Source organism: Alligator mississippiensis, chromosome 1, assembly GCF_030867095.1.
Source record: "Alligator mississippiensis isolate rAllMis1 chromosome 1, rAllMis1, whole genome shotgun sequence".
Lineage (NCBI taxonomy): Eukaryota > Metazoa > Chordata > Crocodylia > Alligatoridae > Alligator > Alligator mississippiensis.
This window is the reverse complement of record NC_081824.1, coordinates 413,551,795-413,695,973: the sequence shown is the minus strand read 5'-3', so window position 1 is coordinate 413,695,973 and position 144,179 is coordinate 413,551,795. Positions and strand designations below refer to the sequence as shown.

General features: G+C 45.0%; 1 protein-coding gene across 5 annotated transcripts; it reads left to right on the top strand.

The window, feature by feature from the left end:
- The first annotated feature begins 73,414 nt into the window (after positions 1–73,414).
- On the top strand, positions 73,415–143,478 carry LOC102575730 (RCC1 and BTB domain-containing protein 2). Of its 5 annotated transcripts, none has more exons than XR_002094422.2 (13): positions 73,418–73,621; positions 85,990–86,053; positions 95,216–95,374; positions 95,846–95,996; positions 99,271–99,437; positions 101,421–101,579; positions 102,920–103,027; positions 110,639–110,781; positions 114,054–114,244; positions 125,035–125,161; positions 134,408–134,547; positions 134,693–134,841; positions 136,981–137,066. XR_002094422.2 is itself a non-coding variant. In XM_019500520.2 (13 exons), exons 2-13 carry the CDS (start codon positions 86,012–86,014, stop codon positions 140,034–140,036), a joined length of 1,659 nt encoding a protein of 552 aa, XP_019356065.1. In that variant the 5' UTR covers positions 73,421–73,621; positions 85,990–86,011; the 3' UTR covers positions 140,037–143,478. The 5 variants fall into 5 exon arrangements, 3 of the variants coding, with proteins under 3 accessions (XP_059585149.1, XP_059585182.1, XP_019356065.1); XM_019500520.2 differs by lacking the exon at positions 134,693–134,841 and adding an exon at positions 139,896–143,478 and having other exon boundaries at positions 73,421–73,621; positions 136,981–137,111; XM_059729166.1 differs by lacking the exons at positions 134,408–134,547; positions 134,693–134,841; positions 136,981–137,066 and adding an exon at positions 119,510–119,599 and having other exon boundaries at positions 73,415–73,621; positions 125,035–125,119.
- Positions 143,479–144,179: the final 701 nt, after the last annotated feature.

The window sequence follows — 144,179 nt, the reverse complement described above, 5'->3', positions numbered from 1 at the left end:
TCTGCCTGTTGCAGAACCCATCTAGCCAACTCTACCATGGTCCCTGGGTACCTGTATGTGCATGGCCTCCAAACCAAGGCCGGGTAGTATGCAGCCCCTTAGTATGCTGCAGGTTATCTCTGAAATGTTGCAACCTCTCACAAAGAGCCTTTCTGTCCTTGCTCTGAAGATTCTCTCTTGCTTGCAGCTGCAGGACCACCAGCTGCCAGCAGGGATGCTCCAAGAGCAGCACTACCACAGTCCGCTGGCACCCTCTGCATGTGCTGCTTTGCCAGTGGTGCACCCAGGATGAAACCCTGCTGCTGGGCTGGCTGGTTACCACAAGGGAAGCCAGGATGACAGACTCACTGACCTGGTGAACTGAGGACATGAAGCAGGAGTGGGAGGGGGACTGGAAGGACCATGCCTTCTGGAACAGGCCCTCACCACTGAGGAGAGGCACCTCCCCATCCTTGAGAGGATGCTGGAGGCCCAGAAACAGCAGGCTGTCATCGTGGGCTGGGCAGTAGAGGCCATAGAAGAGGACTGCTGGGTGCTGGACACCACCATGGTGGTCACCTTCATGTCACCACATGCCAAGTCCCCCTGCCAGGCTGAGCCTGCCTTTTCCCCCACCCCTGTGCTGAGTCTCCTGGCAGCTGTGGCTAGTTTGCAGCTTGACATGGCTGTTGCATGAGGATAGAGCAGGGGAGGAGCAGGCCTGGATGTGCCTACTCCTATAAGGAGCAAATCTGCTCCCAACAGGGTGTATGTGTAGTTGGATTCCTGTGGAAGGCTTAGCATGCATTATTTAAGCCTAAACCTGATTAATAGCACATGTAGATACACCCAGTCAGATTTGGACACTTCTGGTGTAAATAGACCATAGAATTGGCACACTCTGGCTCTCTTCCACCATGTTCCCAAGGTTCAGTCTCAAATCAAGTTTTTCCTTCATCTAACTAAACTTCTATCAGAATCTGCATGTTTTGTTTGAAAAGTTGCCTGGAGAAGATAAGGTCCATTCATTTCACTGGCATCCTTCTAACGAAAACTGTTAATATGAGGTCTTTGTGTTTCCTGCATTTTCATATGAACCAGGGAACCCTGTACCCACACAGATCCTAGCCTGGGAATTTATAGCCATATGCCATTCATACTGGGAACTGGATAAGTAGAGTTGATCAACTGGAAAGAATTCTCTCCCCAAAGCGCAATGGTGAAGCTAGTAAAATGAGTGGTGATTTTTCTCAGCATTCTGTCAACACAGTAAGGCAAAAGGGCTAAGTACAGACGGTAAAAATGCCTGAGGCTGAATCAATTCAGTCTTTACAGATTTGTCTAAACTGCAGAGATTAAACTGAGAAGCAAGTGAAGACATTAACTTTTGATTCAGGAATACAGCCACATACCTGCAGTGGCTCAGGCCAGAAGCCAGGGGCACTAGAGCACACCTGCCAGCCACTGCAAAAGGGAAGGGACTGAAGCTCCAAGGCTTTTCCTGCCCTCCCTGCTTGAGTGGAGGAGGCATAGCCAGGCCCCAGTCTGGGGCTAGCGCACTGGAGGGTGAGGGTTTAAATCCCTACCTGGCCCGTGCAGGACCCCACCCTGGGTCTGCCTGGACACAGGGGGCAGTGCCTGCCAGGCTTCTGCCCTCATCCCATTCCCCACTTGAGGAGGAGAAGAGAGGGCAGCCCCTGCCAAGCTGAGGAGGGGGTGGGTGGGGAAAAAGTAGTGGCATTGAATTCATAAAAGCTTGAACAAGAATAGTCCTCTCTCTAAAGCCAGCATGTATTGAACACAGCAATTTGCAACCTCAAGCACAACACAAATAACAATAAAAAATCTTTGCCTGAAATAAAATACAGCCCAGTAAAACACAGTGAGAGCACACACAGCTTAGACTAACTTAAAATGGAATGTAACCAACTAAAAAGACAAGAAAAAGCCTTGGGTAAATCTTAGGTAATCCTGAGGGCAGAGTGTCTCCTTACAGCCAGCTATTCAGAAAGTCCTTTGTGGGGAATCAGCAGGTGGTCTTAGGTGTTGGAATGAAGATCCCACAGGCCTCATCTGTACCTGGGTTTTTACAGGCACACTTGCACCCCCTTCTCCTCCATGGGTGCCTTGACATTAGCATGCTTGTCACCCACAGCACCCTTGGCAGGACCCTCATGACTCAGTGTCTTTTGCATCTTCTTAGGTATTTCAGTTTCCCATCTTTTACAGCTTCTGCTTTATAATGTAACTGTAATTCTCTGCTTTCTCTGGTCACACCAGCCCAAGCAGTCTGGGACCTTCTCCTGTTCCCATAGCTCCATTTCCAGCACATACATGTGATGATTGTGCCTGGTCTTTGCCAACACCTCCCACCTCTCAGTCTCATCCTGCAGGGCTTGGCCCTGTGCTCACAGGTGGCAGGGGACCAGCCTCTTCCCCTCCCCCATGGCCTGGGGGAGCTGAAGGGAATTACTCCCCCTCCCCCTTCCCCTTATCAACTGCTTGCCTCAGTCTCTGCCACAAGTGGGAGAAGTTGGAGTCTGCTGGTCTCCTGCTGCCCCCCCCTGCCAAGCAGACTCCAACTGGGGTCTCATAGTTGTGGGAGAGGGGATTTAAACCCTCCTCCCTCCCCTCCACCTGACCCTGCCAGCCCACCCCCCTTACCACCTCGCCCTTCTACTCCAGCGGGAAAAAGTCTGGCAGGAGCTGCCCACCCAGCAGCCCTGGCTGCAGTCCCCAGCCATGTTTCTCACCCCCACCCTCTTGTCAGCCAGCCCTCACTGCTCTGGCTAGGGAGCAGAGGGGTGGGGCAAACCCTATTTTCTGGAGCAGATGGCACAGCACAGCCCAGGGCTGCAAAGCATCTTGGGATGCTGTAGGACTGAGATTTAACTTGAACAAGGAAGGGGTTTGAGACAAAAGTTTTATAAACTGATTTGACCTAAATCAGTTAAGCCTGATGCTACATACAACCAAGTTTATCTTAAACCATCATCTTATCATACAACCAAGTTTATCTTATGTACACTGAACTTGTGTTCTGTTACAGGTTTAAACCAGTTTCTGATCACTTAAACCAGTTTATGTGTAACTTGCTTCTCTAGCCAAAGGGTCTAGGCTGAGAGTATTTTTAACAACAGAGAGCCAAGGAACCAAAAGGTGTAGTAGGAGGCACAATGATGGCTTTACTCTGCAGTACCTCAGATTCCTCAGATTTTGGGAGACAAATTCACTGTGCCTTTATGCTGTGCCTGAAAAAAGATTTTGTTGGGAAATTCCCAAAGCAAACTTGGAGACTTTTCATTTATTCCTGCATAAGGAAACATCAGGTCCTTACAGCAGAGGAAATAGGCTGAACAATGGTTAGTTGTTCTGAGACAGAAAATAGACAAGTATGTAATTTCAGAAGTATATATTCGTTCAGCTTTGGTTGTCAGAGTACGACTTTTTGTTGGGAGGGGGGAAGATATTGGGTCACTTTGTTTTATTAAGCTAAATTCATCTTCTTGTGGGAACTCACTGAAATCAACAGCTTTTCACCAGAGATGAACTAAGCTTATGGTTTTAATTTTGCATAGCATTCCCAGTGCCCAGAGAGTGAGTGCTTCAGAAAAGAATGAATACAATGAAATAAGTTGTTTGTTCAGCATGTTCCAATGCCCATCCATCTGCCTCTTTTTGTAGTCTCAGTCCCTTACCCACAATATTTCTCATCCACTGCTGTCAAAAATATGACTTGTTTTTCAGAAGACAAGCAGAAAAAGTAGAAAAGTTTTTATTCTCTTGCTCAGGATCTCCTGTGTTTGCTCCTGTTTTATTTCTCGTTAAAAAAAGGATGACATGATAAAAAATGTAGTTCTCCATTCCCCCCCGCCGCCAGGTTATCTACAATAACACTCACCATCATTGCTACCATTAGATGAGCCAGATTCTTCAGAGTCAGACCAGACAAAATTCATTGTAGTTAATGGGGCATATAACAAGAGAAAGATTTGGCCCAGTATTTTTATGGTCTTAGCAAGCAAACAATGATTGACTCGCATCAACTGGCAGATACTGTATTTTTGCTGAATGAAAAGGAAGGGGGAAAAACAAAATTAAATAATACTGCTCATTCCTTTTATACTACTTTGCAAATGGGAGGAAAATCCAGACCAGGGGTAGGCAACGTTTTTTGGCCTGAGTGCCGAAAACCCCCACAATGCCTACTTTGGAAGGTGCTGGAGTGCCGGCATGCAAGAAAAACAAAACAAGGGCAGGGGGTACATGGCAGGATGCCCTGCTTGTGTCCCTTGTCCCCCAGCCCTGCTTGTGCCCCTTCTGCCCCTGCCCCCCAGCACTGCTGCCCCTTGCCCCCCAGCCCAGGCTCTGTGGCTACCCAGAACCTGGACCAGCTGCAGCCAGGAGGCTGCAAACAGCTGCTGCCTTGCCACCCTGGCCCCAGCCCTAGCTGCCTCCCAGCCCTGGCCCCAGGCTCTGGGGAGGCAGCAGATACCGACAATGCTCCCCGCTGTGCTGCCCTCACACACTACACTCCCAGCCCTGCTGCCCTCCCCAGGCCCTCCCTCTCAAGTGCAGCGTGTGCGTCCCAGAGTGGCAGCACACAGAGAGGCTGCATAGGGAAGCTGCCCGCTGCTGCAAAGACTACGCTGCCTGGGTCATGCTTCCCCTGTGTGCACAGGAGCAGCATGGGCAGCATGCAGAGTTGTGCCCCTCACTGCTGCCCCTACCTGCAGGGTAAGTGTGGCCAGGGGAGCTTGGAGCAGCAGGCAGCTTTCTACACCCCACGCTGTGCCCTGCCATGCTGGGTTTCACATGCTGCTCTGCAGAAACAGCAACAAGGGCAGCACAGTGGGGAGCATCACCAGTATCTGCTACCTCTCCAGAGCCCAGGGCTGGATTTGGGTCTGGGAGGCAGCTGGGGCCAGGAGGCAGCAGCTGTTTGTAGTCTCCCAGCTGTAGCCAACACAGGTTCTGGGTAGCTGCTGATAGTCAAGGAGCCCGGGCTGCTTGCAGCAGGGCTTCTATCCTCCCTGCCAGCTGCTGGAAGCACACCAGGCTCTGTGGCTATCAGCAGCTATCTCGAACCTGGGCCAGCGGTAGCCAGGAGGCTGCAGACAGCTGCTGCCTCCCCACCCCAGCCCTGGCTGTCTCCCGGCCCCAGGCTCCAGGAAGACAGCAGGTGCTGGCATTGCGCCTGTTGGGGCTGAGGCTGTGGGCAGTATAGGGCTGGGGCCAGGGCTGCCCAGCAGCGTAGGGCTGGCGCCAGGGTCCATGGGCAACACGGGGCTAGGCCCTGCAGCAGCACAGGGCTGGGCCTGCAGTCGGGCCATTGCCAGTGCCAGGATGGGACCAGTGGTGGCACTGAGCTAAGGCCAGGGCTGCGCAGGGCTGGAGCGGGTGGCGGTGGTGGTGCTGGCTGGGGCTGGGCCCCCACAGGGCCAGGGCCTGCTGACAGCACGTAGATGGGGCCTTCGGCAGTGCTGGGATGGTTCCGATGGCCACAGCCTGGCAGTGGCACTGTGCTGGGGCCAGCAGCGGTGGTAATGAGGGCTGGGGCTGGGGCTGGGGCTGGGGCTGGGCCTCCCGGCAGGTGGCACCACCGCCACAGCTGGGGCCTGGGCCTGGCCCAGCATGGCCCCAGCTGGCTGCCAGGGTGGTCAGCAGCACTGGGATGGGGCTGAGGCCTGAGCAGTTCCCCCATATGGGCCATGGCCCTGGTCCCATCTCAGCACTGCCAATGTCCCCAGCCCCAGCCTGGCAGCAGCACTGGGCTGGGGCCTGCGGCAATGCTGGCCAGGGCCAGGCTCGCCAGCAACACATGGCCAGCACTTGGACCTGCCCCAGTCCTGGCCTCGTCCTGATGCTGCCAGTGGGCCCAGCCCCGGACTTCAACACCGCCGCCGCCAGCCCCAACCCAGTACCGCTGCCAGGCCAGGGCCATCGGCAGCATCAGGATGGAGCCAGGGCTGGGGCCTGGCCCCACCCCGGCGATGCCAATGGTCCCAGCCAGCACCAGCACCACCACCTGGCCTGGCAGCAGCACTAGGCTGGGGCGGGTGGCAGTGATGATGCCGGCTGGGGCCGGGCTCGCCAGCAGGATGGGCCGAAACCGTTGGCAGCGCCGGGATGGGGCCAGGGCCATGGACCTGCTCATGCCCCGGCCCCATCTCGGCTCTGCCGACTGCCCCGGCAGCCAGCTGAGGCCACATGGGACCGGGCTCACGCCCCAGCCATGGCGGTGGTACTAGCTGCCGGTGGGCCCAGCCCCAGCCCTCACCACCATCACCGCTGGCCCCAGCCCAGTGCCATTGCTGGGCCAGGGCCTTCGGCAGCTCCACATGCTGAGGGCTGGGGCCAGGCCCACTGGGAGCATGTGGCAGGGCCTGGGGCTGGGGCATCAGCAGCACTGGGACAGCCCCGGTCTGGCAGTGGCACTGAGCTGGGGCAAGCCACGGCGGTGGTGCCAGCTGCGGCCAGGCTCATGCAGGGCCGGGGCCTGCTGGCAGCGCCAGGATGAGGCCAGGGCCTGAGCAGTTCCCCCACATGGGCCATGGCCCCAGCCCCATCCCAGCGCTGCTAATGGCTCTGGTCCCAGCCTGGCAGCAGCACTGGGCTGGGGCCGGCTGTGGTGCTGTCCAGGGCCAGGCTCACTAGCAGCACGTGGCCACCATGTGGACCTGCCCCAGTCGCAGCCCTGGCCTCAGCCTGGTGCTGCCAGTGGGCCTGGTTCCGGCCCTCACCACCACCACCACCAGGCCCAGCCCAGTACTGCTGCTGGGTCAGGGCCATCAGCAGCATCAGGATGGGGCCAGGGGCCAGGGCCCAGCCCCATGCCGGCAATGCCAATGGCCCCAGCCAGCACCATCACTGCTGCCTGGCCTGGCAGCAGCACTAGGCTGGGGCGGGCGGCAGTAGTGGTGCCGGCCGGGGCCAGGCTCACCAGCAGCATGGGCCGGGGCCGTGGGCAGCACCAGGATGGGGCCGGGGCCGTGGACCTGCTCGTGCCCAAGCCCCATCTCTGTACTGCCGACCGCCCTGGCAGACAGCTGAGATCGCGCCGGGCTCAGGCCCCAGCCATGGCAGTGGTGCTAGCTGCTGGTGGGCCAGCCCCAGTCCTCGCCACCATCACCGCTGGCCCCAGCCCAGTGCCATTGCCAGGCCAGGGCCATCGACAGTGCCATGTGCTGAGGGCTGGTGCTGGGCTCTCCGGTAGCATGTGGCTGGGCCTGGAGCTGGGGCCGTCAGCAGCACCGGGACAGCCCCAGCCCAGTGGCAGGGGTGCCAGCTGGGGCCGGGCTCATGTAGGGCTGGGGCCTGCCGGCAGCACAGACTGGCTCTGCAGGTTTATTCTGTTTAATTATAAATAAGTAAAGTTAGGAGTGAAGATAAGGATTAGGAATCTCTGTAGTGAGCATGGGTGGCAATAATGGGGAATACTGATCTCAAAGTGAATACTTTCTTATGATACTCAGTATTAAAGGGGAGGGTCTCCACAAGAGTAGTCTTTGACAGCGTGGCTCCATTGAGCTACAGAACCACTGAGATGGGGTGGGGGGCATTGGGACTCCAGAAACCTAAATCAGAGAGGAGTGGAGACATTCTGAAGTGATGAATGAAGCTTATCGGTGCACCTTACCGTGTCCCAGGGAAAGAGAACTGGCAAGATAAGTCAGATCTTTAACTTGTATAGCTCCATTGAATCCTATTTACATTAGCTTCAGAACTGGCCTGTATTACTGAACCTTATCCTCACTCCTTACAGTTCCCTAAGGTCTCTAGGGTTCTAAGTTGGGGCCTCAATGTTAATTTCCTACAAAGACCACCTCTATCCCTAAACAGAAAAGGGTTGGTGGGAAGGGAAAAACAAGAACATGTTGCAGAGTTTTTCTCTGCCTTAGCTCCACCCACACCCCCACTCATCTCACTCCCACAATTCATCAGGAGAGCTGTATATCAGGAAGGGCTGGCAATAAAAGGGGGTTCGTTTTTTTCAAGTCCTTGCCCTCACAGCTGAAACCTGATTAATTGAATGGTGGCTCTAATATTATTAACATACCATTTCTCTGCTCATCTTGGTGGAGAACAGTTAGTTAAAATTACTAACACTTCTGCAGGACAAACAGGATTACATATGCTATTCTCCAGCCACCTCCATGCAAGTATTCTATTTCTATTTGACTGGCAACTCTTAAAATGTCTGTAAGGAAAAACAAATTGGATTTGGGAATTGAGTACTCTCAGTTTAGGGATGTTTTCTCCTTCTCATTTTTCATCTATGTGATCACAAACCAGTGCACAGATTCATCCCCTCCACTGTCCAAACTTGTTAGAATTAGAATCGCTATGCCAAAATGCTGAGATTAGCCTAAAGTATATAGTCTGATTTTATACTCATAGGATCATAGAAAATTAAGGTTGGAAGGGACCTCAGGAGGTGACCTAGTCCAACCCCCTGCTCAAAGCAAGGCCACCCCCAAGCAGATCATTCTAGCCAGGGCTTTGTCAAGCCAGGCCTTAAAAACCTCTAAGGATGGAGATTCTACCACCACCTCTCTAAGTAACCCATTCCAGTGCTTCACCACCCTCCTAGTGAGAAAGTTTTCCCTAATATTTAACCTAAACTTTCCTTACTGCAACTTGAGACCATTGCTCCTTCTCTGTCATCTGCCACCACTGAGAACAGTCTAGCTTCATCTTCTTAGGAACCTCCCATCATGTAGTTAAAGGCTGCTATCAAATCCCCATTCATTCTTCTCTTCTACAAGCTAAATAAGCCCAGTTCCCTCAGCCTCTTCTCAGAAGCCACGTACCCCAGCCACCTAACCACTGTCATTACCCTCCTCTGGACTCGCTCCAACTTGTCCACATCCTTCCTGTATTAGGGGCCCCAAAACTGCTCACAGTACTCCGGATGTGGCCTCACCAGTGGAGAATAGAGGGGAATAATTAATTCCCTTGATCTGCTGACAATGGCAATGCTCCTACTAATGCAGCCCGGTATGCTGTTAGTCTTCTTGGCAAGAAGGACACACTGTAGACTTATATCCAGCTTATTGTCCACTGTAATCCCCCATTCCATTTCTGCAGAGCTGCTGCTTAGCCAGTTGGTCTCATACCTGTAGTGGTACATAGGATTATTTCATCCTAAATGCAGGATTTTGCACTTGTCCTTGTTCAACCTCATGAGATTTCCTTTGGCCCAATCCTCCAATTTGCCTGGGTCACTCTGAATCCTAGCCCTACCCTCCACTATAGCTACTACTCCCTCTAGCTTGGTATCATCCGTGAACTTGCTGACCGTGCAATCCATCCCATCCTCCAGATTGTTAATGAAGATATTGAACAAAATCAGCCCCAGGACCAACCCCTGGGGCGCTCCACTTGATACCAGCTGCCAACTAGACATTGATCCAGTGATCACTACCCATTGAGCCTGGTGATACAGCCATCTTTCTATCTACTTTACAGTCCATTCATCCAACCAGTATTTCCTTAGCTTGCTTACAAGAATGCTGTGGGAGACCATAGCAAAAGCCTTGCTAAAGTCAAGGTATAAAATGTCCACTGCTTTCTCCGCATCCACAGAATCAGTTATCTCACCATAGAAGGCAGCCAGGTTCAGGCATGATTTGCCTTTGGTGAATCCATGCTGATTGTTTCTGATCACTTTCTTTTCTTTCAAGTGCTTAGAAATTGATTACATTCAGACCTGCTCCATGATTTTTCCTGGGACTGAGGCATGGGTGACTGGTGCCACTTTAGTCAGGGGGGGCACGTGCCACCCCAACGACCAGTCAGCAACTGCGGCCAATCTCACCAACCGGGTCGGCGGGGGGCGTCCCTGTGGCTGATAGTGCCGACCAGGAAGTGGCTGCGGCACTCCAAGAAGCGGCCACAGTACTTCATCCCGTGCTCCTACTCCCCGGCCAGCACTTGCAGGGAGGCACCAGTGCTCCTGCCTGACCCCTCTGCCCATCACCTAAGCAGGGAGTGCAGCCTGTCAGGGGGTACATCAGTGCTTTTGGGGGTGCACCCCATGCACCCGCTACCTGTCACCACTGAACTGAGGTGAGGCTGACTGGTCTATAGTTCCCTGGAACCTCCTTCTTGCCTTTCTTAAAGATGGGCACTGTATTTACCCTTTTCCAATTATTTAAAAATAATAGCCAGTGGCTCTGCAATCACATTGCCAAATCCCTCAGCACCCTTGGATGCACTGCATCCAGCTCCATGGACTTGTACAAGTCCAGCTTTTCTAAATAGCCCCTAACCTGTTCTTTCACCACTGAAGGCTGCCCACCTTCTCCCCAAACTACGCTGCCCAGTGACTAATTAACTCCACAGTAAAGCATAACCGCTTACATATATACTCATATAAGCGCGCAGTAATTTAATTAACTCCACCATAGGATCGTATTGTCTGGGACAAGTACTATTCTATGACGGAGTAACTTATGGTGCCATAAAGCATGTGTAGATGGTGACTGGGACTGGCTGGGGCATGAGGGTGCTATAGTGCAGGGACTTCCTGATGGACAGCCCCACACTATAGCACCCTCATGCCCCAGTGAGCACCTCCACCACCCGCCACCACCACCTGGAGCCTGGGGCTGACCGGCTGAACCCTTGCTGCTCCACCCTGGCTCAACATGCTGCGGTCCTGGATGCACATATAAATGCACCTGGGAGAAATAAACTTCAGCATGAACTGCATCAGAGTTTATTTCTCCACCATCATTACATGTGTAGATGCACCCCCAGAGTTTACAGGGATGTGAAATATGCACTTTTGGCCCACATGGCAAATGGTGGCAGATCCAACATGGTGCTTACATTTGCTTTTGCTTTAGGAAGACTGCATGAGAGTTATTATTCCTGAGATTTACTATTGAGATACAAAACAAATATTTGTAGTGATAGCTGTAAGAGTATAAATAATGTATTCGTCTCCATAGTCCAACACAACGGAAAATATTTGACTTAAAATTAGATTTTAAGAGGGGAAATTAAACAGCCAGCTGTTTACTAGAAGAACAGTAGAGGTTGTTATAAACTGTATACAATCCTTAATTCCTGAGTACTCTTAAACATTATGCAGTTGTAAATTTACCATATATTTTGAAATTGAAATGGAAGGTTTGCATTACAATGGAGAAGATATATATAATGCTAAATGTCTATATCTTTCTTTGTGTTTCAAGTGTGCCCATTTCTGAGGATAGAAGGCATCCAATAAGGACTTCTTTGCTTTGGTAGAAAGGACTAAAAATACATACCTTGAAAATGAACAAGACCAATCAAAGAGTAATCGGTCCCATGCTTGTCATGGTCCTGAAGTGAAACACAGAATACCTTTCCGTTTTCCATTCCTTTAATGGATGCCTGGCAATATAGGAAATGCTCTTTTATTGCAAAGAGAAATTACTTACTTGAGCAATAACTGAAGTTCTTTGAGTTGAGTGGTATGTATACCACTTCTGATGTGCATGGAACCAGGCTCTCTCTTGTAGGAAAGTGTGATTGGCAGGGCCAGGGAGTAGAACTGATAAACATGACATTCAGAATTAACAAAGGGTACAGTCTAACTGTGATCTTTTCCTTATGCAAAGTAGTTTTAGAGGACCCACATCATGGTAGCTTGTAGCTTTATTCTTCACTCTGAAGAATTTGCCACTGTGATTGTCATCTTCATAAAGAGATTCAAAAAAGAAGTATCCATTGGCTTAAATGGAAGACCATCAAGTTCTTAAGGACACCATGAAAGTCTCATGTGGGTGGAGGCTCTTTAAGTAGTGGAACAATTTGAACAAGTCCTTTGAGAAACTTGGTTACTGTTGGATGGGAGAAAATAGTATATGTAGCTCAGGAAGTGGTGGATGGTGGGCAAAAATGGCTGTCAAGTGGACCTGCAGTGAGCAGACAAAGACCTAAATTATTCAAAGGAACAGATATTAAAAAATGTCAGGAATCTCAGTTTTTGATGAGGAAAATTACTGAGGGAGCAGATTTTAAATCTTTTCCTTGTATTGGCACACATAGATCTGATAGACTTTTCAGTTTTAGAATATGTTCTTCTGTATCCTCTAAACCAGGAGTGTCCTAGTCAGTTAACCAGGCAGTTACCAGGCGATGAAAGGAAGGGATATGAGAGTCTCTTCTTGATTTAGATTGATCATATCCAAATGTAGAAATGGAGTTATTAGTGGGCAAGCATTTCCTTGAGCTCTGGAAACCTATAATGCCTAAACCAAGCAAGATCATTTAATAATTCTATTTGATCTTTTCAGTACTCTTAGAAAAGGAGAAATTAGTGAATTCACATAAAAGTATATCTTTGTCCATGATATGAGGAAGACATTAACTTGAGACTCATCCCATCTCAAGCAAAAACACTTGTATGTTTTATTGTGTTTAGTTGCAATCAAGTCTATGGAAAAACCTCCATTGGTCAAATACTGAGCAGATGACAGAGTGCGTCAGTGCTTTAGTTTTGAAAGAAGTATCTTCTTAACTGGTCTGGCAATATGTTCAGAAGTCCTAGTAGTTGCCTGGCTGAGACTTTTCTTATGATAAATCCATAGATTCCGTAGGTTAATAGCTTAGTTTTTTCTCAAATTGGCTTATGATGAAAGATGTTATCTGACTTGCAGTAGATAGACCCACTTCATAACAGTGAATGCATGAGTGAATGCTCCTATAAGCTCTATCTTTTGGGTAGATATTATAATACTTTGCTTTAATTTTTGGGCTGCCAAACCTGCCATCACATCTCCACCACCCACATAATAACTACACCTCACAACAGAACCATCAGCATTCCCGGATCTTACAGCTGCACCTCCAGCAATGTAATATATCTCATCCAGTGTACCACATGCCCCAATGGAAAATATGTAGGAGAAACCAAAAAACAACTGCACACCAGAACGAGCGCACACCAAAAATCTGTCAAAGACAAATACCCAACTACCTGTGGGGACACATTTCTCACAGGACAATCATTCCCTTTCTCACATCTCTCAGTTCTAACCCTCAAAGGGAACTTACAAAACACCTTTCATAGACGAGCCTAGGAATTTCACTTCACTAATCTACCGCGTACAAAAATTATGGACTCAATATAAACATTGGATTTATGACACATTACAACCTGCCTGACATCTGATTCCCCAGGTATCTGCCAGACTTGACCTCTTACATTCCCTCCCCCACTTTCTCCCCTCCCCTTCCCTATTTTGCTGCCCTTTGTCTTCCTAATTTCCAGCTATTTCCATTTTCACAGGCAGCCTCTTTCCCACATGCTACCAGTGTAGTGTCTCCCTTACTCACCTTTGGCTTTTCCCCCCTGCTTTTTGCCCCCTCCCTTTCTTGTTTTACATTTTGTTTTCCTAATTTCTACCCGTTTACATTCTCACTGACATCCTGTCACACTTTTAGGGTCTCTCATTCCTTTGGAGACTCAGAACAGCAGAGACTTCCTATACCTGAAAAATGGTGATTGCACCCGAAAGCTTGCTAAGAACTTTTTTTCCAACTACTCAGTTGGTCTAATAAAAGATATCACATCTACTCAAAGAATCTTGCCTGCCAAATGTAACACACCTTTCTCACAACCCGGCATTAAATTCTTAAGTATAGAATATCTTATTCTTTCAACTGAGCTGCTACTAGAAGCAAACCCTTCATGGACATTCTTACAGCTGCTGACAGGGTGACAGGTAATTTCCTATATTGACAAGTTTGAGGTAGACTATCCTTCAGCCAGCACCAGAGGTCTAGTTTCAGAATTTTTTGGGATGCAAAGGAACCTTTAAAGAGGTCTCAAATTGCCTTTTTCACTTGAAAGGATTTAGTTTTGCTTTTTAGTAGGCTATCGCTACTTGAATGGAGTTGCTTTGAAATGTGGAATCCTGAGGCATGCATCTTGAAGTAACTGCCTAGGTGTAACTTTGCCCATATGAATGGCTGTCCAGTCCATTACCAAGAATCCATGCTCCAGGAGGAAATGCAGGAGGAAGCTGCCCCAGTTCTAGAGGTGAGTATCCCAGGGTTCTTCATGGTCTGACTAACCCTTTGCAGTCTAACATAGTTGCTCTAGGACACAGTGATATATGAAGCAGTCCCCATGTTCCACAATTGAAAAAACTGTGTTAATTACAAAAAAACCCCCAAAAAACAAGAAAACCCCACCCAAAACAGAGGGAAAGTGACAAACCTATGATTCCCCCCATTACTTTTCTGGGAAAGAGATGGCACCATTTTAAACAATAGAGATAATAGCATGGGCAAGCTGGAAACTGGATATAAGGAGGTACTCAGCCTTCAGGGGCTTGAAACCCAGCCACAGGTGGTCACAAGCTAATGATCTGCCTGGTTGGCAGGCTGGGAGCCTGTTGAAACTGATGGCCAGGTAAAAAGGGTAGAGCTACAAACAGTGTTAAAAACTCCAGGAGCAGGGTGCAGAGGAGGGAGGAGCTGTGGTGCCATGGGTGACTGGCGTGTCCTGAGACTGCAGGGGCACAGTTTGTGGGTGGCAGCATTGACAGCATTAGCAGTGGGGTGGATAACGGCGACTGCCCACAGAAGGTGGCTGTGGGGGGCAGGTGTGGCGAGCGGCAACTGTTCATAGAAGCCGGCAGCGGTGTTGGCAGTGGCCAATCTTAGGAGGGGCACATGACCCTCTGTGGTCCCCCTACCAGTCACATATGTGTGGTGCCAATGGAGAACTAGAGCCAGGATTACCCAGTCTTCAGTCTGGAGAAAGACAGCGGCTTTTGATTTTGTTTGTTAGCTGGCTTGCTTCCTTGGGATTTTTTTGTTTGGCACATTTACGGTAGGCACAAGATTGCCCTGAGTCTCATAAACTGCCTGGAAACCCTGGAATCAAAGCCAACTATTTTATATCAGGAAACTGGGAGAGTAACCCTTTTACACTGGACAGGGAGTACCATGCTTTCCAAGAGAAATGTACTTCTTCAGAGAAACAAATGGAAAGTCTGTGTGTGGTTTCCAAGAACACAGTGTTAAGAGACATTAGGAGTCATGTCATGGCTTCAACTATGAAAAGTTTACTGGGAAGTTGCATGAAGTGAAACTGAGTGAATAAGAAGTTGTTGAAAAAGCAGCAGTCTGTCTTCAAAAAAATGCTTCACATAAATGATGGAGCAGTGACAGCTAGCTATGTCTTTTTTCACGAAATAGCTTTTTCTTCAAAGCCCTTTGCTGAAGAAGAGTTCTCGAAGAAATGTATAATAGTGGCTATAGACATTGTGTACCCAAAGAAGTGACAAGTATTTGAAAATAGCATTGTGCAGCTAGCCATGTTCAATCAGGATGTCAGTTAAGGTATGAATGTGACAGAAGAGTCCATGGAGTTCATGCTGAGGAAAGAAACAATGAAAGAAGAGGACTTTTTGAAGAGCATGGCTCATTCTACCCAGCATGGCTCATTCCTGCAATAGATGGGACTTATTCATTCGATGGTGGAAAGGAAGGCAGGGTTTGTGGCGTAACTCAAGAGCCAAGCGCAGAGTGTTGATCTAGCCATGTGTTTTGTGTTTTTCATTGCATGCTGCATCAGGAAACTGTCTGTGTTAGAACTCTAGAACCATGCAATGAATGTTGTAGTAAAAACAGTGAATTTCATCTGAGCCACGGTTCTTAGCCATTGGCAGTTTAATCAGCTCTTGAAGGAAGACAACTTTCAGCATGCATTGCCATACTAGGCTGAAGTGCATTGGCTGAGTCACAGGGCTGTCTTAAAGTGTTTGTTCAGACTGCAACGTGAGATTGAAGTATTTGTGAGTGAGAAAGAGACCCTATGGCTGAACTGCAAGATGAAGAATGGTTGCAGGACCTTGCCATCTTGATGGACATAATGGGGTATGTCAGTACTCTGAACATGAGACCGCAGAGTCAGAACCAGTTTGTGGCTGAAGTTTATAATACTGTGTATGCCTCTGAAATGAACCTGTCTCTTTGGGAGAAACAGCTCTGTCTCGCAATGTAGCACATTTCCCCACTGTGAAGTTACTGCTTAGTGCTGCTGGGTGTGAAGTGGGGAAGGACTTGGAGAAGTATGTGGTCAAGATTGTTCATCCCAGACAGAAATTCTAGTACAGGCTCTCTTAAGTTTCAGAGCCATGAAGCGGAGTTTGGACTTTTCAGCACTCTGTTCTTTGCTCCCATAGAAGACACCCCTCAGAAGCTGTGTAGCAGGGAACTCCTCAAAGGAGCTGCTGCACCCCAAGTAATTTAAGGTGCATTATGCCGCCAAATTTGCTACAGCAGCTGGAATTACTGCACAATATGCCACCGATGTGTGCAAAAGCTTTTAACCCACTTTAAAGTGTTGTGCACACATGCCCCTTGTTTCATCTACTCACGGCCTAGGACCAGAACTAGATTGAGATATCAGTGCACACAAAAGATTTTTTTGTTTTGTTTTGAATTCATCTGATGCTCTTGGTCTTTCCCTTATAAGAGCTGTAACAAACACTTTTTAAAAATGAATAATTTTTCTCACACATTTGGAGGCCCATTTGTAACAAATATTTATATATCCACAATTTAGAAAATAATATATGCTGAAAATGACTATTGATGTGAAAAAATGGGGTGTAGCAACGTGTAAACTGAGCTAACCGAGTGAGTAACAAATTTTGATGAAAAGTTATGGGTGTGGCCTGCAGGTGCCTACAAGCCAGGGAATGTAACTCTACAACCTATTTGAGATTTATATCGTGGGTGTAACCAAGTGGACTGGGAGCTCTCATGTAGGAGATACGAATTGCTATTACAAAGATGCTGCCACAGCTATAATAAGGATTGTAAACCATTTGATCTGTTACAGCCATTCATGAAGCCCATTTTCCCATGTCTTGCCCCCATTGCCTGACCTCAGAGATAGTAAGACAGAAAGGGATCTTTTCCTTCATGCTATGGGGCCTAGTTGACCACTGTCACCTAGGTTAACTAATATTAATGAAGATTGGTCTAGAAAAGTAAATAGCACTGATGATTTTAAAGATGTCCTTGTTTTCCCCTCAGCCATAAAGGGCTGTTTGCTAATACCGCTACCCGCACTGATATAAACCATATGCATGGTCTGCTTATCCTTGGGGGTCCTATCTGTTGTCTTATCCTTTGATGGAGGAAACCTTATGCTGGCCATCTAGATCACAGGAAAGAACTGTTCAGCTCTCACCTGAGTACATACAGATACAATATACTCTTGGGATGCTAAAAGTTAGGTGCTTAGATTAAAAGTAGACAAATAATTCTAGCCAAGGGTTTTATTTGCCTGCTGTGTTCTGTATGTGTCTGCAAGAACAAGGGTGAAGGACTTGGGGTCTAGAAGGCTAGGATGAGTTTGAGCAGCCCACACATCAGGGACACCCAAATGGCAGCCACTTGAGACACCTTGTCTAGGAGTCCCTAAATACCTACATTGAGGAAAGGGCCTAATGGTTGGGAATAATGTGTCAGGCCATGGTTAGGAATTCCACCTTTGGAAGTATTTCAAATGGCCATGAATTCACAAGCAGGAGGTTCATGATGCCTGTGACCTCTCTACAACCTACAGACTTTAAACATCTAATCCAGCTTGCCTCCAAGTTCCACCCCAAGGTGAAATGCAATCTTTCCGTTTTGGGATTTCTTGCCTGAGTGCATGGAAATTGCACAGTACATTCTCTGTGTTCTAACTTTGTACAGAATGGTTCAGCCCATAGACCTACATAACATCTCTGGTTCTGTGGGAATTCTGTTCTGCATGTTTTTGAGCTGATGAATCTTGAAACCCTGTGTGCCTTTCTTAGAAGCAGTGCTGCCTCGTTTGCATTGCTTGCCTTATTTCCCACGGTCCAGTTCCATCAAATTGTGATTGATGTTGCATAGATGTAAATTGCTTTCCATAATTGATAAACATGTGCCAAAATAAATAAACAGGGCAACCCAAAATGGAGAAGGACTTGGGGTGGAACTTTGGAGGCAAGTTGGTATGGATTTTTAAAGTTTGTAGGTTGTGGAGAGGTCACAGGTTTCATGAACCTCCTCCTTGCCATGTAGGATCAGGATCCTTGTTGACTAGATTGCTGAAGAGCAGATTGGCTGGGGGATCTGGAAGTTTTGAAGGTTCTGGATTCCCACAGTGTCCTGTTCTTCCTGTCACTAAGGGAGTAGTTTTAGCTGGAAACCCTATTGCTCACGAACTGTTGGTCTAAGTAGGATGTGTTCTGTAGCAACTAGAGTCCTACTGGGCCCAGCTGGTGTGAATTGGTGAGGGGGCCACAGGCCAGGCAGAGACCAAATGGTCGGCGGTCTCCAGCACTGCAGACTGGACTGTTTTTCACGTAGCAACAAAAGTTTCATGTGATTCTTGAATCAGACTTTCCCCATAACCAAAATTGTTTCCTTTGCTAGATGACTGCTTCCAAGTTAATTGTTAAAGTTTTGCCCTGGCAACTCCACCATCTGATTAAACCTCACCTCTGTGAACTCGATGCAGTGCTCCTTTTGTTCTTCTGGCCGTTCCATCCATTCATCTGTCACCTTCTTATGTCTTGCTAATTACCAGGGATCCAAGAAATCTGTTTGCCATAGAAAAATGCAAAGCAATGCAGAATTTGCATTTTTACAGAGAATCTTTAGTTTTTACATTTTGTGAAAATCGAAACACATATTAACTATTAACTAAACTTTACTGACTGTACCAGTGTCATTCAGTTTCTGCAATCTTCCCCTCTTGTGGTTGATTTTTGAATGTGCTTTAAATTAACATAGCTAAACATACTCCTATAAACTGCTTCTGGCATATAGGCTAAGTATAAACAGTCAAAAAGCCTGAGGTTGAATTGATTCATTCTTTGCAGGTCAGTTTAAACTGCAGAGGTTGAACTGCTAAGCAAATGAACACACATTCACTTTTGATTTAGGAAATGCAGCCGCATGCCTGAAGTGGCTCAAGTCAGCAGCCAGGGGGTGCTAGAGCATGACTGCCAGCCACTGCCAAAGGGGAGGGAAGACAGAAGTCCTCCAAGACTTTCCTCTGCTCCCTGCTGGAGCAGAAGGGGCATGGCTGGGCCCCAGCCTGTGCTCTACTTGAGAAGTTGGGCGGGATGGCGGGGGGAGGGAGAAGGTAGTGGCATTGAATTCATAAAAGCTTGAACAAGAATAGTTATTTCTCTGCAAAGCTATAAACACACCATGGGCTATGTGTTTTCTTAGTCTTCCTGCTACCCCCAAGGTCTCTGGGATTTGCAGTCTAAAATCAAAGCAGCAGGACTCTGCAGGTTTTCTTGTCACTACTTCTTCCTGCTTCCAGGTGCCTCTGGTATTTGTAGTCCACAGTCACAGCCAGCACTAAGTAAGCCAGCAGGGCAAGGCAGCTCTGGGGAAGGTATATTCAGGGGAAGGTGAGTTTAAACCCCCTCCCTGGCTCCAGACCCCAACCAGGGTTTGCCTGGGGGGGCGAGGGGGGGTAGTGGGCCAGCCAGTGAAGCCAGTGAGCCAGCCCTCACTGCTTCAGCTAGAGAGCACTGGGGCGGGGCCAGTCCTGCTCTCTGAAGCAGACAACACAGCCCAATCCAGAGCTGCAAAACATCCTGGGATGCTGGGGGACTCTGATTTAATTTTAACCAGGAAGGGGTCTGGGACAGATTTTTCATAAACTAGTTTGACCTAAATCAGTTATGTCTATACTACATTGAAGCAGATTTATCTTAAACTAGCTTCAGCCATTTTGAAACTGGTTTATGTGCACTGAACTTGTGTTCTGTTACAGGTTTAAACCAGTTTCTGATCACTTAAACTGGTTTATATGTAACTTCTGTCCCTAGCAATAGAGGTTACTCAATGGTGTATAGGGGCTCGTGTTTTAATGCATCTCAAATTTCACTTCAGCATCCAGATGTGAATAATTAAAGTTATGAAAAGATGCCGAAAACTTTAAAAATCATCCCTTAAAGACAGTATCACTAAGTTTGGCAAGGACAAATTTCACACTGATGGTAATGTGCTGTTCTGTGCTGTGTGCAACAACGCTGTAGATTACATTCACAGGCAGACAATTGTAGAACACATGGAAAGCCCTAAACAAACTAATTGCATTCAAATTACTTACCAACCCTTTTTGAAGAGGAAAAAGCAGCATCTTCTCAACAAACTGAAAGGAAACTCCATTGCCATGATTGCTGATGAAACAACTGACTTCCAAAATAGACCAGTTTTCAACATTTTATTTCAGGTGCTAAAGGTAGATCCTCCTAAGCATGGTGACATTACCACACCATGACTTGTAAAGACAGTGTACCTCAGAAAAGTTAATCATGCCACTGTTTCATAAGCCTTGATTTCTTGTGTGGTGGCATTCAGCATCCCACTTGATGAAATATTAGCATTTGTAACAGACAGTGTGCAAACTACATGAGAAAGACTTGGAATGACATGCATTGTAACCTTTGGTCAAACTTTGTATGTATTTATTGCTATGCACATATATTTGAGCTGGTAGGAAATACTCTGCGTGATACCTTTAAGCAAGTGGATCACTTTGTTACTGTGATTAAGTCACTTTAGTGAAAGCTTCAGCTCTTCATGCACAATTCTTGAGATACCTTAATGAACAGTGTTGATTAGCCAACACTCCCACACAAACCAGTTGTGACCAGGTGGAATACATAGTTCAGTTGTGTAAAGTACCATGCACAGTACTGCCAGTTTTACCCTGGGTTTGCAGAGCATGAGCAAATGCAACACGGAGATACATCTATTCTGTGGGAACTAACCAGCCTGTTAACAGTAAAGGACATGCACGTTGGCCTGAAACAAATTACAGAGAACTGTGGACTCCTGGTGGCAGTACTGGATGTTTTACAGTCCCAAAAATGCCAAATGCACAAGGTGTACAACATTGTCCTGGATTTAATTTCATGGCTGGAGCATCTTGCATCATCAACTGATAATGTGAATGGATCTGCAGCTGCTCAAAGTGCTGCTGATAAACTGAGACAGCACAACCTAAAAATTGAACTATGAGTAATTGATTTTCTCCATGCTGTTCATGCACTAGATCCTAAACAAATAGGTGCTGTTTGGACAAATTATGAAATTGTGAAACTGCAATTAAAGCTGTCTGATGAGTGCAACATGGAATGGCAAGTGTATTTAGGGGTTGCCAAAGATGCATTTGGAGACATTGAGGATCCCATTCACTTCTGGATGACTGTTGAAAATTGCATTCCCAACTTGGCAAAATACACAGTGTGGTTCTCCTACAACTGACTGTAAATTCAGCTGACGTGGAAAGAAGTTTCAGCAAACTTGGGGGTATTTTCTGTCCTCAGTACCAATGTCTGAAAGATGAAAATGTGGCTGGAATGCTGCAACTCTATTTTAACAACCAGGACTAACTCAGAAATTGAGTAATGTTAACATAAAAGGAATTTTCACTTTATTTTTTGTGGATTTAAAAAAATTGAAAATATAGAATACAGATATACCAAGTATTTGGTGTGTAAGAAGTACAAATGGCAATTTTATTTATTTTATTATAATGACTGATGGCACTGGTAGGCTTCAAACTTGCTTAAAAACTGTAGATATATCAGTAAAACATGGTGTTGAGCTGACACCTGTATATATAATGTGGTTAGGAAACTAAAGTTCAGTGTTTCATTTTAATCATGGAAAAACATGGAGAATTTTGGTTTTTTATCATGGAAAACTAGGATCCCTGCTAATTACTTCATAAGCTTCCCCAGCATCTCCTCTTTGCTGCACTTCCTACAGGCCTTAAAGATTGCTTGGGATTGGGCAAGAGTTCTCAACTTGGCTACTGTAATGTGCATTTTGGCTTTGGGGCTTACCATTTGCTAGTGTCAATAAAGGGCACTACTGGTAGGGCAAGGAGAGGAACCAAGCATGGGAAGGCCAGTAATTGCATCTCTGCTTCTGCAGGAAGTACCTGCTTTGCATGATAAAACAGTTGAAAAAATACCATATTGCAAAGGCTGAGGGGAATCTTGCTTAACATGCCTGGCTGTTGTCCACCAAAATGTTGCTTCCGGAAGTCCTCTTTGAATGGAAACGTCTAGCGACCTATATGGGAGGCACGTATAAGGCAGGCCTGTAATTCTGGACCTTTACAAAGGCACTTGCTCTCTAGTTTCCAATTTATATCCCAAGCAAGCCTGCTTTAGGTTTTCCAACCTAAAAATGCTTTTCTGGAGTGACTAGAAGACATACAGGGTTCTAGCAATTTGAAGCTGCTAAATATAAATGGGTTTTAATGGTTAAACCATTTAACACACTAGCTTCTCTCAAATGGCATTACTAGAAGCACCTTGTCTAGGAGTTCCTGAACATCTACTTACGGTCCTGTTTACAAATGCTCCTTCTGGGAGTCATGCTTCATCCAGGGAAAGTGATTTTTTTTCTTATATAAGTGCCTGCAGTACCAGGGAAATTCTGAAAATCATTTTGTAGGCTGCTAGAAAGGGCTTGTTTCGATCAAATTGTGGTTGTTGTTGTTGCTGCTTAAAATGAGGTTGTTGTTGTTGCAAAATAATATTGCTTTCCATAAGTGAAAAACAAGGCCTTTATTTTTTTACATTAAAAACAAAAAACGCAGAATCCAGCAATTAAATTGGGGTGGAGGGGGAGGAAATTGAAGATTCCTTCTGTTGTCTATATGTTGTCTAAATGAAAGGTCAGTGTTATCAAGAAAGTCAAGGGCACTCTTAAACCCTGGACTAAACAGACCAAATGTAGGGCGTAACTTCAAAAACAGGAGACTGCACTGTGGCTGTAAACATGTTTCAGTCTCTTTTAGAGGTCCAAAGATGATAATGGCAAGACTTATCAGTGGCCTTCTGAATTAACATAATATGTCTTCCATTTAGCGATTTCTACAGGTAGAGGGAGATTAAAATGTGGAACAGGTAATCCCTAAAGTCAATCTGAGAGTAGAATTGGAGAAAGCATTATCATTACCATTTCAAGCTACAAATTTAAGTTGTGGTTTGAGTTTCTAAAATGAAGTGAAATAAATAAATAAATGCACATATGGTACAGTAGCAACGAAGGAAGTGCTCTGACACCCTCTACAGGAATTGACTTTTACACTTGCAAGCAAGGTTAGATCAATATATAACATCCATTAAAATCAATTGATTAGATAGAGCACAACTTTACAGCTTGTTTAGCTGGTGTTAAGAACCCTAATTGTCCCAATTATTTCACAGCCTTCTGAGTAAATCTTCATTATAGCCTAAGATCTATCAATTATTTTGTTGTCTCAAAATTAAAAGAATAGAAACTTCTTCTCTCCTTATTTGTAATCCATTCCTGTCATTTTTGGGTGTGCAGTTTCTTAAGGACCACTAGCAATGCTAAAGACAAAACAAATTTGGTTTGAGTCATTCTCACCATATTTAATAGTCAGATATAAATCCTGTCTGGTACTTACTGAAACCAGAGAAGGGATTATTCAGTAAAGATTCCTGTCTTGCTCAAGGAAAATCCTGATTTTTAATTTATTTTAGTAGCATAGGCCAAGATGGAGATATAGCCATTTTAGTACATGTTGGAGCCATTGCCCCTCTCTGTTATTCCATACATAAAGTAATTACATTCAGTCTAAAGTAATTTGGCTTTAGTAAGAGAATGAAAATCAGGAAAAAATGTACATGAAAGATCATGGGTGTGTGTGTGTGGGTGTGTGGGTGTGCACATGTGTATATTGATATTGTAGATCATGGGTGTGTGGGTGTGCATGTGTATTAGTGCACACATGCACTAATTGTATATGTACATGTCAAATTAAAATAAAGTGACTTAACTAAGTTGACTTAATAAGGTGACTTAACTAAGTCAACTTAAGCCATGTCAGAGTGTACACACATACAGCTTCTTATGAGCTAAGTTGACTTAACTAGTGCAACTCAAGATAATATACATGGAAGGTGTATATGTGTGTATGCTCTGACAGTTAAGTCAACTTAAAAAAGTTAAGTTGGCTTAACTGTCAGAAGGTTAGTATGTGTATACACACTGTATGTGTCTACCTCATTAATTAAGTGATTCAGGCAGCTATAAGAACCAAATATCTACTAAAATCTGAATACAGGGAAAGAGCTTAGAAATATAAAGGCATACTGAACAAAACAAACAGTACCAGTCACAAGCTGCAACCCTCATCTTGCAATTAACCTTATGAAAAACACTGACTTGGGGTGCGTCTACATGAGATGCTGCATCGCTGTAGCAATGAGGCATGGCAACATGCCTCATTGCTATGGCAATGTAGTGTTGGCAGGCACAAATTGTGATGCTGATGCTACTGAACAGTACTGCTCATTGCTACTGCACAGTAGGGTTGGAAATGACCTGTATGCTGCCGGGACTTAGTACTTTAGCAAGTACTAAATGATTGCACAGTAACAACTGTGCAGTTGGGCACATGCCCAGGAGCACCTAAAGCCTTTCTTGTGATGTCAGCTATAGAGTTATAAGACCTTTTTTGACAGACATGTAATAATTAAGCTTATATTTGTCTCCAAAAATGCCAGGGTTTTCTTGTGGCTGTCTAGTAGTCCTGTGATAAAACCTAAAATATTACACTTCATGCCCCCACCTAAAAAATTTGGAGCCATTACTGTTCCATTCAAAGTGAATGGAAGTTTTGTGTGAATAAGTAAAGGATACAATGGATGTGGGTGCCTGGAGCACTAAGACTAGGTGTCACTTCAGATGGGGTGCCAGAATAATGGTCCCTAAAGATCTCAAATGTCTTCTTCTTCTTGGATATGACTTCAGAAAGTTGATTCCTCCAACCATTTAAGAGTAGATCCATCAATATTACTGCAATCTTTCAGACTGTTCACTCCCTCTGGTGGACCATATAGAGGGCAGTCAGTGCTGGGTTGTCTGATTTCGTTTGACATGGGGGGTACGATGGTAAGTTTGCAAGGCTCATTTTATGTTTGATTTTGTTGAAGGCTCCATAGCCTGATCACAGTCAATTCAGGTTTACCCACGCTTTACATGGGCGTTTATGACCAGGAGGGTGTGAGGATGGTAGTTGTATGTAGTTGTGTAGTGGAGTGTGGTTGTTATTCAATTGCTCTTCCCACCTTCTCTGGGGCCATGATCACAGTATGGTGTCTCCTGCTTCCTCTATGATGTTCCTGGTGGATACTAGTAGGAATTTTCTACTTTTTAGACATTTCTGCTTTGGTTATTTTTCAGTCATGTCATGTAATGGATGGTCTTCCTGTTGGGCTTTGATTGCCAGGTCAAGCAGTATTCCAGCAGCAAGCGTGTAGAGAGATTGCACATTACTGCTGTGGCAGCAACAGCCAGGGTCGTTTAGTTTCTGGTAAGACTCTCCCCAATTCAACACCCTCCCCCCCCCCCCCCCCCCACACACACACCCTCAGTATACCCCACTTTGTGATATCGCTACACAGGATATCAAATTTGCTAGATGAGCCTCTGAAAGGAGGATATCACTTGTGGTGATTCTTGCATTAATGCATAATGATTTATTTGGATGTCTATTTGTCCCATTATTATTTTTCCATTTGCTGCTTAATAAGATTTTAAATATTCTAGTAAGCTATTGATTTCTGTGGGAACTGAGTGTAGCTACTCCTTATTTTGAATGCCACTTACATTTACAGTAATTTGCTAAAATCATCATCTTCACAGGGGAATGCAGGTTGCTGCAGGTGAAATGGCTCAAATGACCATTTCCAATTACATGGAATTACAGCATACTTTTTTGTTTTAGCTTAAGCTGCTCTAACAACTCCCTCAAGAAAATTGCCTTAGGTTTGAACTGGGAACTTCACTTTGAGATAATTAATTCAGCTAGAAACAAGCATTGTAAAGGCTTCAAGCTATCATCAAAAGCTTTTGCAGCATATGACCGAATTTGCTTGTGTGGCTTTTTGTGATCAAAACCACAAAAGAGAGAGAGAGATGTTATTTTACAGAAAACAAAGAATGCAGGCTCTTCTGAGAGTTAGTAACAGGTATTCTTCCTGTGCATTTCTTATTTCTTTGTGATGTATAAAGTTCTTGTCCTAGTATTTCAGGAAAGTCGTTTTTCCCCACTCGTTTTTCTTTTTTCTTCCCCCTGCCTCCCCCCCCCCCCCAAAAAAAAGAAAAGTAGATGTATTATATTTTTAGCTGAAGAATTCTATCAACAACTGGTGGCCTAATAGGAGTTATTCAGACTCGACAAACACTTACCAGAGATTTCCTTGTTGGAAAACAATGTCTTCTCATCTAGCTGCAGTTTTCCAGTTTTATAATGAATCATAAGAAATAAGGAAAACAACACAGCCGATATTTTTATGATAAATTATACAAATCAAAAAGCCATATATTCACTACTTTTTCCTCGTACGTGGCACTTATAACTACTAAACCAAAGATAGTGGAAGGTGGAATGAGGAATCCAAATATTGTAATCAAAAGAGATGTTTAGCTAAGTTATAAGAGGGATACCAAATAATTCTATGATTATTAGAGCCAATATGCAAATAAATGAACACATATTAAATTAGTTAATAAATTAACTGGATATTTCAGTTGTAAAAAGCAGTTATTCCTATTATAGTCAGAACATGTTTACAGTGCAAATATATATTCACAAAGAAGAAAACCCTTGTAATTTCCCATGGTTTAAGAATGCTTTTCACAGGGGAACTACAACAGGATCACAGGAGATAGAATTCCCCTTTCACATACCCCACTACTACCAGGTTAGATCCAGAGAAAATGATCCAGAGAATAGGGTTCTGCTATACAAGTGACTGCATTCCCACCTACGAACTGCCAAAGTAGAGGCAGTTCTCTGAGATAAATCCAGCCAGAAAGAATATGAATCACAAATAAAATTCTCAGTAATTTAGGAGGAGCTGGGTATAGAACGAGATTCCAGCTTTAGGGAATGTTGCAAGACAGTCCTCTCCCAGTCCTGTCCCTTCAACTCCCCTTCCCAGCATGGCCTTACCAGTAGGCCTGTGTGAAGCAGCTAGTATTCGCTTCAGATTTGGCTGATTCGGGGGACAGTGATTTGATTTGGTGATTCAAACCACTGTCCTGATACAATTCATCTGAATCTGATTCAGAGATTCGTCTGCTGCCGAATTTCCAAATCATGCAGGCCCATCCCCTGTCCGCTCCCCGAACCCATCAATGGCTGCCCCACCCACCCCAGGCCTGCAGTTTTCACCCCCCTCTGCCCCAAGACAGACACAGTCCCATAAGCACCCATGACATGAGTTTTGCCTGTCAGCAGCTAGAGGTGTAGGGCCCCAGGACCCCCCTGCATTGATCTCCTTGACAGCTGGCAGGCTTCGTGGCCTCAGCAGGGGCTAGCATGCCTGCAGCTTTGACCCCACTGTGGCTTAACACGTACACATGACATGAGTTTTGCTTTCAAGAATTTGGGGTGCAGCTTCTCCAATTTCCCTGCACCTATCTCCTTGAAGCTTGGCAGACTTCATGCCCTCAGAAGGGGCTACCATTTCTGCAAGTTTCATCCAAATCAGCCCAGAAATGACAAAGGTATAGACTGTTTTATCCTTCCCCATTATAGCCTATGGGCAAAATGTCGAAACAGTGTTGAAACGGCGAAACATTTCAACTTGCCTCATTTTATTTCAAGGCTGTTTCAACGATATCTGTTTTGTTTTGATTTTGCTGTTTCAACCTCAAAACAAGTCAAAACTGTGTCGAAACAGAACTGGCAGTGAAATTTCGCACAGCACTAATAAGCACCCCAATTTTGTGTGGCTAATTTTTGGGAGAAAGGCACGTGTGGTATGTAAATAATTATGATAGTTAAGCAGAACCACAGATGTTAGTACTGTTGATTCTTCAGAAACATACCATTGGACTTTTTCTATATGTTCTTAGCAAATCAAGTATTGAATACTTTGGAAACCCATGTTTAACACTGATCATAATTATATAAGCCACTCCTTTGCTGTGCTCTTTAAAGAATGTAAAAAATCAGAGAATATGTAGTGAGGGTGCAAACATGGACATCATCTGAAATAACAGATCTTCTGTCTTTGAAATTCATTTAGCACCTGGGAGACAGATGCACCTTAAAAACATAGATGAGACTATTCAATCTCATTTTTTATGATGTGTTCTCTAAATCAGGTGTTCTCAAACTTTTTGTACCAGGACTCATTTGTAAACGTCAATGGCCAGTCTTAACCCAGTGCTCCTCACTCCCAACCCGCTGCTCCCAGGCCCCAGCCCCCCAGTGTGTGAGGCAGGGGGTGGGTGGGGTGGAGGGGTGTATGCTGGGCATGGAGGGCCCCAAGCTGGCCCTTTCAGGCTGGAACTCTGCCAGCCTGCAAGGGAAAAGCCATGCTCACCCATATTTTTTTCCTTTAAAGGAGAATCCATTTTTAAAGTTTGTTGATCCATTTTAAAAGTTTGTTCACAACCCTTTAGTATATTCTTGTGACCCATTTTTGTGTCGTGACCTGCAGGTTGAGAAACACTGCTCTAATCTACATTTCTCAAAAGTTGGTGTGTGATAAAGGGATGATATTGTTTTAAAAGTGAGTTATATCAAGTCCCGTTGGCTTCAATATTGTGGCCTTTTGAGTTAAGCTGGTAAAAAAAAATGTCTCTTAGTTATTGTGGTTCTTACATATGTGAGAACCACTTCCATATATATTCCACTACTGGTGTTTGTGTGCCACATGTGCTCCTGGCACTTTAAGAGTAGGCAGGTTGAGGCTGAAGTGGCCTGCAGGTGTGGCCAAGGCTGATTGCAGTTATCTGACACAGGAGGAGGGTTGGGCCTAGGGAGGATATAAACCCAGGCCCTGAGATGAGCCAGAAGTAATACCTTGGAGCCTGCTGAAAGAACACTACCTAGGCAGGATAGCTGCAGCTCCAGAAGGTCAGCTTGGAGATTACAGCAAGAAGCAGTCTGGAGGTTTAGGAAGGAACTAAAGGGAGGAGGAGGTGCCTAGAGACCCAGGGAGAGGTTTGGAGCCTCTATTGAGAAGCTGAGAGTGTGGGACCAGAGGGGTCCAGAAACCCCAGAGGAGGGGCTATGTGGAAGAGAACATCAATGAGGATACCATCTGTAAGGCATGGGGCATGGTGTAGAGCAGTGGTTCCCAACCTGCTTTTTTCCGCGACTCACTGCTGGGAGCAGAGTGCAGTGGTGGCAGCCCGGGGCCAGGAAGCTCCCAGCGTACGGTGCAGCTCATCTTTTGTGTGCAGCGCCATCGGCAATGCCCCCACAACTTTCATCTGGCTTGCAACCCGGGATTGGGACCCACTGGTGTAGGAGCAGAATGGAGCCATACAATTAGCCCGTAAAGCAGCAACCACTGTCACCTGGTGGTCAATTGAGAGAGCAATTTAGGAAGTCCTGGGACAGCCTCCCTCATATAAAAGGAAAAAGACATCAAGGCTTGGCAGGTGACTGAAGAGGCGATTGCCCACAAAGTGTAGGCTGAAGAGACTCCAGGGGCTTCATGGCCACCCCTGGAAGGACACCCTGTCACTATGGATGTGGGAGTGGGTGTATTCTTCTTTGGGTGACTCCTCAGAAAAGACTTCCTCAGCAGGAGGTGATTACTCCAGGTCCATTTATTAATGGCTGCAGGGCTGCTCTGTCCAAATGATCATCAGCTCTCATCTGGGGAATTGTGCTATGTCAAGCTGCGGACTGATCTCTATGCACACATTCTTTAAAGTCCTGTAATTATAATAGTTCTCAAGAAAGTAGCAGAAGCTGCCTGAGCCCCTGTGGGATGGCTTTAACCCATTTAGGCAGATGCAGTCTAACTTATAGTATAGTTTAATGCAATAAAATGCCAATTTAGATTCTTTGAGGGAAGATATTACCTGGCCTTTCATTCCTTGTAAAGGCTAGAAACAGTGCAGAGAACCTTCTGAATGACTCTGTTCTCCAACAAGGTAATAAATGTCCCTAAATACATCAAGGGGTTGTAATGTGGCTTCCTCCTGCTTGGAGTGGGGTAGGTTCAGAAAACAAACTATCAGGTGAATAATTACTATTCTTTATTTGTGATATGTGATTGGTCATGCAAGTCATGTAATGTTCATACAGTTACATAAGGTCTCTTTGTGACTAAAACTTTTAAACAGTAGACTAGAGAATACTGAATAATACATTTCCAGTTCAAATTTCTGATGATTATAGTTATATAATATAAATGTTATATTATGCTTTGTTGCACAATATAACAATTATAATCTGGTTAGCTTCTTGTATGCTCTTAGTAGCAGTGGGTCTTGAAGGGATGTGGAAGAGGGAATAGTAGTGAGGACACAGATAAGTTCAGAAAGGACATTAATTATATAATGCACAGAGTAAGGAAAAGGTACAGAGATGGTTGCAAGGCCTCACAAATTATAAAAATGTGGAACAATTCAAAACACACTAAACTTTGAAAATAAATTTGTCAATATTTTTATTAAATTTGACTAGGTCTAACAGTGAAATCTTGAATGAAGAGGGATGTAAAAAGAAAGTTATATTCCATAAATTATCAGGAGGAGTGATTTAGCTCAGTTACCCTGGTTATGTGCCAATATGGGAAAAGACTACTGGCACAAAAATTGGCTGCAAAGTAGTTCAAAAGTGAAGCGGATGAGGTTTATTGTAATAATTGTAGCCTGGCAGGTGTATCTCAATTGTAAATGCAATTGTGAGGAAAGTGGCTAAAAGTTTATAAACTGATCCAATATATCAACAATAAATGTTTACAGGTAAAGTGTGAGAGTGACACAAAGATTAAATTAATTTAAAAGGAAAGGTCTGTTAATACAAACAAAGGACTTTGTTGAAATCATATCTGGTAAATGAGAAGCTTGGGACTAGAAATCAATGGATCAAAATTTGTGGACAAAATAATGAGAGACTGGGCTATGCTACTACTTCCTTGAGGGCTTCTTAAAAAGATTTAATTTTTAATTTTTTTTACTTAAGATGAAACAATCCCATGTACTGGTACAGACTGGGGGCTGACTGGCTAGGCAGCAGCTGTGCAGAAAAGGACCTGGGAGTTACAGTGGACAATAAGCTGAATATGAGCCAGCAGTGTGCCCTTGTTGCGAAGAAGGCTAACAGCATCCTGGGCTGCATTGGTAGGAGTGTTTCTAGCAGGTTAAGGGAAATGATTATTCCCCTCTATTCAGCACTGGTGAGGCCACATCGGAGTACTGTGTTCAGTTATGGGGCCACCACTACAGAAAGGATGTAAACAAATTAGAGAGAGCCCAGAGGAGGGCAATGGAAATGGTGAGGGAGCTGGGGGACATGACTTATGTGGAGGGGCTGTGGGAACTGGGCTTATTTAGTCTAGAGAAGAGGAGACTGAGAGGGGTCTTAATGCAGCCTTCAGCTACATGAAAGGGGGTTTGAAAGAGGTTAGAGTTAGACTATTCTCAGTGGTGGCAGATGACAGAACAAGGAGCAATGTTCTCAAGTTGCAGCAAGGGAAGTTTAGGTTAGATATTAGGAAGAATGTTCTCACTAGGAGGATAGTAAAACACTGGAACAGGTTACCCAGAGAGAGAGAGGTTGTGGATTCTTCATCCTTGGAGGCTTTTAAGACCCAGCTAGGCAAAGCCTTGGCTGGGATGATCTAGTTGGGCATGGTCCTGCTTTGAGCAAGCAGTTGGACTTGATGACCTCCTGGGTTCCCTTACAACCCTAATTGTCTATGATTCTATTTTGCAGGCACTGGTCCCTGAGGAATTTCTGACAGGGATGGCGGGGGGGGGGGGGGGAGGGGGGGGGAGCCAGCAGGCCTCTACTTTGCTCTTCTTCCTGTTGACCTCAATGATCACCCTATCATCATGACCCCATCATCCCTGGGGAAAGCTAACCATCAGTGCTGCAGCACTAAAGATCACAACCCAAGATATGAGAACCCTATCTCATATTCCCTTTCCTTGTGTGTTTAATTGTTTCCTGCTATCCTCCAGTTCTCTCTCTCTCTCGGCTTTTCACTTAATCCTTGGACCATCTATATTGTACAGCACTGACATGAGTAGAGGAGACAGCCTATGCAGCTGTCTACCCTGAGATACCAGCTGAGGAAAAGGCCATGACCAAACCAGCCTTTTAATGACCCAGGCAAGGGAAATGAGACAGATTCTGGGACAACCATCATGGTCAGCTTGGCAGCCAGGAGAATCCATGATTAACTAGGGGCTGTATGTCCTCTAATCGTTTATATCTAGTTCGCCCACATTTGCTATCCTGTCTCTTTCCTTTTGTGATGGTATATTTTGTCACAGGATTCATTCACAACTCAAAACTGAGCAACAGAACTAACCCTTTCTCTCCGACATGAAATATTGCTTGGCAAAATGAGACTTTAACCAATTATCTTCTCTCAGACTTTGTTAAGTTTTGATTATATTTATTTTGCATAACTACTTAATTCCAAACTACAGAAGGAGCTGCATATAAATACATGCCTTGGGAGGAAGGTCATGTGGTTTTATATTCAATGGGCACATCTACATGTTGCCCTACGTGACATTGTTACTGCGCTGTGCAGTAACTGCCCATACTGTGCCATGCACACAGCACATGGTTAGTTTTAGCCGCTACTTCGCCATAGCGGTGCACTAAAATGGGGAAATGCATCACTACAGCAAAGTAGCTGCCAGTCATGTGTAGACTCACTAACACTACCAAATTTTGGCATATAGCTATTGACCTGAATAGGCCAACAGGTACATACTCAAAAGCCCAAATCTGTATAACTGTTTGACATGACAGCATTTATGTTAACACCTTGTGACCCTTTGAGCCCATTTATCCCATTGAAATTAACACAACAGATGAAATTATAGAAATAAAGACATGAGAGTTTTCATTCTGTGACAAAAAAGGGAGTACCTTGGTAAAATTGTACATAATATGGTGAGACTTGACAACCCTATTACATGGATTGTTTGTGTGATTTATATTCCTATTAATGTGTTTAAGCAAGCATAGATGATAGCAGAAGACTTATGTAAGATTAATATAATAATGCAGAGATCAGTAATAAAAACACCAGACATGGATTTACTAGCAAGAGAGAAGAGAATCAGTGAGAGACTGGAAGGTTCGTCCACCTGTTTCAACTTTTGTGAAATTAAATATTTTATTTATGAAGCAGTATACAAATTTATGTTTAAGTTGTATGCATCTAACTTTAATAGAGATGAGAGTGAGCCAGAAATGAACAAATGCAATGCAATGCTTATGGTATATTTTTGAAAGAGAATACACTTTTCATAATGCATTCTCTATATTTTGTCATGCAACACAGTCCCATGGTCAGGCATAAAATTATTGTGTGTTATATCACCCATGGCAGGATTCAAGCAAAACCAATATATTTTAAAAAGTCTGTTCTACTCTACCTTGAGTTTTTCTATTATAAGAACTCAATTAAGCAGATCAGAAACCTAAGAAAAGCTGAAGCACTACAACAATTTGTTGCAATGATTCAATAGAAGCCATAGTTTCTCTAAATGGTTATATATAGGTTCTCTGAACAGTTTCCCATCATTGTGCTGGGGAGCTGCATGCTGCTGGAGTAAAATTCAGGCTAAGACTAATTCTTGCATAGTCCTTAAAGAGATTCTTATAGAGCATCAGCTTTCTGAAACATAAATCTGGAAAGTGTCACAATATTTATGTGCAGCCTATCAAGCTGGTGACAGCAGATACTATGAATCATAGTCTCCCAGATGGCTGCCTCTTCTCCCTGGGGCTTCACATAGCCGGGTTGGAGTCCAGTGTTAACCCCTTCACAGCCACAGATGAGGCTTTGGTTGAAGAACCACTGAGCTAGCTCAGGGTGCACGAGTTCCTACATGCAGTCCATAGTATCTTGATGAGGCTTGTGGTGTGGAAAGAACACATTACCATTTACAGGAACTTATATAAAGAACTATTTACAGCAAATAAATTACTTTCTTACCACTGCCCTTGCAAGGATCTGGGTCCTAACCTTGGTGCTATCCTCCACACAAAGAAGTTCCTGCTGCCTCACCCAGACTCTCTCCTGAGAAGCAACACTTCCTGGACACTCTGGCAAAGTACAGACAGTCAAAAAGCCCGAGGCTAAATCAATTCAATCTTTGCAGGTTTCTCTAAACTGACAATAAAGTGAACTGACATTCACATTTGAAACCAGAGACAGCCAGCCCCTTGCAGTGGCCCACACCAGAAGCCAGGGGCAGTTTGTGGGGGGCAGGGTGCAAGACCACATCTCCCAGCCTGCCAGCCACTGCCAAGGGCACCCAAATGCAGCCCAGTGGGGCTCATCCCTGATTGGCTGCCCAGCATGCACCCTCCCCAATCCATTGCTGTCCCAGGCCAAGGAGGGGAATAGTTCCTCCAGCCTGGGACAAGCCAGATCCCTGAGCCTCAATGGGGGTCCCCCACCCCTGGCAGGGTCCCTAGAGCCCTGCCTCTGGTGAAGAGGGGGATTCCTCCTTCTCACTCCTCAGTACGGTCCCGCACAGGCTTGGCCCCGCTTGAATGGGGATGGGAGTGGGGGGAAACAGTCCCTCCAGCCCAGGGATGGCTGGATCCCCGAGACTCCGCGTAGGTTCCCCACCCCTGTAAGAGTTGCATTCCCTTCTTCCCTCCCTGCAGCCCCTTGGAGGCAAGGGCAGCTGGTGAGGGGGTAGGGCTAAGGGATCCCAGTCTGGACCTCTGGGCTATGGGGGGTGAAAAGCCCTGGGGAGGGAGCTTTCGCTCCTGGACCCTGCAGACACCAGCTGGGGGGCCGATGCTGGGCTGGGTGGGTGCGTTCCCTGCTCCCTCTCCCCCAGTTCTTTGGAGGCAAGGGCAGCTGCCAAGGGGGCAGGGTTAAAGGATCCCAGCCCAGCTCTTGGGGTTGCAGGGTGACAAAAAGCCCTGGGGAGGGGGCTTCCCCCCCATGCCTTGCAGACCCCAGCTGGGGGTCCAGTGCCAGGCTGGAGGGGTACCTTTCCCTCTTCCCTCCGTGGCAAGGACAGCTGGCAAGGGGGCCGGTGATAGAATAGGGGGATTTTCTTTTTGTACTACAGCAATTCTTCAAAAGTGCTCTTTCAAAAGTATGATCTCTCTCTAGAGGAGTGTCCTTGTTGGGTGAAAGCACTTTTGCGATTTGCAAGGTGACAATCATGGGTATTCTCCTCAGTGCAAATTTGGTGGTGTTGGAGGGCTTGGCTGTTTATTACAGCTTTCTTGGTGTGTTTAGGGCAATCGCTGGTTTTGTGTAGATATGTATATACTGTTGAGAGAGCCACCTGGATACCACATGAAAAACTGCTGCAGTACAAAATGAAAATCCCCATGAATTTCACACCATTGGTTATGACATACCATTCTTCCCTGGAACCTCCTATGGAAAATCCTCAAACAAATGCAACCCATACTAGAAGACCCAATTCTTACAGAGATCTTTCCAGAACCATCCACCCTAGCCTTTAAACAAGCACTGAACCTTGCCAACCTCATCAGCAGAAGCAAAATTCCTATGGCCCAAAGCACACCAAATGGATCCAGACCATGACAGGACAAGAAATGGGTCACTGGGGCAGCACAGGGCGAGCAGTGGCGAGGAGATCCCCGCACGGCCCCACTGTCCCCAGCCACACTGGGTTGTGCCTGCAGAGCTGTGGAGGTCCTGGGGCAGGGAAGCAGGGCAGGAGCCTGCACCCAGAGCCTGCATCTGCCCTGCATACAGATCTGGGAGGCAAGAGTCCCCCCTGCCTCCAGGGAGCACGTGCATCGGTGGGGAACCACCCCACCCAAGGCCACAACATGGGGGAGCAGAGGCAGAGGGCTGTGGACCCAGATATATAATGTCTTTTGATTGGCAAAAAAAATCTCCCTGGAACGTAACCCCCCCCCCCCCCTTTACATTAATTGTTACAGGGATGTTTGCTTAACATCATTTCGCTTAAAGTCACATTTTTCAAGAATGTAACTACAACGCTAAGTGAGGAGTAGGTGTAGTATAAAAGCCCAGGTCTGTTATGAAAAGTATAGATAATCTAGGGCTTGATCATGCATTACTTTTATATCCCACACTTCCGTGAAATTAAGACCTTCCTCTGTCTCCACTTGCTGTCCAAATCTGCATCCATCAGTACTCCATCAGTAATTATCTCTATTTGCAGATGCATGCCCTGAGTCAGTCCCATAGGATCAAGCTCCTGAAGCTAAGGGGGCAACAGGAGCCAAACATTGTGGGACAATGGCCCCAAAGACATCTGTAAATGCAAATGAAGTGGATCAGCTATTCCAGGAAACATCCAGGCACAGCAGATCCCACTTTAAATATGACATCTGTTTCTGGCTGTTTATTTCTACAGCAACCTGCTTCACTCTGTACACAAAATGGATGATGCTTACTTACAGAGGAGTTATCTGAAATTTGGTTCTCTCACCACTGGGGTCTTAGGCCTTATTTACTCTGATCACTGTAGTGTCTGAAATAAAGAGTTAAGAGCATATTATTGTCCCCATTTTACAAAATGAGAACTGAGGGAGAGTTTAAAGCCAATTTATTAAAACATTTTGAGTGTCCAGATTGAGACGCCTACAAATCAGAGTTTTCAGAGTATTTAGTACATATAGAACTTTATAGGCTCAAAGGACAGTGTTCATTTACTTCAGCTGCAGATCTGAGCATTCATTAAATAAGGCAGCCACCCAGAAAATGAGGAACATAACTGATGACCATTTGTGAAAAGTTTATTTTCAGTGACTTGCTCAGTAGCTCACAGGAACTGTTGGGGTGGCCAGAATAGAATCCAGTTACCTAGGACAGCTTTACATGTCTAATCCATAAAAGCTTCTTTCCATTCCTAAAACTCCCCATGTGCTATTTGCTACACACCTTCCAACTTCTATAACGGATGAAGTAAGAGCCCAACTTCTAGTCTGAGTTTTCCTCTTCTCTTTGTTAGATTCCTTGTCCAGTTTACTTTCCCTGACTGGCTCTTTTCTGCATTCAAATCAGGCACCTTCCTCCTCCATACGCCATGGGCCCACCCAGGGGAGGTAGGAAGGGGTCAGTGAGAGCACAGGATACAAGAAAATTGTTTCTTCATTCTTGGTATAGGGACCAGGCCCAGTACTGTCTGCAGTGGCCCAGAACTACAATTACAGGAAACACACCCTGCTAGGTGGCTGCAGTATGCGGAGTATGGAGAGAGACATCAGGAAATGTAGCTTCTAAAAAATCCAAATTACCGAGCATATGATTTTTTAGAGGTTTACCGCTTAATCATATCTCAGTAAATTAGCCTGCAGGCAGCTATAAGCACATATTTAACACAAAGCACTACCCGGGTAAGCATCAAGTTCTTGCGTCAAAGCATGGGTATCATACAGCAGGGGAGGGCAAAATGCAGCCTGTGGGCCAGATGCGGCCTGCCAGGCCATTCTATCCGGCCTGTGGGGCCCCTAAAAATTTTAGAAAATTAATATTTATCTGCCCCTGGCTGCCTGTCATGCGGCCCTTGATGGCTTGCCAAAACTCAGCAAGCGGTCCTCTGCCCAAAATAATTGCCCACTGATGTCATAGAGTGTAGCAATGTAGCAGACTGCCAGCTCAAGAAGCCTGGGGGCAGCCTGCAGGCTGGTAAGGGCTATAGCCCAGCTTCAGGCAGTGAAACCGGATTACAGGCTGGAGGATCCAGAGGATCCAGCTGATCCAGATGGAAGATGGCCCACAGGAAGTGGATCCTGGGGAAAGGAGCTAGAGAGAGGGAGAGAGACTTCTTGGGAGGGGAAGGAAGAAGAGCCGTGTGAGAATTAGGCTCTTAGGGCCTTTGTATATGCCACAAAATTGGCCTTTAAAGCAGCTTAAATGCCCTTCTGCACCACTTTAATAGCAGTGCTGTTTGCAAGTTCGGCAGCATATTCCGCTTTAATGGTGTTGCTCTTCGCAAGCTCAGTGGCATACTCCACTTTAAATGACTATTCAATGTAGCAAGATAACACACCTCTGAAGTGTTTTAGTTTGCTACCTAACAAAGTGCAACAGTGCATAGGGTACTGGAAGCCAACATGCTCGGGGTTTGACGGGCTTTCAGCACCCCGTGCACCATCCATGCCACCTTCTCCCGCTGCCAGCACACCCAGCTGCCCTCCTGCTGCCTTGCTGCTCTGCCTCAGGACAAGCCAGCCATTCCCAGGTGGTCCCAGGCAGCAGGAAAACAGGATTGTGCCTGCAGGGCTGCAGAGGTCCCAGGGCAGGGAAGCAGGGTGGGAGCCCGCGCCCACAGCCTGCCTCATGTACAGATCTTGGGGCACAGGTCCTCCTTGTCCCCTGGAAGTGTATGCAGCAGCGGGGAGCTGGCCCTCCCCCTCCCCTGGATGAGCCACCCATGGTCCCATCCTGCTCCCCATTCTAGAGTGAATGCCCATCTGCTGCCCAGAACTGAAGTCCCCGGGAACGGGTCAAGAGACCTGCAGGATCTTGAGAGCTCGGAGGAGCTCACACACCTTTTTAAAAAAAAAAAAAAAAAAAAAAAAAGATGCTTCCGCATTAAATGGCCATCACGGGCAGTCAATTAAGCCGGCACAGCATCAATTACTGAAGGAAAAAAAAAAAATGCTTGATTGTAGTTCCAGTGATCAGGCGCTCATGGGTTAAGGACAAGGGGAAGAGAGAGGCTGCATTTGAGTTCCCTGCAGTAGGGAAAGTACCACTAGATGGACAGCAAATTGCATTTAATTTCCTTTGCAAAGAAGGTTTTTTTTTGTTGTTGTGTATACCTGGTCTGGCACTGGAGCAAGTGACAGTCAACTCTCAGTTGGGGAGTCATCACCCATCCCCCCCATTAATTAAGGCAAAGTCATGGCAAGTGAAATAACAGCAAGGAAGACCGACCCAATTGGGCTGACTGGTGCCGGCCTTGGGGAAGAGGAAAGCCAGTGAACGTCAATGGAATGCAAAGACCCACATCTGTACACGGTAATATTGTGACAAAGTGGTGTATAGGTCGGGAACTCTGACGATGGCCAAGGGGAAGCTGATAGTATGGAAGTTGCAATGGTGGCGGCTGCAGCTGGAACAGACCCTATTCAGCAGATGCTACATTTGATGGGGAAGTCCTCCAGCAGCAACAACAACAACAGTTGGCTTGTCAGCTTGCCCTGGAGGAAAGTTGGATCCAGCAACATGCATGGCATCAGAGGAATGTGGTGGAACTAAGAGTACCCAAGATGCCAGTGCATGATGACCCAGAGGTATTCTTGGAAAGTTTTGAGAGGGCAGCAGTGGCGGCTGGGCTTGAAAAATCCTGCTGGGCTGGACAGCTGGGATTATTTCTAATAGGAAAAGCTCAAGCAGCCTATGGTGCCATGATGCAGGACAAAGCTATGGACTATGATAAGGTAAAGAGAGAAATTCTTTATCGGCTACCCTGAGACCTACAGGCAGGCATTCAGAGCTAAAAAGAAGAGAAAGGAAAAGAAGCCATGGATTTTGCTGCAACGTTTAGCTGACCTGGCAACAAAGTGGTTGAAGCCAGTGGAAAGTTCAAAGAATGACATCTGCGATAGGATCTTACTAGAACAGTTTCTGAATGACTTCGACAAGGAAACCCAGAGTTGGGTCCAATACCACAGGCCAGTATCTTCAGCTGAGGCACTGCAGTTGACAGGAAACTTCAGCAGCACTCTAGGGGAAAGGCCTTCAGATCGGAACGTGAAGGTAGCCGTGTACCTGAGACCCTGTGAGTCACAAGACCAGGGAGTAGAGAGAGATCCAAGATCACAGCAGACCCAACAACAACAACTCATAGATCTGTTTCCAATGTGGGAAGGCAGGACATATGTCCCAAGACTGCACTAACTTGATGCGAATGATACCTAAGGTGATACATTCTCCGTTTGAAGACTTGGGCACAACTCCAGGTCCCGGGAAATCTGGAGGGGTGGGGTCCATGGACTGTAGAAGTTGCAAATCTTGCTTCAGTTTCCTGGCAGTGAATCGACCAGTAAGGGTGTGTGAAGTAGGCCCTATTTGATTCAGATTTGGCCCAAGTCGGGGACAGTGATTTGATTCGTTGATTCAGATCACCGTCTCTTATTCAATTCGACCAAATCTGAATCTGAAGATTTGATGCTGATTCAGAGAATCAGTGATTCGGACATAGACACAGCTTTAAAAGTTTTTTCTACATACCTTGAGGTAGCAGGTGTGGCTCATGATTGCAGAGATGTTGGGGCACATGGAGCGTCCCACAGGAGTGCAGGGAGGACCCTCCAGGTTCTCAGCAGCGAACCCAGAAGTGGACTGGAAGTACTTCCTCAGCAAAGGTGATCAGCCACAAGGGGACCCTGGGTGCCCCCCCACCCCAACCCAGGAGGCACCAGTCACTAAGCTGGGGGGTGCCAGGGACCCCCCCAGCGCACTCCCTGGTGGACCTGGAAGTGGACTGGAAGTGCTTCTGGTCCACTTCCAAGTCTGCTGCTGGTTGTGCTGGGGAGCCCCCCCGTGCTTCTGTGGGACACTCCATGCGCCCCAGCATCACAGCATTCACAAGCTGCCTGCTACCTAGAGGTATGTAGAAAAAACATTTAAAGCCGTCTCCGTGTCCGAATCTTTCTGAATCTCTCCAAATCAATTTAGAGGGCTCCGATTAAATTCAGAGAGATTAAATGGTCTCCCGATTCGATTCGGAGATTTAGCCACTGAATTGGGCCAAATCTCCATCGAATCAAATCGGGGACCGAAGCTTCGCACAGCCCTATCAACCAGTCATCAAGGTAAGCTGAATACTTATTAAGTCTTAAAAGACCTAAATATTTGTTTACATAGATTTGTGTTGCCTTGTTGTCATGGCAACACTGGGGTGATGGAGCATATTGCAAGGTTTCTACTTTTTCTTGGTCATGAAAACTTTCTGTGGACAGAAGGAATACAAGGAACTGTAACACAATATACATACATGCCTTTAACTAACGAGACTCACCAGACACCGAGTTACAAATGACTGATTTCCTCCAATTGCAGTGGTACATGCATGGTAGACATAATTCCATCCTGTTTTATGATTTTTTTAAACATTATTTATTAACAACTCCAACTTATCTGATAACAAATTTAACATTTAAAGATCCATACAACCCCCTACAATACACATACATAAAGATACCCATCTATCTTCAGCAGTGTTGGCTTAATCAAGTCAATGTCCACAGAAGAGTCGTCCTGTTTTCTTTTCTTCACTTTTTTTCTGTCTCTTACAGTTCCTTTATGTTTTTGTGGATGTCAAGCTTTTGTATTTCTTCAGCTGTATATGCAACCTGCTTAAGAATTTACTTTCTCTTCTTCCTCAGAATGCTGCATAATACAAAGCTTGCTATCTTCTAGCATCTCTGCTTTTAGATTTCAAATTTTTCCATATTTGTTCTTGTTAGCTCATAGAACTTGCTTTTTCCTTCAATATTTAAAAAAGTTCCTCAAAACTTCTGGTTTGGAGACAGAAGAATCTTTTTCAGGAAGTTTCAAGAATTCCCACCAAATTTCTAAGTATTTTTTTTCCTTTTCCTCTGTAGATCATTGACTTGATATGACAATTCTTTTTGTTTTTTACTAAAACGTCACAAAGTTTTTAAACTTAAAGTCAGTGATTTTAGGGGTGTCACTTTTCCTTCAGGTTTTCATAGTTCTAATTCTTACAGCCCCTAGAAGATGAATAGTCAATTCTTTATGACTCTTGCATGTAGCAGTGTTTTTGGGATGGTTCAATAAGAATACTACGGAGTTATCTGGTATCTGCAACCTGTTATTTCCTTCACCATGTCTCCATTCGTTTCCCAGAACAGTTTAATATAAAGATATATCTATCCACTGTGTGTGGTGGAATCCTAGCCACGTTTCCTCCAGTGTTCCAGCACTGTCTGTTTCTGTACCATAAATACACTTATTTTTTAAATGGGGGGAGATACCATTGGTATAGGATTTTAAAATAATATCCTTTTATTATTGAAAATATTTTTCTCTGAATAATTGCCTAAAATGTGTTATGCTTCCAGATACTAGAGTTTTCCCCAAGGGGTGGGGGTATCCTTACCTGTCTTCTGGCAGGAAATTCTGGCCGCGGTTGGCTGTGACTGCTGGGCTGCAGTTTGCCAGGCCACAGCTACTTCTGGGCCATGGTTTGCTGGGTCTTGGCATAAAAAGTTTGGACACCCCTGGCATAGGTGGTTTGCCAGGGACTGAGAGGCTGTTAACTGTTTACCGTTTCAGTTAACCTTAGCGAAAATCTTAAATGTTCTTTGTCCCCTTTTAATAAAATCTGTTTTAGTTTCTTTTTGTTTCTGAGTTCAACCAGTTTGTTTGGTTTGGAATACCCAGGTAAAATTCATTTTCCCAGGCCTCTGTATGGGGGCTCAAATCGGAATATAAAGTTTGTGTAAACCCCTAAATTTGAATCCAAACCTTGTTACTACCATCCACTGTCTGGCAGAAAATTTACAGTAATAAGTCTAATGGAAAAGCTGTATACCCTCAAAGAGCGCATCCACACATGCAAGCACGTGTGCTTGCAGCACCTCAAATAAAAGCAGTACAAATTTGAGCTGGGGCTTTTTGCCTCAGCGCATGTGCTCGGATGTGCACTTTGTTGAGGAGCAAATTGTGCCACTTGGGGCAAAATAACCCTGCCTGGCTCCTCCCAGATCTGTACCCAGGGAAAGCTAGACCCTGGGACCAGCACCTGGGTTGTCCCCAGCGGTATAAAATGCTGCCCTGTCTTGGCCCCATTTGTACAAAAAGCTGCCCTGGCAAGCAGCTCAGGGCTACTTGCTCTCAGAAGCTTCTAGGACCCAGGCAATTGGTACCTGGGGACACTACCCCTTGTGCCAGCTGGACTGCTGCAGCAGCATCCCAAATCCATTTTTAAAAATACTCCAAAATCCATGTTTTTCCACAATTAAAAGACCACTCACACACACGCACCAAGAGAGAGAGCGCGCAATCAATTGGGTAATGCTTTATTGGTATATTTACAATGTTAAAGCAATCTGGAAGCCTACTAGTGTCTCTATCATAATGATAAAATAAATTCTAAATACCTATATGGGTTGATGTGTGTTTTTGGTTTTCTTTGCACATGATGGGTGTGTGATGGGGGGACATGGTGTTTGCAGGAAGGGGGTGGAAAGGGGTGTGGGGAAAGGCAGGTGTGTGTGGAGGGATGTGGGTTGGTATGTGGATAGGTGTGGGGCAATTGCTGGGGAGGGACTGTGGGTGTGGGGGACCTTGTGGAGGGGCTGCTTAGGAGGGGTGGGTCCCCCCCAGGGCCCCAGCTCCCCCCTGAAAGGCCATAGCCCCTATCCCCCATGGGGCCCCAGCCCCCCCCCCCACACCCAGGGCCCATAACTTACTTTTCACAGCAGCAGCAGGAGTGGGGTGTTCTGAGCCTGCTGCTGCCAGCTCTTGAGGACCATGTGCTGGGCCAAGCCAGGCCCTGCCAGGCCTGGGGACCCTCTGCCACCCAGCCGGGCTGTTCCCTTGGTAGCAGGACACAGCATGGCATGCAAGGACCGTGTTCTGGGCCCTGCCAGCCCTGGGGACCCTCTGCCACCTGGCTGGGATGGTCCCATGGCACCAGGACCCGGCACCGCATACGGGGACCACATGCCGGGTCCTGCCTGCCCTGGGGCCCCTCTGCCACATGGCTGGGCTGGTCCCCCAGCAGCAGGACCTGGTGCAGCATGCAGGGACCACGTGCTGGGCCCAGCCCAGTCCTGTGGGCCCTGAGGCTGCTCGTGGTGCCTGGCCAGGCCGGTCCTGCAGCATGTGATCCTGTGTGCCATGGGACCAGCCCACCTGGAAAGCATGAGCAGCCCCAGGGCCAGCAGAACCAGGCTGGGCCCAGCATGCAATCCTGGCATGCAGTCCCCACATGCTGCACCAGGTCCTGCTGCTGAGAGATGGGCCCGGCCATGTGGCAGAGGGGCCTCAGGGCTGGCAGGACCTGGCATGCAGTCTCCATGCACCACGCTGGGTCCCGCCTCTACCCCGCTGTTCCTACAGAGAGGTGGCGCACTGCGGGACCTGGCCAACCCTGTGTGGCTTGCTAGTCTGGCTTTGCACTGGGACGGGTCAAATGGCTCTGGGAGGTGTGGCTCCTGTGTGCACCTCCTGGAACTGTGCAATCTGCTCTGGTGCAAAGCCGGACTAGTGAGCCGCACTGATCTGGGCCAGGTCCTCATCCCCCACAGCCCTGGGGACATCCCCCCCCTGCCACTCCCCAAACTGCCCCACATTCCCCTGCCACACCTCACCCACCCACACCCCTTACTTACTTTGGACAGCGCTGGGGGCCAGGGACAGCAGAAGCGCCAAAGGGACACTCTGGCCAAAACCAGAACATCTCTTTTGCAGGACTGACTCCCTGCTGGCTCTGGGTATGGTCTGGGACCATGCCTTGCTCTGCTGTTCTGCAGAGCAGTTTTTTTTGCCCCCTGGATATCCAGGGATCTAATTTTCTCCCTGTGTTGCAAACTTGCAGCATGGGGAACATTTTTTTCATTCCTGCATGTGCCTCTTGCCCCACCTCAAAGGGGTTTGAGACGGGGCAAGAAGTACGTGCACACTTGTCTAGACACACTCAAAGATTCTGTTAGATCTCGACTCCATGCAGTGCCCAATGACTAGGGAGATGACAGTTCAATTGCTCATGGATCCTGGTACTCATTAGCCAGAGCAGGGAGCAAACACCAGCACACATTGCTCGCGACAGCTTTATTCAGAATGGAGACAGCTTTGGACAAGGGTCCCAAAAAAAAAAAACCAAAAAACAATAAACTGGGGACCTGCCCTGAACAACAGTTCTTTCCAACATTTATACACCTTGGTTCATACATATTAACGTTTATTCTGCCCTCGTCTCACCTTTGGTTCCACCCATTTCTCCTCCTATCTCAAACTCTACCTCTGTTTACTGTTTGCTTCCTTAGCATGGTATTGCTTATGCATTTCATTCATTTACATGCCTCTCTGCTAAGAGCGCAGGTGTAAGACTTTTGACCCCTATCTTCTTTTGGTCACTTTACAGTTTGTCGCTGGTTTTCTTGCTGACTTCCCCATCTCCAAGGCTGTATCTCTGCTTTTGTCTCCTGACACTAGTTGCTTAACACATCATGCACTTTGTGCCCTACCCTTTTGTTAAGAATCCTCTTACTTAAGCATTCGCTAAGGTAGCTGCTTTTAATATATCAGCTAGCATTGTGACCAACAGCTTTTTGCTGAAAGTTATCTTTTAATCCATCATCCAACCTTGTGACCAGCAGCTTTTGCTGAGGTTATCTTTCAATATGTCATCCAGCAGCTTTTGCTGAGACACAGGAAAAAGCCTTCATTCAGCTGCATGCTCAGTACTCCCCAAAATTCATATAGTTACCCCAACATCCAAAAATCCATATTGTTACCCTAACAGATTCTTTAAATGGGTACAGACTATATAAGTGTATCATTCTTTGATTTAACTACTACCTCCTTCTCAAGATAAGGAATGCTTATCTGATGTCTGTAGCTTATTTGAGAGGGATCCCAATGTCCAAAACTTATAGAGCAGCTACTTAGAGATGGATTTATGTGTTTACTAATCACAACACTATTATGACAGACACCAAGGGCTAAGCCAGGTGGTTCAGAGGAAGAATCTGAGCAGACTGAGACCTGTGAGCAGGGCCATCCCCGGGGCGGCGGGGGGGGGGGGGGGGGGGGGTTGAATTGGGGCAACTGCCCTGGGCCCTGCACTTTGGGGGACCCTGCAAAGCCAGGCAGAGCAGCTGAGGCCCCTCCTGCAGGGCCTGCCTAGTGCTGGTGACTCCACACCACTGCCGCCAGCTTTGCATCTGGCTGCTCACCACCCCCTATCGCTGGCTTCTTCACATCTGGGCCCCACACAGGCTGACTTTCCCCAGGCCCTGCACCCTGCTAGGATTATCTCTGCCTGTGAGGCATGGATCCAGCTATGGGGGAGGCAGGAGGCTGCTATTAAAGCCCCTGGGGCAATTTATGAGCGGCTATAATACAAATAAATCACAAAAAGATGTTAAAAGCTGGGTAGAGTTGCAGACAGACACTACAGAGGGTAAAATTAGAATTCAGAATGACTTTGAATTTCATTTGATAAGTTTGGGACCATTTCTCCAGCTTATCAATAAGAATAAGTGCAAAGTCCTGCACCTTGGGATGGAACAATCCCATGCACAAATACAGATGGGGGAATGACTGACTAGGCTGCAGTACTGCAGAAAAGGACTTAGGGGTTATGGTGGACCATAAGCTGAATATGAGCTTGCAGAGTGTTCTTGCTGTAAATAAAGCCAATAGCATACTGTGCTGTATTAATAGGAGTGTTATTTGCAAGTCAAGAGAAGTAGTCCTTTTGCTTCATTTGGCACTGATGAGACTTTACCTGAAGCTCTGCCTCCAGTTTTGGTCACCATAACTAGCCAAGTTTCCAAAGACTGTTTAAAGCAAAATATAGAAAACCATGAGCGATATCATTGGGATAAAGTTTGTCTTGCATTCAGAAACTTGTCTTTCATTTCAAATGTGGAGTAAGGACTGCCATGAATCCCTGCACGATCATGTTAGCTCATTTATGCCAACAGGTATTCAACAGAAACATTCTGCTACTTTTATGTTGCTGGAGATGGGAAAAGTGGGCTCCAAAATGTTCGTGTGTGCACAGACTATTCAATTTTAAACTGGCTTTGTCAGAATTTTCACTTCAACAATTTGGTTGAACAACTTTGATTATTTGAAATACTAACAGTTGTTTGCTTCTGTGACTGAAAGATCACTTAACCTAAGCATCAAATGTCTATCAACCCTCCAGTTTTCTAGGGCTAAATGCTATACCACTTAGAGTGAAGCAAGTCATGCATTCCACTTTCAATTGATTGAAATGGTGAAGTTTCCACCTCTTTTCTTTGAAAACTTTTTTTTTCTTTTTACAATCATTTGAAAAATAGTGATGCAGTAGCAAAGGAAGGAAATATCCACATATGCTCTATAAATAGCACATTGGAAGAAAGAGGACACAAAGAAGTGCTCCTTCAAACAACACATCTTCCATCATCTCTTTTATAATCAACTTCACATTTACATGACATAAAATAATCTGACAGCCAAAGACATTGGCAAGTTGTCCATCCTACAGTACAACCTATTGTTAAAGAAACATACACAGAAGCAGCAAAACAGTGCAAACTATTCCCATCTGTAAAAAAAAAAAAAAAAAAAAGAGGCTTGTAGTAGACTAGACACCCTCTTTATTTGAGAAGATTGAAAGTTTGAGGAACACATGAAACAGAACAGAAAACTAGCATGTTCTCATGGATTGAACATAAGGTTGAAATCAAATAACAACTAATCCTAACTCTTTCACCAACTATTTGGGCAACCCTGCTCTTCTACTGCTTTCATATCAGTAAGAGAGAAATAATACTTACCCTTTTACCCCAGGGTACCTCCCTTACCTCCAGATGATACCAGCAGCCCTGCAGCCAGACGGTGTTGTTGCCTGGCCTCCAGCAGCTAAATGCCGTTTATATGGGTAGCCCTGAATCCAAAATGGCTGCCCTCACCAGGCACCTGCCGGCTTCTGTCTTCAGGCCCTTAAAGTGGCAGGCACAGACAGTGCCCTGCCACACTGGTATATGGATAAATGTATGTCTTTTGCCACTGTTCTCATATCTAAAAACTTAGGAACTTTTTTTCATTTTAATACTTGCTTATTGCTCCCTGTCACGGGCAGGGTCCTACAGGAGGGCCGTGATCTCCTCAAAGCCCCTTCCCCATGCCAAGTTGGCCCAAGGGCACCCTCAGATTCTCGCCCGCCACGTCTTTGATGTTCCAGTGTATTAGGGAGGCTGCCTCACGTCTCCTTGGACACGGTTACTTCTGGCCCCATGAACTCCCGGACTCTTCGTGGGTCTTACTCTATGATGGGTGCTTCGGGGCACCCTAGCCTTAAGGGCTATGCATGGCTCCAACCACCCCTTATACCACACCCCAAGCCTCGCAGGTGGAATAGACGTTGGTCTGTCAAGTCTACACTCGCCCTCTCTCGGGGCCCTCTCTGCAGCACCGCCCTCTCCCTGGGATCCTCTGCAGCACCGCCCTTCTCTCCTGGGCCTTCTCAACAATGCTGCCCCTTTCAGTAACACAGCCCCCTTCTCTGGGGCTCTTCAGTACTACTACCACCTTCCCTAGGGCCTTCTCAAGTGTCGTCCCCTTCTCAAGCGTCACCCCCTTCTCTAGGGCCTTCTCAGTACTGCTGCCCCCTTCTGGGGCTCTCCGTGCCCACGCTGGGCCTTCTCAGTAATACCACCCCTTTCCTGGGGCTCTCCGTGCCCACACTGGGCCTTCTCAGTCAAGCCGCCCTGTCTCTGGGGCTCTCCTATAATGCCGCCCCCTTCTCTGGGGCTCACCGCATCTGCTCTGGGGCTTTTCCACAACACCCCCTTCTCTGGGGCTTCTCAAATGCCCCTCTCTGGGGTTGGGGTCTATGCACCCCGTACGCAGCACCCTTACTGGCGCTGGGGTCCCCACGCTGCTGTGGGTCCCCTAAGAGGCCTCCTCCAACCCCTAATAGCCTCACCCAAACCACCAGTGTAACAAACAGCAACACAAACTCGAGTCTCCTGGCTATAACTTAAACATAAACTGCCTGGCTATAACAACACTTTGTCTGCCGGAGTTCTTCATGCCTCAGCCATATTATGTGCTACTCTTTCAGCAGGCTTCTCCCCTCTTCTGCAGCAGAGAGCTCCCTCCACTTGGGCTGCTGTCAGGAAACTGCCTCTGGCCTCCTGCCTGTGATTTATATAGGAGCCAGGCCCTGCCCCTTTCAGTCAGCTGACCTCTTGGTTGCCCTGGCAACCCACAGCTGGGCTCCTTATTCCCTGCTAGGGCTCTTTCCCCAGAAGTTTCCCCTCTTTAGGAGCAGGGCACCTAAGTGCCCTGTGACACTCCCATTTTGGATTTTAATGACCTTGTTAATTTCTCAATTGCCATTCACTTTTCCATATGTAATTCATTGCTGAATTAATTTGTTGCTTAACTGACTTGTCCCCATTCTGATTCATTGCTTAACCTTTCTTGCATCATCTAGTATTAATTATGACACCTGCTTCTTATCTATGCTGCTCAACAAACTCCACTTCTACTCAGTAGAATATCTTAATCTAATGATTCTCTTAATATTTTAAATTGAATCTTAATATATGTATACTCCCTCTACTTTTTAAAATATTTTAGATGTTCATTACTACATATTTTAGGATGCTGCAGTATATCAGACCCTGATACATAGTAGGGGCATGCAAAACTGGCCCTATTTGATTTGGATTCAGCCCGAATCAGGGAGAGTGATTTGATTTGTTGATTTGGATCATAGTCCCCAATTCAATTCAGCCGAACCCAAATCTGAAGATTCAATGCTGATTCGGAGAATCAGTGGTTCAGCCGTAGACCCAGCTTTAAATATTTTTTCTACATACCTTGAGGTACCAGGCATGGCTCGTGAATGCTGCAATGCTGGGGTAGATGCTCCCACAGAAGCATGAGCATTCTCCCTCCCCCCCATATGCTTAGCGGTGAACCCAGAAGTGGACTGGAAGTACGTCCGGTCCACTTCCAGGTCCACAGGGGGGGTGCTGGGGACCCCCCCCCGTGCCCCCTGGCTCAGCGGTCAGCTGCAGGGGGACCCCAGGTGCCCCTCCAGACCCAGGAAGCACCAGTCGCTGAGCTGGGGGAGCACAGGGGGGCCCCAGCACTCTCCCCAGCAGACCCAGAAGTGGACCGGAAGTGCTTCTGGTCCACTTCTGGGTCTGCTGCCAAGCATGCTGGGGAGCCCCCCATGCTCCTGTGGGATGCTCCATCCACCCCAGCATCACAGCATTCACAAGCCCCCTGGTACCTTGAGGTATGTAGAAAAAACATTTAAAACTGCGTCTATGTCTAAATTGCCAATCTTTCTGAATCTCTCCAAATCGATTCAGAGGGTTCCGATTCAATTCAGAGAGATTAAAGGGTCTCCTGATTTGATTCAGATTTGGAGATTCAGCCACCGAATTGGGCCAAATCTCTGCCAAATCAAATCAGGGACCAAAGCTTTGCACAGCCCTAATACATAGGGCCCTACCAAATTCACAGTGGAAGTTGGCTGCACTGTAGCTCCTTTAATCATGCAGATTTCCCCATTGCGCCCCCTCTCTGCCCCCAATGCTGATTGGTGAAGGGGCTCCTCTTGGGACTCGCTTCTGATAGGCAGGGAGATTAAAACTGCGGTTTTAAATGTGTCACCATTTATGAGAACCTGCCAGATTAAAGGAGCTGCAGCATAGTCCACTTCCACCATGAACTTGGTAGGGCCTTACTGATATATAACAGTTGATTTATGCATCCATAAAGAAATATAATGCCAAAGAATATTTTAGTCAGAACACTGCCATTACTCCTTTACATATACATAGGTGTATATAGTATTTACATATACATCTGTATTCTCAGAGGATGAATGAGAGCACAGTTGCATTATCACAAAAGTTAGAACCATAATTAAGCATCCTTTAATTCCTGTATATAAATATAATATGTATTTTTGCATTCCTCCATGTCAGCAATTTGTTGCACGTGTTTATATTTTAGTGACAATCACAATGTTGCTTTTGATAAAATAAGAATATTTGTTATATTGTACATATCCTTATCTTGCTTTTTTATAATGAATATTAAAACAAAGTTTATTGTTTTTATTAATGTCTACAACTTAATGACTGTTTCATAAATTGTTGTAAATGAAAAAATATAGACTTTTTCACAAGGACAGCATGTCAAAAGGTAGAAAACCTATAAACCCTAAGATATCAATATCATCATCTCTTACAGTGATTATTCTATAACAGTTGGAGGCAAAGTTTTTGTTGCTCTGCAACAGATTAGCCCTGCACCATCTTTGAATATCACTCCAATCCCTTTCCCTGCTCTTTTGCTTTCTGCTTCCTGCCCTGAGCTCCCTGCCTAATTTGATGCTCTGCTTTTTGACCCCTGCCTTATTTGTCACTATGATGCCTGTCCATTCTCTAATCTGCTGCCTGTTCTATAAGGTCCTAGTGCAGTATTTTCCCAAGCTCCTAATTAACATTCATTTTTTGACTGCAGAATAATAATGTAGCTAATTTCTGTTGTAAAGAACTCGAAAAGACCAAAACAGGCCAGAAAGTTTTTTAACAGTCTGGATTCCTATTTGAAATCTCTGGGTTTTTCTTGTGAATCATCATATTACTTACAAAGAATAAAACAACTCTAAATTTGCATAAGCAGCAGTTCTGTTAAATAAAAATACAGAGTTAAATTTCTAATTATAGTCATACTTTAATATTAATTTATTAAATACTGAATATTCCTACAGCTGTACAGAAAGTGCAATTTCTTTTGTTGATGTTCTAAGGCAAGTTTCAGTATGAATTTGTCTGGGGCAATTAAGTCATATATGAAGTCCCATCTCAGTCAAAGCTGTTGTGAAATCTCAGCTGAAATCACATTACCTTAAATCTCAGTCTCATAAGAAATATTCAGGGACCTCCCCCACTTTGGAGTTCCCCAAGTCTCACAGTGCTCCACATGGACTTAATACTTCATTTCTCATTGCAGACAATAAAAGATAAAAGGAAATGAGTAGTATAAAATATCGTATCATATCATAACCAGATTAATGTCTTACTGGAACCTTTGTCTGACAGGATGGGCACACTCAGCCAGACTAGATACGTGTGTTAATTATAGCAATGAAGACAACAAAATTACAGTAGTTACAACAAATCCCACCAATAGGAAATGTTTATCAGGCAATGTGAAAATGTTTATCAGGAAATGTTGTTAAGTTATCTGAAACATTTCCTGGCAGCAACATTTTTGTGGGAAAACTATAGTTTATGGTGCTAGAAATAGCATCTTGTAAAGAATTACATAACAGAACATCTACAAAAGGTCATTTTCTTAGGAAATGTCAGCTACAATCAGTGACTGATTGTTTTTGTTTGTTTCTTTTATATATTATGAGTGCCTTTAAAAAGAAAGACACTTTTTACCAAATTTGTTTAGTTTTTCCTTGCAGTTAGCATTTCAACTGCTAAAAATAAACTTTAAAGGAGTCCTGATTTTTTTCTGTGTATTAATCAACCTATGCACCCAGTTAGTGCACACACTATGCACTGAAGCAATACTAAAACTCCCATTAGTTTAATGATGAAGAATCAAATCATTAATGAAATATATTTTAATGAAAAGATCTAAAATGACATAGTACCCCACAGGTGGCATCCACCTGCAGGCATTCAGGCAGCCCCACGGGGCACCCCAGCCACAGAGGGAAGGACCGGGTCCCTGCGCAGCTCATGCAAGCAGGCAGGCTCCAGGGGGAAAAAAAAAGATCAGGGTCATTGCTTCTTTTTTCCTTTGGTGGAGCCTGCCTTCCTGGGTTGCTGCCAGGCTGCCTGCACAGGCTTTCTGCACAGCCCCTAAGCCACACAGAGCCCACTGTTTTGCTTTGTGGCTGTAAGGCAGCCAACTAAAACTCCTCAGAAGTGTTTTAGTTTGCTGCGCCCCAAAGTCATTTGAGGCGCGTTACACCACCGAATGTCAGACTGAAAACTAGGGGTGATTATTAAAAGATATTAATTCTAATATTATGTAGCCCAGGTACACCCAGGGGTGTGCCCTGTCCTCTAATGACAGTGATGGTGGTTAGGCAGGGTGCTGATGGAGGGCCGGCTACTAGAGCAGCTCCCTCTTCTCTCTACAGAGCCAGGCCAAAACCAAGTACTTAATTTATACAATTTATTACTCTAATAAATACATATACTTAAGATAAAACATGAAATATTTACAATAAAGCTTAGCATATGACACTACATATAATATCCCACAACTTATATAACCCAAATAAGCTAATAATAATGTTCCAATAAACCTACCAACTAACAATATAAATACACATATTAATGCATTAGAACACATGAACCACATAAACTCCCTTCAAGAATACCCATAGCTATATAGACCTTAACACAACAACAATCACCAAAATAGGGAGTGCACTCAGCACCTCCCCAAGGGGTTTTCCTGGAGCCCCTACCCCTTAGGGCTCTGGGATGTGTACATGTCCCTCCCACAATGGAGGGTGGAGGTAGCAGACGCTCCTTTCCCATGCCCGCCTCCCCTGCAGGACCCGCTTCCCCAGCCACTAACGCTTCCTCTCTGAAGCAGCCAATGCTCGTCCCCTGATGGCCGATCCCGTGAGAGCCTCTCTCCAGTGGTGCCTTCAGCTGTCCTTGATGGCCTGGCGCCCCACACTGGGTGCCTAGGGCTCTCTCTCTCATGGGATCTGAGCCCTTACAGGCTTTGGCTCCCTGGTCTCACACCAGGGGTCCTCCCCTTTCCTAGGCCCTGTTTTGGGAACTGGGGCTCTTTTAGTTAAAGGCGGAGCCGCAGTGCAGGGCTCCGGTCAGTCAGCCTAGGGCCGGGGCTAACTTGAGCAGCCGCAAGCTGCTCCCAGGGTGGATTCTTTGTGCGCTGACCCATGCACCGGGTGATGCCTGAGCCACCACGAGCTGCTCCCAGGGCGGATTCTCCGTGTGCCAATCTGCACACTGTGTGGGGGCTGAGCAGCTTCGAGTTGCTCCCAGGGCCAGCTGTCCATGTGCCAATCTGCACACCAACTACCCAGCCACTTGCCGGGTTCGCAGGCTCAAGCCACCTCGAGTGGCTCCTAGAGCCTGATCCCCATGTGCCAATTCATGCACCCCTGAAGCTCAGGCAGGTTTCCGAGGATGGCCATCTCCAAAGCTCCTCTCTCCTCATCGTGTCTCTCCAGCGTGCTGAGATTGCTCCCCTTTTATACTCTTCAGGGGCTCCACCCCTGAAGTTCTCCGGACCTGGTTGGCACAGTTCCAATTCAGGTCCAGCTGCTCCTTGCCCCCTCCCTTCAGAAAAGGGTGTGGCATTGCTTCCCTTTTGCTGCCTCTGGATTGGTGGACGGACTCTGCCAATCAAACAGCAGACCCCCAAGCCTGGGACTCAACCCAAGCCCCAAAAAGGTAAGCCTGCTACAATTATAAAAGCCTAAGTCTGTCTGTCTGTCTGTAATGCTTTATTTGCTCTCTGATTGGCTGATGGAAACAGCCAATCAGAGTGCTCCAAGCGTGGGGGAGTGCTGCCATGATTTTGAAGCTGCACCAAGGATGAGACAGAGGGTGGGGGCCTCGTCTCCCCCACCCTGCTCCCTGCAAGAGGCAGAACAGTGGCAGCATGGGGCATTAGGTGGCAGCACACCATCCCAGCCCCCTCACCTCCCCCACCCCCGTCATTCTTGATGAGCAATTGGGTAGTGTGTGTATGTATGTATGTATGTGTATATATGTATATGTGTGTGTGTATATATATATATATATATATATATATATAATTTCAAGGAAGGGAGACCATCTGGAATTTTTCCAGTGAAAAGACAAAGAAAAACATGTTAAAGGTGTTTATTTCTATGAATTTTAATTTTAATTTCAATATAGAAATAGGAAAGGTATGCTTTAAGCACAATGGGTATATCATACAATAATATAATTACAGTGGCTGGAATTAATGCACAATACACTGCCAACACGTGCAAACACCAACACCATTAAAGCGGTACAAAAGCATTTAATCTCCTTTAAAGTGTTGCACACTCAGGCCCCTTGTTTCATCTACACACGCCCTAAGGCACTCTCTTAGGTACTCTCAGGGTTAAAAGAGCCTGGGATCCATTCTTCCACTTCTTGGCAAATGCTCCTGCCACTAGGCTACTGTGAAACAGTATGCAGCACCACTACCATTGTTATTTTAATGGTACTGTCAGTTACATGTACCAAAGTCTCTCTGTACACTCTATAGAAAGCCTAGGAGCCTAATTTTTGGATTAGGATCATCCTACACAGGCAAGGTGCCTAAATTTTTGGCATTGCAAAGCCTAAGGTGAAGGTGCCTTAGGATGCCTGTACATGACCATGAAGGCTGCTCTGACGTGCTTGTAATTACAGCACTCGAGCCAGCTTCTGTGCCTCATGCATCAGCTTCTGTGCCTCATGCATCAGCATCTCTGCACTTCAAAATGGTGGCAGGAGTGCTTTAACTTAAGCTTCTTCAATGAGCTTTACATAATGCACCCCTGCCACCATTCTGAAGTGCCGGGATGCTACACGAAAAGCTCTGTGCACTTTAATTAGAGCGGCTCTTGGAGCTGCTCTAATTAAAGTGCACCCTTCTTCCCACCTACAGTGAAGCCCATGTAAAAACACCCTTAGTGGTTGATTAAAGTCTGGCCCTAAGTCACAAAAAATAATCCAGATCAACTCTGCTCAAGCAGCTACAAAACTGCTTAGGCACTTCAAATTAGGTTCCTCCATCTTGGCCTAAATGGATCTCCAGGCATCTGAGCTTCATTGTATGTATATGCTGATGCTGAAAAGCAATCCAGGTCAAGTACTTATTTAACTCCTGTCTACCCATTACTATGATCTAAATCATAGATCAGGAGGGGCCTAAATTTCGTCTAAGTCCCCAGTCTATTGTATATTTGCAGAGGACGCTTAACTCCTGACTGACACAGACAGCAATGATTTCAGTACAAAGCACAGCATTCCATGTTCACTCTCAAGTATGGCCACTTGATAGTTGTACCCAACTTTTGGGCAATAGCCTGTGGGTAGAGTGGTAGTAGTAGGGCACTTGGGTTCTCTTTTTTCTTTGGCCTGAAGAGACTCAAACCTGCATCTCCCATCTTTCAGAACAGCAGGCCACCCATAGGTTATAGAATAGGCTGGGCAAGTGGGGTGATCACTCTTCATTCCTCCTACTGGGTAGCTGTGGAATTTTTCTGATTCACTTAAGGACAAGTAAAATGGATGATATCTCTGTAGCATGGTGATAATGCTCCCTGCTCTCCCAGCAAGAGGGGAAACCTTGATTCTGGTCCCATAATGGCTCATATATTTTACATTACAGCATCAATAGTTAAAAAACAGAAATAACCCAGGGGGCAGGAAAGGCACTACGTCTGGGGGTGGATTCAGGGGAAGAGAGTTCGCAGTTCTCCGAGGACAGAATGAATTAGGTTGAAGGAACAACCAGGTTTTCCCAAGATTGCATTCCTAGCCACTCAGCGGAGGTCAATAGATGGTGGAAAGAAAGGGAAATGGAGAACGAGCGGGCAAAGTGAAGCAGTCTATTTTAGATGCAACCGTGAAGAGGATACTATTTCTGTTTTAATGATAGGTCCTATTCTTATATAATAAAGGGCTTCGTTTATCTGTCTGTCTGTCTGTCCGTAACCCTCTTGGAGCACTCTGGTTAGTGAAACAAGCAATCAGAGTGTGAAGCGCTGCCATGACAGCAGGGACTGAGGGGGCAGAGTGGGGGGGCCAGGCTGCTGCCCTTGCCTCCCCCTCGGCCCTGCTTCGCGGAGGTGGCGGAGCACCTCCATGATGGCAGGGACAGAGGGGACAGAGCGGAGGGGCGGGGGGTGGTGGGTGGCGGCACGCCGTCCCCACTCCACCCCCCCCCATCATTCTTGATGGGCAATTGGCTAGTATTTAACAACCATGACTATGTTAGTCGTTACAAGAGCTCTGACCTCAGTTTGTTTAGTACAGAACTGAGCTTTCTCAAGTGAAAAACATCCTTTTAGTAATAGAAACCCTAAATGAATAGTGTCTGGACCTTCCAACCCAGCTGGCTATCTTCCTACCTTTCTGGGAACTGATATTTTATTGTTTCAGAATATAAGGCTCCAGTTAGTTGAGGTCTGAGTGTACATGACCTTGATGTTTTCTCAAGCAAATCTCAGGATGTCATCTTCCTGCTGTACTTGGCCTTGATGAGGCTGCATCAGGAGTACTGCATCCAATTCTGGACTCCACAATTCAAGAAGGATGTGGAGAAGCTTGAGAGAGTTCAGAGGCAAGCCACGTGCATGATTAGAGGGCAACAGAATAGGTCTTATGATGAGAGGCTGAGAGCCATGGGACTCTTCAGCCTGGAGAAGCACAGGCTCTGGGGTGACCTGGTGGCAGCCTATAAGTACATAAGGGGTGTGCATCAGGATCGGGGGGAACGCCTGTTCACCAGAGGACCCCAAGGGATGTCAAGATCTAATGGTCACAAACTCCTCCGAGACCGTTTTAGGCTGGACATAAGGAAAAACTTCTTTACTGTCCGAGCCCCTGAGGCCTGCAATAGACTCCCTCCAGAGGTGGTTCAAGCACCTATTCTGGACTCTTTTAAGAAATGTTTGGACACTTATCTTGCTTATTTTGCTGGGATCCTTTGACCCTAGCTGACTTCCTGCCCCTGGGGCAGGGGGCTGGACCTGATGATCTTCCAAGGTCCTTTCCAGCCCTACTGTCTATGAAATTGATGAAATCTATGATGTCAAGAAAAGGATGCTCCTTTTGGTCAATTGGTGAAGATTTAGCAGATAGTATAGAAGTCCTTTTCTTTGATTCAGTATGGCCAAGCTCAAAGTACAAAATCATTTGCAAATAGCTGTGAAAGTAGAATATATGATAGACAGGATCTGTTACAAGTTAACTGATGTCCATGGAACTTCTTATCACCCCAAAGAAGAGGTCTTATTGCTTGAAGAGGTGAATCCTTATTTTATTCATTTCTAAACTGGTGATATTAATGGGTTTCAATTTCGAGAAGAAGAGAACCAAAGGAGAAATTCCTCAAGTCATGCCTGCCTGCCTCAGAGTAGTGGGCAGTGAATTCATATACAAGTTACAGCAACAAGCTCTCCAACAAGGGCTGCACTAGATATGAGGGGACAGATACCTCCAACCCATTCCACAATGCAAGCCTAACAAAGCTGTGTTCATCTTCTGCTGCGGCAAGATCTTGCTCAGAATTTACTCTGCTTATAGACTCCATCTTTTTTTGTCACCCTGCATTTTAATGCCTACTCCTTTTCCACAGAAAAATTTTTGCAACTTTGACATCCCTATTCACTTCAATTATCCCATGGTACTCCAAGTGAACAGCCAGACCCTATGGCCCAAAGTCAGATGGGATGGATGGAACAATGGATAGCAGCTCCAGATAAAAGTAAAGTCTGACTGAGACAGGTAAGAGTCCTGTAAAACAGATGCCTATCAGCAGGCATTAAGATGGAGCTAGCTTAGTCTCTCCTTTTTTAGTCTTACCAAAAGATAGGAGAATCAAAACCTTCATATTAACCCTGACAGACATTTCAGAAGGTGGAAACAGACATGGCCTTTCTTTGACTTTGTAAAATAATTAATTTACTGTCCCTTAATCATAGAATCATGGAAAAATAAGGTTGGAAGGGACCTCAGTAGGTCATTTAGTTCATAGGCCGTGGAATGGGGTGGGCCACCTGGGCCATGGCCCGACCAATTTTTTGCACTTTAATTTATATAACCCACAAATGCACACTTGTCATTCCGGTTAGAAGTGTATAGCTATTTTTTTAATTGCATAGCTAGCTAAATTAATGTGCTAAAAGTTGGTCAGGCCATGGCCCGGGTGGCCCACCCCTTTCCATGGCCTATGATCTAGTCCAATCCCTTGCTCAAAGCAGGACCATCCCCAACTACATAATCTCAGCCAGGTCTTTGTCAAGCCAGGCCTTAAAAACCTCAAAAGATGGAGATTCTGCCACCTTTCTAGGTAACCTGTTCCAGAGCTTCACCACCCTCCTTGTAACAAAGTTTTTCCTTATATCCAACCTAAGCTTCCCTTGCTTCAACTTGAGACCATTGCTCCTTGTTTTGTCATTTTCAGGGATCCAGGTTTTCCATTCACCACAGAAAAACATGGTAAAACCTAGATTTTATCATTTTAAGGAGACAAACCCAAATGTTCTCCTTTAAAGAAGAACAACATGGGAAACAGTGGGTTTCCCTTTGCAGGCTGCAGAGTTCCAGCCTGCGAGGAGCTGGGAAGGAGTGGGAAGACAGTGGTCAGGCAGGGGGAGCCATGTTCATGTACACACATATACATGCACATGGCTGCCAGGCAGCCTGGAGAGCAGCTCCCACAGGCAAGTCTGCCATGGGAGGGGGGTGAAATTGAGGCCCCCATAGGGTGGGAGGGAGAAAGTTGGGCTGAGGGTGAAGCTGCTGCTCAGCCTCGGTGGTGTGGGGTTTGGGGCCTGGGGTCAGAATCTGTGGCCACAGAGCCCAGGTGGGGAGCGGGATGGGGCCGCAGATGGCTCATTGGAGGGGTGGGGAGAGTGGCTCCCTGCTGCTGTGCACACACATGGATGGGGCATGGGAGGCATGTGCCCCCCAGATTTATGTTCAGGGTCGGGGTGGACTGTCTGATGCAGGCTTGGGCTCCCCACCCTGCTGCCCTTCCCCTGCAGGCTCTGTGGCCCAGTGGGTGGGACATGGTGTAGCAGGGCAGAGTGGGGTGGGGAAACGCAGTAGTGCCTCAACATGTCCCGCACCACTATAGTGCGGCACCCCCTGTGTGCCTGTCAGCAGCAGAGGCAGTGACATATGGCTCTGTCCCTCACTGCTGCTGGGTGGGCATGGGTCACCTCTCCATGTAGGTGCAGGGCTCACAGCTGCGGCATCAAGCTTCCCCACCTGGCCCTGCTCTGACCTGCCATACTGAGTCCTGCCCAATGGGCTGCAGTGGCCCTGGGGGGAGGGCAGCGGGGCAGGGAGGCCAAGCCCGCAGCAGGCAGCCTGTATCCTCCCCCAACACGTAATGGAATCCACTCTGACCATGTCGCCCATGGAGGAGGGGGAGCCGGGCTCCGCACACTGCTCCACCACAGCAGATGCCACCTCCCGCAGGTGGCAGCTGGTGCTCAGGTACTTGGGGGGGGGGGGGGGCAAGGGGCTGCAGACTTAGGTCCTTGGCCCTGTAGTCCTGGTAGCTACAGCCTGCTCCAGCAGGGCTGGGGGCCGGTGGGCTGCGGGTGGCAGGGCTGGGGGATCCGTGGATCAGGAGAGAGGAGCAATGGCATGGGCAGGGAACCAGAATATCAGGGCTGCTCAGCACCACAAAGCAGCGTGCAGGGAGACAGCCACAGCTGGACCTGTGTCCTGGTGAGCGAAAGGGGCAGGGGAAGCTCTGATTTTCCGTGATAAAAAACCCAAAATCAAATGCCAAAATTTATAGATATTTAGAATTTATTTTATTATAATAATTGAGGCACTGGTAGGCTTCCAAATTGCTTTAAAATTGTAAATATATCAATAAAACATTATGTTCAACTGATACATATATATATATGTATATATATAGAGAGAGGTGTTTCCTTTTAATAATGGAAAAATCAAGGTCTGGGGGTTTTCAATCAGAGAATTTGTGTTTTTATCAGAGAATTTATGATTTTGAAACAGAGAAAACCAGGATCTCTGGTCACCTGTCACAACTGAGAACAGTCTAGCTCCATTCTCTTTGGAACCCCCCTTCAAGTAGTTGAAGGCTGCTACTAAATCCCCTCAGTCCTCTCTTCTGCAGACTAAATAAACCTAGTTCCCTCAGCCTCTCCTCATAAGCAGGAATCTTTTTTTTTTCTATTTAAAATTCGTGGTGAACTTCCCCACCCCACTCTGCCCTGCCATGTGCCAGGTCCTGCCTGCTGGGCTGTGGAGGCCCCAGGGGGATGGTAGCAGGGCGGGGAGCCTAAGCCTGTGGTGAGCAGCCCACTTCTGCTCTTCAAACAAATCTGGGGGCATGTGCTCCCCATGGCCCCTCTAGGAGGGCACGCAGTGGTGGGGAGCCAGCCACCCCTTCCCCCAAGGAGTCACTCACAGTCCTATTTTGCTCGCCACCTCAGCTCTGTGGCTGTGCATTCTGGCCCCTAGCCCCAAGCCCCACACACTGACCAGATTGGGCAGCAGTCCCAGCCCCAGCCCTACCCAACTCCATCCCTTCCTCACTATGGAGGCCTCAATCCTCACCCCCTAAGACTTACTGCAGGGATCTGTGGGAGCTGCTCTCCAGGCTGCCTGGCGGCCATGTGCATGTGTACATGCACACATGCACATGGCACCCCCTGCCTGACTGCTCTCCTCCCACTATCCCCCCAGCCCCTTGCAGACTGAAATTCTGCCAGCCTGCAAAGGGAAGCCCACTGCTTCCTGCATTTTTCTCCTTTAAAGGAGAAAATTTGGAGTTTTCTACTTAAAATGAGAAAATCAAGGTTTTAGCATGTTTTTTCTATGTAAACCCAGATCCCTGCTCATAAGTCATGTGCCCCAGCCCTCAAACCATTTTTGTTGCCCTCCACTGATGTCTCTCCAACCTGTCCACATCCTTTCTATAGTGGGCAGCCCAAAACTGGACATAGTACTCCAGATCTGGCCTCATCAGTTCAGAATAGAGCAGAATAATTACTTCTCTCAATCTGCTAGCAACGCTCCTACCAATGCAGCCCAGTACACTCTTAACCTTCTGAGCAACAAGGGCACACTTGACTCATATCCAGCTTATTGTTCACTGTAACCCCCAGGTCCTTTTCTGCTGAGCTGCCGCTTTGCGATCAGCCCCCAGCCTGTACTGGTGCATGACAATGTTCCCCCTAAGGTATAGCGATCCGTGAGTGTGCCGCTTCAGTCCAGGAGCGCGCTGCTTCAGTCTGCAAGCGCACAACTTCGGTCCCGCCTCCCCCTTTCGGTGCGCACTGCTTCAGAAACCAGAGGTGCCTGAGGGGCACCCTGCACAGAGCCCTATAAAGGTCAGGGACCCTGGGACTGTAGTGGAGGGTGAGCAGCCTTGTCTGGGGTCAGGGACCCCAGGGAACTGGGATGGATGGAGAGGAGCCTTGCCTGGTCCACATGTGGAACAGGGCCAGGGGCCTGGAGCCCGAAGGGGCTGGGGAGTGCACTGGGAGGTGAAGTATTGAACTCAAAATATCCTAGACCTCCAGGCTGCAAGAATAAGAATTAGAGTTAGCTAAGCTATTACAAAGTAATGTATTTATGGGGAACTGCAGTTATTTCACACTGACAAGCTATCAGTTATGTAAGATTCTTTAAAGAGCTGTTACAAAAGTCAGTAGGAGACTGCACACAAAGAAGGGAAACCCAAGTCCTATCTCAGGGGCGGGCAAAATACAGCCCACAGGCTGAATCCAACTTGCCAGGCAAATTAATCCAGCCCACAGGCAGGTGTCCAATTAATTGCATCTGGCCTGCCCAACAGTTGCCCCTGCTACGCTGCACGTGGGGCTGAGTCCAGGCCATTCCCCCGGGGACAGTGTGATACGCTGCCACACTCACCAGTGGCAGAACCCCAGCCCCAGCCACTGTGCACAGCTTCTGGGCAGGGCAGCCAACACTGCTACAGGCTACAGACAGAGTCCGTGCCAGCCCCCACTCCCACCCCCCACCCCAACCTTGCCTTGGTGAGCGAGGAGGCACATGGCATTGGGGCTGGGATGCAGAACAGTTCCCTGGAGCTAACGGAGCAGTTCCCCAGGGCCAGCCCCTGCCCCTGCCTCGCCTTGCCTTGGGGAGCAAGGAGGCACATGGCATCAGGGTTGGGGAGTGAAGCAGTTCCCCAGTGCCAGCCCTGAGCCCCAGCCCCCATCCCCGCCTCGCCTTGGGGAGTGAAGAGGCACATGGTGAGGAGGCACTCTGACTCAGTCCCAGCCCCCGTCCCTGTCCCCGCCTCACCTCAGGAAGGAGCCTCTGCCTGAGCTTACCTCCGGTAAGTGTCCCGCACCGGCCCCGGTGCTTCTTCCTTGCTCCTGCCCAGCTCCTCTCCAGGTGGGTGTGTGGCATTTGTAAGTTTGTGCGGCAAGATTTTAAATCGTTCATGGCCGTGAACATGAGCACCTTGGAGGGAACCTTGGTGCATGAGATTATTCTGTCCTAAATGCAGGACTTTGCACTTGTCCTTATTGAACTTCATGAGCTTTCTTTTGGCCCAATCCTCCAATTTGTCTAGGTCACTCTGAATCCTAGCCCTGTCCTCCAGCGTATCTACTAGACCTCGCAGCTTGGTGTCATCTGCAGATTTGCTGAGGGTGCACTCTATCTCATCTTCTAGGTCGTAAATGAAGATGTTGAACAAAACCAGCTCTGGAGCCAACCACTTGATACCGGCTGCCAACTAGACATTGAGCCATTGATCACTATCTGTTGAGCCTGACAAGCCAGCCAATTTCCTATCCATCTTACAGTCCATTCATCCAACCCATACTTCCTCAGCTTGCAGAGCCAGTTATCTCATCATAGAAGACAATCAAGTTAGTCAAGCATGACTTACCCTAGGTGAATTCATGCTGACTGTTCCTAATCACCTTCTTCTCCTCCATATGCTTAGAAATGGATTATTTGAGGACTTCCTCCATGACTTTTCCAGGGACTGAGGTGAGGCTAACAAATCTGTAGTTCCCTTGATCCTCCTTTGTCCCTGTCTTAAAGATGGGCACTATATTTGCCCTTTTCCGATTGTCTAGGACCTCCCCTGATTGTTTTGTTTTCAAAGACCAGTGGCTCTGCAATCACATCAGTCAACTCCCTCAGCACCCTCAGATGCATCACATCGATCCTTGTTGACTTGTACATGTCCAGCTTTTCTAAATAGTCCTTAACGTGTTCTTTCACCACAGAGGGCTGCTTACCTTCTCCTGAAATTGTGCTGCTCGATGCAGTAGTCAGGGAGCTGACCTTGCCTGTGAAGACCGAGGTAAAAAAGGCATTGAGTATTTCAGCCTTTTCCTCATCATTTGTCACTAGGTTGCCTCCCCCATTCACTAAGGAACTCACACTGTTGCTGGCATTCCTCTTGTTGCTAACATACTTGTAGAAACCCTTGTTAGTACGCTTCATGTCCCTTGCTAGCTGCAACTTCAATTGCACTTTGGCCTTCCTGACTGCATCCCTGCATGCCCGAGCAATATTCTTATACTCCTCCCTAGCTATCTGTCCAAGCTTCCACTTCTCATAAGCTTCCTCTTTGTGTTTACGATCACCGAAGAGTTCTCTGATAAGCCACGCTGGTCTCTTGCCACATTTGCTATTCTTCTTGCACACTGGGATGGTTTATTCCTGAGCCCTCAGTAAACTTTCTTTAAAATACAACCAGCATTCCTGGATTCCTTTCCCACTGAGACTGGCCTCCAAGGGATCCTGCCCATCAGTTCCCTGAGGAGTCAAAGTGCTGTACTTTCACTTTTTTCAGCCTTAGGGACATGCAGTGGAAATCCCAAAAGGAGATTACTCTACAATTTTCCTTCCAGAAAGGGTTGTTTCATCCATCCTAGTCCAGAAACTGGCTTCTAACCAATAGTCAATATCTCCTCACCTCACGCTTGGAGTAGTGGCTTTGCTATTCCAAGTAGCTGACTTTGGATTGTCTTGTTCCATTTAGTATTTCTCCTGCCTCTCTTAAAAGCTTTACCTGAGATTTACCCCAGCTCTAGCAGCCACATCGGTGGAGGGTGCAGATGGTGAGGTACACCATATATAAACAAAACATATTTTTCTCCAGTTAAAAATAAACTAGAAGCACTACTTATGTGTTAGGGCCTAGGGCTGTATTATTCAGTTCAATATTAAAGCAAAAAATATATCTTCATTGGGATGAGTTAAAAACCATCTGCAGGGCTGCAAAATAAGAGCTTCATTACCAGGAACAGCTAACAAACAATAGAATGTCAGAACAGAGGACAGCTTGATTGGTGGAACATCGAGCCCATTAAAAAAGAGAGGGTCATTAACACCTGTGGAATGAAGAGTTTAGAAGGGATCAGGCAGATTAGAATAAGCCATTAAGTCAGTTGACTCCCTCAGCACTTCCTGACTACAAATGCTGCTGCTGCTGCCAGGCAGTTGGTTTTAAACTTTGGGTGGAGGAATCAAAGGGAGGTGCAAGTGCATCTGTGTATGCCCCTCCCCCCCACCCCCTTGCAACCATGAATCCACACCTAAGCAGCCAGTACATTTATCAAGTATCTTACTACTGTACCTGGTCACCTAATTAAACTCAGCCACCATTTCCTTTTTCTCTACCAGCTGGAGCAGAACACATATATTGCCATTACTACTTCTGCTGTGTGGAGTGTTTGACCTTTCAAGAAAAGTTATGATCATAACCCATAGTTACAATTGTGACTGACCCCCTGCCTCCCATCTGGTGCTGTAAGGAAGCAGCTTGAAAATCATCAGGTGTTCATAAAAGCCAGCATGCACCTGTTTCTTTAAATACACAATCCAGATAAACTACCCAGTAGGTGGACTGCAGAACATACATTTTGTAGGAGGTAGATAGACCTCTGTCAGAAACCCTGGAGAAAGGACATAACTATTATGTTATACTTGCTTTAAACTGTTAAATATAGAAAATGTCAAACTGAAACTCTGAGGAAGAGGGACAGGAAAATTGTGATGGGAGAGGGTTCTTTAGTGCATAATGAAGTAGCTTACATCTATGTTTAAGATTCTACTTTATATAATGCATGCCATTCAATTACTCTTGCACTGAGCCCCCAAATTTATGTTTGATGAAAGCATATCCTTCAGAAAGGCATCCAGTCTTGATCTGAAGACATCAAGAATCCATCACTTCCTGTAGTGGCTTGTTCCAGTGGTTAATAACCCTTTCTGTTAGAAATGTGTGGTGTGGCTCATTTCTCATTTGTATTTGTCTGTCTTTAATTTTCACCAGTTGCTCCTTATTATACCTTTCTTCGCTTGTTTTTTGTAGCTGGTATTTTCTTCTTTTGATTGTTCTTTCACATTGTAATCGCCATCTCTCACGTTTCTTTCAGATAACCTAAGCAAATCAAACTCCTTCAGTGCCTCACTGGGCATGTCTACACATGCCTATTCATGCAAAGCAATTAACTCCAGTGCTTATTGCACCCGAGTTTATTGCTCCTGGGCATTGAATTTACATGTGCACCTGGGACCACAGCACGTTGAGTCAGGTTGAAGCAGCCCTGGTTGATAGGGGCCCAGGGGATCAGGCTGGTAGCCCACAGATGCTCTGATCTGGCTCAAAATGCTGTGGAGAGACTGGTTGGGGCATGAGGGTGCTGTGGTGAGAAGCTAACCAACAGGCAGCCCCTGCATTGAAGCACCCTCATGCCCCAGTCAGCCGCATCAGTGTCTACACATGCAGAGCTGCAGAGTAAAAAACTCTCTGCGGCAGGGTAATTAGTACTTGTATTTACAAGTATTACCTTGCTGTGGAGTTTAATAGTTTACTCCGGCCTAAAAGTCCTGCATGCGTAGACACCAGATATTTGCCACAGAGCTAGTCTACTCCACAGTAAACATCTCATGTAGACACGCCCACTGTTAGGCATTTTTTCTAGCCCTTAAATAATTCCATGGCTTCTTTCTACATCTTCAACTTCCTTTTTAAAATGTGGTCATCAGAAATATATCCACCAGTTTGTCTTACCAGTGCTGTCAACTGAGGTAAAATCACAGCTTATTTGCCACTCCCCTACATATGCACACAAAGATGGCATTTGCTTTCTTTGCCATTGCATCACTCTGTGATGGTGGGTAGCTATGGGGCAGGGGGTGGTAAGTGCTAAGAAATCCTGGTAGGATTTCAGCTCCTGTGAGGTAACTGTATAACTGAACAGGATGGTACAAGTCTCCAAGTATCACAGCAAGATGTACAGAAAGTGCAACAAAAAGTATTACAGGCCTCTGAGGCAAGACTTATGAAGAAAGGCTGAAAGAACTAAGGCTATTTATTCTGGAGAAGAGAAGATTGAGAGGGGATTTGATAACAGTCTTCAAATACCTGCAGGGTGATTATAGAGAATATAGAGATGGGCTTTTCTCTGTGGCTGTAAGGGACAGGCCTAGGGGAGCAATGGACTCAAACTGCAGCTGGGGAAATTTAGGTTGGAGATTAAAGGGAACTTTCTGACTTTGAGCATGGTCAAGCATTGGAACAAGTTACCTAGAGAAACTGTGGAATCTCCATCCTTGGACATTTTCAAGAGCAGTTTGAGCAGACTCTTGGCTGGGATGGTTTATTCAGTGACAATCCTTCTATAAAAGGGGGCTAAACTAGACAAATTTATGACAGAGGTGGAAAAAATATGACCTGTGGGCTGGATTTGGCCTGCCAAGCACCTTCATCTGGCCCATGGGGCACCCCAACAAATTGTGTCCACTCAGCCCTGCCACCCACAAGGGTGGAAGTGAGGCGTCCACATGTATACACAGCCCCCAAAAACGTACCCTATTGCCTGACTCCCACCCTTGTGGGCAGAAGCCGGCCAGCGTTCAGCTTCCATGTGGGGCTGCTGCCGCTACCCCTGGGACCTGCTCCACTTCCTTGGTCTCCTGCTTGCTTTGGGCAGCAGGTTGAGAAGCAGTGGGGGAGGGGCTGTGGCTGGGAGGGAACATGGAGCTTGGAGCTGCAGCTAGTGGCAACACCAAGCCTGCAACCAGGAGGACAGGGGGCAGTGGCAGCTTGGAGCTGGGGTGGGCAGTGTGTGGGTGTGAGGGAGAGTAGGGGGTGCAGGCCCTGCAGGTGGTGGCAGCAGCAGCAGCAGGCGGGGCGCTCAGGGCGCAGGTGCCTGGCATGGCACAGCTGTGGCCAGCACTACACATCACTGCAAGGGGAACAGCCTCCGCTGGGCTACCTGTATTGCTCGTGCTCCCTGTCATGCATGTGCAGCCCTTGCACTCGCAAGGCAGGGAGGGAAGCCCCATGTGCTGGAGCCGGCTGCCTTCCCTGCTCCGCAGGTGAAGGCTCCTGGGGCTTCTCTCTTCTGCAGTGCAGCCCCAGCAGGAAAGGCAGCCGGCTCCAGCCTGAGGCTTCTCTCCGGTGCTGCGCAGCCCCGGTGGGGAAGGCACCTGGCTCCAGCACATGGAGCTTCCCTCCCTGCTGTGCGAGTGCAGGGGCGGCACATGTGTGACAGGGAGCATTGGCAATACAGGCAGACTGGTGGAGGCTGTGCCCCTCACTGCAATGTGCAGTGCTGGCTGGAGCTGCACCTGTTCCCTGAGCACGCTGCCTGCTGCGGTGCCATGGGGGGGCGTGTGAGGGGGGTCCCTATACCTCCAACCTCCCTCACACCCACAGCTTGCTCCCACAACCCCCCACATATACACAAGCCCCCAGCATACCCTATGCCCCCACACAGCTACACCCCCTCACAAACCTCCCACATCCTACCATACACACCCCCCACATACACACACCACACACATAACACCCCCCCACCATATACACCCCCCCACCCACACCTTACCATACACCTGTCACAACTTACAAAAGTAAGAATTTATTCTTGAGTTATTATGCAATCACCTCTATATACAGTATGCAAACACAAATCATGATAAAAATATGTTTTGTAATAAAATTAAAATATGTTACAGTAGGTGTTTGACTTTTAGTGTATGATATAGTTTTTTCTGGTCCCAAGATGGCAACCCCAGCTCCCAAAAGGAGTATTTCTGGGAGGGCAAGGGGAAGGACTTCCAGCAGCAAAGGTAGGGGCTTGGGGGTGGGGCTTCCAATTAGAAGACTCATAGATTCATAGATGCTAGGGTCGGAAGGGACCTCAATAGATCATCGAGTTCAACCCCCTGCATAGGCAGGAAAGAGTGCTGGGTTCAGATGACCCCAGCTAGATGCTTATCTAACCTCCTCTTGAAGACCCCCAGGGTAGGGGAGAGCACCACCTCCCTTGGGATCCCATTCCAGACCTTGGCCACTCGAACTGTGAAGAAGTTCTTCCTAATGTCTAGTCTAAATCTGCTCTCTGCTAGCTTATGGCCATTATTTCTTGTAACCCCCGGGGGCGCCTTGTTGAATAAAACCTCACCAATTCCCTTCTGTGCCCCCGTGATGAACTTATAGGCAGCCACAAGGTCGCCTCTCAACCTTCTCTTGCGGAGGCTGAAGAGGTCCAGGTGCCCCAGTCTCTCCTCATAGGACTTGGCCTGCAAGTCCTTAACCATACGAGTGGCCCTTCTCTGGACCCTCTCCAGGTTATCCACATCCCTCTTGAAGTGTGGCGCCCAAAACTGCACGCAGTATTCCAACTGCAGTCTAACCAGCGCCCTATAGATGGGAAGTATCACCTCCTTGGATCTGTTCACCATGCATCTGCTGATGCACGATAAAGTGCCATTAGCTTTTCTGATGGCTTCGTCACACTGCCGACTCATGTTCATGATCCCTTTCTGCTTCCGTTCCACCAAGCAGGTCATTTCCCAGGCAGTAGGTATGCTGGACATTTTTCCTCCCTAGGTGTAGCACTTTGCATTTCTCCTTGGTGAATTGCATTCTGTTGTTTTCTGCCCATATGTCCAACCTGTCCAGGTCTGCTTGTAGTTGTTCCCTGCCCTCCGGCGTGTCCACTTCTCCCCTCAGTTTTGTGTCATCTGCAAACTTGGACAGAGTACACTTCACTCCCTCGTTCAAGTCACTGATGAAGATATTGAAGAGTATCAGTCCAAGGACCGAGCCCTGAGGGACCCCACTGCCCACACCCTTCCCGGTCGATACTGACCCATCCACTACAACTCTCTGGGTGCGACCCTCTAGCCAATTCGCCACCCACTGGACTGTGTAGTCATCCAAGTCATAGCCTCTTAACTTGTTTACCAGTATGGGGTGGGATACCGTATCGAAGGCCTTCCTGAAGTCTAAGTATATGACATCCACCCCTACTCCTGTGTCCAGGCATTTTGTAACCTGGTCATAAAAAGAGACTGGATTAGTCAGGCATGATCTACCTGCTACGAACCCGTGCTGGTTTCCCCTCAGCATAATTTGTCTTGCCGGGCTCTTGCAAATGTGAGCCTTGATAATTTTTTCAAAGACTTTGCCTAGGATGGAGGTGAGACTGACTGGTCTATAGTTGCCTGGGTCCTCCTTCCTCCCCTTCTTGAAAATGGGGACCACGTTGGCCCTTTTCCAGTCCTCCGGGACCTGGCCCATGCGCCATGACTGCTCAAATATTACCGCCAGTGGCTTCGCAATGACGTCAGCCAGTGCCTTCAGTACACTCGGATGGAGCTCATCTGGGCCTGCCAACTTAAAGACATCCAGTGCCTCCAAGTGACTCTGCACCATCTCAGGGTCTACGCATGGTAGTCTGGCCTCCTGCTGCTGCCTCTCTACAATCCCAGTGAGAGCCTTGTCCTGCCCCTCACTTAGGAACACTGAGGCAAAGAACTCGTTGAGGAGTTCAGCCTTGTCCCCCCGTCCGTCACCAATTGCTTCTGCCCATTTAGTAGGGGTCCTATTCCATCCTGGGCCTTCCTTGGCAATAAGGGGGCAGGGCAACTGTCAAGGGTCAGGACTACCTAGGCAGCTCTCGACAGCTCACCCAAACACATTAAGCAGCCCTTCACCCAAAATAATTGCCCGCCTCTGTCTTATGAGGTCCCTTCATGAGCAGATCCAGTGAGGTACAGTTGTAGCTGACTCCTGCTTCACTCAAACTTTAAAACCAGCTGCCTGGGAGGGGCAGTAGCATTTCTATCCCGGCAATGCTGTCAGAGTCAACTGACTTTGTTGCTCAGTATCATCTCCCTGATTTCTGCTACTTTCTCTCCACTCCACAGGTGTTAATGACCTTGCATTGTTTTTAATGGACTTGATGTTCCACTCTTGAAGTGATCCTTTCTTCTGACATTTTGCTGCCTGTTTGCCATTCCTGGCAATGTCTCTCATCTATTTCATGGTCGTGAAGACTGTTTTTAGCCCTAGCTGAAAACCTTAACTCGGGTAATATTAACTCAGTTGTAATGAAATGTAATGACAGTGAAGTACTGGAGGCACTATCAAGACATTCAAGAAGGCCAGATTATGTTTTGTGAATCTGAATAAGAGATGTAGATTTAACTATAATGACCACAAGCATAGGCAGCAGAACAGGGTGGGGGGAGAGAAGGGGCTAACTGGGCTCAGCCCCACAAACACAGACAGGAGGTAGGGCCCTAGGGCAGCCTGGCCACAGGCTGCTGCAGGAGCGGGGGAGAGGTGTGCACATACACACATACTCTGCGCGGTCAGGATCACAGCCAACTTAGCAGGCAGGTTAGTTTCTTTCTGTTTTCTTTACCTGGGCTTCGGGGGAAGGTGGGACAGAGCGAGATCCCCACAGTGCAGGAGGCAGTGGGGTAGGGGCAGGGGTGAACCATTTGCCCCAACACACTCCCTGCTGCACTGTGGGGATTGCTCCATGACCCAACTGGCAGGGGCCCCATTCACGGGGCCAGGCTGGGTCATGGGGCAATCGGAGCCCAGCAGCTTGTGCACTGTGGGGGGAGTCGGGGGAGGGAAGGCACGTTCCCCCTCTCCCTTGGCATCCCCACACCACACCTCTGGACAAGCCGGCGGGCTCACAACCAGCCGGGGCCCCATTCATGGCAAATGGGGCACCATCTGGACCAGGTCATGGGGCAATCAGAGTCCAGCAACTCCTCCAGAGGCACATCATGGCTCTGGAGAGCCAAGAGTGGGGACACATGGCCCCCTGATCTTTGCACAGGGCAAAGGCGGGCTGCAGTTGCAGGCTGGGTTCTGCCTGCTCCCTGCCTTGCTGCCACCTTTGAAAGTGGCATGGTGCCATGTGAGTCGCGCTGCTGGGCATGCAGGGCAGTGAGGCACATGGCACCACACTGCACCACTTTCAAAGGTGGCAGTGAGGCAGGGAGTAGGCAGAACCCAGCCTGCCCTTGCCCCGTGCAAAGATCAGGGGGCCACGTGCCCCGCACCCCACCGCTGGCTGCCCAGCACCTTGACTCTGAAGGAGTTGCCAGGCTGTGCCAAGCTCTTCCCAGGGACGATGTGGGGCAGGCATGGGGGTCCCATGAGCTCCTTCCCCCCCAGCCCAGCAGTGCAGCTGGAGCTGGCCCCAGTGCAGGGAGGCAGCTGGGGCTGGTGTGGGGCTGGGGGGGTGGCAAATTTGCGAGGCATGCCAGCACCGGGCAACGACTCCGAGCATGGGGGAAGGGGCGGCCGCACGGGTGCAGTGGGCCCCAGCCCTGATCCCAGCTGTGCTCCTATCCCTGCCTGGTCCCAGCCCCACTCTCCCCCCATGGCCCTTTCCCCTCCCTCTGCCCCTTCCCCGGCAGACTTTTCTGTGGGGGGGTGCGCACATGCATGTGAGCACTCAGCCCCCTCCTCCTCCAACCCAAAAAATGTCTCCCTCCACCTATGGCTACAGGACTAATGACAGAATTTCTTTTATTTTGACTATTTTTGCTTAGTTTGTTGTGTTTTTCTCAACTTAATACATAATCTAGCAAATTAATGACATACCAATAATTATATTTGTTTTTGTTTGATCTTAAATTGAATAATATACAGGTTTCCCTCGGTTTATGCGGTACATGCGTTCCCGGAGAACGGCGCGTAAATCAAATTTGCATAAAACGAACCCACTTTACAATGTAACAAATAGGGATAGATTCCCATGGTGGTGAGGGAGGAGAGAGTGAGTGAGGTTGGGACTAGGGAAGGGGTGGGGGAGGGGTGCTGCTCCCAGGGCTGCACAAGGCAGCAAAGCAGAGGGAGCAGTGTGGCACTCAACCCAGCCCCAGCTGCAGTGGCCTTGGGAGCAGCCAGCACCAGCTGGCTGCAGCCGCTGGGCTGCACCTTGTTCCGCCTGTCCCTTCACCTCTGCTCCTGGGCTGCGCCTTGCCCTGGTGCAGGCAGCCGGTGTCAGCTGCTCCTAGGGCCACTCCAGCACGGGCTGGGGTGAGTAAGGACAAGCTGAGCCCGGGGTGACACAGGGTGTGACACTCACCCCATTCCCAGCTGACAACAGACAACCTCCATGTACTAAGTTTGGGAGTGGGCGGGGGACGACAAAGAGCTACTTTAAATGCCTTGCAACTCCCCCCTGCCCCAAGAATTCACCGGGACTTTAAGGTGCCCTCACAGAAGGCTAGGCAGAGTCCCCAACTTCAGTAGGGATATAGGGGACCCCCCCAATTTCCCAACCCATAAAAACAAGAGGGTTGTCCACTATCCTATTTGGAATGCCACTGTTTTTTTCAATCCTGGGACTTACTTGGCCCATAAGCAACTGGCTTCCCCTCCCTCACTTTTCTTTCTAAGCATCCTATTCAGACTAAAAAAACCCCTCAACATTTAAGGTGCCTTGGACCATGTGGCCCTCTGGGTCTTCGTCACACTTTGCATTGGCGCTTGCGTCCTTCAGGAGGCAGGGGACGTGTGGGGAAGCGAGGTGGGGAATGGCCTGGGGGTAGTGCCCACACCCGAGGCAGCTTGGAGCTCAGCAAACTCAGACAGGCTTGGGTGTGGGGGGAGGTGACAGCGGGGAAAAAAGCGCGCCTGCTCAGCGCAGGGGGCGGGAAATCTGTCTCCGGGGCGAGCGCTGAGTCACTGCGATGCCCCCCAAACACCCCCGAGCTCCGAGACGCCTAGCAAAGGCAGGTGGCTTAAACTCTGCGCCGCAGCTCGAGCGGGAGGTGGTGCCGTGGGAGGCGCTCATCCCCCGCCCCTCACGGCTGAAGCGCCTGAGCGGAGCGGCATCTTCCCTTGTCTCATTGGAGGGAGGCGCCGCCGCCGCCGTGGAGAAGGTAAGCCATGTCGGCCACAGGGTGTTGCTGGAGCTATCTGCTCCCTTCCCCAGACAGCGGGGAGAGAGCCGTGCGGCGATCGCACGGCCCCCCCGCCTCAGGGCGGCAGTTAACGGCTGAGCGCTGCGTGGAACGTTCGTGACAGGAACGTTGGCTCGGGCCGCGCTGCTGCGCCACGGCGGGGGCGGGACGGGGCGGGGCGGAGAAAGCAACGGCTGCAGCGCGCGCCCCAGCATGAGGAGCTGCTGCTGCCACCGCCGACAGCCTGCCCTGCTGGGCCTCGTCTCTGTGTGCAGCCCCTGGGCCAGCCCTTCCTGCAGCTTCCTAGGGGAGTGCTCCCCACTGCTCCTCCCCTGACCAGCCGGGCGGGCACCTCCCCCGTAAGCTGCTTTCCTCCCATCCCCCCCTCAGCCCTGAGCTAGAGCAGGACTCTGTCACTGGGTCCTGGCTGTCTGTACACAAGGTTTTGTCATCCAAAAAAAAAGCTTCCCTCATTGTCCTGCCAGCTCTTCCCAGGGTGTCTCTGTCACGGAAGCATTCGGGCAGCGCTGCCCCTTGCACCTTGTGCCAGGCATGTCTGTTGCTGGAGGATGTCACGCCACTCCACCCATCGCAGCCTGACGTGAAGCCTTACTGTTGAGCAGAGTGGAGGCCCCCACTTCTATATCAGGGGTTTCTTTGGATGCCTACCCTGGGGTTACATTATTAAGAATAGTCTCAGCTTGATTTTAGTGCACAGGAAGAGGGAATGTGGTAAATGAGGACATGACAGTAGGTGAAGGAATACTAGGGGTTAGGAAGCAGCTAGATTGGTAGGGCCAGGGAGTACTGAGATGGATGAGAACAGTGGTCAGGCAATGCAGTTAGTTCAGGTCAGTGACAAAGAAATGAAATGTTTGGATGATCTTGCAAGAAGCCTAGACTGCCAGATGGAGGAACTTGAACTACTGGTTCAAGGTGTAAAGATAGATATAAGGACAACGGAAATATGGTAGAACAGCAAGCAGGACTGGAAAGATACTGCTGATTATGCACTGTTCAAGAAAGAAATAGACAGGGGTGGTGACGTAGCATTGCGTGACACTGATGTGATATAAGAGTAAAGAAATGAGAAGAATAAAAGGTTTATTCTTTTATTCAAATCCATGATATCTGGTGGGGCCAAAATCACTATAGATATTGGAGGCAGGGTGGATGTGCACTTTGTAGATGAAATTTTACAGTGATATTGCTGAAAGTTGTCTCTAGACTCCTCGGGTTGAAACTCAGGAAATAGACCAGCGATTCTCAATCAGGCTTTTGTGGCACTCTGATGCCACAGGGTAAGATCATTTTCAGCTTGCCATGGGGTGCCATGCAATTAGCACTGTTTAGTGTGCAAGCACCTATGTGATTCAGAAAATAAATCCAGAGATTTCAAATAGAAATCCAGAGTGTTAAAAACATTATGACCTGTTGTAGTCTTTCTGATGTAACAGAAAACAAATGCTCTATTATTTTTCTGTAGTCAAGAGGAGTGCCTTGCATCTAATAAGAGGTATCTTGAGTTTAAAAAAGTTTTGAGAACCACAGGTATAGATAAAGGAACAAAGTTACATTGAGTTAAAGATGGGGAGAATTACAGTGTATGAGCTGCTCCTTGACATTTGTTTTATGTGTCTGTTTCTTCCTGAAGTCAGCAGAAGCTAAGACACAGAAACTTAACTGTTTCACAAAATAGAAAAACTGTAAAGTAACTGATGTGTGGCAAGATCCCCTTTCCCTTTATAACTTGGTATAATGTTTTATCTGCCTGTTGCCTAAAGCAGTGGTTCTCAGCAAGAGTGCCATAAACCCCCTCAGGGGTGCTACTGCTGCATACGCAGCCAGGAAAAGAAGTGCCCCTTGTGCCTCATGCAGAGCCAGACCAGAAAGGACTGTGGGGCACGTATGGTCTCTTTAGGGTTCTCTGACAAGCCTAATGCGAATAGGAGAGCCAGTTTATGCTGCAGCTCTTCCCGGTCTGGTGTCCTCATGCCTCTGTGCCTCCCAGAAACAAAGGCACAGTTGGGGAGAGGTGTTCTTATGCTAAAGAAGTTGAAAATCGCTTCCCTAAAGAACTAGATAGCTAAGTCAAATGGACTGAGATGCTCAGGGATGCTAAAGGTTTGGAAGTTCTTTAAATCAGAGTTGCTAAAGGGTGAAAACAGAAGTGACAATTTTCACTCAGTCTGGCCACAGAAAGCAGTTTATAGCTGTGACCAAACAAGTGCAAGGCTGCAGACAGCTTCAAAAGTGGCCGATTGGGTGAAAATGTGACCCTTCATTGCACAAGGTATCAGATTGTAGCATCTTTTGTAACTTGTGTCTGCTGAACTCCCAGCCTGTTGCTGTTTTCAGAATGGAAGGGAAAGGGAGCAGAGGAAGTTCAGTCTGTGGGGGTTTCACCCCCCCACAAGTGTGGGGCAGATGTATTGGAGCACCCCCAAGGTGGAGGGCTCCAATTCACCCACCCCACCCTTCAGCACCAGTTGAGGAGCCTCTAGAATGAGCTCCCTCCACTGCCTTTCCTCCCTCCTATTCTGAAAACAGCAAGCACTGGCAAAGAGCCTTGGCCATTGCTGTGGGAACCTGGCTGCATGCTCCCAGCCCACAGCTAGATTCCCCTCTCCCCTAGAACCACCAGTGAACTTCTTTTTGGTCTCAGGGAATAGTGCAACTCCAAACACTTTGCAAAAATTGTTCTGAGTTACAGCTCGGAGCAGCACTTCTGTCTGCACCCAAAGTTGCTTATCAAAGGGGAGGAAAAGGAGAAAACTTTTGTATTGAAGAACTCCAGAGTAACTGGATGAATGACCACCTTTTACAAGGATATTTGGCATAAACAAAGAGCAGAAAAAGCTGATCCACAAAGAATGCTATGTCGGTGGTGGGAGGCAGTGCCAACAGATGTTTGATTAGAATAATGATTGCATTTGAATAGTAAATTTGACCCATGTACAATATAAAATAGATTGTTCTGAAAATGCCTAAATGTAAGCTAATTCAGAAACATCCAAAGAGTCTTACAGAAGAAAATTTTTATATTAGATAAGTTTTCCTTGTTTATTCAACCTTAAATGGTCTTTGGATTGATCCTCAAGTGTATGGACTAATTTTGAGGTATGTTACACACTTTACATTGCTTGTAAAGCAGGGATTAGCAACATTTTTTAGGCAGTGCCAAAAACACCTGCAACCTTGACTTGTAAGATGTTGGCGTGCCAGGGCGGATGGCAGAGAAGCCACCAGGGGCCCCTTTGTTGTGGCCATGCAACCCCAGCCCCTTCTCCAAGGTGTGAGTGCCAAGCAAAATGCCTTCGTGTGCCATGTCCTGGCATGCGTGCTGGGGGTTGCTCACCTCTGTTCTAAAGGTAAACATGTAGCAGCAGAGGATAGCAGTTCCCAAGTGGAATGCAACTAAAATGTGAAAGTTCTCAAAGCTTATGGTGAGGGGAATGATTGAAATATTTGTAAAGATTAAAAAGTATGTCATATTCTTAATATTTGTGTTGTACAATAATTTTTCATTAAGAACAATAATTTTGAGGTTATAATTCAGTATTTGTAGTTTTCAAATGTGGCAACACTGCTCAGAGGTCAAGAAATGCAGTAGCAAAACCAGAATTGCTAAAAATTGAGTTAGATTATGCAAAGGAGGGGTGTGAGACTCGCCTTGTGCCCTGGGCTGAATCTGGATTGTGAAGCAGGATCCAGCCATGGCATGAGGAAGGAGTGTTGGCAACATAGCTCAGGCTCTGAGCTAGTGCACGCAGCAGTGGTGGCAGTGTCAGCTCTGGCCCCAACCCAGGGCACATGGCGGTGACTCCCAACACTCATTAAGGCTGGTATCATGATTTGAGAATAACAAATGCAGTATTTGCAGCACCATACCTAGACTCCTGGTGGCCCCGGGCAAACGTTTAATATTGGGCCACACTTCACCAGAGAGAATAATAATAATTTTAAAATTAGCACTTTTGGGCTCCCTTTAGGCCCCCTTTTTCAGGCCCCAGGTGGCCGCCCGGTTCACCCGTGCCTGTGTCTGGCCCTGAGTACTTGTGAAAGGAAAAAGTACTCTGGGCAACAAGAAATCCATTAGTCTAACCACTATAATATTCTAGGCTTTATAACAAATTTTGTAGGAAAGAATAAAGATACAGAAGTAAATGAGAATTACAGTATAAAATACAGTTTAAATATACCAAAAGTTTGATTGTGGCAAATTAATTTGATTTTCTGAACAAAGAAAACATACTAGATGTCATCTACCTAAACATATTAGATGTTCATCTATAAAATCCAAAAGTTCAGTAGCCTCTGAAGAAATTAGAATTCCTGAAAACATTTGATAAACATGGATAATTATCAGTTAAATTAGAGAAGATGAGGATTAGTTCAGGGAATCAGGTGGATAAGGACCTGGCTAGGGAAGATGATGACAGGTAGTTTGAAAAAGAAAGAATCAGGCTCTAAACTTGGTTCACTGGGGGATGGAGACCAAAGGGCTGAGGTAAGTGGGGAAGTGGTGGACCTGGAGGAGGAGCAAGCAGAAGGGGGCAACAGGGGAGGTGTTCTCATTCTTCTTGAGAAATCGGGGCAATCCACTAGTTACCTCAGGTACCTGTACACGAATGCATGGAGCCTGAGAAACAAGCAGAAAGAATTGGAAGTCCTTGCAGAGTCATGGCACTATGACATGATTGGAATAACAAAGACTTGGTGGGATAGCTTGCATGATCATGGATGGATATAAACAGGCAAGGGAGAAAAGGAAAAAGAGTTGCACTTTATGTAAAAAAAAGCCATATCATTGCTCAGAGCTCCCGTATGAAGCTGGAGATAGGCTTGTCAAAAGTCTCTTGAGTTAGAGTCCGAAGAGAGAACAGCAAGGGTGTTGCCATGGTGAGGATTGGTCTGCTATAGACCACCAGACCAGGAGAAAGTGGTGGATGAGGCTTTCTTCAAACAGCTAGTGGAAGTTTCCCTGTCACAGGCCCTGGTTCTCATGGGAGACTTCAATCACCCTGACGTCTTCTGGGAGGGCAATACAGCAGTGCACAGGCAGGCAATACAGCAAATTTATGGAGAGTGTTGGAAACAACTTCCTGGTGCAAGTGCTGCAGCAGCCAACTAGGAGCCATGCTTTTCTTGACCTGCTGCTCACAAACAGGGAAGAATTGGTAGGGAGTATAGTGTAGTGGATGGCAACTTGGACAGCAGTGATGGTGAGATGACTGACTTCAGGATCCTGAGGAAAGGAAGGATGGAGAGCAGCAGAGTAAGGACCCTTCAAAAAAGCAGACTTCAACTCGCTTAAGGAACTCATGGGCAGGATCCCCTGGGCAGCCAGACCGAGGGGAGAGGAGTCCAGGAGAGCTGGCTGTACTTTAAGAAACCTTACTGAGAATGCAGGAACAAACCATCATGATGTGCAGGAAGACTAGCAAGTATGTCAGAAGACCAGCTTGTCTTAGCAGGGAAGTCTTCACTAAACTAAATCACAAAAAGGAAGCTTATAAGATAAGAAGTAGAAACTTAGACAAACAACTAGGGAGGAATATAAGAATATTGCTTGCGCATGCAGGGATGAAGTCAGGAAGGCCAAAGCGCAGTTGAGGTTACAGCTAGTAAGGGATGTGAAGGGTAACAAGAAGGGTTTCTACAAATATGTCGGTAACAAGAGGAGGATCAGGAAAAGTGTGGGTCCCTTGCTGAACAGGAGAGGCAACCCTGTGATGGAGGATGCAGAAAAGGCTGAAGTACTCAATGCCCTTTTCACCTCAGTCTTCACAGGCAAGGTCAGCTCCCAGACTTCTGCACCTGGCAGCACAGTTTGGGGAGGAGGTGAGCAGCCAACAGTGGTGAAAGAACAGGTTTGGGACTATTTAGAAAAGATGAACATGTACAAGTCCATAGGGCCAGATGGAATGCACCCAAGGGTGCTGAGGGAGTTGGCCAAAATGATTGCAGAGCTTCTGGACGTCATCTTTGAAAACTCTTGGCTGTCAGGAGAGGTCCCAAATGATTGGAAAAAGGCAAATATAGTGCCCATCTTTAAGAAAGGGAAGAAAGAGGATCCAGGGATCTACAGACCAGTCAGCCTCACCTCAGTCCCCAGAAAAATTATGGAGCTGGTTTTCAAGGAATCCATTTCTAAGCACTTGAAGAAGAAGGTGATTAGCAGGGATCCTGATTTTCTCTGATTTAAAAAAAAAATCCCCAATTTTCAGATTAAAAAAGTAACACATAATCCATATTTTTCTGTGATTAAATTGAAACATCATGGGAAAATGAGGATTTTGGGGTGTTTTTTATATCTGAAAATTGGAGATTTTTTAAAATCAGAGAAAACCAGGATATGATTAGGAAGAGTCAGCATGGATTCACCAAGGGCAAGTCATGCCTCATAGGTTTATCATGAGGACTGATTCTGTGGATGCAGGGAGACCAGTGGATGTGATATACCTTGACTTCAGCAAGGCTTTTGATACTGTCTCCCACAACAGTCTCACAAGCAAACTAAGGAAGTCCAGGTTGGATGAATAGACTGTAAGGTAGATACAAACCTCCCTGGAGCATAGGGCTCAGAGGGTAGTAGTCAATGGCTTGATGTCTAGTTGGCAGCCAGGATCAAGTCAAATGTCCCAGGGGTCGGTCCTGGGACTGGTTTTGTTCAATATTTTCATCAATGACATTGAAGATGTGATGAAGTGCACCCTCAGCAAGTTTACAGATGACACCAAGCTGGAGGGAGTAGTAGATACTGGAGGGTAAGGCTAGGATTCAGAGTGGCCTAGACAAATTGAAGTATTAGACAAAAAGAAATCTCTTGAGGTTCAATAAGGACAAGTGCAAAGTCCTGCATTTAGGACGGAACAATCCCGTGCACCGCTACAGACTGAGGACTGACTGCACAGAAGGACCTGGGGGTTACAGTGGACAATAAACAGAATATGAGCCAACAGTGTGTGCCCTTTCTTGCCAAGAAGGCTGATGGCATACTAGGCTGCATTGGTAGGAGCACAGTGGAGAGAGTTCAGTGGAGGGCAACAAAAATGGTGAAGGGCGGGGGCATATGACTTATAAGGAGAGGCTGAGAGAACTGAGCTTATTGGCATTTTTACATGGCACTGGAATTTTTAATAAGTGAGCTGCATTAAAAGCTGCCATGCATGATGTATATCAACAGCACAGTGCACCTCTGTGCTGAGAAAATGGCAACAGTGTGCTTTGAACTAAAGCACATTAAATGTGCACCACCACCATTTTCTCAGCACGGAGGCATTCTGTACCACTGTACACGTGTGGCTGCCAGAGCACGTCAGTTTATGTGCTCCAGCAGACTCAATAAATCAGTTCTCAATTAGTTCTCAATTAATTGAGTCTGCTCTGACGTGCTGGAAATGCAGCACGTTGGAGCAGGTGCCCCAGGTGTACAAGTGCTCATTTAGTCTAGAGAAGAGAAGACTGAGAGGGGATTTAATAACAGCCTTCAACTACTGAAGAGGATGGAGCTCAACTGTTCTCAGTGGTGGCAGATGACAGAATAAGAAGCAATGGTCTCAAATTGTAGCAAGGGAAGTTTAGGCTGGATACTGAGTATAACATTTTTCCCTGGAAGGGTAGTAAAAACACTAGAATGGGCTATCCAGAAAGGTGGTGGAATCTCCATCCTTGGAGGTTTTTAAGACCCGGGCAGACAAAGCCTTGGCTGAGATGATCTAGTTGGTGGTCCTGCTTTGAGCAGGGGTTGGACTGGATGACCTCTTGAGGTACCTTCCAACCCTAATTTTTTAGGATTCTATTAATTTAATTTGTTAGATTTTGAATTGTGCTGCAACCCAGTGCTTACCAACAGTCACTAAACAAAATCGGACTGCCCCAATAATAATATTATAGTTCTATTTATTTGGAAGGTTGGTTATAGGATAATGAGGAAGTTTATATTTTGAATTTCACTAGCAACAATTCAAGTAAAACCTTAGTTCTCAAATTGGGCTTTTGAAAATTTCCTGGGATCAGCCACATAAAAATAAACAAGGACTTTCTTTCAATGACACACTTACTAGTACTGGGTAAGAGAAACAATATTATTACAGTATTTTCTAAAAAGACAATCTTACATTTGTAAAATATTAATGTTTAATTTGTGACATTTAAGATAGAATGAAATTAGATTACTGGACTTATTATAATCTTGTTTCTTACTGATAAAATAAACTGCTGATTACATGAAAATCACTGCATCATTGTCCCCCAAAATCCTTTCCTATCTATGAAAAATATTCTTGCATCAATTATCACTGTCTGAACTACTTGACTGTCTTGAATGTCTTCAAACACTCAGACAGAAGTTACGATAATATTCTAATTGAAATTTTCTAAGTTTTATTTACACAAGCAAAAAGGTATAATAAGCATAGGATATTGACCCGGAAATTTCACTAATCTGCTTGCTCAAACAGACCTCTAGTTTAGTACAAACTGTATTACTGTTTTCTACAGTCTCTGTATTTATAAATCCAGTATTAATTATGTTGCTTCACACTTCTTGGATCTCAAATGTGTCTTACTTTTTAATCCCCCAAAGTTGGGTAGATGGAAATCTATATATAGTTCCTTAGTGATTTGATATCTACTAAAGGTATTGAAGGATGGAAAAAAAATCTACAAAAACTTTTTTCCAATTTTATATTTACATTTTGAAAGTCCTTAATTTTTCCAACTTGGTATTCATTGGTAAATAATATCAAGTCCAGCAGAGAGGGTCCAGCAGATGTGAGGAAAAATACAAGTTATTAGGATGGGGCTAGGAGAAACAATGAGGCATTGGCTGCATCTATACAAGATGCTGACTGTACAGTCATTACTGCACCATCATTTAGTACTTGCATACACAAACACTAAGTGATTGCCCAGTAACCGGTGTTACTGAGCTGTAGTGTCCCGAAATGACTTTTTGGTGACACTGACTGCACAGTAGCGCGTTCCTACTGCGCAGTAGCATCACATCATGCTTCGTGCCACATAACTTGATTGCACAGTAGGAATGAGCTACTGCGCAGTCAGTGTCTCCTGTAAGACACAGCCATTGAGTATGAACAACCTACCTTACCATTTCAGTTTCTTGTGCCCACACATACTGTTCACTTTATGAAACCCTTATGCTTTTATTCAATACCTTTCTCAATTTTTAGCCATTTTATCCTTTCTGTTCCTGACTTTTGTACCACAGCAGTGATGTTTCTCTGCAGCCTGCAGAATTGAAGGGACAAAAAAAGTGTTCCCAACACTGAGAAATTTTAAATTCTTGTTCTTAGTTTTTCCACAGCCACTCTAGCTCCACAGCACGGACAGAGGAACTTTGAATGGGGTGTGCCAGTGCTCCTGCTGGGATCAAAGCCAGAGAGGTTCCTGGCTAGAGCATCTTACCCCTCCACTCGGGGTCAGACCAATCACCATTTTTGGGGTCAGAAAGGAATTTTACCCTATGGTCAGATTGGTACTGTCTGTGGGGATTTTTGCCTTCCTCTGTACCAGAAGCCTTGAGCATACATTGGTAACAATTCATAGAAGTGGGACATTGGTTGCCATGGTTCCCCTGGTTCTCCTGCTTTGCCTGTGGCAGGTTGGGGTGTTAGGTCTGTGTTGTGTCAGATTTGAGAGTAGTCTTATGGAATGTTTAGACTATGGGTTATATAGGGTGGTTTGGATAGGGATGATCCTGCCTCAGGCAGGGGGTTGGACTAGATGACCTCTGGAGGTCCCTTCCAGCCATTCTTTTCTATGATCTATGACAGTGTGGCTGCCAAGAGGCAGCCTTCACACTGAAGCATCCTTGTGCCCGGCCAATGCCATCAGCAGTGGCAGATTAAGATTTGGGGCCCTGGTCTCCAGTGGGGGGAGGGGCCCCTTCCCCTCCTGGTGCTGCCGTTCCCAAGGGTGGGGCAGGCCTCCATGCTCTGCGAGGGAGGTTGGGTGGACCTGGCTAGGCTGGGGCCCCTGGGCCTGGGCCCTGCCGACCCGTGCATTAATCTGCCTACGCCTGTCAGCATCCTCATCTGCACTGCTGCACACTAAATAACTCTGCCGTAGGATAGTACTTTTATAACCTACAGTGGAGTTAGTTTCCTGCAGCCTAATAAGGCTGCACTTGCAGATGCTGAGGATTTACTGCGGAGCTAATAAGGCAGCTCTGCAGTAAACTTTTCATGTAGAGGCACCCAGTATATACTTTTTCTGGGTTATGTGGAGGAAGTGTGGTCTATTTGTTTCTGCCTGAATGAGGTAAAAGGTTTTCTTCCTCGCTGAGCCTCCATGAAAGGTAGGGAAGGGAACATGGAACATCTCTTTCCACTGTTGTGTTAGAGTAATATAATTGTAGTGGACTGTCTTAACGGACCTTTATTAATTAAGAGAAATAGATATGAAGACAAAACCTTTGTGTTTTGTTCAAACATGAACAAGTTATAATACTTCAGTCCAGTTGATGAATAGCTGATTTGCATTGATTATGTGTGTTGGATCATAGACGGGATGTTCTTGCTTAAATTGGAAAATATAATAAATTTAGTACTGAATTTCTGTGAAACCTGGCAGCAGTATAGATTTATGGTAGCCTAACAGTGGCCAAAAGATGGTCTGTGGGACTCAAATTGCTATGGAGTATTGGAAGACTGCAGCAGTAAAAGCTTCAGTATAAGGGCTCTGATATAACAACTTATTTTAAACATGAAAGTAGTCCTAGTTGTGTAGTAGAATTACTAACTTGGTCTTGGCAGCCATGTGCTTAAGTTTAATGTTTTATATAAGTTAAATATTTGGCTTTTGGCACGGTAACATATTATTTGTTTAAGCTGTGTGGTGGCCAAAAGCCCTAAAGAGAGATTATGCCCCATTACATTAGGTGACATTTATAGCCACAGTGAGACATTAGATGTATGAAAGCAACTGCTTTTATTTATCTTCATTGTTTTGAGTGAATAAGAATAGGCTGGAAGATGACACAACAACAAAGTAGAAACAATAGAGTATTCTATGGGAAAATGAAAAAGGATAAAAATCACAATAGACATTAACACTTGACACACAAGTTTACTATGTTTGAAATGTTAAATGCAAAAAATTAAGGAATTCAAAGCTATGATTTCCAACGCAATCATAATTCATTCATTTTTCAAATGTACAATTTTGTCCTGTTGTTAAATTTATGCTTAAATATAGGCATAGATGATACTGTTGAACTATAGTAATCGTGTAATTTTAATTTTGTTTTGGGAAAAAGAATAAAAGGTATAATTTCTTTGGTTTAATTATTAGATTCCATACATACTTCATTTTGTGTCATCACCTGTGGAATAGACATTGTATAAATTTTGAATAGAGATACTATGTTAGCAGAAAGTTACCTAAATGCTCTCTTTGCAATGCAGTATTTTCCTGAAAAATAGCTGTGTAAAAATGGTATCTTAGGGTGAGTCTGTGTGCCTCTGCTAGTTGTCCCTGGGCATGGCCTGGTACGTGTGCCCTGGTGCATGGCAAATTGCCCCTGGGTAGAATAAGGGAGGCTAGGAACAGCACCTGGGCTGGCCCCAGCAGCCTTACCTGGGGCCCTGGAGGGCTCCCAGGGCTGCAGATCCAGGTGCAAGGAACCCTAACCAGCAGCCAGGCTCTGGTTTCAGGTGGCGCATGCTGTAGCCACGTGCACCACCCTCCTTTTTTGGTGTGAGTTTTTTGGATACTGGAATTTCACAGTATCTAATTTTGCTGTTGTGCTGTAAACGTGTAGCGTAACAAACAGCGGCAAAGAGAATCACAACTGCATGTCCTGCTTGTGGGACCTTAGAGTCAATTAACTTTTGAGAATGGAGCTGAGGTGAGAGTATTTGAAAGCATTAGATTGGAAAGAGGATATTCTGTATATACTGCCCTTTGGGTCAACTTTGTTCAGGTTTAGAAAAATTATCGTATTCAGCATCTGTATCAGCCAAGTTTTAAATTAATTATTTCAGAAAGCAAAAAGGACCTAAACATTTAAGTGTTAAGCGATTTTTCCTTTCCCATTTCAGTCACCCCTGTAATTAAAATTTTACTACACAATCAAAAAATCAAGTTTGGGCTAAGAATTAGCTTTATCAGTGGGAGAACAGCAGTCCAAAGACTCTCATTGTGCTGCCCAGATGTCAAGTAGTTTGTCCTGTCCTTTGATCGTTTTCATTTTCAAATGACAGCATGTAGTTTGTCATCATGTTTTGGTTCAGTGTAAAAAAAAAAAAAAGAGTAAATTCTAGAAACTTTATTGCAGTGAACATGGTATCTTGATTTTAACCAAAATTGTCTTTCTGCAGGGCAGAACAGGAGTGGGTCCATATGGAGGATGAATCTTCTCTTTCCCATGGAATTAGTGCCAAGGTCAGAGTTGAGCATCAGACCAAATATATGCTTGTACTGTATATTTCATGGTGTATTACTTAGGGAACTTACCTAATTCTACTTTAGTTGCGGTCTAGGTTACAGGGTAACACAAGATCAAATTCTTAAATTAGAAAATAAGCAGCTGTGAGAAATGTTGTTTGTCTAATTTAGGAGAAAAGCAGATGTGAATACTGTATTTTTGCTGTAAGCAGTTTGACCCGTGTCTTTTTTAAGGTTACTCATTCCAAGCTAGTGTTTTGACAACATACACATGTAAGAATTAGCCTTCTGCAGTATTATAATTTACCCCTGCCATTTTTTTTTTTTTGAGCTTTTTTTTTTTTGGTTTTGGGGTGTGTTTTCATTCTATGAGTGTTAGGCTGAATGAAATGTTTGTTTCAAGTTTTGGAGGATAGTCATGCATTTTTTTAAAAATTAATTGTATCAGGAAGAAAATTGAGAAAGCCGGTACTTGTATGAGTTGTAAGATCAAATGGAGTGAAGAAATATTGGGTCAGTTGTGAAGCAGTTAATATGAAAACTGTATTCACAAAGGTAAAATCTTTGATATTTGGACTTGCTCACAATTTTGATTTTGAAACTCCTTGACAATGTGGCTGTTGGGGAGAGGTACAGATTTTCTGAATACATGGGAAAGTCCAATGCACACTATCAGAAAAGCAAGTATATACAAAAAGGGTGGGTTATCTTAAAAGTAACTGTAGCTTGACACACAGGATTTCAATACTACCTTTCAGATTTTAGAGAAAATAGTATGGAAGGTAAAGAGAAAGAATATTAAAGAATAATAGAGCCACAAATAATATTCTCATACACTTTTACTGTGTCAAACATGTCTATGGATTCCTGAGGCAGATTGCTGAGTTTAGGTGTTTGTAAGTTTTATTAAGATCACCTTTGTTTTTCTCCATTTAATATTTGTTAATATCATAACTTTGATTAGGCAGTTTTGGTTGCCTATTTTTGTTTTTCTTTGTTTTCTATTGTGTATGACTTTAATGTTAAGAAATGCTATACTTCTCAGTATATCTTATTTAACAATATATTTATTGGGAGCCTCTTAGATAAATGCTACTGAAGAGAAAACTGTTTCATTCTGGATGGATGTATGGTGACTCATCTGCTGAGCAGAGCCTCAGGAGGGCACTTGAAATACACTTCCTAAATCTTAAAGAAACCAGAATCTTAATACAAGAAAGTCAAAGAGTGTTTACAATTGGAATACAACCTTGACTGTCCTTTAAAACTTCAGGGTTCATCACATTAGCAGTGCTGAATGCCTTTGTTATACAGCTGGAAGAATAAGTGTGAGACATTGAAAAACTGGCACTTCAGTAGTCTTCGGTGATATCAGAAAAAAACAGTCAAGGGCTTAAAAACCCCCATTGCAGTAACATTAATGTTCTGACTAATTAACCCCTCCACCGCCCCCGAGAATTGTGGAATTAAGTGTAAAGTAAAATGGCTAAATAAATAATTTAGTATACAGCCATCTTTTCTGTCTGTGTACGTGCTTTAAATAGCTTATGAAATATATCAAACAGGAAAGGCAGTGTACTGAAAAGCATATAGCTAACCTAAAATATTTTTTCCAACTATTTAAGTTGGTCTAATAAAAGATTTCAAATTCCCCAAAGTACCTTGTTTGCCTATAGCTAACCTAGGCAGACAAGGTTCTTTGAGTAAATCTGCTATCTTTTATTAGACCAGCTCAGATAGTTGGAAAAATTCTTCTTGGCAAGCTTTCGGGTATAGATACCCTTTGTCAGGCTGAGGAATCATCTGCAGTTGGTGTGTGTTCCTCCTGGATACAAAAAATCATGGACTAAATATAAACATTGGATTTATGACATGTTATAACTTGCCTAACGTCTGACTCCCCAGGTAGCTCTCCAATGTTTACCAGCTACATTCATTTGCTTTCCCCACCACGCCCCCACAGCCTATCTCTCACCCACTGACTCCTCAGTTTACATCTTCACTGACTGGCTTTCTTGCATGCATACCAGCCTCTGGCTTTACTGTTTATTCTGTCCAGGAAGAGCACACGCCAACTGCAAATGCTTCCTCAGCCTGACAAAGGGTATTTATATCCGAAAGCTTGCTAAGAAGAATTTTTCCAACGTTTTGAATTGGTCTAATCAAAGATATCAGATTTACCCAAAGAACCTTGTCTGCCTAGGTCCTTAGACCAACAGAGCTACAGCCTACACCCCTGTAACATGGAATATAGCCAGCCTATTTGTTTATAGAATAATTGAGTGGGGGTGGGGTGGAATTGAGGTATTGTTTACTTAATGTTTATAGTTATGGTGCATGGAAAAATAAATAAGATTTTTCTTTGCCCTTAGTTCTTACCATTTTTCTATAACATACCATATATTGCGTAATGTTCTACCTTGGAAAAATTTTGCTACCAAAGGACAAAACGGAATAGCTCTGGACGTCCTTCCTTTTCTTCATTGTCAACTTGGTGGGAATTTCAGGAAACAAAATGTATAGGCTGCATAAGTGCAGCCTTTAAAATCATGTCTTAGTATTAAATTACACTAAGTTGGCAGTAAGTGGTCAAAAACTAACATCCTGCTGATCCAGAAAATAATTTATTCCAAGCCCTAGAAAATGGAATTTTCTTCACATGATTTATGTTAATCAGAGGTATAAAAAATAACACTTTGTAACTGCACAGTTTGGTAATCTATTGCCTGGTTGGAATGAGGTAGTAATGCTTTAATGACTGTTATTCAGAAAAGCTATGTACGTTTGTCCTGTGTAAAATTTTATTTACCTGTTACTTGATTTTAAACATGGGCCTGAGCCTTCATTTATTTCATACAGACAGCTTCTTTTGAGTTTGGTGAAAAGATTTAATGGATACACATTAGGCTCTGTTATATAGGTAGTTATCTTCACTGTAGATTTGAGTTAAATTTGAAGAGCAAGATGTCTTGTTGTGAAACATTGGATTGTAAATTTGGATTCGATAATTTTTTTTGTTTTATCACTGATGATAGGCAAAGCAGCAAGAAGTTTGCTTGAGATTCAGATGCTATCTTGATTAGTTTTTTTCAGAAGAGTAAGGGGAAGGGGGGTTTAATTTTTTTATTTCTGTGTGGGTTTATGATTTAATGTAAGAAAGGAGGAAGAGAATAAAGCCTTTGTTATTTCAGATGTGGAAAAAAAGATGTGGATATTTTTCAAGTGCAACAGTGTTCTAGGTTAGACATGTGAAGGCTTTCTAGTTTTTATTTACAATGAGATGCTATTTATATATAGTGTGAGAGTTACATGATAAATAGACTTGGAAAAACTGTGGTCATATGATAAATGGATTTGATAAAAATATTTAGTAATATTTGTGTCTTATTAAAATAAGTTTTAATCCCTTTTTTATTCTATGTTCCCAAAAGAGGGGGCTGACTGCTCTTTGGATTGATCATTTTGAAGTATTTGTGCTTCTTAAACATTTTTGTTTGATTTTTCTCAGCAGTTTGTTGCAAGCATAAATCTATTCAAATTCTCTTCTTCAACACATAATTAAAAATAACAAACAGTGAAATCTTAGTTCTCAATAAAGTCAATGGAAGTTTTATCACTGACATCAGTGCAACTAGAATATCACCCAAGATTTTTATTGTTTGACACACATTATCTAGATTATGGTTATTATAGTATCGCAGTGATGCCTTTGCTAATGATTTGAAATAAAGGAACTGCTTGTTTCCATTTGTAGGCAATACTTGGAAACCAGGCTCTCCCCATCACAGCAGAGCACAATCTTGATGATTGTTCTAACTTTGCCCTCTGTTACAGTGATTTCTATAGTGACTGGTACCTCCTGAGTCTAGGGGGCACCAGTGGCTGATGAGGCAGGTCCCCCAGCAGCCGATCGCCAACTGGGGGCAGTTCCCCAGTGGCCAATCGCTGACCCCAGAAGTGTCAGCAGCAAAACTGGAAGTGCTGTCAGGGCTTTCCTCAGTGTCCCCGCTCCCTGGCTGGCGTGGACCAATCTCAGTGGGGAGCACGTGCCCCTCTGTGCTCCCCCTATGCATCGTCTGTGCTATAAGTCATTGCATTTTTACCAAGCTATAGGTTATGGGTCTGGGAGCACTCTCCACTTTTCCTGTTGAAGCTGTGTCACTCGGTAGGAACGGATGCAAAATTTGTTGTGATGATTAGAGGACAAGAGGGGATGTGACTCTGTAGGCCAGTGATTAGAGCTTCCCCCTACTTCCTCCTCTTGCCACACACCCCTTCTCCCTTTTGCTTGTTCTTCTTCTGGCCTCATGAATATTGCATTCTTTGCTGCACTGTGGCACAGCTTCAACAGAAGGCATGGAGTGTATGACCCAGGTATCCTATCCTATAGCTTGGTAGTTAGAGCACATTTCTAGAAGATGGGAGATGTGGGTTTAAAACCCTTCAGGCTGAGGAGGGCATAGAACCAAGGTCTCACAATTTCTGGGGAAGTGCTTTAACTACTGTGCTGTCACTGTTGCACCTAAAGTGTGCCAGTACTCCATGTCTGAAACGATGAGTTAAGCCTCTGGGTGCAGGAGGGAGTTTCAAGCTATGAATCCAACTCTGATTTGGGTCCATAACTTGGGCATCTGGGTAGACGCCAAAGCCTGGGTGAAAGCCACAATTGGTTATTTACTGGCAGTATGTTGGTTGTCAGGAATCCCATTCCTAACCTCTCTATTTAGGAACATATCTTGTGCTTGTGCATTCCACTCCTAGAGCTGGGTACCTAAAAGTTAGACATAGAATCATAGACTCAAAAAATTAGGGTTGGAAAGGGCCTCAGGAGGTCATCTAGTTCAACCTCCTGCTCAAAGCAGGACCATCTCCAACTAGATCATCCCTAGTGAGAGTTTTTTCTAATATCTAACCTAAACTTTCCTTGCTGCAACTTGAAACCATTGCTTCTTGTTCTGTCATCTGCCACCACTGAGAATAGTCTAGCTCCATCCTCTTTGTAGGCACACTTCAGGTAGCTGAAGGCTGCTGTTAAATCCCCACTCAGTCTTCCCGTCTCTAAACTAAATTGTCATGACCCAAAGGTCTGATTTTTTTTTTTTTTTTTGTGAGTGCTTCGGCACTAAGAATTATCCCCGTGGGTTTGCCGCTTCGTTGCACGGAGGAGTTCTGCTGCGCAGAGAACCCGCGTGCAAAGGAGTGTTCTCGCCACTTTGCAGCGATCTTTGCAGGGTGCATTTCCTTTGCAACACAGAAATGCACGGTGCAAAGAGTTCCCGCTCATCGTATGCAAATTTGTGCCCCGCAATTGGCTAGTTCTAAATTATTCACACGTGGCGGCTAGCGATTGGCCTGCTAGCCGTATAAGAGGCTTGAGCAGTTTCCGCCCAAGCCGAAGAGGACTCCGCATCCATCTCGTGGGGACTCTGGGTGTGCGCGGCAGGGTAATAGAAACCCTGTGTGTCGCTCAGAGGGGTTTGGCGGCCTGATCCACCGCCCACCTCTTCCCGTCTTCGAACGGAGCCTACTATAAGACGTAACTATGAGTTTTGTGCGCGCTTGTCCTGGACATCCGGAGTTTGTCTGCGTGGAGCCTAGCAAGCTCCACGTGATTGTTCGTGTTCTGTCTGCGTGGAGCCTTGCAACCTCCACGTGTGTTCGTGTTTTCTGTTGTAACCGTAACTCAAGCAAGTTCTCAGCCTATACCACGACCATCTCGGTGTAAGTAAAATAATCTTAAAATCAACCGTTACGTGTCTGTGCCTAATTCTAGCTTGGCGACCTCCCTCTCCGACCCGGCCTGCCCGGGCTGCTGGCCACAGCCCGTGTGCAGAGCGACAAAAGCGACCCGGGGTCAGACCCGGCGCGCACATAAATAAGTCCAGTTCCCTCAGCCTCTCCTCAGAAGTCATGTGCCCGTGCCTCCTAACCATTTTCATTGCTCTCCTCTGGACTGTCCAATTTATCCACATCCTTTCTGTAGTGGGGGGGCCCCAAGACTGGACAGAGTACTCCAGATGTGGCCTCACCACTGCTGAACAGGGAGGAAGGATCACTTTCCTCCATTTGCTGGCAGTACTCCTGCTAATTCAGCCCAGTATGCCGTTAACCTTCTTGGTAACAAAGGTACACTGTTGGCTCAAATTTAGCTTATTGTCCACTGTAACCTCATTTTCTGTGGAGCTGATGCTTAGCCAGTCAGTCCTCAGTCTGTACTGGTGCATGGAATTGTTGTGTCCTAAGTGCAGGACTTTGAACTTGTCCTTATTGAATCTCATGAGATTTCTTTCTTTCTTTTGGTGCAATCCTCCACTCTGAGTCCTAGGCCTAGCCTGCAGTACATCTACTACTCCTCCCAGCTTGGTGTCATCTGTTGGGGGTGCACTCCATCCCATCTTCCAGGTCATTGATGAAAATATTGAACAAAGCCAGCCCCAGAACCATCCCCTGGGACATTCAACTTGGTACTGGCTGCCAATTAAACTTCAGGCCATTGACTACTACCCTTTGAGCCTGATGCTTCAGCCAATTTTCAATCCACCTTAGAGTCCATTTATCCAATCAGTACTTCCTTAGCTTGTTTGCAAGAGTGCTGTGGGAGACGGTATCAAAAGTCTTGTTAAATTCAAGGTATATCAGATCTGGTGGTCTCCCTGCATCCACAAAGTCAGTCATTTCATGACAGAAGGCAATTAGGTTGGTCAGGAATGACTTACCCTTGGTGAATTCATGCCAGCTGTTCCTAATCACCTTTTTTCTCCAAGTGCTTAGAAATTCGTTCCTTGAAAACCTGCTCTATGATTTTTTCTGGGGACTGAGGTGAGGCTTGTCAGAGCTGATTTGGATCAGTGCCTCGACACAGTGGAACTTTCCAGCACAAGGCACGGTAAGGCAGGGGAATTCTCGGCATGGTGAAGAGTTCCGGCGTGGATAGAGTTCCCGCCGAGGATATGCAGATTTGCATAACACGATTGGCCGATGTTAAATTATTCCCATGTGGTGGCTGGCAATTGGCTCGCTAGCCGTATAAAAGGTTAGGGGCATTTCTGCCCTAGTTGGAGAACTCCGCGATTCCCCCTGGAGTGGAACTCCGGCAGTTTGATCACCTGCCAACGACTCTCTGTCGCCGAAGCCGTACGACGTATCCTCCGTGTTGCATGCCCGAGTTAGACCCGAGCTACCCAGTCTACAAGAGCTCCTCGATTAGCGACTAGAGATTAGAATTGTTGCAACTACGATTGAAGTGTGAAGTCACTTCTTGCCTGAGCTGTATATGACTCTGCAGTGTAAGTAAAGCTATCTCTGTTTTTCCAACTGATACTTGTCCCGTCTGTGCCTAATTCCCGCTCCGGTGATAGAGAGTACCCATCTTCCCGTTACGGGATTGCAGCCGCAACCCCAGCTAGCGTTCCCGAGGATTCCCGTTCCTCGGTCCCCTCTCGGCCCCCATAAGGCTGACTGGTCTGTTCCCTGGATCCTCCTTCTTCTCTTTCTTAAAGATGGGCACTATGTTTGCCTTTTCCAGTCATCTGGGATCTCTCCTGACCGCCGTGAGTTTTCAAAGATGATGGCCAGCAGTTCTGCAATCGTATGAGCCAACACCCTCAGCACCTTCAGGTGTATCCCATCCGACCCCATGGACTTGTACACATCCAGCTTTTTTTAAATAGTCCCTAATGTGTTCTTTTGCCACAGTTGGCTGCTCACCTCCTCCCCAAACTGTATGGCCAGGTGCAGTAGTCCGGGAGCTGACCTTGCCTTTGAAGACAGAGATGAAAAAGACATTGAGTACTTCATCTTTTTCTGCATCCTCTGTCACTAGGTTGTCTCTCCCATTCAGTAAGGGACTAGGGCTGTGTGAAATTTCGCCGGCTGTTTCTTTTCAATTCTATTTCAACTTGTTTTGAGCTCAAAACAGTGAAATCCAAATGAAATGAGGCCAGGCAAAATGTTTTGAAAGTTTCTAAATGTTTCAAGTTTTGAAGCTCAAGCTGGACTTGCCTGCAGGGAAACAGAAAGTAAGGAGAGGGAAGGAGAAGAGGGGGGAAGGACTGCTCTCATATTGACTGTGTGTAGCTGGCCAGTGACTGTCATCCTTCCCTAAGGTCCCTTCTAATCCCAGTGCTCTGGGGGAGGGATGGAAAAACAGCATAAAAGGTAGCATTGTTTGAACTGGCCTACTTAATGTCACCCATGTCACGAGTTTTGCTTGTCAGCAGCATGAGGTGCAATTGCCCAGAAACCCCTGGACCTATCTCCTTGAAACTTGGCAAACTTCATGACCGGGCTACCATCCCTGCAAGTTTCATCTGAATCAGGCAAGAACTGACAAAGTTATAGGCAGTTTCGTACTTCCTCATAGCCTATGGGTGAAATGTCAAAACAGTTTCAGTGAAATGAAACGGAACAGTGGTTTCGAAATTAAACAAAACTCTAAATGAAACACTGTCCTGGTGAAATGGAAGTCGAAACAAAACGGTGTTGTTTCGCACAGCCCTGTAAAGGACCCACAGCTTCCCTGATCCTCCTCTTGTTGCTGACACACTTGTAGAAACCTTTCTTGTTATCCTTCACATCCCTTGCTAGCTGCAACTTAAATTGTGTTTTGGCCTTCCTGATTTCATCCCTGCGTGTTTGAGTAATACTCTTATACTCCTCCCTAGTTGTTTGTCTAAGTTTCCACTTATTATAAGCTTCCTTTTTATGTTTTGGCTTACTGAAGAGTTCCCCACTAAGCCAAGCTGGTCTTCTGCCATACTTTCTAGTCTTCCTGCACATTGGGATGGTTCGGTCCTGCGCCCTCAGTACAGATTTTTTATGATGTTTAAACCCATAAACAGAACGCTAAACTTAGCTAGGTCTCTAAAAGTGAGTGATAGTTGTCTCAGTTTGGAAGGAAGTTAATTTTCCCTTAAAGTATATTTCAAATACTGGAGACAGAATTAGCTACTATCTGTAATTTTTTTTAAGTCTTTCTTTTTGTATCATGGTGTGGTTTTAATGTTAGCTCTTGTTATCTTTTTAAATCACTATTTTCCAAATGTTATTCTTAAAATAAAATACTGTTTTATGATTGACAAAGCAGGTAGTACATTTTTTTCTTGATTTAACTTTTTTACTGTACAATATTGAACAGGTTCCTTCCTTTTAATTTATCAGGTGACACAAAGCACTTTTTTGTCAGCCCTGAAGATGCTGGATGTTGGGAAATGGCCAATTTTTTCTCTCTGCTCTCAAGAAGAACTGAAGTTAATTCGTCAAGCCTGTGTGTTTGGCAGTGCTGGTAATGAAGTGCTATATACAACTGAAAATAATGAGGTATTTATCAAAAAGTGTATATTAGTTGGCAGAGACTATCTGAGCAGGACCCTGGGCAAATCAGCCTGTGCGGGGCCCCACCCCCGGACGCAAGGAAGCCGGTGTCAGATTCAGTGGGGGCTGCCGAGCAGCCAAATGTGAAGCCGGCAGCAGTGCGGAGTTGCTGCGGCTGCTCTGCCTGGCTCCGCGGGGCCCCAACAAAGCACAAGGCCCGGGACAGTCGCCCTGATTCGCCACCTGCTAGGGACCGCCCTGTTAGTGGGTTATTATACGATACATATTTGATCCACTGTTAATTCAGTGAAGATTCTTAGGAAGGCCAGAATTATGGTAATGGACAGAGGAGAAGTAACAGGTTATTTATTTAAGAAGTAATATGTCTCTTGAGGACTGGTTCCTTTGTTTTATTTAAACTGTAAATGTTATTGTAATAAATAATAACTTGCTACATTCAAAATCATATTTTAACAGGTTTTTGGTCTTGGCACAAACAGCAGTGGATGTTTGGGAACTGGTGATATTCAAAGTACTATTGAACCTCGGAGATTAGATACCTTATGTGGCAAAAGGATAGCCTGCCTGAGCTATGGAAGTGGTCCACATGTTGTTCTTGCTACTGCAGGTAATATATGATGTGTATGTTATAGATTTAAAATATGTCCACTAGGGGTGCACCGATAAAGTTTTTCTTGGCCAATACCAGTAGCCGATTGATTAAAAAACCATATCGGCTGCTGCTGATATGATAACTGATATTTAGTAAGAGTGCAAGGCATTTTAAATTACTGGCAGTAACCTCTTTTTGTTTGTTTTGCATTTGTAACACATACTCACCTCCTGCCTGCTCCTGCCCTTGATGAGGAAGACAGTGACCACCTTATTCCCGTGCATGTTGCCCCCTTACCCACAGCTCCTACCTGCAGCCCTGCTCCCCATGCATGCTCCTGTCCCAGGTGGACAGGGCAGACCTTCACATGGACAGTGGTGCCAGGTGCGTTTGGAGCCCCAAAGCACCCTGCTGCCTCAGTGCTGGTGGGCCCTGTGCAGCCGAGCTCCCATGGTCACCATGGAGAAGCCACTTTTACAAAGGTGCCTGGTGGAGCGGACCGTCCCTCACATAGTGCCTTACCCCATCCACGCACAGCCCAACATCTCCACAGCAGCCCGGGTGTGCATGCAGCGTTGCCATGGCAGCGGCAGCAGCAGCAGCAGCAGGAACCAGTAATGGTCCCTTTGTTGATAAGCACAGCACCCTGTGACTGCTCCCTGGCACCGCCTCGTCCTTCCTCTGGGACCTGTAGTCTGCTGCGGGCTCAGTTTGGTGGTGGGGCATGGGGACTGGACTACACTCACCAGGGTGCCTGAAGCATGCAGCCATAATTATCAGCTACAGCAACCAAAAAAAGCTGATAGCCAGTAACATGTTTTCTCCTCTTATTAGTGCTGGTCTGATGGCCAACTGGTATATTGGTGCACCCCTAATGTCCACTTCACATGTCCTCATTAAGTGTGAAAGATCTGAGTTAGAAACTAGGACAAGAAGTGACTTTTTGCACCATCAAGTCCAGTTGCTTACTGCCATAACCAACTATATCATATAGGGCAAGATCCAATGAAGGAAGTGTCTACATTTTAGGTGTCTGGCCTTCAGAATAGAATTCAAAACTCAGACTAAGCTCCTGGACCATCTAGAGCTAGCCAATAGGAAGTGCTGAGCCGAAGGCTGTGTTTGAGCCACAATTCCTCTCCTGTGTCTGAATTCCCATTCCTCCCCATGCCCTTTGAAGCTCTCCAAAAACAGCCAAAGCACTCCAAGAATATCTGTTGGAATGAGGTTCTATTTAGAAGTGCTTTGCTTCTTGTCACAGGGGTGTAAGTTGTAGCCGTGTTGGTCTAAGGAAATAGGCAGACAAGGTTCCTTGGGTGAATTTGATATCTTTTATTAGACCAACCCAAATAGTTGGAGAATAGTTATTAAGCAAGGGGTTTTGAACTCGAAAGCTTGCTTAATAACTATTCTCCAACTATTTGGGTTGGTCTAATAAAAGATATCAAATTCACCCAAGGAACCTTGCTTGCTTCTTGTCACGCGTTCATGCTCTGCAGAGTGCCAGAGGGTCCTCTAGCATCCCTCCGTGCTGTGCTCACTCTCCCCATGAGGGAAAGGAAAAGTCCCCTGGCTCTGGCACCCAGCAGGACAGATTGTCAGTTTGTGTTGCTCTGCTTCTGCTCTCCTAGAGCATAGATTCATAGATTCATAGATGTTAGGGTCGGAAGGGACCTCAATAGATCATCAAGTCCGACCCCCTGCATAAGCAGGAAAGAGTGCTGGGTCTAAATGACCCCAGCTAGATACTCGTCTAACCTCCTCTTGAAGACCCCCAGGGTAGGGGAGAGCACCACCTCCCTTGGGAGCCCGTTCCAGACCTTGGCCACTCGAACTGTGAAGAAGTTCTTCCTAATGTCCAGTCTAAATCTGCTCTCTGCTAGCTTGTGGCCATTGTTTCTTGTAACCCCCGGGGGCGCCTTGGTGAATAAATCCTCACCAATTCCCTTCTGTGCCCCCGTGATGAACTTATAGGCAGCCACAAGGTCGCCTCTCAACCTTCTCTTGCGGAGGCTGAAAAGGTCCAGTTTCTCCAGTCTCTCCTCGTAGGGCTTGGTCTGCAGGCCCTTGACCATACGAGTTGCCCTTCGCTGTACCCTCTCCAGGTTATCCGCATCCTTCTTGAAGTGTGGCGCCCAGAATTGCACGCAGTACTCCAACTGCGGTCTGACCAACGCCCTATAGAGGGGAAGTATCACCTCCCTGGACCTATTTGTCATGCATCTGCTGATGCACGATAAAGTGCCATTGGCTTTTCTGATGGCTTCGTCACACTGCCGGCTCATGTTCAACTTGGAGTCCACTAGGACTCCAAGATCCCTTTCCACCTCCGTGCCACCCAGCAGGTCATTCCCTAGGCTGTAGGTGTGCTGGACATTTTTCCTCCCTAGGTGCAGCACTTTGCATTTCTCCTTGTTGAACTGCATCCTGTTGTTTTCTGCCCACTTGTCCAGCCTATCCAGGTCTGCCTGCAGCTGTTCCCTGCCCTCCGGCGTGTCCACTTCTCCCCATAGCTTTGTGTCATCTGCAAACTTGGACAGAGTACATTTCACTCCCACGTCCAAGTCGCTGATGAAGACATTAAAGAGTATCGGTCCAAGGACCGAACCCTGCGGGACCCCACTGCCCACACCCTTCCAGGTCGAGACCGACCCATCTACCACGACTCTTTGGGTGCGACCCTCTAGCCAATTCGCCACCCACCGAACTGTGCAGTCATCCACATCACAGCCTCTTAATTTGTTCACCAGTATGGGGTGGGATACCGTATCGAAGGCCTTCCTGAAGTCCAGGTATACGACATCCACCCCTCCCCCCATCTCCACCATTGACTTCTCTCCACTTGAATAGTTCCCATTTCATTGGTCTCTCTTCTAGATGACACTAGATTTTATTGCTTTCTTTTAATTTCATTCTCATAGTATTACTTTTTAGATATTTGATGAACACTGGCAAAATAATAGCATTATCCATAGGACTGGTATGGGCCAACCTTATCTATTTTACTGTGTTGGACAAAAAAATTACCATTTCTTCTTTACATTCATATAGTTAACTGCACCAACTAACGAGAAGCCACTGCCTCTCCAATTCTGCCACCTTGGGCAGCTTCCTAGTTTGCCCTTAGGATGGGCTAGTCCTGGTACTAGCAGTTAAGATGGACATGTGTAAACATTTAGCTATGATTTTGTGTACCATAATTTAATTGGATTTCATTTTCTGTCATTTTGTGGTACATAGTCATTGGTAAATAAATGTTTTATAGCTGCTTTTCACATTTTCATTATAGAAGGAGAAGTGTACAGCTGGGGTCATAATGCTTATAGTCAGCTGGGCAATGGCACAACAAATCATGGATTGGTTCCCTGTCAAGTCTCTACTAATTTGGTTAACAAGAAAGTAATTGAAGTCACCTGTGGCTCTCATCATTCTATGGTGTTAACGTCTGATGGTGAGGTGAGAATGCTTAACAGAAATACATAAAGAGGTTTTATATATTTTATATAAGATGTATAAAAATGTAAATAAAGTATAAAAATATATTTAAAAGTTTCTGGCACTACAAAAAATGGAAGGCTATGTGGGGGAGGGGAGAAGGGCACATGTGCTCAGTCCCCTAGTTGAAGGACAACAGTATTTTCACACAGGCACTTTCTCTAGCCAGGGAGCAATAGGGGCATAGGCGGAGGGAGAAAAAATTATTTGGGGGGGGCTGAGCAGGTAAGTCTGCGGGGGAAGGGGAGGGGAAAGGGTTGCGAGGGGCAAATTGAGGTCCCCATGGTGAGGGAGGGAGTGGGACAGGGACAAGGGCTGGAGTGAATGGGGTCCTGGCCAGGCTGGGCAGTGGGAAAATTGGAGCCCAGGTGACTCATCCAGGGCTCCCGCCACTGCGCACACCCTGGTAGAGGCTCCGGGGATGCATGCCCCAATTTGTGCATGCAGCGGAGGCAGCTGCCACTGCGCACTGGGCTTTGCACACCGCTGCAGCTTCTGCTACCTCTGGAGTGGCACAAGGAAATTGATTATGTGGCATATTTCATTCTAATAAAGAAACATCAATCTGTTGGAGAGTCTGTCTAGAATCCCTGTGACTTCCTCTGCTATACTATAGTGTGAAGAAATTTCTTCATACTCTTCTATTTGACAATAAATTAAATCTGTGAAGGTGAGAAGGTCCCTGTACTTAAACATACAAACCCATTTAAGTGAAAAATATTATATTATATTATATTATGCCATTTGTATCTAGTCAGACATTCTGTTTTGATTCTTTTGAAATATATGAATATGGATTCTTACAGGACTTATGTAGGCAGAGAATTCAAGACCTCCTGCAGAAAGTAAAAGTTTTGATACTATAGTACGATTTCTTGTTCTTATTAGAAGCAGAGCATTAAAAACTTGAGTCCGTTTGGATTGCAGTTTTTGTGACAGAAAGAATTGAAGTGAAACAAGTATGTACAGGCAACCCTTGCTTAGCGCTCTTCATTGATTCCAGAAAAACTGAGTATTCAGCGGAACCATGCTAAGCAAAACCTATTTCCCCATAGAAATGAATGTAAATGGAGATTAATTGGTTACTGCCCACCCCGCTGAAGCCTCATCCCACTCCTCTGTCCACCTGCCGGTGTTCCAGCCCCACATGCCAGCCTGGGCCTGTGCTCCTGCTGCCCCACTCTGGGCTTCCGCCAGTCCTGGCCCTGGGCACTGGCGTAGGTCCCATACTCATGCCCGCCCCTGCACTCGCTGCTTCTCACTGCTGCTGCCACTCCCCACCTCCTTTGCCTGCCTGTCATCCTCTTTGGCCCCACTTGCCAGCCTAGGCACTGGTGCTCCTGCTGCCCTGCTCTGGGTGCAGGCTCCCGCTAGTCCTGGCCCTGGGCCCGGCACTGGCCCCACACACTGACGTGGGCCCTACATTCCTACCCTCCACTCTGGGTGCGGGCCCCTGCTGGCCCTGGCCCTGGGCACTGGCTTGGGCCCCATGCTCCTCCCCTATGTTGCTGCCATTTGTCCCCACTCCCCTGCCCACTCCGGCACGTGTGCCAGCCTGGGCCTGAGCTCCTGCCACCCCGCCCTGGGCCCTCATGCCTGCCCCTCCTCTCACTGCCGTCACTTGCTGCCACCTCCGCCACTGCTTCTCCCCACCTGCCTGCCAAAACTCCCTGATTCCACTGAGCGCTATAGCAAAACTGGCTGAGCACTCAGTGGAATCAGGTATCCATTTTAAATGAGCGCTGTAGCAAAATAATGCTAACTGAAACCACGTTAAGTGAGGGTTGCCTGTATCTACTTTTCTTAGATTTCAGAAGACACAATTGCTGCAGTTCTGCAGCCTACTAAAGCATAGACTTGTTAACATTTGCAGTAAATTTTTAAGAATGTGATTAAAGCAGTATATTATAGGGTATTACTCTCTTAATGATTCTTCTGTAACAGGTATATACATGGGGCTATAATAATTCTGGACAGGTTGGATCAGGTTCAACAGCTAATCAGCCAATTCCTCGAAGAGTTACCAGTGGCATACAAAATAAGATAATTGTTAATATAGCTTGTGGTCAGATGTGCTCTATGGCTGTGGTGCAAAATGGAGAGGTAAGAATGTTCCCAAACTTTTAAATTTAATTTTTCTGACTGAATTTTGTTTTATTTTATTTTTGTATTAGGGGCTACAGATTATTGATACTGATCTCTGTAAACACTGGGACACTTAACTGCTGAAGAAAGCAGTAGATATATAGCTACACTGTAGATATCCTTAAGTAATTGAATCTGTGCTGTTTATGAAAATTTTCCTCAGAAATTGTCCTGCTTGCCCCTGCCTTCCTTCCACATATATAAACAAAACTTCTAGGAAATAGTATACTCAAACAAGTAAAATTAAGTCTTTTAAAACAAATTTAATGTTCTATATGTGGAATTATTCATTAAAGTAAATCAAAGTCTATCTTCAGGAACCCTGGTCCCAAGCCTATAGGGTTTTTTTTTCAGATTTCAATAAAAGGAGACTTCTGAAAAAGTATGTGCACATGTAGGATTGACTTGGGTTTGTAATTCACACTTTTGATTCTTTCCAGTTAGCCTGAAATGCCAAGCACTCTCTTTCAGCTGGAGCAAAATTGTTTTTCTTCATCTCTATTTGATTGCCATAAAATAATGTTTTAATATATTGTGATAAAGCATGTAATTCAGTGAATAACATGTAAATGGTATGTTTGCATTAGAACATTTTTTTACAAAAAAGATAACCATCTAATGTTCCCCTAAGATTCCCCAGAACTTATTTTTGGATTATAGCTTTTGAATAAGAAGAGAGAAGCTGTATGACAAAATAAAGTAGAATCTAAGTTTGCTTGGTGTACTGAATAACAGAACTGTGGGTTATTGGTTCAGCATAGCAGGCCATGCAGACTGGTTGCAGATGTTAAAAAAACCAAAAAACTGCACTTTACTGGAAGAACCAGTGCGTTCAGCCTGGCTCTGGAGCATCAGTATAGTTCAGGCATTTAAGTGGGGCTTTTTGACGCTTTTATCTAATAGCTGATTCAATCAGCTATTAGATAAAAGTACCAAAAAGCCCCACTAAAGTGCCTGATCTATACAGATATCAGGTGAGCTGGGTCCAACTAATGCACTGCCTGTTCTGGTTGTGTGCTGGGTTTGGCATGAAAGTGCACAGAGTTTAAAGTAAAGCAATGTTTGTTTGTTTGTTTGTTTGTTTGTTTGTTTGTTTGTTTGTTTTGGGGGGGGTTACATCTGCAAGCAGCCACAGTGTTATCATTTTATTGTCTGCAAGGGGGCTAAGAAGGACGGTTTCTTTTAAAGTGGTATTGTAGAAAATTGCAAATTGGAATGCTGAAATAGATTTGTTTCTTTCAAAAGAAATAGAAAAAGCCTATAGCAAGCTAATTCAAACCTTAATCTTTCCTTTTAAGGTCTATGCGTGGGGTTACAATGGTAATGGCCAGCTTGGATTGGGAAACACTGGCAATCAGCCAACACCCTGCAGAATAGCAGCTTTGCAAGGCATTCGTGTGCAGCAGGTATGTATGTAGTGTCATTTTATGGAGCCTTTTATAAACAAACAAAAAAAGCGTGTAAAAATGTAAAGGGCACAGTTAGCACTCAAAGGGTCAGGGCTTTAGCTCTGTGGTTAAACTGCTATAGATTGAAATGAGAATATAGATCTTAAAATGGACAAAATAATAGACAAAGGGATTAAATTGTGACCCTGCTGAAGTCAGTATGACTTTTGCCTTTTAATTCAGCAGAGCTAACATTTCAGCCAAGGAACTTTATAGACTGGAAAATTCATGTTTAGTCTTTCTTTGTGTGAAAAGTCAACAAGTGTTTTTTCTCCTGATACTTAATAATAAAAAAAAAGGTTTTTTACTCTATCATATTTTTCATTAAGCCAAGCGTAAGTGTGGGAAGGGCTGAGACCCAGAGCAGGCAGCACATGTCCACTAGAACTAGAAAGGGAAAGAGTCCAGCCAGCCTATAGGCTTTATAGCAGTGGTGGGCAATTACTTGAGTCCGAGAGCCATGTGGGGAGTTTTGATGAACTGTTGCAGGCCAGGTTAGCATACCCCCCACTCCCTCCACCACAACAACTTGCCAAAACTCCTTGTGAGGCTGTGAGCAGGCGGGATGTAGTGTTCAGGATTGGAAGGGGTTGGCAAGGCTGGGATCATGGGAGTGGGTCATGTGGCAGTGACAACTTTAGGCTGGGGGTGGGGTCACTCCCTACATGCCCTTGCCTTCTGAGGGTGTGTGGAATGTGTGTGGGGAGGGGTATGGCATGTGCATGCGTGTAGAAAGGGGGCTGCCTCAGCTCTAAGGTCCAGGAACCTGCCATGGGTGAGGGGCGAAGTGGGGGTGGAAGGGTGTGGGCAGCAGAGCTTGTCTTGGCAGTGCGGTCTGTGTTGCCCCCCATGGTGCTCTGTGTAGGGCTGAGCCATGCCTGGGGCTGCCCACGCTACACTCCTGCTGGTGCCTGAAGCCCTGGCCAGGTGCTGCTCTGTTCTCCCCACCTCCAGTGTCAGATTTTGTCCCTGCCATGCCATGCTGGGCAGCCAGGTAGCTCCTGCCCCAGTGCACAGGACTCTGGCTCCAGCTCCTGGAAAGAGCTCCAGCTTCTGGCTCCAGAGCCCTGTGCAGTAAGGCAGGAGCTGCCCAACTGAAGCTGCTCACCACCTGCCTGGAACAGTGTGGTATGGTGTAGTGTGGCAGGAGCAGCTTCTAGCAGACTGTTCCCAGTGCAGCTGCGGCTGGCTAGGTGGTGCTCTGCACCCCCAGAGAAGGAGGATATTTTGTAACAGTGTGATAATATCTTTCTTTGGTTTACCAAAGCCCCAGTGTGTTGACCACTTGGCTCCCTGCTCATTCTTATGCAACAGGAAGTGAATTGATGGGAGATGGTGCTGGAGAGTTCTGTCTGTGGAGGAAAATGCTAGACTTTGGAAAGTAGTCTTTTGAATATTAGGTCTTAATTATTATAACTGAGTATACATGTACCCCAAACATTTACTTTTTTTTTTTTTTTTACAAAGTGAAACAACTTCATATAAAATAATAGCTTTATATCCAGTTCTCATTCACATTTAAGGGCCCTTACAAGAGAGAACTTTGCTGGTGAATAGTACTCTTCGGAAGGAGGTCCAAAGAGTACCTGAGACAAGTATTTCCTGCTCTACTTATCTGTTTGTTAGAAAGCAATGCTGCTATAATAAATATGGCTTAGGTCTCATTTTTGCAGCTAGTTACAAGTGGAGATGGGCTTCTTTTTCAGCAGATTACTTAAGCAAATTACTTTATGCACGTCAGTTTTCTGATAGAATTCAATGGGACTATTCAGATGCTTAGGTATGTTTAAAGGGGTCTGTAGTCTAGCATAGAGACATCTTACCTACCTTTAAATCAAATAGCTTGGTGGCAGTAGCAATGTTGATGTGCCAGTATGGGACTCAGCGGGCACATCCACATGAGATGTTTATTGCGGAGCTGGCTAATAAGTTCCTCAGTAAAATGTTACTGTCTACACATGTGACTGTTCGTTTGCAGTAGACTAATAAATACCGCTGCAGGATAGTCAGGCTAAACACAAGTACAGTAAAATCCCTGTTATTCAGCATTCTACTATCTGGAACACTCTACTAACTGGAATTTCAGGCAGCCGGCTGGACGTGGGGGAAGCTCATGTGCAGCTGCTGCCACGACTGCCACCTACCAGCCTGCACTGACGCCACTGCGTGCATCCACCACCACACCCCCTAACCCCCCCACATCTGTCTAGAAACCCGCACTCCTCAGGTAACAGGCATTTTTAGATACCCGGCACTCCCCATTCTCCACTCGTGCCGGATAACAGGGATTTTACTGTACTACCCTGCAACAGCATTGTTTCATACACCTCAGTGCACATGTTGACAATGAGGCTGGGGCACGAGGGTGCTTCAATGCAAGGCTAGCCAGCAGGCAGCTCCGATGCTGAAGCACCCTCATGCTCCAGCTAGCCCTCCCACAGCACATGGAGCCCAGTTGGAGCAGCCCTGGGCTGGCAGGCTGACCTCCTGGGTTCCCTGCCAGTCCAGGCTTCTCTGACTGGGCTCCATGTGTTATGCACAAATAAACTCTGGGGCAGTATGCCCTGGAGTTTATTCATGCACATTAATTGAACTTGTAGATGTGCCCAGCAAGTGCTAATTTACTCTGCTCTTCAGGGTGTGTTAATCTGCATTGAACTTCCATGCTTCTGTGGCGAGGCTTCTAATAGTACCCAAAATGGATCATTTAAAGGTAGGGGGAGGTATGCTACACTGCAGTCTGTACTCTAGATGTACACTAAAGGCCAAATTCAAATAGTAGGTGGGGTACGCTACACTGCAGTCTATACTTATATAATCTCCTAAAGGCCAAATTCAGGTACTCTCATTAAATGCCTTATTGGTTTCTTCACCTAGTTTTTTAAATGTCTGCTCTAGAGACCTGAGGAAGGGTATTGGGTACCTGAAAGCTTATCTAGCTAACTCTATCCCAACTATGCAGTTGATCCATTAAAAGATATCACCCACAAAAATCCTTGCCTCAGAAAGGAAATTCTAGAGACTTGGAAGGGCACTTGGGATTCCTTTGGAGGCAATTAAGAGGCTTTGGAAATGCCTAAGAGCAATTCAGGTTTAGGCACCCAGGCACTCTCTCTAGGGAAATGGGAGTGTTAAGGAGACCCTCCTAAAGGCAGACAGTGGGAGCCACTAAAGTATAAGGATATATCTGAATTCCTGCCTTTTGCAAGAGCTTAGGTGCCAGGCTCAGGCTATCCATTAGGTGTCTCTGTTCACTTGCAATTTACCAGTTCTAGATCCATATTTGAATGTAGCTACATGCAGGGTTTCTGAAGATAGGTGATTCTTTTCCCTCCTGTACTGGAGAGACAAGAATGTAAGTCATGCGGCTGGAATGAGAACAATCAAGAGATGGTTTGCCCTTGTAACCTACTGATTAAGGCCATGTGTAGACAAAACGAGAGACGTGTGTGTGACATTTTAAAGTGGGCTAAATGCTTTTGCACTGCTTTAATGGCGTCGGTGTTTGCATGCATTGGTGGCATATTGTGTATTAATTCCAGCTTCTGTAGGAAATTCAGTGGCGTAATTTGCCTTAAGTGACTTGGGGTGCAGCAAGCTAAAACTCCTCTAAGGAGTTTTAGCTTACTGCCCCTACGGCCACAGAGTGAAGCACTGGGTTCCATGCAGCTCCACAGCTTTGGAGGCAGTCTGGCAGCAGCCCAGGAAAGCAGGCTCCACCCAAGAAAAGTGGCAAGCATGATCTTTCCCCCTGCCCATCCCCCCAGAGCCTGCCTGCCTGCCTGAGCTGCACAGGTGCCCAGTGCTTCCCTCCGCAGCTTTGGTACCCCCTGGGACCACCCGAGCCGGGGGAGGGGGAGTTGTCGGTGCCACAGAGGGAAGCACCAACCCCTCTCTGCAGCCCAGGGGACCACTCCGCCTGCCGGCCGCTTGCCCTCCCCCCCCCTTCCCCGCTGGAGAGGCTGGTAAGTCAGTTGGGGTGTGTGCACGACACAGCGGGGTGGTGTTTAATCAGCCCTAAATTGAAACGGTGTTTTTTAAAACCCACTGCTTCAATCTAGGTCCCCTGTTTCGTCTACACACGCCCTAAGGGATCAACCCTTGGGAGGTAGGAGTCCTGAATTCAAGATTCTGTGGCTAGGGTTATTTCTGTTTTTCAGCTCATGACTGTTATGTAAAATGCACGAGCATTGCTGGGAGCAGGGGCCAGAACCCATCACTCCAGCCTTCCAGAGGGCAAACCTAACTACTTTGCTACAGAGACAGACTCCATTTTGATTTTTCTCCTTTTGGCTCCATGACTTACATTCTTGTTTGCCCAATAGCCTGTTCTATAGCCTAATGGTTAGGGTCTTTTCCTGGAAAGGTGGGGATGGGAATTCAAATTCCCTCTGGGTTTGGGAGCATAGAAACCAGATCTTCTGCTTCCTGGGTAAGTGTTTGAACCACTAGGTTATAGGGCAAATGGTCACCACTGCCAGTCTGACTTTTTTTTTGGGTGGTCAGCCTGAGTTAATCTTGGTTTTCCCCCACTAAACTGTATGTCCCTCTGTGGGGAATTTGGCACTGTGCGAGGCTGATTGAAATTGCCTGAGAGCTTACGGGTGACTTAGTTGCCGAAATACATTCTCTGGATCAGTGGTTCTCAACCTTTTTTGTACCAGGACCCATTTATAAACGTTGATGGCCAGTCCCGACCCAGTAAATAGTTTAAATAGAAAACAGCTCCCTGGCCCTCACTTCCAACCCATAGCTTCCCATCCCTCCAGCCCTATTGGTGCCCCTCACTCCTGACCTCCAGCCCTCCATTATGTGGGGCAGGGGGAGGGGGGGCATGTGCCCCCCCCGATTTTTGCACCCATGGCAGGCATGGGGCTACAGCCTGGCTAGACTGGCATGGGCAGAAGCCACCTCAGCACAGCGGGCAGTACCTGACAGAAGGGAAAAGCAGGGCAGTAAGACTCGTTGCTTCCGCTGCCAGGACCCCTGTGCCATCCATGCTGCCAGGTAGGGCTGTGCAAAATGGCTGTGTTTCAGTTCTGTTTCAGATTCGGCCATTTTGGAGGACAGTGGTTCATTTTGGATCACTGTCCTGTTTCATTTTGGCCAAATCTCCTTCAAATCTGTTTCGAACAGGCTTGAAGGGAAGCTTCGCACAGCCCTGCCCGGCTGGGCAGGGCTTAGGGCCATAGGGCCCCATTGGGGAGCAGGATGGGGCCACGGGTGGCTCACCTGGGGGAGGGAGAGAGCGGTTGCCCTCCATGCAGGCAAGGAGGCCGCCACGTGGATCTCTGATCCCTGTCACGCCGGGTCGTGAGGCAGGGAAGCAGTGCAGAGCAGCAAGCAAGCCTGCTGGTCCCTGCTGTGCAACTAAGCTCCATAGGGAGCAGAGATCCACATCGGTGTCTCCTCACCACCACTGCCCATCCCATGCTGCCCCAGGGACATGGGCCTGCGCAGGGTGGGAGCGGTGGCAAGGAGACCCCAGTGCAGATCTCTGCTCCCTGTGGAGCCAGGCCACACGGCAGTGATTTCCCAGCTCCCAGTTCGATTTCCCCCAGCTCTCTGATCAGTCCCTCAGCTCTTCCTGGGGGGCATTGGCCCCTGGATCTGCACGCCAGGTTTCAGCAGGCTGCCACTGCAGACTGGGGCCAGCAACAGCACTGCAGTCTTCCTGGCGCTCGGCACAGGCTGCGCCAAACAGCTGCTGCTGGGCTCAGCCTGCAGCGGCAGCCTGCTGAAACCCCACATGCTGATTTGGGGGCCCACGCCCCCCGGGAAGAGCTGGGGGAATGATCGGAGAACTGGGGGAAGCAATCAGAGCTGGGGAATCAAACTGGGAGCTAGATGTCAATATCAGAGCAGTCCTTCCCTGCCTCCCCCCCACTGTTCCTCCCTCTTCTTAGTTTGTTTCCCTGCAAGCCCAGCTCCAAAACGTTTCGGAGCCTTTCATTTTGATTTGGATTCAGTGTTTCAGGTGCCAAAAAGGCCTGAAACGCTTCCGAAACAAAGCAGCTGCCAAAATTTCGCATGGCCCTGCTGCCAGGAGCTTGAGGAGTAATGGCGGTGGGGGCCATGCTATCTTCACCTCCCCCTCCCGGCAGTTGCTTATGTGCTAGGCCATGGCTCTACCCACCACCATGGCTCAGCTGCTGCCACCGCCACCAATCCCCTCAGGCTGCCCATGCTGCCTGCCACCCCACCTCCTCTCTGAGGTAGAGCTGGAACTCTGCCAATATGCAAGGGGAAACCCACTGTTTCCCATGTTTTTCTCCTTTAAAGGAGAAAAATATGTGGTTTTTCTCCTTTAACAGAGAAAATCCACGTTTTTCTGTGGCAAACAGAAAACCCGAATCCCTGTTTATTAGCATGCACAGTGTTAACGTGTGCTGAAGCACAAGCAGCATCTATTTTTTTTTCAAAAATGTATGTAAAATCTGATCCATTTTTTAAAGTTTGTTTGCAACCCTTTCTTGTGACCCACTTTTGGGTTGCGACCCATGGGTTGAGAAACACTATTCTAGATCGTATTGGTATGGGTGTGTGTACCTAAGTGTGTCTAGGGATCTTTGTAGTGCTGAATGGAGGTGCCTAGTTTTTTTTAGGCCTGTATACACTTTTGAGGGTTTTGGTTCAAGGCCAATTTGTCAGACTCTTATAGAAGTTAAGTATCTGACTTCTTCATATGTCCCATCTAAGGGCATGTCTACACGTTCATTAAAGGGCTTTAGGTAATGTGCATTAAATCTAGTACCTCTGGGCACTTTTACACATGCTCCAGGGGTGGGAGGAGCTGTGCTTTACTTAGAGTGGCTCCAAGAGCCACTCTGATTAAAGCATCACGGCATCTCCTATATCAGCGTCCCTGGGCCATGCTCATGTATAGGCACCTTCGTGTATAGGCACCTTCTATTGTAAGATACTAGAAAAAGACTCATTAACTTATTTTAATCTTCATTAGCTAAAAAGCATAGTTTTTGTGATGCTTTAATGCACATTAAAGTGCATGTGTAGATGTGCCCGTAGAGTCCATTGAGTTTGAATCTGGGCCAAGGAACCATTAATTCTGTAGTTTAATGGGGGTGCTTACAGCACTTAGCACTAGCCTTGGTGGCTGTTGCTTATCAAATAAGGTTGATAGTACCATGACATTAAAAAAAAAAAACCCAACTTATTTGTTGTAAAATATGTAAAGATTTCCTTGTTCCAGGTGCTTCTGTGGTCTCCTTAATTCAGTTCAGCGTGCCTTTTTGTTTCTGCTCTTGCCTATAATTTTGGGGTTTTTTTCTAAATTCTGGATTAACTTTGGCTGTGTTCTTAAAAGTATATTTAGCTTTTATATATATATATATAACCAAATCCAGCCCTCACCCCCCAGCTCCCTTGTGTTTGCTCAGTCATTCATCTACCTTTTCCCCTTAGTAATGTGATCTGTGTTTGTTATTTTTGGAAGTTTTATTTGGTGGGTTTAATCCTGTTGAGTACAGAACCAATATTAGGAAAACAATGTATTTGTTTGAATTTTCTTTGCTGGTCTCTCATATGAATTTTGTGTGACATTTGTTGTAGGTTGCCTGTGGCTATGCACATACATTAGTGCTGACAGATGAAGGACGTATTTATGCTTGGGGAGCCAATTCATATGGCCAGTTAGGGATTGGCAATAAAAATAACCAGTCTTACCCTGCACCAATTATTGTGGATAAAGACAGGTAATATTTACACTCTAATTATCAGGTGTCAGTTCACATAATCATATAAATGTTGTGCAAAATTGCAATATTTTTACTTCTTTGGTGGCGGGGGGGGGAGAAATCGTCTGTAGTTGCTGTCTACAGTTCTTTTACAGAATCTGAAGAGATTCAAACTGGCTGATGTTTATATTCATAAATTAAAATTTGACTTTTTGAAAGTGGCCAAATCACCAGCCATGATAATTAGGTGTGAAAAGGAGACTGCACATTTTAAGGCTGGTCACGTTTTTTCTGGCCTTTTTTTCTCTGTTTGTCTAAATCTTGCATTTCACACTATAATTTTTAAGTTTTTAATTGCCTTCTATCAATAGTGCTGCATGGTTGCTTGACTATACGAATCCATAAAAAACAAAGGTTCTGGTATTTTGTGCTACCTTACCATTAAAATTGGTAAAGAAGAAAAAGGAAAAATTGGAAAGTTGAAGAAAAATGAAAAATTCAGAATTGGCTTAATAGTGTTTATACTAACTACTGCTTACAAGTTGTGTATATATAGATACACGTGCGCACACAGTTTAATATAGAGTTTTGTATATAGGGATGTACAGGGAAGGTGGAGAAAGAAAAATTTACTTCTCCTGCAAATCTTACCGTATTTTCTTACATACAGCACACCCCCATATATAATACATTCCTGGTTTTTCAGAAGCGGCCTGAAGAATAACAAAATCTTCCTTGTAGAAACTGAGTAGCAGCAGCTAGTCAGTGAAGCCTGCTCCCAACTCCACTACCAGCCCTGCATGTTGGATGGGGACTGTGGACCAACCCAGTACACTGCGTCCAGGACTGTGCACCAGGTCTGACCCAGCAGGCTAGATCCAGGGCTACATACTGAGTCCAACCCATGGCACCAGGTCTGGGGCCACACACTGGGTTTGACCCTGCATGCCAAGTCTGGGACTCCATACTGGGTCTGGAGCCACATTCCTGGTCCAACTCAGTGTGCTGAGTCTGGCCACAGACTAGCCCAACACACTGGTTCAATCCAGTGAATGGGGCCATGTCACTTAGCCAAGGGGCTCCCACAGGTCTGGAAGCTTGGTGCCAGAGGAGCAGTGTTAGAGTTAATTGCCATGGCTCCTAGAGCTGCAGCAACTAACACTGACACTGCTCATCCACCATGAGACCCATGAGGGTCCAATTTCTAGACTCATGGGGATCCATTTTTTTTATATACAATGCATGTTGGCCCCCATTTTCACCAGCTGGTTTTGGGAAGAAAGATGCAAGTTATATGTGAGAAAATATGGTAACTTTTGCAAATTTCTATATCTTTTTTCTTGATAAGCAGTAATACAAAACGGTTTCTGAATTACACTACTGTCTGTTTCTGTGTCTGTGGGCGCATCTACACAAGATGCTACATTGCCATAGCTTATCACTACAAACCATGATGCCGATGCTGTGTTGCCATAGCTTGTCACTACGGCAACATAACATCTAAAAATAACCGTGTGCTGCCAGGACTGCGCAGTACCAGTAAAGATTAATTTGTTTCTGAATACCATCTATTGGAGTGTTGTTGAACGTACTGTTCTGGGTTTTTTTACTCTGAAAAAAAGTCTATGGGTTATTGCATGGTCTATTTTCTCTTACTTTTTTCATATTTTTATTGTTTAACCATTGTTTGTTTGGCTTTTTTTTGCTTAACACACAACACTTTTTTTTCAAATGTTTCTATTATAGTCCAAATATGTCAACTTGTTTTAATAAAAATATTGATCCTTATATATTGCCTTCTCTAGCTGTTGACCAAAATCCATGTTCTCTTATGTCAATGAGAATTTTAACTTATTGAAATGCTTTGAGATTTGGTTCTAAATATGTGCATACAGCTTCACCAAGTAAATAAGCCACCAAACAGCAACTTCAGATTGCAGAACAGTGATTTGTATAATGTTACATACCAAGAGGGTTTTGAAGTCTTAAATCAAACATTAGGGTAAATGAAACACATATTATTACTAAGGGCTGACAAACAATTAAAAAAATTAATTGCAATTAATTGTAAGTTTAAAAAAAATAGTCATAATTAATCACAATTTTAATTGCACAGTTAAACAATAGTCAGCACCCCCTGTACCCAACAGCCCAGAGCCCTGCGGCCTACAGCTCCTTCCCACCACCACCAATAGCGCACAGCCCCAGCCCAGCCCTTGGCCTGCCCTGTGCCCACTCCAAACTCGCTCTAGCAGTAGCGGACCAGCTGGACCCCATGTGAACAGCCCTACCCCCAGCCTGCCCCACGTCTGCTCCAGACTCACCTTCCTATGCTGAGTAGCGGCAGCAGCCAGGCAGAAGCTGCTGCTCAGTGTGGAGGAAAAGCGCCTCAGCCCCCTCACCGCTGCTGGGCTCTTCTTGCTGCTGCTGCCTGGAGCCCATGCCCGGGCTGCCTTGCGGCTCCTCTACACTGCCACTGCTGCTGCACTGGGTGGCACAGAGATGGCGGTGATGACAGTAGAGAGGAGACACAGGGCAGCCCTGGCACAGGCTTGGGGTGGCTGCAGCAAGAAGGGCCCAGCAGCAGTGAGGGGGATGGGCTGCTTTTCCCCTGTGCTGAGTAGCAGCTCCTGCCCAGGCAGTGCTGCTGCTGCTGCTCAGCATGGGCAGGTGAGTCTGGGGCAGATGTGAGGCAGGCTTATGTCAGGGCTGTGCGCATGGGTTCCGGCTGGTCCACTCCACTGGTCAGAATGGTGTGTGAGATTAATGCATTTAAAAAAATTAGTGTATTAATTTGTTTTCACCTTAATCACTTAAGTTAACTGCGATTAACTGACAGGCCTAATTATTACAAATAAAATTAGTTTAGATGTCTATTTTTAACTCGTGCTTTCCTTGGTGCTTATTCCTTCATTTGGAAAGTATTTTAATAAGTCACTCAAAGAGGTAATGACTATCTATACATGTATATTTATCAAATCCAATAGTAAGAATATAAGCAGTGTTGTAATGGTTGCACTCTTGAGGTGGCTCTTATCAAAGTGTAAAATATTCTTCAAAGTGAATATGTGGATGCCAAATAGATAAAAATAATGAACAACCTTATATTTAATTGCCTTTCTTGTTTTGGAAACATTTCCCCATTTAGGTATAGGAAAATATTCCAACACCTTGAAATGCATGCGTACCTACAAATGCATTGTATGCCAAAGATAGATTTGAGGTCTGAAGTTTTTTCCTACACTTTGTCCTTATAATACTGGGGTTTTTTTGTCTGCTTGTTAATTTAGAGTTGTAGAGATTGCAGCCTGCCACTCTGCTCACACTTCTGCTGCTAAAACCCAGAGTGGCCAGGTATACATGTGGGGTCAGTGCCGTGGCCAGTCTGTGATTCTTCCACACCTCACCCACTTTGCCTGTACAGACGATGTGTTTGCTTGTTTTGCTACTCCTGCAGTGACATGGCGCCTTCTATCAGTAGGTGAGCTTAATTTTTTTTCTTGTCACATCTTAATCTTTTCTATCAAAAAAAGAACCATATTTGTAAGGAAACCTTAGTCTATTTTAAATCATCTATGTTGTATAAATTTTAATAGTAATATGGCACTGTGAAAATATTAACATTTTCTGGCTGAGTGCGAGTACTAAAATAAGTAGCCCGTTCTATTGTATAAGTATGACATTTTTCTACGAAAATAACCTTTGTAGTGATTTGGAGAGATTGTATGAGTAGTATGTTTTGGATGTCCCCTATCCATAACTTTATCTCCATAACTACTGAAAGTTACTGCTTGATAATGAAGAGTAGTAGTATAGTTATTTAATTGGCTTGTGGTAGTATAGTTGCTTGTATTTTAGAACTGGGGAACCTTTCTTTTCCTTCTGTGACTGGCATGGGAGAACCAGCAAGGAGAGAGAATATTTTCAGAAGCGCTTGCATGATTTGCAGGTTGGACCAGATAACCTTTGAGATCCCTTTGAACCCTATGATTCTGTGATTCAGAAATGTCCTATACACTGAGAAGCCTAAGTCTCATTGCAAATGAACCTGGACTCCTAAATTACTCATGTGCTGTTGAAATTTTTATTCGGGGAAGACTAATTCCTGGATGTCATTCACTTGGTTAATAATAGCTGCCCCTTGGATCTAGACTAAAATCTTTCTTGGGAGCACATAACATCAATACTGTACCTAACTGAGATTTCACTTTCTGCAGCTGAGGTCCATATCAGTGGCTAATAAAGTCACTAACCTGTATGGATTAAACAAGGAGGATGAGGCCACTGACTTAAGTCTGCCTATGGAAAATTATTTGGAAACTTGAGCTTGTATAGATCATTATAGCTCATTAATTTAATGATTTGAGCTGTACTGAGCAAATTACAATTTTATTCCATTTTTAGTACTTGCTTCTTAATATTATATGTCCTAGAGCCTGATTATCTTCCAGATTACCCCTCTTTCTTGTGTAACTTCCTAATGTTGGAAGTAGAATACTTTTTCATTAGTCCCTAAATCTAGGTTTGAAGGAACTAGAGAATTAAATAAAGAGTCATCAATACTGGAATTTGCTCCAGCAGAGCCAGAGTGTATATTATAGGTCATAATATAAAGTCCAATCCATTTATTTAGAATATGGTCTAAGAACATCTGTTGTAATGTGGTGTTCTATTTGTAGGACTGGGTTAAGAAAGTTTTCTATGATCTCTGTGAGGCCTTTTTGGAAACTGAATTTATTCTCTGGGTTTAGCTTGGATACTATTAAGTTTATTAGTATTGGCTAATATTAGATTAGATTAGATTTAATTTTAATTATGTTAATGCACCAAAAGTTTCAGGCAATGGGTACAGCTTATTAATATGCACACAGGTGCATCAGTTACATTTTACATAAAATATCTCTCTGCCACATTAAGGTTTTCCTGAGAAAGATTTTGTTTGTGAAGAGCACTGGAGAGAGAACTAGTGCCTACATGATTAGTATATGTAGATTTGCTAGGATTTTTAAAACTTAGTTATAAAACTCAATGGGGTGTTGATTCCTCTGTGAATACCAAATATACATTTATGTTCAGGAAGTATTTAAACTAGAAACTATTTTTTTCTGACCAGATTAAAATTTTCCTCCAGTTAGTAGGCTTAATTAAAGTGATCTGGGACTCCCTCTGGCCTGTAGGCTCTATATTTAATATCTTTGCTTAAACTTGCTTAGTTCTGTCAATAGGCAGACTGAATATGGCACTCTTTCAAAAGATACTGTTATTTAGATGTGAAGGCTATTCAGTGAAGATTGCCTTTCAGTCTTTCATTTCATTAAGATGAAAGCAAATAATAATAATAATAATAATATCTGTAGACATACCAGACTGCAATGTAGAAAACTCCTCCCATTTGGATGAGCTGAAAAGGAGGAAGGATTTTTTTTTGCTAAAATGGGTTAACATTTTAAAAGATTTTGAGTAGTTTGAAATATGTGCTGCACAAGATATAGCATCTCATATTTTTCAAACCATATTTTTCAATAGGGTCTCTTATTGTTGATCTGCTGTTGAGTTCAGTGGTAAAATCCTTGTTTGCCACACGGGAGATCCAGGTTTGATTCCTGAACACACATTGAAGCACCGAACATACAGAGTCTGTCTGGTCTTCGGATACTGTCTCAACGGTCCAAAGCGGTGATGGGAAGTCTGGGTAGCTTCCTCTCTTCCATACTTCTGCCTAGGGATATGCATCAAAGGTCCTGGTGCCTTCTCATGCATACACCATGGTCCAGAAGGATCAGTGGTTGCCTACTACTACTTATCATTGTGTCTACTTTTAGCACTATCTAGTACATAGTCTTGTGTTTCAAGGTTTATATAATTAGTATTGCTTGAATAGGTTGTCCTCCACATATCTAGAAATTTCCCTTTTTTGCCATTGATGGCTGATATTCTGATAAGAAAAGTTCTAGTGTTGTAATCATGAGGTGTGACAAATTTTTCCTTCCTTTTCCAAACCCATGGGATTGGAAATTTTAAGAATGGAACATCCTGCATTATCAAGGGGCCTTTTTATAAGGAAAGCTTTGAATTTTTAGCCCATTTCCTCTATAGTTGAGACAGCATTGGAGCTTTTTGTGTGGGTTCTTTCAATAATGGAAGATAGGGTCTTGATTTGTATCCAGTGGTCTCCAATTCATTTGAGTGTACTGGCATATTTAAATTGGCATATTTAAATTGCTATAGCTACTTTTTACTGACAGTTGCCATTCATTTATCATCTGTGCAACTGCCTCTTTTAGTTTTTACTTCAGAAAATATTTATCTTTGGTTCTCTTGACCCCAGTGATCATGCATCTTCAGTATGGCAGTTTGGAACTTTCTTCTAGTTGAGGCCTGGAGTCTCTTCTTAAGCATCTACTCTTAAGCCTGCACTAGCAGTATCATGAGTATAGATCCTTTCCCATCATTTGGAAATGGATCTGGATTGAAAGGAAGTAGTTAATATTTTGTCCAAAGGACTCCAGTGTGTGGGTTATAATTACCTTGGCTTAGACATTTGTATCAGCTAAGTTTATTCTGTTCCTTTCTACTGACAGTGTCTTTAAGGACATTGAGTTAGTCCAGTCACAGTCGCAAACTCTGGACAAATGCTTGGATCATTAAGTCTATATTCTTCATGGTACTGAAGCACTTAAATGATGATGCTTTGGAATGTGACAACCTTTCATACTTAATTTCTGTCTGAGGAGTTCAAGTGCACTTCCTGCCTGAATAAATAGATGGATCATCAGCTGGCTGTAAGAAGATTCAGGTGCCCAGCTCTCTTCTATGTAAATTGTCTTCTCTCTCACCAGTATCTGTTCTGCCTTCAGAATAGGAGGTGTTTGACGTGCGGAGCAGATGTGAGAGTTGGTTCAATGTGCTACTACTGCCATGTGGACTCTTCTCCCTTTCAGGATCAGAGTTGAATTAGGTAATACTCTAGATGGGCAACAGGGAAAAAGGTGGTATAAGACAACTGAACTTCATGGAGTCCTGTAACTTGGGACTGCCTCCCATTGTTCCCCATCATTAATTTGTCAGGCTCATGAATTTAGTTTTGACAGAGGCCGGGTCACAGGGAAGTTTTCCCTGCTCCCCTTTATAAAATTAGTCATTGCTGGTGAGTCTGCACCTTGTATATTTTGTCTCTTTCCCTCCTTTGCCCCTGGACTAGCAGGGGATATCTTTGTAAGAGCAGGTTGGTATGTCATTCTATATACATGCTGCACTAGGGGCCTTTGGCATAACTGGTCTGTATACTGGCTGCCCTCCCTTCACATAATCATGGCTCTTTTGGAATTGCAGGACTGGGGGGAGTGTTGCTCTGTCAGGGACACAGTCAAGGGAATGGAAGAAAATAAGGAATGTGTCATCCTAACATAAGATATGGCAAGCTGTTTGTTACGGGGAAGAGGTTGCAGGCCTCTGTTAGTCTTGTGAACTTGGGGACAACAATACAAAATCTCTGAAGCAACTGAGCAGTCCCTGGCTCTTAGCAGACGTTTTTTGAAGCCTATACAAAACTGAAGCCTGCCTTTATAGTTCAGTTGAATGCTGAGACTTGTAGACTTTTAAGTTCCTGAGTTTCGTATTTAGAGTAGAGTGTTTTGATACTTTACTTTACTCCTGGTTTGACATCTGCCTTGTTGTTTTCAAAGTTCTTGACAGTAGCAGCTTGTTAGGAAGTCCATGTCTCCCATACCTGAACGAATACCTACTGAAAGTTCTTTCTGGTACTATGGAGGGTACTGAAGCATTCTGATGGATGAAATCTAACACAATTTAAAGAAATTGTACCTAGAAAGTGATCACATCATGTGCTTTTCTCTGAGAGTAGGGAGATAATCTTCTCTTCTTCAGCCTAATGACCAAATAAAAGGTGATTGCCCATATCAGTTTCCTAGAACTTAGAATGGTGCCACCAAACACTGAGTGCTCATCCAGCCCAATATTACTGCAGTAACAGTTTATACCAACCAGCAGGAAGACATTGCGTATCAGATTCTGATTAGGAATGTAATAGTTCTGCTGAACTGAACAGAAACTCACCTTCTAATGGCAAAGACTTACCATGGTGTCTTGGTTCATAAGCTTAGTCTGCAGTTCCTCAAAATAGGAAATGGTCTTTTGAACTCCAAAATCAGCATAAGAACAACTGCAAGGCCTGTGCAGACTTCCTCAGGACCAGAGAAGAGACATCCCAAATCTTGCACCAAATTTAGACCCTTTTAAGTATGAACAATTTAATATTTTCTCCTTTGGTTGGGCAAAAAACCTAATTAATGCCTTTTTCCCACCTTTCTACAGGACCCTAGAAATATAGGGAAAGTGATGCTAGAAGAACAGTTGTCCTGAGCCTGTCCCAATTCCTTTTTCCCAAGAAAGATCAGGCAGTCTGTTGTTCAGTTATCTTGCAGTGGATATGAATTTTTAAACAAGGAGGCTTACATCTCTGAAGGTAAGCCTAGTTCTTCAAGACCAAAGCTTGTTCCTCCTGAGGCATTGTAATCCCTTTGGCAGAAAAAAAATCTGTTTCTCTGGAGGAACTGTGTCCAGGTTACAGCTTGGCACTTTGATGCACACCTTCAAATGACATATACATGTTGCTGTTGAGGTTCTTGCCAATGCAGTATTTGATTGTAGAATGCCATAGTTTGGGAGGTCCATTATATAACTTTTCCTTGATATTGGGTAATGCTAGACACAAACTATTTTTCAGATTGTTGGAAACCACTGAACAGAGTAAAAGAAAAACAACCTTTCAGTTGCCTTTCTTCAAAGGTCTGAAGCAATCTAGAGTCCCATGCAGGTAATTCTTCTGTATAACTGTGTTTTTATAGTTCATAGGTTTAAAGTTTCTTTTCTAGATAAGGTGAAAGAGAAAATTTGCTTTATAGAACATAAAGTACCAAAATCTTATTGCAGCCAATATATAGGCATTGCAAATTTTTGAGCAAAAGCGAAGCAGCAATCCAGTTTCCAGGTTTTTGGAACCCCAGGCTTTAAAGGAAATATCAGTATTTCTGTTCCTCTTCAAGTTGGGGTAAGGAGAGAGAGAGAGAGAGAGAATTTTAAATCCAACTGATTTTTACTTTGCATGATAAGTTGTATAGAGCCCCTCATGGTTGTACTTCCTTAATAGATAGATTGTATACCTCCACAAGAAATAGATTGTAGATTGTCTATGTAGATATGAACTGAGTGAGTTTGTCAAGAACAGCAGGAGAGATGATTGCCATTAAAAACTCAAAAAGATTGGAATCATAGGACTGGTTTCTTTTGCTTTGTAATGTTTGTGTTAATTGTTCATAGATGTTAAGTGTAGTACAGTTAGCCTAAGGCTGCATATTCAGATCTGGGCTGTTGCCTTTAGGTAGAACAGAAAAATTACAGAAAGATGCATCTGAGTCTCATTTCTGTGATGGGCAACAAGAGACAAGCCTGTGTAGACCCTTTCCTCCCTCATCCAGCACCCTGCACTGCTCCAGCTACTCTAGCAGTACCTGTGGCAGCTCCTCTGGAGACTGCTACTGGCTTCCTCCACCCTTCTCTAACCCCAGCAACCCCTTTTTCTTCCCCTCCATTCCCCTCCCTTCCCCCCTGTGGCAGGGCACTGTTTGTGCCTGCCACTTTAAGGGCCCAGCCAAGCAGCCAGCAGGTGCCTGATTGCAGCAGCCATTTTTAGATTCAGGGCTGCCTATATAAGCAGAACATTTTTGCTGCTGGGATGCAGGCAGCAACATTTCCTGGCTGCAAGGCTGCTGATATCATCCTGGAGGTAAGGGAGGAGCTGTAGGAGATGGCTAGAAGGCTCCTGGTCCTGGTCACAACCTAAAACTGCACCCTGCTGGGAATAGGTGGCCTGGTGGGGCTCTCAGTGGCGTGGGAGCCCCCAGGAAATGTCAGGCCAATTACCACCCTGGTGAAAGGGGGGTCGGGGCACTTAACCCCAGCTCCCACAGCCAGGTGGGTTACCCCCTTGTAGGGTCTGGAAGGTGAACCCCAGTGAGAGAGTGGGGCCATAGACTCAGAAACCTGTCTTGAAATCCCCCTACTGGTCAATACTGGGGCCAGGACCGGACAGGTCAAAGGGCCAGGGGCCTGCCGTGAGGGACGCCCAGAGCTGAGGGCCTGGGGTTCTGACGCCTGGAGGTGAGGCCAGGGCTAGTGTAGTCAAAGGTCCCAGGGGGACCACATCCATAATGGGGAGCAGCTCGGAGCTCTGCAGCCTAGAATGAAGGCGGAGTAGGCCGCCTGAATGGAAGGATCCAGGTGGGGTTCAAATAGTAGGATTCTGGGGTCCAGAGTGGGCCCAGTGATGTTAACAACAGAGGATGCTATCTGCGAGGCATGGGTTGCAGTGTAGGGAAGGAACGGAGCCGCAGATAGCGCCCCCTGGCATCAGGGAAGAAATGGGCAGCCTCCCACCTAGTTAAGATAATTAATTAATTAACAACAAGGCATGGCAGGAGGGAAGGCGGGCAGTTGGCCCAGAACAGGTGGGTGGGCCCACAGTAAAATCGGCCCCAAGTCTCTCCTGTTATACCCCCCAAAACACACATACACCCCTCCTCTCCCCCATGCTGTGCTCAGAGTGGACGGGCAGGCAGATGGGCTTATACCCTCCAACTCCTCCCACCATCCCGGGGCTGGCAGGAGGGGCCACAGGAGTGTTTGCTGGTAGAGCAGCCTCAGGAGTGGGAGCTACCTTTGTCCCCTGAGATACGGACTAGAGGCTGGGAGGGGGCAGAGAGTGGAAAGAGTTGAATAGAGCAGGGTGAGGCCCTGCCCTTTAGGGGGCACCAGCTAGATCAGTGATTCTCAACTTTTTTAGCTTCAAGGTTCTATATCTTTTGTGAACTGAGAGTTATTTTCAACTGGGGTGCTGAAAAAGTCAGAAAAGTTATAGAGGGATGTCTTGAGATTAAAAGGTTGAGAACTACTGGTATGGAGGCTAATCCTTTTCTTAAAGAAAGATGTATTTGGTGTCATTTTTTTAACAGTACATCTCAGCAGCACTATGATTTCCTCTGGCAGGGGAATGGAGTATGTTTTTGAAAAAGAAAAAACAACCATATGTATACCTGTTCATGTACAAGAATGAAGTGTGCCACTAATTTTAATCCAGGAAAAAAGTGTGCCCCAGGTATCATGAGTTTTGGAATAAGACCAGGGCAGTATTTCCCAGAGAATCCAGTGAGGCCATTACCAAAATGTATGTGTTCTTTAGAGCTTTTATTCTATGGATTTCTTATCTTTAAACAATCACTTCACACAGAAAAAAAGCTGTTCCTGATGTGGTATCTTATCAACATTTTTATACATGCTCTTCCCCTTGAACTATCTAGGTCAAGTTTAAATGCAAAATAAATTTGTATTTTAAACATTAATTATGCTAGTCTTTTGCATATGTGTATATATAAGCATTGCCAATGAAACTTTATAAAATCTATTTGTCATTTTGAATCTAAACTTATATTCTTATTTTTTTATGAGAACTGTTTTCTCTTTATCCACATTGTTAAATATTAAAACAGAAAAGGAGCAGCAAGCAGCTCTTCTGACAGAGGCATTATTTTACTACATATGTAAATTCTATATTTTATATAGATAATGTATGTAGTAAATCTCTCTCAGGCATGTATATCATTCTTCAGTCTGGAAAATACCAGAAAATTCCATTTGGCTTCTTTGTTACTTTTGTGATTCCATAGTCTCAATTTTCTCCTCTTGCCTTTTGAACTGCTCTTTGAGTATATTACTTGATGGGTCACTCATCTCTTTGGAGGTTCCTTAAGGCTCCATCATTAATCCTTCCTTTTCTCTTGCTACACTGTCTTACAATACTTTTATCTCTGAACATCTGTCGTCTTTCTGCTGATGATTTCCAAACATGCTGTTTTACTGATTAGTTATTTTCCTAGCCTGTGTTCTTGAAAACTTTGTGGATGTCTAGCCTTTTAATTGCATGCAGCATGGCCCAGACTTTGTTCTTAAACTGTTTCTAAGGCCCCAGGGTTCACTTTTACCACCAGCATGTATGACACCATCTTCTCACATTGGATCACATAGGCAGAACAAAGATGACACCTATTCTCAGACTTACATATTCCACATTATTTCTAAAAGCATTTCTAAAATCCGACCCTTGCTCATGTGCACAGAGCCAGATCCCTTGTCTCAGCCCTCATCATTTTATGTCTTGGCTGTTGCAAACTCTTCTTTCTTTTCTGGCCTAAACTGTTGCACATTTTGTACCTTTCAGCCCTTTTGAGACTACAGCTTCCTACAATCTTTTTTTGGCTTGTCACCCTGTGTCCACCTCTTTAACCAAATAAAACCATCTACCAAATAAGTTTCTTGGTTTTTTTCCTTTAAGACTCCATAGCCTTATGTTACCTAGCTGATCAGCTCTGTAAAGGTCAGCTATTAATGTCTTTATGACATGCAGTTGAATTCGCAATGAGCTTTTCACAATAACATGCTATCTCATTTTGAACTATAATAATATTCCAAAAAACATGGACCTTTCCATTGAACTTACTGGAGGTGTGGTTTGGCCTATCAGCCAAGTTGATTGGGAAATAGCAGAGTAGTTGAAGTATGTGGTATTTTGAAATGTGAAAATCTGTTCTATGACATTCAATATTTGCTTTATAGATTTTCATCTTTACAATGCAGTTGAGGTTTCCTTTTACCAGTACTATCTTTATCAGTTGGCCAGTTGTCTTTAAAAAGAAACATAAGCAGATGCCAGATCTGAAAAATAATTAAGCCGTCTTTATTTAATAATTTTGCTAGTAGTGCATACCTTTTGTCATATGTTTGCACTGAATATATAGTAGGAAGATGAGGTATAAAGAATTTACTTGTATGAGTTTAAAATAATTTCTTATTCAAAAGTAATGGAGATGTGTGCGAGACATGTCTTCCTAAATGAGAATCCAACTTTTCTAAATGTTAAAATATCACAATATCAAAGTTTTCTGTGCAAGTCCCCTCCAGCCCTAGCAGTGACTGTTTGGCGACCTAGGAATCTCCTGTTTCCAAAATACTGCATTCCTACTTGTATGCTTATATATTACAAAATAGGAGAGTTTACATTTGTGATATTTGATATGGAAAAGAGCTGTTACTGTCTCGGGTAAAAAATTTGGACCAGTAACAGATATAAATTTGGTGGGGAAAGTGGGAATTATTTTATGGCAGAATCGTTGTTCTCTTAGAAAAGCTTATCTAGGCATTGGAGAATTTAAAGCAGTCCAGGAGAGAGAGGCTTGTGGGTAGTTTTCCAATGCTATCTCATAAATTTGTTGCATAAGTAACACATCCACATTTGTATGGGATATGCATATTGTAGGTACACACATGTACACACAAAATTTAGTAGATGCAAACATTGTTTCTGTTTACCTATTAGTGTATTAAATTGAGCTGTTAGTATATTCCATGTATTGATTATGTATTTGCTTTATTCCTGCTGTGACATGGAATCCCCTCAGGCAACAAGACTTAAAAAGAGACTTATTTTTAAGAAGAGCGTAATATATTGTATTTTACCTGATACAAAATAAAGAGAAATACTTTTGAAAAATAAATACTTTATGTTAAAATAATATCTGTTACAAAGAAAAATAATGTATAATACTTGCTATAGAATACAGCATGAAACTTCTGAAACCGGTGGGATTTTTCTGAGGGCATGAGGAATAGGACTGCAATGTAGTGAAATTTATATATGAGATACTGGGCATGTCTACAGAAGACATTATGTCACTGTAGCAATGAGCTACTGCACTGTAGCTCATTGGTATGGCGACATAGCATCACTGGGCATGAACCATGATGGCAATGCTACTGCGCAGTAGCAGCTAAAAATAACTGTGCAGTAATGGGACTGCATAGTAATGCTGGATACTGTGCAGCCATGTAGTACTTGCTGAAGTATTAAATGACTGCGCATGTGTAGACATGCCCTCTGCGTGGAATTTTTTTTTTTTTTTTTTGGATGGGGATATTTGTTTGGAATAGATAATTATGCAAAGTTTGTCATAAAGTAGCTTTTATTTCCTGTGGTAAAGCTCCAGGCTGTACATACAGGTGTTTTGTTACTGGTCTTAAATGGAGGGCTTGTATATGTGGAACAGTTTTTGCAGTAATGTGTTGTCTTAAAGCCAGAAACAGTGATATATGGGACAGTTTTGTGTATTTGTCAGTGATTATTAAGTCTGCTTGTTATCTTAGAACCTGATGACCACCTAACAGTAGCCCAGTCACTGAAGAAGGAATTTGACAACCCTGAAACTGCAGACTTGAAGTTTCTAGTGGATGGAAAATACATTCATGTTCATAAAGTTCTTCTCAAAATTAGGTAAGGAATGATCTCCACCTACTCCTCATGCTGAGTAATTACTGTTTAACATTGTTGATTTGTGGTTCCTTTTCCTTTTGCTGGAGAGCATGCCTTTTAGCCCCAATCTTGAGGTTCACTTGCTTTTCTAACTGTAAGCATCTTTTCATAATCTCCTCCTTTTCTATCCAAAAATCTGAGTTTGCTGCCCAGTGCTAGTGCCTTTTCCTTGTTTCTCTCCTATCTGATGACAACTTCTTCATTCTAAACAGGCTTGACCAATACTGTTAATGACATTTTCCTTGCTAGGTCAAAAAAACATTTATTTATTTTACTTTTCTCCAGTTGATCACTTTAGTCTCCTTTCCTTTCTTGGCTTCTACCACTGTGCTTCTCTGTTTTTCTCCTTCTGTCATGTCAGCTGCTTCTTTAATGCATTGCTTGGCAGCTTCATATCCTCCCTTTGTACCCACATGCTCGTGTCTTTCCAAGTTCTGTCCATGGTCTCTTTCTATTGAGGATGGGAGTTAGGGATGCAGCTTCTAAATTAGAACTTCCTAAACCTTAAATGCTAGAGGCTGCAAGTGAGAGAGGTACACTGGGAAAAAAAGCCCTAGTTGTACCCAGTTCACTCTCCCTTTCAGCATCCAGTCTCTGCCACTGTGTGACACAGGAGGCTGGGCAAGATTGACCTGTGGTCTGACCCAGTAAATGGCAATTCATATGTTCTTATTCTCTTCTTCCCTTTGGCAGCGTGATCATCTCCCATTGTTTCAATGGTTGCCTCTGGGTGTTTCGCAAATGTACCACTCCACTTCAAATCTGACTCCCTCTGTCTTCTTACATCCTTTTTATCAGTGAGCATACATTTCAAGATGAGCTTCTTTTAGCAAGTTAACATCACTTTGCAATCTAACCAACTGATATGAGGATGCAGTGGAATAACTAGTTGTTTAAATTTCCACTTCCCTTTTCTATCACCATTGACAGCTCTGCTGACCTTCCAGCTCTTCAGCCTCTTGATTTTGGTGGCATATCCCAGGTTTTTTTTCTCCTCTTATTTGTATTACAGTAGCACGTAAAGGCCCTAACTAAACTCTTAGCGTCATTATACTAGACTACACACACGCGCACGCTTACCAGAACTGAAAAATCTGTCCTTTTTAAAGGCCTACATTTCTGTCCAGAAAAATACCCTAATAAAATACTTCAATGTGGAGAACTAGAAGAATTCTTCCCATGCCACCACCTCAAGGAATATTTCCACAACCAAACTGAATCCACTCCCAACAACAACTTGTCCTCTGACAACATCATCAAGGAGCACATCTGTGGGGGGCCTGCAGGGGAGATCATGTTCAGGGGCAATCAGCATGGGTTCATCAAAGGCAGGTCCTGCCAGATCCACCTGATTGCCTTTTATGACGAAGTAACTAAATCCTTGGATGATGGTGTCGCCGTGGACATAGTATTTCTAGACTTTAAGAAGGCCTTTGACACTGTCTCTCAACCCATCCTCAGCAATAAATTAAGCGACTGTGGCATTGATGCCTACACAGTTGGGTGGGTAAAAAATTGGCTGATACTGGTGCACCCAGAGAGTAGTGGTGGACAGGTTGTACTCAACCTGGTGAGATGTGAGCAGTGAGGTACCCTAGGGCTCGGTCTTCGGGCCCGCACTGTTTGACATCTTCATCAGTGACTTGGACCAGGGGGTGGAAAGCATGCTGTCCAAGTTTGCTGATGACACTAAGATGTGGGGCGAGGTGGACACACTTGAAGGGAGAGAGAGGCTGCAATTAGATTTAGACAGACTACAAAAGTGGGCAGATGAGAATAGGATGGGGTTCAGCGTAGACAAATGCAGGATGCTGCACCTTGGGAGAAGAAATCCACAGCATACATACAGGCTGGGGAGTTCCCCTCTTGAAAGCACAGAGGCAGAAAGGGATCTTGGAGTCATTATTGACTCCAAGATGAACATGAGCCACCAATGCCAGACTGCAGCCAGCAAAGCCAGTCATACCTTGTCATGCATCCAAAGGTGCATCTCAAGCCGGTCCAGAGGGGTGATACTCCCCCTCTATGTGACTTTGGTCAGGCCGCAGTTGGAGTACTGCATCCAGTACTGGGCACTGCACTTCAAAAGGGATGTGGCCAGTCTGGATAGGGTTCAAAGGAGGGCCACCCACTTGGTGAGAGGGCAGCAGGACAGGCCCAATGAGGAGAGACTGAGGGCCCTGAACCTGTTCAGCCTCAGCAAGAGGAGGCTGAGGGGGGACCTGGTGGCTGCCTACAAATTCATCAGGGGAGATCAACAGCAAATAGGTAGAGCCCTTTTCTCCCCAGCACCACCTGGGGTGATGAGGAACAATGGTAATAAACTGATGGAGAATAGGTTTAGGTTAGAGATCAGAAGGCAATATTTTACAGTTAGGGTGGCCAAAATCTGGAACCAACTTCCCAGGGAAGTGGTCCTCACCCCTACCTTGGGCAAATTCAAGAGGAGGTTGGATAATCACCTGTCTAGGGTCTTGTGAACCCAGCATTCATTCCTGCCTGTGGCAGGGGGTCAGGCTAGATGATCTGTTCAGGTCCCTCCTGACCCTAGCTACTATGAAACATTGAGGAAAAGATCAACTCCAAAAAACCATCAGATTGGACACCTCATAGTGGACAAAACCCTAACCTTGATTGCTACATTGACTGCTTCACGGAAAGAATGAACGATGAAATAATCAACAACACATGCCACCATAACAACCTCTCCCTGCCAGAGAGAAAGGACATAGAATCTCTAAGATCTAACCAACAAATAGTAATAAAACTAGCAGATAAAGGAGGAGCCACAGTCATCCTAAACCGTGAAGACTACATAAAGGAAGCCAACAGACAACTCCCTGACATCACCTACTAGAAAGAACTACAAGAAGATCCTACTCCCCTTTTCACCATGAAACTCAACAATACCATCAAATCATTTCCATCAGGACTACAAGAAAAACTACAGACCTTGATTTCTCCCCCCACTACCTACCCTGGGGACTTTTTACATGCTCCCTAAAATCCACAAACAAGGGAACCCTGGCAGACCTATCACATCCAACCATGGGACCCTAACTGAGGAAGTATCAGGTTTTGTTGAATCAGTCCTAAAACTGCTTGTCACCCACAGAGCAAGTTTTGTCCAAGACACTACAGACTTTCTACAGAAACTTAAAAATGTAGACCACCTTCTCAGCAACACCCTCCTAGCCACCATGGACGTTACCAGCCTATACACCAATATCCCATACCAGGATGGCATCCAAGCCTGCCTTGCATGTCTGCAGGAACAAGATTACAACTCAGAATACAGACCCAAAGATATTACTGACCTTACACACTTCATCCTTACAAACAACAATTTCACTTTTAATAACCAACACTTCCTCCAGATGATGGGAACAGCTATGGGCATCAAAACGGCCCCACAGTATTCCAAACTTTTTATGATCCACCTAGAAGAAGACTTCCTCAAGAACGGCACCATGAAACCCTTGCTATACTTAAGATATATCAATGACATCTTCATCATTTGGACTGAAAACCTGCTATCTCTGATTGAGTTCTACCAGAAATTCAACAATCACCATCCCTCCATCTGACATTCTCTAGAATACTCCAGCACCAACATCTCCTTTTTAGACATGATGATCAGTATCCAGAATGATAAAATACAGACCACATTATACAAGAAACCCACAGACCAACATACATATCTGCACAGAACCAGCAATCACCCTAAACACACCAAAAAAGCCGTGATATACAGCCAAGCCCTCAGATACCACCGCATTTGCACTGGAGAGAGCACCCGGGGTTGCCACCTCACCAATCTTACAAAGGCTTTCACCCAACAAGTACACTCCTCCAGAGAGAGAGATTGCAGAGAGAGAGATTGCATGTTTGAAAGAGCCACCCAGATACCACGTGAAGAATTGCTGCAGTACAGAAGAAAACCCCCCACAAATGGCACACAGCTGGTTATGACATATCACCCCTCCCTCGAACCCATAGGGAAAATCCTCAAACAGTTGCAACCCAGACTAGAAAGAGACCCTTTTCTTAAAAGCAATATTCACAGACCCACCTATCCCAGCCTTCAAACAAGCGCCAAACCTTGCTAACCTCTTCACCAGAAGCAAACTTCTTTAGGTCCAGACCACACCCAATTGATCCAGACCGTGCCATGACAAGAAATGCAAAACCTGCCAACACATCTCCACCCTCCCCACAATTACTACACCCCACAACAGAGCCATCAGCATTTTCTGATATTACAGTTGCCCCTCCAGAAATGTAATATCTTTCATCCAATGCACCAAATGCCCTGATGGAAAATATATAGGAGAGACCAAACAACAACTGCTCAACAGAATGAATGCACTCCCAAGGTCTGTCAAACACGGGAATAGCCAATTACCTGTGGGGGCACATTTCTCACAAGAAAACCACTCTCTCTCAGTTCTAATCCTCAAAGGAAACTTACAAAACACTTCCCAGAGACGAGCCTATGAACTCCACTTCATCAACCTCCTGGATACTAAAAATCATGGACTAAATATAGACATTGGATTTATGACACATTATAACCTGCCTGACATCTGATTCCCCAGGTACCTCTCCACTATTCATCCCCTTTCTCTCCCCCCCCACCCAGCCAGTCTCTCACCCATTGACTCCTCAATCTACATCTTCACTGACTGCCTATCTTGTATACATACCAGCCCAGCTGCTGCCTTCTTTGCTTTTCATTATATCCAGGAAGAGCACACACTAACTGCTGAAACTTTCTCAGCCTGACAAAGGATCTTTGAACCCGAAAGCTTGCTTAAACATTTTTTTTCCATCTATTTAAGTTGTTCTATTAAAAGATATCAGATTCACCCAAAGATCCTTGTGCATATGTCCTGAGACCAACACGGCTACAACCGACACCCTTATACTAGACCAGTCATTCTCAACCTTGTTGGATTTGACAAAAAAGTCTCCATAACTTTTATGAATTGAGTGGCATCCCATTTCAAGAAATTATTTATTTCATGCAGTATGCATTTCTTTGCTGAGGGGCTGGGAAGTGGAAGGGAGATCAACTGGGCAGGGACAAGCCTAAGCCTGAGTTTATCTGTTTATCTCCTCATACCTCCTGGCTACAGCACCCTAGTGAAGAATCACTGTCCTAGACACTGTAGAAACACACAGAGGTCTCTGCTTGGAAGATTTTACATGCAAAATAAATGGATACAAGTTGGGAGGAGAAACAGGGACACAGAGAAATAAAGTAACTTTACCCAACCTCACATAGCAGATCAGTGGCAAAATGAGGTACATAACCCACGTCTCTTGTGAATCAGCCAGATCTTCTATCTACCTATCCAAATTGGTTCTTATTCTATCTCTGGTCTCTTAATCTTTTTGCTTGATCCCACCTAATAATTGCCCTTTCCTGACTAGTACGTCTCATGTCAAAACCCTTGCCCATGTATTGGTTGCACCTTGTTTTGTTATTTTCAGTTCTCTGTTGTTCTGCTTTTCCTCTTGAATCCCTTTATTGATTTCCTGTTTATTACTGCACAGGTTCAAGCTCTTGTCCTTGCCATATTTAAACTTTCCTTCATTTTCATCTCCTCTCTCACTAGCCACTAATTCTCTTCTCCTACATTCTGCTTAACTTTCGTTTGTTTCACATGTCCTATTTTTTATCTACCAAGTATCCTCTCTGACACGTAACTGTAAATCCTGTCTGCCAAAACTTTTTCCTAGCTTGTTCTTTTTGGTGAATAACCCATTCACATCTTACCCTTACATTCACTAGTCTCCCAATCTTTGCTTTGCTGCTCCTAGACTGTAATCCCTTATTTTACTCCGCCATGACTGGTATAAATTTATGGCACCGCAGTAATAATTTTTAACAATAAAAAAGTCAATTAATTTGTTCCATGTATAGGGATCAAGCTATTAGCATCTTGTCTAAATATAAAACCATTAAGATAATTATTTTCAGCTAGCCTGATAGTGATGTCACAGCAGGATCTGAATTTGACACACATGCTTGTTGTAAGGTTTCTGAGATAGTTAGTACCTCTTGTCAGGGAGGTAATGACTGGGGAGAGCTCCCCTTGGTTATGTATCCATGAGCAGAGAAACATAACTAGCTGTGTTAGTCTGGAATCAAGCAGAAGCAGGGTAGTATTGCGCCTTAGGCCATGTCCAGATGAATGCGGATGTTTGGTCCCTGGGAATACCCATGCCATATACACTTTGGCATGTGGCAGGTTCCCCTGGGGGCAGTAGGGGAGTCTGGGGCTAGCACTGGGCTGGCCCTAGCAGCCTTACCTGGGGGCCTCCTGGGATTACAGCAGCGGCAATCCTGCTGGGCGGAGCCTGGCTGGCAGCTGCAGCACAGCTCTGGGCGGCCCAGCTCCATGTTTCAGCAGCATGTGCTGCCCGTGCTTGTGCTGCTCCATTTTTTTTTTCCTGGGTGTTTTTTGACCCCTGGATATCCAGGGGGTCAGAAAAACCTGCATAAAACAAAAACGGAGCAATGCACACATGCACAGTGTGCCCTTGCAGCGCAGAGAAAACCTGACTTGTGTGGTATGTGGCTCTGCAGACGTGTTTGCAGCACCACATACCACACGAGTGCGCTCATCTGGACGCGCCCTTATAGTCTAACCAAAGTAGTTCTATATAGCACAAACCTTTGTGAGCTGAAGTTCATTTTATCTGATGCTGTGAAAGAATGAAGAAAGCAGAGTATGAGGAGAGAGAAATCGGAATACAAAACCTTTCACAGCATTGGATGAAATGAGCTGGAGCTCACAGAAACTTGTGCTGTACTAACCAAAATAGTGGGTATATATGTGGTTTATATATAAACTATTTTAGTTAGTCTATAAAGTGCAAAATCTACCCGACCTTCTATTTTTTTAATGTCAGAGTGAGAAGACACAATCCTGTCATAAGAAACTTTTATAGATGTGGAATGAAAAGGAATATAATTACCAACTGAGGACCTTTGAATTGGAGACTAACTTATTTAAAACTTTTTTTTTTTTAAATAAGCAGTACTTTGTAGGAGATAAATCTGCTTTTCTGAAGGTAAGAATCCATAGATAAAAATTTGCCTATTAGACAATGTAACATGAGATTCGTACCTTTATTGAGCTGTTCCTGCCTCAGGACACAACTGATCAAAAACACTTCTCTTTCCAGAGCACTGTCACAAGTGCCTGATGTATAAAAGCACCTTTTTGGTGCATTTTTTTTATAATTTAATAGGACTTCCCTTCTGCCTGTCTATTTTATTCTATCACTGGTGACTACTAGCACATGGTAGTGAAATGATGGGGTAGACCCTCCTCCTGTAGCGGTGGCCAGAAATATTCTGCTTGCAAATGTAGATGCTTCCATGGGCTTGTAGGGATTATGTGGATAAGTAGCAACTGTTGTTCCCTTAAAAAGATGCAGCATGCACTCCCCACCTTCCAAATTCCTGATCTTCAGGTTGTACAGAAATAGTGAATCATACTAACGCTCTATTCTATTGGAGAGGGCTACTACTGCTGTGATTCGTCTGTTCTGATCTCGGGGAAAATAGAAATTTGTGATTTTTTTTTTGTCTATCCGTTTGAATCCCATACTTATATGCAGTACCATAAGAGAACGCAGAATATAACTTCTTAATATTTTAGGATTTTGTTTGTGGCATATGGAGAAATATAACAATATACAAAGCAAAATATATGCATAAATAACAAATTAGACTAGGCATAAAAGGAAGACTAAACCAAGTTATACATTGATTTTTTTCATTTGTACTGTATGTATAGATAACTGAAAGATATATAACATGTAAATAACTTGTTTGCATCTGGAAGATATTACAGATAGATCAGGGGATGTATAGTAAAATCATCTTACTTTCTTAATTAATGGTTAGAGCTTGAAGATGGTGTTGGTAGGAGGAATAAAAGTAATTGTGGCTGTTCTTAGAAAAGGCTTTCCTAAAGACCAGCTACTCAGGTTCATCAAAAAAAATCTTCAAAACTGTACCAGATTTAATAATATTTTGTATTCAGTTAGGAACTATCTTTACAATATTCTTGGGCCCATAGTATGGCGGTTGACATTTGAGTGCAATACAGTAACATTCTTATAAAAACTGGAAAAAGAATCTGCCTTCCAATTGTTGTCTGACAGACATGGGGGGTTTAAATCCAGTGAAACTGTATAAAATAAATGTAACAGGCAAAACAGGCATTTTTTTAAAATGTGGTTATAGCAATGAAATGATAAAAGATAATGTCACCTCTGTTTTAGCTGCAATTATTTTAAATTTTGAGTATGAGGAGATCAAGTTAAATTTGGAATTTGGACATGGACAGTGACATTAATATACTTGGTACGTACAGTCTTGAAAATAAGATTCATTTGGAGCAATAGTTCTCAACTATTTTAGACTCAAGGGACTCCTCTGAAAATGTCAACTTAGCTTTCATTTGTTTTATAACTATGGACATATAATGGAGAAATTCTGTTGCAAAGAACTCAAACATGAGAACAGGTCAGAATGTTTGTGATGCTACAAATCCTTATTGAAAATCTCTGGATTTAACTTGAGAGTCATGTATAGGTGTTTGCATACCTAAATGATAATATTGTGTGGCATCCCACGACATCCATAAAAGGATTTTGTGGCACCCTAGTTGAGAATCACTGGCCACATCTACACAAGACGCTCCTGTGCAATGGTTACTGCCTATTTATTTAGTACCTGTTTATACTTGTATAAACAAGTACAAAATGACTGCTCAGTAAACCTGTTACTGCACAGTAGTGCTGGCAAATACCTTTTTTGTGACACTACTGCTCAGTAGCTTAATACTACTGCTGCACAGTAGTGTCACGTCATGGTTTTTGCCATGTGATGCTACTGTGCAGTAGCATCAGGCTACTGTGCAGTTAGCATCTCATGTAGATGTGGCCACCGAGTTGGAGAATAAGAAAGAGGGAATAGGATAATCGTATATAATTAGTAGAAGAATTAATAAGTTCAACAGACTCCTGCCTGCCTTTCCCCCAAAATATCTGATTGGTGTTTATCACATCAGTGCATGTCTTATTGTGTATCTTTAAACTGATTGATACAAAGATCTTGTTTCTCTTAACTTGTCAGAAGTTAGCTTTGTTTACCACATTGTGTCCCTTATTTCTGTTCCTTAGGTGTGAGCATTTTCGTTCTATATTAAGTAACAATGATGATGAAATAATAGAAATGAGTGAGTTCCCTTATCCTGTTTACCGAGCTTTCCTGGAATATCTGTACACAGACAACATCAGTCTCCCTCCTGAGGATGCAATAGGTAATGAATGGGTGTAAATTCAAGTTACTTGTAAGAGAAAAACAATGAGGTTTGTTTTAATGGGTGCTGAAAAGATCATCTTGAGGATGGTCCATTTTATGTTTCCTTCCCTTAAGACTCTTTTTTTATGCTGCTGCATTGGTAGAACAAGGGAGAAGGGATCCAAGCTACAGGGAATCAGATTCAGGAAAAGAAGAATAGCAAAGCTGCAGTAGAGGAGAGGGACAGAATGAACACCAAGACTTAATACAGACAGTCAAAAAGTCCGAAGCTGAATCCATTCAAACTTTGCAGGTTAGTCTAAACTGCATAGAGTAAACCGAGAAGAAGTGAACAGACATTCTGTAAATACAGCCACGTGTCTGCAGCGGCTCAAACTAGAAGTGGGGGGCATTAGAGCAGGCCTTCCCTTCTCTTTGTCAGTGGCTGGAAGGCTGGAGGGAAGCTGAGAGAGAAGCCCTCCAGGCTTTTTGACTACTCCCTGCATGAGCTGGGGGGTGGGGTGTGACCCAGCCCCAGTAGGCCCTCTGACTATGATTGCGGAGGGGGGTTTCAAGCCCCACCCTGGTGTGAAGGGATCCCAGCCAGGGTGTCCCTTCTTGGCAGGGAGGGGAAAGCAGCCCCTGCCAGGCTTTTCCCCTGCTCCCCACTGAAGGGGGGGGGATGTGGGGAGGGAGGCATGTGGCCAGACCCTGGCCCAGGCCAGCATGCTGAGGGGGAGGGGAGAAGAGGGGGTTTAAACCCCCTTGTCTGCAGGGGACCCCAGTAGGGGTCTGCTTGGCAGAGGTGCAGCAGCCCCTGCCAGGCTTTTCCCTGCTCCCTGTTTGAGTGGAGGGGGCAGAAGCAGAGGGGAGGCATGGGGGTTTAAACCCCTTGTACCAGAGGGTTTAACATCCCCTTTGCTTCCTCCCTAAGCCCAAGTCTGCTTGGCAGGGGCAGCTGTGCACCTGCCAGCTTTTCCCTGCTCCCCACATGAGCAGAAGGGACAGGGGCATGGCCAGATGCCGGCACTGGGCCACACGCTTGGACAGAAAGGAGGGAGAGGGTTTAAATTTTGACAGTCATAGAATTTACAATTATATGTCAAAGAGGGTATTTGGCAGATAAGAAACAGGACATTTCAGTCAAAGATGGCAAAATGAAATTTAAGCAGTGGGCTGCTGCTCCCCAGCCAGGCAGACCCAGGCTGAGGAAGTGAAAGTGGTTTAAACCCCTCTCCTTCCCCTGTGCTTCAGCATGCCAGCCCAGGGCTGGTGTCTGGCTACACCCCCGCCTCCTCCACTCAAGCAGGTAGTGGGGAAAAGCCTGGCAGGGGCTGCTGTGCCCCTGCCAAGCAGACCCCAGCCCATGTGGGCAAGAGATATTTTAAAGCCTCTCTCCCTCTGTGCCTTTTTCTGCCTGCCTGGCCCCAGGGTCTGGCCACCCCCCTTCCTCTGCTCCAGAGGTGAGTGGGGGGAAAAGCCTGGCAGGGGCTGCTCTATCCCCTGCAGGCAGATCTGGCTGCGATCTGAAGCTGGGTTTCTCACCCCACCCCCTTTCTCAGCCAGCTAGAGCAGAGGTAATGGGGTTAACCCTGCTCTCTGGAGCAGACAGCACAGCACAACTCAGGGCTGCAAAGCATCCTGGGATGCTGGAGGACTGTGAGTTAACTTGAAGCAGGAAGGGGTCTGTGACAGAAGTTCCTTAAACCAATTTGACCTAAATCAGTTAAATCTGATTTCTTAAACCAGTTTTGGCCACTTTGAAAGCGGTTTATGTGCATTGAACTTCTGTTCTGTTACAGGGTTAAACCAGTTTCTGATCACCTTCAACCAGTTTATGTGTAACTTCTGTCTCTAGCCCAGGAGATGATTAAACGAACATCAAATAATGAGAAAAGAATTAAGCCTATTAAAAAAGGACTCCTCACTTATCATATCTGGACCATTTTTAGAAGACACGAATAGGCTTGTATTATTACTTTTCCATTTGTTAGTTGTCCCAGGGGAATCATCATGAATGGGAAGGAACAGGTCCACATGATAAAAGAACAGAACTGGTTCACTCTAGTACAGTGGTTCCCAACCTTTTTTTCTGCACACTGCTGCTGGGAGCCAAGTGCAGTGGCGGTGACAGCCTGGGGAGCTCCTGACATGTGGCGTGGCTCCTCTTTTCTGCGCGACGCCGCTGGCATTGCCCCCGCAACCCTCATTTGGCTTGCAACCCGGGGTTGGGAACCACTGCTCTAATAAGATGTGTGCAACTATGAAAAAGTTGGAAAACTTACTTGATAATAAGTATGTGATCCTTCTTTATTTATGTAAGCCTTTTCTTAGTTTTTCTATAAAAATGCAGCATTATATCATAGGAAAAACAATCTTATGGAGTAGAAGTGTTATAGGTTTGTATCAGGATAACCGAAGATATATGATGTATCAACCCAATTTTCCACAGGGCTGCTAGATTTGGCAACATTGTATAGAGAAAATAGATTGAAAAAGCTTTGTCAACAAACAATCAAACAAGGCATTTGTGAGGAGAATGCCATTGCTCTTCTTTCAGCTGCTGTTAAATATGAAGCTCAGGTATGGAGAACTTTTTAATCACTACTGGTGGTTCTTTAGTAAAAAATGTTTTCTGAGACTTGAAGCTTTTGAGAATAATTATTTATTGTATTTAGCTTACTCTATAGAGATGACTGTTTTAATCACACTCTTTGGCTTCCAAAATATGGACATTTATCCTGCTTCAGTCAACACAAAATGCAGCCACTAATGTAATTGTCCTTTAGTATTCTTTTGGAATATCTCCTATTTCTCTATCATTGCTAGCATGAAATTTAAGTCTCATCACTGTTTATCCTAACTGCCCCACTACTTATTCAGGTTGCTGAGTTTTGCATCACAACTGGAAACTTGTTCTGCTAACTGTTCACTATCCACATTTATACACTGCTCTAAAACCCTCTTTTTCCATACTGCTTACAGAGAACCATGTTGACCTGCAAGCAAAATGGCTTTTGTTTTTTCTCTTCTTGCATTATCAATATTCTCAGCTGTGTGGTCTTGGGCTGTGAGTGGCTGGGAGCAAGGAAACATCATTCTAGAATGTTTGGATAATGCCCACCATGCTGAGGGCACCATCACAAGTATTTATTTGCACACAAGCATAGATTTAATTTTGTGAAAAATTTTGCAGACAGATAATATTCAAACTTAAAAAAGACCAACAAGTGTAGTTTTTGGTGTTTGGAGATGTGAATATCTTTCTTTTCAGATTTAATTAGCATTGTACATCATTTCAACCTCACCAGGATTGCCTTACCCAGGTTTTAGGGGTGTTATTTCCTGAACAAAAATAAAAGTAAGATTTAAAATAAACAGAGAAGGCAAGACACAGTAGACATCCATCAGATGTTGTAAACTAAGCTTTTAAAAATATTTTTAATGTATTTGATTTGGGTTTGCTTTTCTGAGGAAGCCTGTATGGAAAAGAACTTAAATAAGGTGACTAGGAAGACTTAGCAGAATGGAACTGGTTGGTTGTTCCATGTATGGAGAGCATTGAGGATGCAGAAGTAAAGACAAACGGAAGTAGAATGAAGGAACTTGAAAGCTGAGCAGAGATAGCATGAGATAGGCAGGGTAGTAAGGTGCAAAATGAAATGTTCAGTAGAGTGGATTTGAGTAGAGCTTGAAGATAAGGAGACATTTAATATGGTGAGTGGAGGAATTGGAAATGGGAATGATGTAGTCGGATTAATAAGCAAAGAAAATGCATTTTTGGTTGGAGGTGCAGTCATGAGTAGTGGTTTTATTGGTGAAGAGGAGTTTAGCAGTAGTCAGGGCAGAAGCACGTGAACACTTTACTTCTATCTCCACCTTAGTTATAAAGATATTGGAGGGCAAGATCCCAAAACTCTTTGATCTTTAAACTGTAGGTTCATTTGGATCCAGTATAGAATCTCCAGAATTCACTTTCTTCCTTCCTGCATTTTTGATTGCACTGTTGAAAATCAGGAACAGTTCCAGTTACTTCGTCTCAGTTGGACCTGTCACAAATGCAATTGTGTGAGTCATAAAACACAGCTTGGGCAAAGTACTAGAGATTATATGATGTGGCACATGAGGGCTGGGAAAGATGACTTAATACATGTTTCCCAGCTCTATCTAATATGATTTATAGCATGCCACCAGAGACATAGAGGCAAGACTGGCTGCTTCCCTATTGGACTGTCTAGTAACTTCCCTGAATAAACTTCTTTATTGTTATGAGTGATAGCTTGTGGGTGGATGATCCTTTTGCAGTAAACCAATTTGCTGTATAATTCAAATAGACACATCTCATTCTATCACTTACAGTTAGAGACCTACCTAACTCATGGTTTTACAGAAACCATGAAACTTGGAGTTGCCTGCAAAATCCATGGGGAAAAAAAACTTAATCAAAATATTAACTCTTCCCCTCCCACGTAGGCTTTGCAGCCTGCTGGGAACAGGAAGGCACCAGCTGCAGGGGCAGCATGGAGGAGGTAGTTGTCAAGATGGCAGCTGCCCCTTGTCCTTCCTCCCCACTCCCCAGGACCTCTCCACCAATCAGCACTGAGGGTCAGGGCCAGAAGTACAACCAGTAATCAAGATGGCAGCTGCCCCCTCATCCCTCTTCCGTCGAGGCTTCTATGCCAATCAGTGCAGTGGGGTGGGACCACCACAGAATAAGGTCTTTGTGCTGGGACAAAGTGACAAAAATGCCTTTGTCTCGCTGTGAGTTAGTAGGCCCCTAATTTATAGCTGATCAGACTGCTTATCAGTGGGACTGGTAGTTTAACTCACATGGTAGAGCAGCTGCTAATTGTTCAGATGATACGCTTTTAAAACAGGAGATGGTCACACTTTCAGTATTCATCATTCATAAGAAAATTCAGAAGTTTTGCTTGTAGACTAAAAAATGACACCATAACACAGTAAAGAAATGTGCACCCCTTTTTAGCTGCACCCTCTGTCCTTCCTGTTTTCTGCCCCATGTGCAGTACCCTTTCTTCACTACACATTTAACTCTTTAGTTCTTGATTTAATACCCTTGCTGTTCTCGATTGTATTTGGTGCAATATATATATATATATATAGACAGTCTCCTTCTTTGACAACCGGCTGACATTTTCTGAAAGCCTGGCTTCGAACTTAACACCAGGAAGAGTCGTGGCCCAAAACTATAGAGGCTTTCTTGATAAGCTGCTATTGCAGTGTTTTAGTTTAGGCATCACTCAACATTTGTAAATATTCATGTGGGATAAAATAGATTACTAATACATGATGGCTGACTTTATTTATCCATACAATATTACTAACTTAATTTCAATTTATCCATAGGACTTAGAAGAATTTTGCTTCAGGTTTTGCATAAACCACTTGACTGTAGTTACTCAAACTCAAGGCTTTGCAGAAATGGACCATGATCTTCTGAAAAACTTCATTAGCAAAGCAAGCAGAGTGGGAGCATTTAAAAACTGAAGCAAGAGCATGCATTTTTTCAGCTGCGCACCAAGTATTCATCATGGAAACATTTCTCCTCTGAGAAACCTACCAGCAGTCAGAATTGATGAAAGCTTGGAAAGAGTACAGCATCCATTTAGTTCATGTCAGTGGGCTTAGGGAAACCTGTGTAGCCCAATATCTGTATTTTGTGGAGACGGGTACAAAATGGCTGGACTCTCATCATGCAATTTGCCAAAATCTGAATTTTACACAAAAACAAGCAAGCCTAATGCAGTTACTAATGTTTCCCCCTTTGTATAATCAAACAGATTGAGTTTTTACTGTTTTCCTTTTGTACTTTTTCCTGCCTTGAACATTTTTATGTTTTTGCAATCAGTCCATTACTATCTTCATTTGAGTTTAGACGATAGTACAAAGTTAAAGTATGCACTTTTAAAACTAATCTAGATCAGTGAGCTATGTGAAAGTTCCTTTCTGGTTAACTTATCAGCCCTCCAAGAGGTGTGATAGAAGGACAAGTTTCTATCTTATGTGATAAAGGACCATTCTCTCATGAGGATGCAGGTGACCATTAGAGGTTTTTTTATTTATCCAAAGAATAAACAGGACGTGTGAGATCTATTCATTCATTTAGTGTATAACTTGTAAAAAAAAAAAATATCAAGGACTTATGTTGAATATAGCAGTCTTGAATTCTTGGGTCTTATGTTCATGTGTAGACTAAAATTATTTCCTTGTTCAGCGTACATTATGTATTTATGTCCTCTAGTTTCAATGAAACTAACTTTTAATTGGCTTTTATCATGGAATGAGTTATTGCACTGTGTTTGTTTTGCTGCTCAAATATGCAACTCATCACTTATTAAAATAAACTCGGGGAGAGGAAATTACCAGTTGATTTTTTTAAAGTCAGAGTTCACAGATAAGTGCATGACATAATAAGTAGGGGAAGAAGTATAGATTTGAAGTTATAAATCAATCTCTCTCATGATAAAACCGTAAAAGTTAAACTTGCCATGGTAAACAGGTGTCATGCAAATGCTTTAACAATGACACTGTGGAGACTACTATAATGTGCTAAAACTTGCACAGGAAAACTTCTGGACTGTGATAAATGATGTTGAGATTGTTACATTATGTTTACCAGTATTGGTTTCTCTTCTAATGTACAAGTCTAACTCACCTGTAAGTTGCATTTACAGAAACTAATTTTTGTTGGAAAAACGGGCTTCAAAGATCTTTTACAACATGATCTTTTACAATTGGACAAAGAAAGACAGAAAGGATGGTCCAATAGCTAGAACACAAGCCTGGTGCTTGAGACTTGGTTCATGTGCTTGGGCAAGACACTCACCCAGATCTTCTAAAAGTATTTAGGCAACTGCCGTAGAGATTGCCTGCCTCAGTTCTCCAACAACAAAATGAGAACCCCAGCATGCACATGACAGGGTTGTTGGGAAGGTAAATCCAGAATAGCAAAGGTGACCAACCTGCAGGATGTGTCACAAGTGGCACAGGCAACCTGTGTGTGGGGTACATGATGGATTGAGGAGGGGACAGGCAACACTGTGGCAGACAGAACAGGCAGCAGAAAGCAGAGCAGCAGATGTGGCAAGGAGCACAGGGCAGGAAGCAGAGCAACATATCAGTCAAGGAAAAATGGATTTGAGTGGTACTTGGAAAGCACAGGGCTTAATTTGTTGCATACCTGCCAAAAGAAAGGTTGGCCTCTACTGCAGTTGGATATGAGGTATTTGGAAAATGGGCCAGTTGAATACTTCAGAACATGCACTTCAGAACAATTAATTTGGTTTTGCCACTCTTTCAGTGATTGTGTTATGACTCACTCCATCATCAGAAATACTGTATTTGTGTTAAACAGGAGAGCTGCTCAAAAGTTTTCAGGCCAAAAATGTTCTTTCATCAAAACTAAAGCTTTCCAGAGAAACATGCTTATTTTGGCAGATTAGTTTTGAAAAGCCAGAGAAAGGCATTCTGAGGAGGCTGAAACATTCAATACCTGAAATATCTAATACCTTTGGATCAGTGCTTTGATCATTGTTTCAAAACCATTTTAACACACTTTTCAACGCTTAAAAAGAGATGTTCTTATTGATACAAAAGTATATTTTTGGAAAAGTTTGTTTCATTAGAAATCTTGACAGTTCTTCCCAGAATCCCAACAAAAGCAGATTTCCTACATACTGATCATCCTGGCTCTTGCACATGTCTCCTTAACTGTCTCTATTTGTAAACTTTATTCAAATGAACAAAGTATTATTTCCAGGCTGAACTAGGCATCCACTCCTGCATTTCATCAGTGAGGGAAGGATAAATTTCCATATCAATGTATTTGTAGGGAAGCATGAATTCAGGAAAGCCAGTTCCCAAGAATGCAGCACCTCCTTTATTCTTGTTTCTCCGACTATTTTTTTTTTTTTTGGTCTTCTTTGCATGTATAAAACTTTTGTGTCTATGTTCTCAGAATGGTTTTGTAATAACAACAACAAACTGGAATGGTGAAAAAACATCTAGTATAGAGCAGTGTTCATTTTGAAGGTGAAATGAAGTAGTCTTGGTTTGCTTATTCAAAGGAGGATTTAGTGTATTACTTGATGAAAGCAGTAAAATAGCATTTTAATACAGTGCCCTCTGAATGCTTGTATTGTATATTTATTTAGTTCTCATTCACATGGATCCATGACACACCAATACAGATTTCTTCCCTTTACACTTAGAAGGCCAAGCTTCACATTCCATCAGTTCAGATGCATGTGCACCTATCCAGGTGTGTGCGCTCAACTAAATTGAGCGGAGAGCATTTTTTTTAAAGCTGGAGTACCAAAGTCAAGGGTGCGCCATTCCTCTCTGGGAACTGGATACATGTGTATCATTGTCAACCAGTAGTAAGTAAACCAGGTCAGATATCAGTGAAAAAGTACACTTTTGGAACTATAATTCTTGATAACTGAGGCACTCATTAAAAAACTTGAATAAGCGGCAAAAACTAAAATAACTTTGGAAAACCAACGAGACGGAGCCTTCCACTTAACCCCAGGGGAAGCAGCAGTGAATAATTTGTTACGTTAACTGAAGCTTTAAAGGAAGAAAAATAGAATGCATTCATAGTTTGAGAGGTCTACCACCGTGATTGATGTTAGTAGGCCTAGCACCACGGCATTCTCCTGAACCCACCTTTGGAATGATAAAGCTTTATTGCAGTGTATGACCACTCTGTAAATTGCCAAATTATACAATTTTTTATGGCCTAAACACAATTCTTCCCCCGGGCTTCCCTTGTAAAACAAAACCTTTTTTCTTTTGCAAGAATGGAAATGTATGTGGCTTAACACCTAATGAAGTATGTAGCCTTATGACAAAATATCCAGCAAACTTTAAAGTTCTGTATCAAGTCACCTGGGTTACTGGACTATCAATAAAAAGTGTATAAAGTTTAGCTTTTTGTCTTTTCTTACTATTTTAAGTCTATTTTTTTGTTGCTCAGATCCATTAACAGCTCCGTTCATTACATCCTTGTAAGTGTTGAAGGGAAAACACATAACTTGCAAAACGAAGACTGAAGTTCCAAAATATATATACAAGACTGTGGAAATGACTGTCAGCAAACCAGTCGCACACAAGCAACAGCAAAAACAGCATCTGCATAAAAATGGTACTGGAGAATTTGCCAAAGAAATAGATTAGATGCTTTCAAGCAACTTAAGGCAACAGTAATTGATAAAACTATATGCATTGTCTCATGTCTCTAACATGCCACTCTTGAAAATAACCGGTAAGTTATACTACAACAAATTTAGATAATAACCAGCTTCTGTTACATGTTTAAATTTTTAAGCCACGTCTTGTGCCAAATTCCTACAGCTGTAACCTTCTACGGATGTCCCATCATTTTATAACTGGTCATTTTCTTGGGAGTAAAACATAGTGAAGTGGGTGTACATGCCACTTGAATCTATTTAGAGTGCTGTTATTTTAGAAATGCAGACTTTGTGCTGCTTGAAAGAGATAAAATTGAAAAGCAAAAGTAACTGAATGGGTAGAGATTTTATGCCAATTTGTGAAAGCAAGTAGTATCGGGCACTAGAGAACATCAGCAAGAGAACAAGATTATGACAAACTGCAGAGAGAAAATGTTGG

Excerpts from the sequence above, each read along its gene's own strand:
- LOC102575730 (XM_019500520.2), top strand. The coding sequence starts at position 86,012 with ATGGAGGATGAATCTTCTCTTTCCCATGGAATTAGTGCCAAG. Across the intron at positions 86,054-95,215 it reads CCCATGGAATTAGTGCCAAG|GTGACACAAAGCACTTTTTT; the intron begins GTCAGAGTTGAG and ends TTAATTTATCAG. Across the intron at positions 103,028-110,638 it reads AAGGCATTCGTGTGCAGCAG|GTTGCCTGTGGCTATGCACA; the intron begins GTATGTATGTAG and ends CATTTGTTGTAG.